Source organism: Alnus glutinosa, chromosome 14 (genome assembly GCF_958979055.1).
Source record: "Alnus glutinosa chromosome 14, dhAlnGlut1.1, whole genome shotgun sequence".
NCBI lineage: Eukaryota > Viridiplantae > Streptophyta > Magnoliopsida > Fagales > Betulaceae > Alnus > Alnus glutinosa.
In genome coordinates this window covers 24,413,031-24,555,330 of record NC_084899.1, presented here as the reverse complement: position 1 = coordinate 24,555,330, position 142,300 = coordinate 24,413,031, and the positions used below count along the sequence as shown (strand labels likewise).

At 34.6% G+C, this 142,300-nt stretch overlaps 14 protein-coding genes, 1 long non-coding RNA gene, 3 other non-coding genes and 1 pseudogene across 23 annotated transcripts in view; 10 read left to right on the top strand and 9 right to left on the bottom strand.

Annotated features, from left to right (window-relative positions):
* LOC133857321 (myosin-11) overlaps positions 1-4,799 on the bottom strand; it is an 18,941-nt gene extending 14,142 nt beyond the window's left edge. Inside the window, exons 1-5 of the mRNA XM_062292541.1 lie at positions 4,416-4,799; positions 3,154-3,282; positions 1,316-1,459; positions 1,055-1,200; positions 813-969 (exon numbers count right to left, since the gene is read on the bottom strand). Of these exons, the coding sequence (XP_062148525.1) occupies positions 813-969; positions 1,055-1,200; positions 1,316-1,459; positions 3,154-3,282; positions 4,416-4,418 (579 nt within the window). The 5' untranslated portion in view covers positions 4,419-4,799. The remainder of the gene's footprint in view (positions 1-812; positions 970-1,054; positions 1,201-1,315; positions 1,460-3,153; positions 3,283-4,415) is intronic.
* Positions 4,800-10,075: 5,276 nt separating this feature from the next.
* On the top strand, positions 10,076-11,243 carry LOC133857797 (transcriptional regulator SUPERMAN-like). The gene has a single exon (XM_062293142.1). The coding sequence runs from the start codon at positions 10,329-10,331 to the stop codon at positions 10,875-10,877; it is 549 nt and encodes a 182-aa protein (XP_062149126.1). The 5' UTR covers positions 10,076-10,328; the 3' UTR covers positions 10,878-11,243.
* Positions 11,244-15,038: 3,795 nt separating this feature from the next.
* Positions 15,039-15,109, top strand: TRNAG-GCC (transfer RNA glycine (anticodon GCC)). Its single transcript has one exon. It is a non-coding gene; the product is annotated as a tRNA-Gly (tRNA).
* A 1,424-nt stretch (positions 15,110-16,533) lies between these two features.
* On the bottom strand, positions 16,534-21,930 carry LOC133856504 (bet1-like SNARE 1-1). Of its 2 annotated transcripts, none has more exons than XM_062291549.1 (6): positions 21,805-21,930; positions 21,515-21,606; positions 17,685-17,835; positions 17,113-17,169; positions 16,969-17,028; positions 16,534-16,793 (listed from the first exon to the last, which is right to left on the bottom strand). In XM_062291549.1, the coding sequence occupies exons 2-6, from the start codon at positions 21,526-21,528 to the stop codon at positions 16,704-16,706; spliced, it is 372 nt and encodes a 123-aa protein (XP_062147533.1). In that variant the 5' UTR covers positions 21,529-21,606; positions 21,805-21,930; the 3' UTR covers positions 16,534-16,703. The 2 variants fall into 2 exon arrangements, with proteins under 2 accessions (XP_062147533.1, XP_062147534.1); XM_062291550.1 differs by having other exon boundaries at positions 16,711-16,850.
* A 2,322-nt stretch (positions 21,931-24,252) lies between these two features.
* On the top strand, positions 24,253-27,636 carry LOC133856534 (deoxyhypusine hydroxylase). 2 transcript variants are annotated; one of them, XR_009898216.1, is made up of 8 exons: positions 24,253-24,479; positions 24,980-25,113; positions 25,201-25,424; positions 25,513-25,651; positions 26,292-26,418; positions 27,020-27,138; positions 27,215-27,333; positions 27,438-27,636. XR_009898216.1 is itself a non-coding variant. In XM_062291586.1 (7 exons), the coding sequence occupies exons 1-7, from the start codon at positions 24,299-24,301 to the stop codon at positions 27,245-27,247; spliced, it is 957 nt and encodes a 318-aa protein (XP_062147570.1). In that variant the 5' UTR covers positions 24,253-24,298; the 3' UTR covers positions 27,248-27,636. The 2 variants fall into 2 exon arrangements, 1 of the variants encoding a protein (XP_062147570.1); XM_062291586.1 differs by having other exon boundaries at positions 27,215-27,636.
* A 778-nt stretch (positions 27,637-28,414) lies between these two features.
* LOC133857441 (poly [ADP-ribose] polymerase 1) lies at positions 28,415-38,347 on the top strand. Its single transcript, XM_062292709.1, has 20 exons — positions 28,415-28,792; positions 30,094-30,143; positions 30,232-30,415; positions 31,276-31,465; positions 31,579-31,903; positions 32,320-32,515; positions 32,582-32,746; positions 32,871-32,931; positions 33,052-33,115; positions 33,201-33,452; positions 33,760-33,997; positions 34,092-34,204; positions 34,296-34,372; positions 34,514-34,674; positions 36,411-36,602; positions 36,763-36,871; positions 37,019-37,101; positions 37,227-37,364; positions 37,526-37,708; positions 38,074-38,347. The coding sequence occupies exons 1-20, from the start codon at positions 28,649-28,651 to the stop codon at positions 38,119-38,121; spliced, it is 2,973 nt and encodes a 990-aa protein (XP_062148693.1). The 5' UTR covers positions 28,415-28,648; the 3' UTR covers positions 38,122-38,347.
* Positions 38,348-41,408: 3,061 nt separating this feature from the next.
* LOC133857611 (LOB domain-containing protein 16) lies at positions 41,409-42,465 on the top strand. Its single transcript, XM_062292881.1, has 2 exons — positions 41,409-41,820; positions 41,951-42,465. Exons 1-2 carry the CDS (start codon positions 41,533-41,535, stop codon positions 42,269-42,271), a joined length of 609 nt encoding a protein of 202 aa, XP_062148865.1. The 5' UTR covers positions 41,409-41,532; the 3' UTR covers positions 42,272-42,465.
* A 9,517-nt stretch (positions 42,466-51,982) lies between these two features.
* Positions 51,983-53,028, bottom strand: LOC133857986 (LOB domain-containing protein 29-like). The gene is made up of 2 exons (XM_062293388.1): positions 52,708-53,028; positions 51,983-52,596 (listed from the first exon to the last, which is right to left on the bottom strand). Exons 1-2 carry the CDS (start codon positions 52,984-52,986, stop codon positions 52,186-52,188), a joined length of 690 nt encoding a protein of 229 aa, XP_062149372.1. The 5' UTR covers positions 52,987-53,028; the 3' UTR covers positions 51,983-52,185.
* A 13,246-nt stretch (positions 53,029-66,274) lies between these two features.
* On the bottom strand, positions 66,275-72,232 carry LOC133858180 (uncharacterized). 2 transcript variants are annotated; one of them, XM_062293660.1, is made up of 9 exons: positions 72,005-72,232; positions 71,287-71,355; positions 70,225-70,530; positions 69,766-69,965; positions 69,264-69,614; positions 68,947-69,147; positions 68,724-68,794; positions 67,640-67,776; positions 66,275-66,771 (listed from the first exon to the last, which is right to left on the bottom strand). In XM_062293660.1, the coding sequence occupies exons 1-9, from the start codon at positions 72,042-72,044 to the stop codon at positions 66,425-66,427; spliced, it is 1,722 nt and encodes a 573-aa protein (XP_062149644.1). In that variant the 5' UTR covers positions 72,045-72,232; the 3' UTR covers positions 66,275-66,424. The 2 variants fall into 2 exon arrangements, with proteins under 2 accessions (XP_062149644.1, XP_062149645.1); XM_062293661.1 differs by lacking the exon at positions 71,287-71,355 and having other exon boundaries at positions 72,005-72,231.
* Positions 72,233-74,471: 2,239 nt separating this feature from the next.
* LOC133858202 (small nucleolar RNA Z102/R77) lies at positions 74,472-74,562 on the top strand. Its single transcript, XR_009898480.1, has one exon. It is a non-coding gene; the product is annotated as a small nucleolar RNA Z102/R77 (small nucleolar RNA).
* A 364-nt stretch (positions 74,563-74,926) lies between these two features.
* Positions 74,927-75,009, top strand: LOC133858201 (small nucleolar RNA Z102/R77). Its single transcript, XR_009898479.1, has one exon. It is a non-coding gene; the product is annotated as a small nucleolar RNA Z102/R77 (small nucleolar RNA).
* Positions 75,010-78,319: 3,310 nt separating this feature from the next.
* On the bottom strand, positions 78,320-79,104 carry LOC133856856 (uncharacterized; annotated as a pseudogene).
* Positions 79,105-79,288: 184 nt separating this feature from the next.
* On the bottom strand, positions 79,289-81,380 carry LOC133857671 (pentatricopeptide repeat-containing protein At1g06143). The gene has a single exon (XM_062292966.1). The coding sequence runs from the start codon at positions 81,266-81,268 to the stop codon at positions 79,484-79,486; it is 1,785 nt and encodes a 594-aa protein (XP_062148950.1). The 5' UTR covers positions 81,269-81,380; the 3' UTR covers positions 79,289-79,483.
* Positions 81,381-84,021: 2,641 nt separating this feature from the next.
* LOC133857400 (uncharacterized) lies at positions 84,022-87,405 on the top strand. The gene is made up of 5 exons (XM_062292661.1): positions 84,022-84,212; positions 85,827-85,941; positions 86,646-86,735; positions 86,891-86,989; positions 87,111-87,405. Exons 1-5 carry the CDS (start codon positions 84,145-84,147, stop codon positions 87,210-87,212), a joined length of 474 nt encoding a protein of 157 aa, XP_062148645.1. The 5' UTR covers positions 84,022-84,144; the 3' UTR covers positions 87,213-87,405.
* A 4,922-nt stretch (positions 87,406-92,327) lies between these two features.
* On the top strand, positions 92,328-94,189 carry LOC133856523 (1-aminocyclopropane-1-carboxylate oxidase homolog 1-like). Its single transcript, XM_062291574.1, has 3 exons — positions 92,328-93,216; positions 93,317-93,638; positions 93,744-94,189. Exons 1-3 carry the CDS (start codon positions 92,681-92,683, stop codon positions 93,993-93,995), a joined length of 1,110 nt encoding a protein of 369 aa, XP_062147558.1. The 5' UTR covers positions 92,328-92,680; the 3' UTR covers positions 93,996-94,189.
* Positions 94,190-94,337: 148 nt separating this feature from the next.
* LOC133856522 (transcription factor bHLH155) lies at positions 94,338-101,439 on the bottom strand. 2 transcript variants are annotated; one of them, XR_009898215.1, is made up of 11 exons: positions 100,500-101,439; positions 99,833-99,949; positions 99,228-99,312; positions 99,040-99,081; positions 98,228-98,287; positions 97,164-97,283; positions 95,874-97,076; positions 95,669-95,770; positions 95,178-95,318; positions 94,852-94,957; positions 94,338-94,760 (listed from the first exon to the last, which is right to left on the bottom strand). XR_009898215.1 is itself a non-coding variant. In XM_062291573.1 (11 exons), the coding sequence occupies exons 1-11, from the start codon at positions 100,598-100,600 to the stop codon at positions 94,671-94,673; spliced, it is 2,187 nt and encodes a 728-aa protein (XP_062147557.1). In that variant the 5' UTR covers positions 100,601-101,437; the 3' UTR covers positions 94,338-94,670. The 2 variants fall into 2 exon arrangements, 1 of the variants encoding a protein (XP_062147557.1); XM_062291573.1 differs by having other exon boundaries at positions 94,852-94,977; positions 100,500-101,437.
* A 14,574-nt stretch (positions 101,440-116,013) lies between these two features.
* On the bottom strand, positions 116,014-120,248 carry LOC133857223 (hyoscyamine 6-dioxygenase-like). Its single transcript, XM_062292407.1, is given in 6 exon segments — positions 116,014-116,335; positions 116,338-116,428; positions 118,035-118,353; positions 118,507-118,576; positions 118,579-118,762; positions 118,856-120,248. Coding segments are annotated over 6 exon segments (1,014 nt in total). The 5' UTR covers positions 119,060-120,248; the 3' UTR covers positions 116,014-116,189.
* Positions 120,249-120,350: 102 nt separating this feature from the next.
* On the bottom strand, positions 120,351-126,301 carry LOC133857222 (flavanone 3-dioxygenase 2-like). Its single transcript, XM_062292406.1, has 4 exons — positions 125,931-126,301; positions 125,476-125,723; positions 123,994-124,312; positions 120,351-120,754 (listed from the first exon to the last, which is right to left on the bottom strand). The coding sequence occupies exons 1-4, from the start codon at positions 126,135-126,137 to the stop codon at positions 120,506-120,508; spliced, it is 1,023 nt and encodes a 340-aa protein (XP_062148390.1). The 5' UTR covers positions 126,138-126,301; the 3' UTR covers positions 120,351-120,505.
* LOC133857224 (uncharacterized) lies at positions 121,028-123,657 on the top strand. 2 transcript variants are annotated; one of them, XR_009898320.1, is made up of 3 exons: positions 121,028-121,585; positions 121,847-121,949; positions 123,375-123,657. It is a non-coding gene; the product is annotated as an uncharacterized LOC133857224 (long non-coding RNA). The 2 variants fall into 2 exon arrangements; XR_009898319.1 differs by having other exon boundaries at positions 121,028-121,949.
* Positions 126,302-142,300: the final 15,999 nt, after the last annotated feature.

Here is a 142,300-nt window from a genome sequence, read left to right as displayed (position 1 = left end):
GATCAGGTTTTCAAGTAAATGCAGATGCCTTGCACCATGCAAAATCTGTCATGCAAGCGTGTTAGTAGCTGTTTCTGCAAAGGCATGCTGTGCTTGCAACCTGCAAACTATGTTTTGAAGATGTCACTAAATACACAATATGGTCATAAAAGGAATTCTGAGGATATATTATCTGGTTATTGAAAGAGAAGATGTTATTTATAGCCATATAAGGCACGTTTCCATTTTTTTTTATCAGCTTATTTTAGGGGTATTCAAAGAGACTACAAATTCATTTCCTAAGGATCTAATCTAAACGTTTGAATGCATTTAACCTGTACTTTCTGGAGTCACACCAGAAAATAAGATATGATCACAAAAAGAGAAGCTTCTTATTATGTTATTGCTTTATAAGGAAAACAAGCCATCAAATATCATAGAGACTTGAAGCCCTTTGACTTCTGCCATAGAATGCAAACCTTGAACCTAAACTAGAATGACTAATTAATACCAAGTAACTTAACAGCCCTCAGATACCTCTAAACTAAACATTTAATGACTCTTTAAACTCACATAACTAACTTTATCGATTTATGGTCAGATTTCTAATTGGATCGTAATTCCAACTATACCTCTTGCAGATTTTCTCTCACTAATTCCCATCAGAAAATATGTTCAGCTTTCAAATCGATCAAAATGTTCAATCCAACTTATACACCGACACCATTTATTTTCCCCTTACACAGGCACGCTTGTCCTTTTTGTACAGCCCATGAAATTTCGAAGCTCTGATTTGTCTTACTTATAAGTTAGTGTGAGATCATCCTGCTTACTTCTAAAACTTGTTGTTCAATAGTCCGTCCTTCAGCTGCAGTATGACCACCTAAATAGGCAAGGTAACGCATAAGCATTTTGGTTGTTTCCGTCTTACCAGCGCCACTTTCACCACTAACCAGAATAGAGTTGCATTTTCCCTCATTAATCATTGCCCTGATCCAAGTTTAAGCAATTCAGAAGACGAACTGCATCATCTTTTAAGAAAACAATGTAGAATGTAAACGGAACATAAGCTTACCTATATGCAACATCAGCAACTGCAAAAACATGAGGGCTGAGTTCTCCAAGTGGCACTCCCTTGTAACGTTTCATCATGTAATCATCATACAAATGTGAGAGTCTTTGGAATGGATTGATAGCAATAAGAACGTTTCCAGTATAAGTCTGCCATCATGTCAATGTATTATAACAAAGCCACCCAAATCTGCATTTGTTAATAATTTTCTCTCTCCAGAGTGAATATTAACTGATAAAAAACTGAAGCAGAGGGTAGTCTTACATAAATTTCATTGATCTCAAATCTAGTTGCCAAATTATGCAGAACTCCAGGTTCATGCAAATATGTCAGCTTAGTCATGTCATCAACCCGAGCTTCAGGACTTTCCATATCCATGGGATATAATTTTGAAAAATTTGCAACAACCTGGCCAATATCAATGTAGGATATGTAGAAAAGCAGGATATATAAGAACAAAGTCAGTTTACCAAATGAATAAACGTATGAATTCAAGTAAGGGATCAATGAATTCATTATATGGAACATAAAATAAGGGGTGCCCTTTGTAATGAAAACGAAATTATTGATAAAAATATTAAAATGATGAAAAGAAAGGCATTTCCTTTCAAAAAGTTTTAAAAAGTTAAGAAAACCTTTTAAGTTACGGCAAGAGACTAAAATCAAAAAGGGTTGGATTATAATCTCTTACAAGAAGAATTGTGAAGAAGATTGAAGACGTTAAAATCTAAGAAATGTATCTGAAGCAGAACTTGTACGAAATTGAACAAAATAGAGAGCTTATGCTTTACAGGATGCATTAAAAGTCTCCATGTATCTTCGGATAATAAAAAGGGTATACATACCTTACAGTAATTAACTTCTGATTTTTTCCCTACACATTATAGTCTTCTAAGGAAACCACATAATTTTATAGTGAATTGAGAAGTTTATGAATATAAAAAATATCTTAACTATCTAGCAGGTTCACAAACCCTGAAGCTGTGGACATGTTTTTTAAACCCCAAACAACATAATTATATGAACTAGGTACCTGAATTGCATCTAAAACAGTGAAAAATCTTCAACTAGAGAAAATGAAATCTCAAATATTATTTACCTCCATAAGAAGAGGAGTGACATTTAGCGTGTGAATAGTTGTAATTCTAGATTAAACCTTACAAACAAGATAATTGAGATGTTTTACCACCAAAAGATTCTTGGTCTCTGAAAATCTTCATTTAGATTATGTCAAAAATAAAGGGGGAAAAGCACCTTTTAACCGTTGGATCTTCAAAATGTTTTACAAAGCACAATTTCACTTTCTAACCTAGTTTAACTTATTGGATTTTAGAAAATTAATATCAGGACATGACATGTTTTTATATAGTTTGAAGTATTACATAATATTTCCACATTGTCACGACCTTGTATATTCTTCTTATTCAATCTTGTAAGAGTAATATGCTAAAGGAAAACAATTTCAAGGAAAGATCCCAAGTATAAGGTTGTGATATTTGAAAACAGTTTAAAGCACAAAATGCCAGGTAACAAAGGCTAGTAACACTTTGACACCAACACAGAAAATGAGAAAATTGAAGTTCATTTTTTCCATTCGGTAGGATATGCAAAGCTCGTCAAGCCAGTACTTGATCTCAAATTGATGAACCAATTAAGGTTGGAAGGGGCGCGTGTACATGCACATATCCAATAGTAAGAAAAATACGGACAAGGAATGTACAAGGAAAATAAAGATCATGTACTCTGTGTACAAGGAAAATAAAGATGTCACAGGAGGCAGTTTGCAAGAAATGTTTCTGTAACAGCCCATTTTCTGGAAATGTGATAAGAAGCTTTTCCATGTTTCACCTCCACCTTTTATCTTTTTTTATTATTATTTAAGAAATACATAAAAACAGAAATGACCAGTCTAAAGAATTAAAAAACAAAACAATTCAAAATGCAAAGGAAGTTCAAATATGTAAAATTCTTGAAACCAAGCTGCAAAGAATTCCAGATTGGAAGAACATTGTATTAAAAGACAACTGGACTAGAAGACCACGAGATTCAATGCCTATTAGACCGGAAGGAAGATTATTTGACATCTTATGAGCTCAACTCACCGTCTTCCCGTTACTAGTTTGAATCTCAGCCTCCCCTCCATTAATATCAATCACTTGTCCATCAATCCAAACTAATTCTTGATCTTCAACCCAAATGTGAGAACCAACAACAACATTCTCTGGCATGCCCTGCAGCAGTTGAAATGTACAATATTATAATTGCTTAAGATCAAAGCTGATGCACAATATTTTATTTTATTTTTCTTTTCATTTTTTTTGGGGTAAGAACAGAAAATCTATATAAAAAAAGCATCAGAATTGAAAAGCCTGATATTATATAGGCGTGCGGGGAGCGAAGTCCCTACAGTACGATAAGGTTATATTGGAGATTTTTCACGTATCAGTCTAGGGTTGTAACTATTAACTGGAGATATAAGTTTTAGCCCTAGTTTGTTTTAAGGATATAGTGAAAACAAGTTCTCTCTTGTGTGAACGTAGGTACAATGTCGAACCAGATAAATCTATATGCAGTTTTTCTTTCTCTGTTTTTTATTTCACCATATTTGCATAGAATCAACAACAGTGTATATCCATATTTTCACTCAGTAGAGCAGATGCTCAACAGGAATTTCATGATTTAGCTCATACGTTTCCAAACTAAAAAACCATGTAGGTAGAGATCTCAATGGCTATTCAACAAGCATAGATATAGCCTATTCTAGATTCATAGCAAGTGTCTGAACCTTTTGTCAGAAAATATCAAAATTTCCACCAATCCATTATAAGTAATCCATCTTTTTATCACTTTAATTTTTCATATTAAAATAAATGGGAACTATATGGATATCTCTACTTAAATGGAATTGGTTTGGCACCTGGGCCCAATAATTTCCTTCCAACTCAATTGATGATATTTAATTATATTCCAATATAATGAAAATGTACTCGAATAGCGAGCATACAAAATATCTGTGAATTTCATCACCATTTTCTTTGTAATTCCAACAATCCGACGCTTTTTATTACTGAATTTTCAAATTTTCACACTACTTTCTTCATTCTGAAGCACACACATTTTCACTATTCAAATTTATGAACAAGAGTAAACAGTGTTAGAGATTTCAGAGTCACCATGGTTGTAATACATAGAAAACCATTTCTATCAATGCAGAGAACCCATAAAAAAAAAAATTAACAAACCGAAAAACAAAGAATACGCGAAATAGACATCACAACCACATTTCAGCAAACCCACACTGTCCACAGATAAAGTCCAAAGCTTGATGCAAACTCCGAAAAACAGAGTTAAAGCTCACACATACCATTTCTAACCAATGTGATTCCCAGCTACAGAGGTTTTCCTCATCAAATACTACTCCAACTTATTCAAAAGCGAAAACCCAATTCAACTCTACTTCCAACCAAACCATTTCAAAGGTCAATTCGAAATTTTCATCAAAGATATTCCAATCCAGGTGAAAAAAATAAGCCAATTGACGCAGGGGAAACTTTCTCTCTCTTTTTTTTCTTTTTCTTTTTTTCTTGTTGTTTATTTGTCTTCTTCTTTCTTGGCCTGGCGTTTGTCTTGGCTCCCTTTGGTTTGCGGATGTGCCATTCTTCAAAGGCCTCCAGTTTCGTCGCCATTTTTCTTGGAAGCTCTTGTGGCTCTCTGCTTCTCTTCAGTTTTAGTCTCCCTGTGTGTGAAATGGGAGCATAGAGTCCGGATTCTGTATGAGACTGGTTTAATTGATCTTATTGGGCAGAGATTGGGCTATCTCAAACCCAAGCCCTGGCCCATTTCTATCCCTACATGGGCTCTTATTTCGGGTCAAATACTATAAGGATTCTTTCCCATACTTTTTGCTATGAGATCCGGTGAACTAATTTTAATCTAAAAATTGCACAATTCAAGACTGGTGGTTCCATTAAATAGAGAGTTTTCATAAATTTAGCCCAGTAGATTTTATTTTTTATTTTTATTTTTTTTGTGTTTTTATATGGTTTGCTCTAATGAAAAATCGCCAAATATTTTTTATAGTTTCATATTATTTGAGAAGCAGGAAGGAAGAGAGAGAGCAAAGAGAAACTGCATAAAAAGAGTGTGTGAAAATAAAAAGTCTTCGAATGTGAATTGAGATCGAGTGCAATTACCTGTCATATTGCTTGTAACTTAGGCAAGCAATTATGAAAGGGTCATTTTGGGACTACCTGCCCAAACAAGTGTTCAGGCAGCCTGAAATTTACTCGAGCATATATAGGCCCAAGAAAGAAGGTCCCTCTCACTTGACTGAAAATATTTTTAGATTAACTAATATTTTAAGTCACACCAAACATTCAAAAATAGAAAAAACTTTTTCCCGAAGATATTTTATACCGAAACAAATGAGGCATTAATTATATTAAATTTTAGGAAAATTACACTTTATCCCCTCAATTTATATTCTAATTTACAAGGTCATCCAATTTTTCAATTTAGTTAATATACCCTACTAATCTACTATCTGGACCCAAAAACAAAAATTAAGGTTCACTCAAGACAAAAACCATTTGTGGGTCTTTTAGCCCCCCTAGAACCCATATATGAACTTAACTATTTATTGATTTATTTATATGGAAATATAGAATATGATTTATCAATTCACCCCTCTAGCCTTTCCCTAGAGGCAGCCTCCTCCATTGAGTTAGGATCATTATTGAATATCGCATTTCTAATTCTCTAGCAGAATCTGAGAATTGAAGTTCTTCAAAAGTACAGCTCCTGTCAATTTATAGATATATAGACATTTCAAAATGAAAATGGGGGCTCTTTTTGAAATGTTGAAGACATATAGTACATGTCCTTCTTGACAAGATTGGTAATTTTTCAAAGTATTATTGATCACTAGAGACAATTAAGGGCCATTCAATTCAACTCAAGTACCAAATTCAGCAAGAAGAAAACCAATATATAATCCTTTTCTTTTCTTTTTTTTCAATTTCAATTTAATTTTGCAGTTGACCAACGGGTCAGAGAAGAAGGTCCGGTCAAAGTTTTTGGCCAGAGTTGCCGTCTTTCCAGAACTTAATTTGTGAATGTTTAACAAGTTGAACCATTACAATTGACCACCTTAATTTTCATTTCCTTATAATAAAGATGGCATGATCCTCCAAACATCCTCGGGTCATGCATGTATTCCCAAGATAAATATAGGAAAATAAGAGCAGGGAAAAAAAAAAAGAAAATACAATTTCCTTACGAACTCATTTGACGGTACGTCCACGTGAGTGCATGCCATATAACAAAATTTAATTGTTTAGTGACTGGCATGCATGGTTAATACTGCTACGTGAACTGTCACATCACTTTGTAAGTGTCATACCCCCAACGTACAGCACCAACAAAAAAAAAAAAAACCAATTAGCCATAAAATTTTTGATTGGGTAAATATCTAATTGATGATTCAACTAAAGCGCCTTATGTGTATGTTATTGGTTGGTACTATAATTGATGTTAAATAATCGCTTATTTCAAAAAATTAAGTTGATAAGAAATGATTTATTTAATCATTTAGTTAATATTTTAAAATTTATCACTCATGTGTGGGTTAAAACTCTCATTTAATAAATGAGATCCAACACGTAAAATATTTAATTAAAATTGGAGATGAATATTGGAGACAATGTTAAAACTCAAGACCTTACTTTGCTCCGAATCTCCGATACTGTGAAAGTTATGATAAATCATCACTTATCTTGAAAGTTTAAGCAAATACAAAAAGGTTGATTTAATCATTTAATTGATATTCTAACGTGTATAAAAATGCTCCATTTCGAATTCATTGCTAAGAATATAATGAAAAAAGAGAGAGGCAGAATTTACAATGATTTTTACATTTTAAATGGTTGTAAGGTTCCAACTTTTGTTTTACATAATCAATAGATTTCCAACAATTAAGGCATAAAGAATTGGAGACATCTCATGCACCTACACCTATAAGATCGACAACCATATATATATATATATATATATATATATATATATATATAGGTCAACAAAGGATAGAAACCTAAGAAATTGGTTCATACATCAATTTTGGCAAAATGTAAAGTAGAAGACAGAATGATTTGGTAGAGATGGAATTGAAGTAGTTAAAAGCACTCGCGTTGTTCTCCTCCATGTTCTAGCCATTGTCCTTTTCTTTCTATCTTTTCCTCTTACAATTTTCTTGCAGACAAAGTCAAGAGTCGACCAGTACCATCTAATTATGCCTTGAACCAATTAAGCTAAGATCCTTATATAATCGAGCATTCACTACCTAGTAAAATACTTGAAGACAAAACCTCCACTGGCAATTAAATTAATTAATAAAAATAAAATAAACTTATAATTAATTATGTATATCGAATGAATTATGTCAACTCATCAGCACCATGGACCTCTTTGTCGTCCGCGTGAGAAATGGGAAATCGATTAATTATGATTCGAAATATGTTACAGCATAATTTTGTTCTTTATTTTTGGTCATTTTCGATACAAATAGAAGCTTTATAATTGTATAAGCAGGGCATGGGTAGGATTTTTTTTGTCTAAGTAATGACTGTATATTCACATTGTTTAAGATCGAGGTGCTATATATATATGATCTTCGCCAGTGGCCAGATGGCATATCATGCACATATATATATATATATATATATATATGGTATTTTATTATTTTTTTAATTTTTAATTTTTAAAAATGATGAGAAGTTGCAGATCGTGAATCCCTTTAGCTGTAACCGAGCTGCCATGCATGAGTAAAAAATTATGTCTTAATTTGGAAGTAAATTGCTTTGTTACTGATCGATCGAGCATGAAATTAATTGCTATAATTAATTGCCTCAGATTTTCCAGGAAAACTTTTCACTCTATGCAAAAGACAACCTGCCCATTAATTATTATGATCTGAATGTGCTTATTTGTGTTTCGTTGGCCTGATATTGAGAGAGATCAAAGAGATTTGGTTTTGGGCTTCAAAGATACAAGGAAATCTATTTAAAGAATTTTAATCCTTCTGCTTTCTTTTTCTTTCTCTTTCAGTTAATAGATAAGAATTGAATTCAAATTACCTGCAAGTCAACACATTAATTCTAACCTTCTTTTCCCCTAACAACTTGAAATAATTTAAAGAATTTATAATTCTTTTTAAAATGTAAGGACCGAAAAGTCCATGCCAAGAACTAAGACTAAAGAAATTAAAATACTGGATTGTTATTGCTCGATGGTTTGTTGCTGATAATTAGTGCAATTTATAGTGAAAAATAGCAAGTTATACATGGTAAACTCTTTGTTTACGAGTAATGCTACATATATTATCCATTTGTCATCCTTTTATCTTCCCAAAATTGGTGTTGCTCTTGAAATCACCATTGAATTTATGATAGATCATTATTGAATTTTGATCAAATGGTAATTTTAAGAGCCACATCAATTTTGGGAGAACAAAATGATGATATGTAGCATTACTCATAAATTCAGCATAAGTAAAGAATATTGTAAATGTAATGTCGACATTTCATGGTGACCTCCAAGACTCCTAAAGTAAACCCTCCAATCCTGGTATGTGTGCATACATCGTTTACTGCAATGGAAAAAAATAGCTAGTTGCCCTCAATACTACTGTATCTTTTATTTCCATGCATGATTGTTGAATTAAGTTAATGATTTGATATGTCTAATAAAACTACTCATAATTTCTTAGTTGTTCAAATTAATTCTTACAGCTAATTAAATAATTAATAGACAAGGCAACGACAGAACACAGACGTAGGAAACTATTTCATTGTTATTGTTGATGATGAGATCATCTAGCTAGGGCAAGTTCAAGCACATGCAAGAATTTAATTAAGATTGTTGGGGTTTTTTTTTATTATTATTGTTTTTAGGTAGAGTTGTTAGCTTTCAGATTTTCTCCTCTCTTTTTCTGTATTTTGAGGCAAACAAAACAAAGCATATAAGTTTGAAAACAACATGAATTATTAGCAAAGTGCTCATGATTATGATTTTTATGTACATATGATGTTGACTGTGATGACATAATTAAAGATGGTGTGTTTCTATTAATCATGGTTCAAAAGCTTATACTAGGGACAAGTATAAGCTACAAGATGCACTGTTTAATTCCTGCTCTTTGTAGATCATGTAGCTAGGAAGGTTCCTACATCTTTCCTCAGCATCATGCGAAAAGCAAGCTCCTACTATAACATCATTTGTGGTGGTTATCTGTAACTATTTTGTTCCATACTTGCCTCAGAAGTGCATAGCAAGACTTAGGCCATAATCAGCTTATACCACCATGTCAGTCCCTAGTCATGATCACGTCGAGATCTTCAATGGAATTTTTGACCAAGTTTTTTGTCCCACGACTAGTAAAGTAATTAATGTTATTCTTCTCTTTCATATCGATCGGTTAATTTGAATTGTTTTAAATGATTGATTAACAATTTTAATTTTGCAAGTGACTAATATGAGAAATTGTTTAAAACACATTATGTCAAATAGTATAATAAATGAATATGAAAAATAAAATTACTCCGAATAAAAACTTAGGACAAAAGATAACTAGCTAGCTACTTCAATCAAAGGTTCATTTCCTAGTTGCTGTAGGCAGTATTGGGTGTAATTATGATGCTTATTGTGGAGTACTTCTTTATTTCTTATTGAAAATTTACTTTGACTACTATGTAAATTGTAATTATGAATACTAAATTAATTCTTGAAGTACTCCGTACGCCAAGGTGACACACTAATTGGCGGTGGACATAAGCATAGAAGAGTAAAAATCCCCGGTGTGAATAGGTTTACCTTTTGTAATATGAAGGTTGGAATATATATATATTATCAGAGAGAGAGAGAGAGAATAGAGATGACAATGCAAAGACCGCGTTAAGAAAACCTAGATGAAAGCTACAAGAGCTCTAATGAGAGACAGCATTGAAAAGAAAATATGCATTAAAATAAAACTGTCTGCTAAAAAAGAATCCAAAAGCCGGCCACCCGAATGGCTCTCTCAGCAAACTTCTAAGACTTTTCTCCCTCACCACACCTTCACTCAAATCTCATAGGTAATGCCTATGTCCTTTATTTGTCTCTTGTCTCACACCTTTCACTCCCCTTCTTCTCTATAAGACTCCATCTTCTTCAGTCCTTCTTTCCCATATTCTCAAGCCAAAAAAAAAAAAGAAGAAAAATCTCAGAATATTTGAAAGGTTTTACCATGGACTCAAAGAGCTCCAGTGAAGAAGAAAGCGATCGATCAGAGCAACATGATGACACAGGCACAGGCAGATCCTACGAGTGTGTGTTTTGCAAGAGAGGATTCACTACAGCACAAGCCTTGGGAGGGCACATGAATATCCATAGGAAGGATAGAGGCAAGCCAAGGCCTAGTACTTCAGGTATTCCTTCTGCTGTCTCAAGCAGATCAGTCAATGAAAACTATGGCAGTCTTAAACCATATCTACCAATTCAAAGCTACCCACCAACACATTATTCCACAGCTTCTCATGAGGTAAATGTAAATTATCAAATATCTTTTCCTTCATCACAGGCATGGAATCTTCAGAGACCCCCACGCACACAACATAGCGATCATGAGTTGTCTGTACAAAACCCACTGCGTATGAATCTGTTTGAAGAGGATTGGCAAAGAAGTGTAAGCATGCAAATCAATCCAAGGCATGTAGATGATGATAGAGAAAAGACAGAAGATGGAAGTGAAGAAGATGAATTGGACTTGGAGCTTCGACTTGGTCATTATCCATAGTTTATGCATGAGATATATATATATATATATATATAAAGGGCGTTTATGGAGTAATAAATGTTGTGTACTTGTACATATTTGATCAGTATTTCCTTCTTGTCAATCTATTGGGAAGAAGGCATGCGAGGAGTAGCAAAACAATATTGTTTCCAATTGGGTTTTCAAGAAAATGATATATACAAGTAATTCTAGTCGAAGATTTCCAAGGAAGGTAATATTTTTCCTCCCTGTAATGTCAAGCCCAAAATTAGTTTAGGGTTCTATGAGATGTTCTTGTTATAAGTGTTCTCTACCTCCTTTTTTTCCCTTTTCCCCATTACATGTTTTTCTTATGTCAAACTAAATAAAACTGCTTGTCTAAATATAGTTTCACGACTTGTGGAATTGAAATCTCTCATGATCCCTGAAAATATTGCAATTACTAGCTAGAGTGCTGTTAATTATCATTTTGAGCAAGAAATTGTAGAGCTTGCTTCAATTACTTGTCAGCTATTCTCATTTCATATTGTCATATTGAATGATCTTCTGGAAACCCTAGTTGCCTAGCCAAAAGAAATCAACATGAAGCTTAACCAACCAAAGGAAGCCTATTTCATTGCTCATGTCTGTCGATCGTCTGATATCTAGGAATTAAGTATCATGCAAAACAAAATGATATATATATATATATATGTCAAAATTTAAACTACTTTTTGTGTTAAAAAAAAGGATTTGTTTAAACAGTAGCATTATATTTTTACCTTGAATTAATATTGTTTTATCCTTACTATCATATCAGGTGACATTACTAATTAAATACACTAACAAAAAAATTTCCTTCTTTTGACATGCCTTAAATTAAAACTATTAGCTAGTGTGGTGTCCAGAGCTGAGATCAGTTATTGGGGCGCATTTCCTTAGAGTCTTCCATGGGATTTTATTGCCAGTCTCTGGTTTTATTGTGTGTGTATATATATATTATCCATGGAATTTCTCAGGTGTCTTGCACTAACCAAGAATGATCATTTACTTGAATTCATTTTTTTTCCCTAAAATTTTGGTGATTGACTATAAATGATGTGCCTGCGTACATGTAGAGTTGCAAACTCCTCCCCTTGAAGGCGATTCAAAAGCTTTTTTCTACTAATTAGTTGGTATGTGAATCTTTAAATATAATTTCTTTTCTTTTTTTACGTGATATATTGACTTCATGAAGCGTGCTATGGTTACTGAAAGATAACTAAAAGTGATGAAACCAACAGTGGGTACTGTGGGTTGAAATGACTGCTGTCAGAACCGGGGTAAAATGACACTCTCAAGTTGTCAAGAGGCATGTCTCATGGGATACAGCATCGGCCATGTACTTTGAATTCTGTGCATGTCGATCTTGATAGATGTCCAATTGAAAGGCATGCTTTCTTTCTCTTAAGGATGTTGTACTTAATTCTCTTTTAACCAATGGACATGACTTTTGCACCAAGGGATTGAATGCAATCGAAACTATTAGAGTTGTTTCTTAACTATTTTGTACCAAACGAGTTCAAAGAATTTGAAAGACTGTTAAAAGTTCTTTTAAGATTCGTGAGAGTACTTGTGTCCAAGTGATCTATATATCCCTGCAATTTATATGAGAAAAATTAAATATTGGGTGCTCACGTAGATTTTAAAAGGGAAAGCTTTTAGTGTTAAGTCTTAGGTCAAGTGACAATGTAAGATGGGAAATGATACTTGCATTCTTGAGGTACAACAATAGTACAACAACAAGACACATTGTGAGTGTTTTGATCATTTTCCTTATATTGGTGTATGTCTTTTAATTTGTCCAATATTTAATAATAAATGTTTGTTAATGTGTTTTTTTTTTTTTTGTTTTGAAAAAATATTTTGACGTAACATAAAAATAAAAATGAATTATTTTTGTGTTTTAACTAGTATTTTATGTGTTGAGATGTTTGTTATAAAGTATTTGTTTTGAAAACAAAATATAAAAAATAAAAACATAAACAAAGGTAGCCTTAAACTCTTAGGTTATATTGACATGACTTTTCTTTTACAAGTGCCTTGGTTAAGTTTTTTTTTTTTAATGATATGGAACCCCTTTAAAACATGGTCATTTCCTAGATACACGATTCCACCCACAAGAACTGTGTATTGGTTAAGTGTTGACTCGAATAGCCAAACTCATGGTATTAACCAAACGGGTCGACCATTTAAAACAATCCTCGTGACACCTTCTCTAAGCATGCATTACAATAACTTTTCTTTTGTTATATTCCAAAAGCTACTGTAGTTTCTGTTACTAATTAGCAATGGCAAGTGGAAATTGATCGACCTGCTGATAGCTATAGGTCTTATGACTTTAGTAAATATACAAAGTAAATGTGTGGACATTGTAGTTTATCCTAATTTTGATGAGATTCTGCTACATAGAAATTAATTAGAAGCTTGATCTAAATCAGGTTTCCTATAGATATTATTAATTGAACAATATTTCTTGGAAGCTGTCAGAGGAGCATTACATAGAGCAACATGAACAGGATGGAAATACCAGTTTGCTAAATCTTTTCGAGGCCCTCTTTCATGGCTTGGTTGACCATTCAGAATATGCTTTCGACTATAGATAGGTTAATCCCATGGAGGTGTAATTCTCTAGCTTGTTGTGTCAATTATGAAGTTGGCTTTGATGGTATGTTTCTATCATAATTGAATTGAAAGAAATAATCACATTTATAAGCAACAAAATTTAAAGATGATTCAGCTATATATATATATATGTGTTTGCCAACGTACGTACCGTTTTCTTGTTTACTACATTCCTATTAAATTTCTCACCATTTTCAATTACACTAATAGGCAACTCAAAATAAGTACATGAAATCCCAAGAACAAATAAGAAAAAAAATTCAAACCTACCCCCCCTCCAACCCCTGGTTCCAACCTTGATTAAAGCTGCTAATTATGATTTATATGTATAGTATCTCAAGTGCTTACTTTTTAACGTGACAGTTGTCACGTTAGCATTCCACTACAACATTTTTTAATCCCATTTGGCATTTGCTTACTCTCTCTCTCTACAATTGTATTGTTAGAGAATACTTTGGAGTGTTAAAAAAACAGGTTCATGTAACATTTCTATTACATAAAGGCTGGCCTACTCAATTTCACTGGAAAGGATAAAAACAAAAAGTCTAGGAACCTTTTCCCACATATGACATATCACTATTCCACAATCACATGCCCCCCAACATCAATTAGACAAGAAGTCTGATATAAAGAAGGAGAATCATTCCAAATAAGATAAGAGTTTCTTCTACCCTAAAACTCAATCTCTCTCTCTCTCTCTATTTTATTTTCTCAACAATATTTACAGAGGCTCCCCTGTCGGCCGTTGGCCAGCTGGCACCACTCCGATAGTTTTCTTCTTGTTTTACAAGTGCTCCGTCACCCGATCTGACCGTCCAAATTAAGATCTGATTTTGCAAAATTAAACGTACGTATGTAGTATCTAGGATAATACAAATTAATATGACAACTTGATTTGCAATTCAATGGTTACAAACTACACTATGACATTTTGTATTTAATTAATTAGCATCATATAATGGAGGAATCTAATTATTAGCTAATTGACCGAAGGAAACGAAACGCTCTGCAGGCCGTAAGAGCTTTGACCTCGTCATGGACTGATCATTATCGTTTAGGTATTTGTTGATGATTTTTGTTTTATTCAAGAAAAATATTCATGGAAAGATATATATCAATGTACGTACGTACGTACACAATTTCTTTGGAAAATTCAATAACGTGATTTATGAATTAATTAATCAAACTTTTTTTTTTGTTTCTTTCCTTTTCTTTGTCTTATCGTTTATCTCTATGTTCTTTTTATTATTATTATTATTATTGGATTTGTTTCATTATTCATATATTTCTTTCTTTTCATTCTTGGGATTCATTTGCTGCAATTAATTCCGTGCCAAAAAAAGAAGGGGTCGGAAATTAAATTGCAATCTCGATCGTATGAGAAACGAGAAATGGCTTCCTGCCCAAGCACACTAGGCCACCTGATATTCCCCTGCCCAATTACACCGGGCAAGAGGACTTCGTTAGATCCTGAATGAGTCAATGGTAGGGGTATTTTAATTGTATTTATAATAACCTGATCCTGCTTCACAACAACAAGCACCAGTGGTCTAGTGGTAGAATAGTACCCTGCCACGGTACAGACCCGGGTTCGATTCCCGGCTGGTGCAAAATCAATTTTTGAGAATTAATTTTATGGTGAATCTGAAAAGTGGCATAATTGTTTGGACTAAATCGTACAAATTCTGCCCGTGGACCCGTGTAGAAGGAAACAACCGGAAGCACGAAGACCTAAACTTTAGCAATGAGAATGACTGGTCAAGATTTCCCATGATTCTCAAATTTGTCTTTTCTTCCAATATTTTACATCATTTTGGATCGTCTTGGACGGTAAAGTAGATATCAATTACGCTCCACAACTTTTTATATGAACTCACAAAACTTTTTATATGAACTCACAAACTTGATCCGAATCTAATATAAAAATAGTAAATTAAAATTGATTGGTCTAAATCGTTTAATTAATTAAATTGGATTAAAGTTAAGTTATAAAGTTTTATATTCATATGTCGACATCACTTGAATTCGACACAAGACATTTAAAGTTAACAATTTTTTACACGACTTACAAACTCGACACAAACTCAAATACCCAATACAAAATTAGTGGATTAAGGTTGAAGGGCCTAACTTATTTAATTAAATTAATCAAATTAAAATTGACTTTATTGTCTTATGACCATGCCACGATACAACCTAAACAGTAAACCCAACCTACAAATGTCCACCCTAATATCAACTATGTCGTGCTGTCACAAATATCCATCAGGAAGAAGTCAATGCCACAGCTGAACAGGGTAGTGAGCCTGATTCGTTTGGCAATAAAAAATAATATTAATTCTTTTCTATTTTTTTTAAAAACAAATCATATTTTACTTAATTTTTTCAAACTTTATCTCACAAAATCAAATCTTGAAATTTGTGCAGTAAATTAGAATTAAATTCCGATTTCAAAAAAATCGAAATCAGAATTCGAAGGGTTCCCAATTTCTTGCAAGGAAGATTTTGTATAAGTCATTGGCTTGCACCGTAGATGTATGGCAACCTTCAATTGCTCCAAGCGCCGAGAGACCTTCGGAGTAGCAAAATTTTGGCAAAGCAGCTAAAATGTCGAACGCACTATGTTCATGGCATAAGGCTGGCGGCAAAACAAAGGGAGCTCTAAAAGTTTTTTTCCTCACATTCTTTGTTCTTTGCTTATGGACCCGAGTTTTTAATACTTCTCCCTGAAAGTTATAGACGTTCCAGGTTTTGGACTCAGCTACTCATTTTCTACCATGCTGAGCATGTTTCGGTAATGGCAAAAGATTAAAACCATTCGATCAGAATGAGTATGGCTTGCCTCCGGTGAAAAAATAACTGGAAATTTCCAATGCAAAAATAAACGGGGTAAATTACAAGATTTGAAGAGAACTCTAATTATTTTTTCACTGGAGACAATATTTTTGCAAATGTGATTTTTCACTAGAGGCAAGCCAAACTCAACAGAACACGCAACAGAAGCAGCAACGAAGAGAGAAGAGAGAGAGAGAGATGCAAAAGGCACATTAACTGCCAACCATGCCATGGGTTCAACAACTATTCAATACATGCAAATGCCCTACAGGCAGTGAGTAACATTGATTACAGTAATGTAGTGAAAACGAGTCTTCCCAGTCTAGCATAAAGGTAAGCGAAGCTGCATCAAATCCCATCACAGATTGATTACCTAGTGAGATAGTATATGACAAGGAAAATCACAACAAATGATGCCACAAGTGTAAACATTCTTCGGCTTGACTTGGTCTCAAATATCTACAAGGTAAAACAAGATCATCATAGCAGCAGCCAAGAAGCAGCACATGTTTGATCCTAAAATAAATTAAACAAACATATAGGAAAAAATACAAAAGAGAAGAAAAGGTGATGATCGAACTGCAGAAAGATCTATATTTATTGGAATAGGAAAAATGTTATTTCTTGTACATACCGTCTTGAAACGATCCATTGTTCCTGACAAGACTCCCCTTGATGAATCCATATCGTTGCCCTGAAACATAAAATGACACATCTTACATTGAGAGAGAGAGAGAGAACAATAAGAAAGACGGGCCTACAACTGCTGCATGCATACCATTCTGTCTAGCATGCGATTATGACCCTCCACCTCCTCATTTATATCACCTGACAACTGAAAGTAACATGCATTAAAATTTGTTGGATGATATTCAAGCTTTAAAAGCAAGAAATTTGTAACACTTCCAAATGCAAATTAAACTAAACATTGTTCTGTTAATTCTCGCTTAAGCTTCAATTCCAAACAGTTGCTGGAGCTTTATACACTACAAGAGTTTTAATTAGATATTGAAGTAACAAGATGGAGAAGGCATGCTCCAATAAAAGCTTTCACGGCATCCCTCTTCTATTTAGAAGGTTTTTTTTTTCGTAGATGCTCCATTTGGTTTGCAGTGAGGATGGAGGAGCACCACCAAAATTTTGGATTTACAATAACAATTCCAATCCCAAGTCCAGATAGATGTCCCAAATTCCATTTTTTTCACCTTTGCATATCCTCATAAACAGACTGAATAGAAACAACGCAAAGCTCTGGTCCATTCTTTGACCATATAATGAAGCACATTCAAGCCAGTGAACTTCCACAACTACACACAGACAATTCAGCTTACTGGAGAAGATAAAACTTACTCTCTTCAGTAAAATGACTCTATCTTGCAATCCATCTACTGCTCTTTCATTATCATGCTCATCAATTTCATGGGAGGAGTAAGATGCTGAGGCCCTGATGCCACCCTCCTCGATTCCATCAAAAAGAGCAGCTCTGTTATTACGGTAGTCTCTGCATACAAAGAGATTGTGATAAATAATTCAAACAAGTGAAGTTTCTTTAATTCAACAGATGAGTCAAAAGATTCAAATTTCTAATGACGTGCAGTGTTCAACATGTTAAACAAACCAATTATATGCAAACCACAGTTGCAATGTAATCATGCTCAATCAACAATATAACACAATTTTTTTTAAAAAAAAAAAAATGTTTTAGAACAAAAAGACAAACAAACAAACAATTTTTTTTTTTTATTGAAAATTTTTTTAGATCAAAAAGTCAAATAAACAAACAAACAAATAGACAGAGTGTTTTCCACAGAGCCAAAAATGAATAGATTATATACCATATGTTATATGTTTCCCTATATGGTAAAATTCGCCATAAATTAGAATGGGTTAAAGATCTTTTTGGTGCATGTGGTTTGGAAACTTTATTTTTTGGTACTTGAGTTTCAATTCGCATCGCAGATAGTACTTGAGTTTTGGGAAAATACGGATTTGGTACCTCCGCCTATTTTTCCGTCCAAAATTTAACGAATTGCCACATCAGCGCCACTTAACACCCTTAATATTGTGACACCTGTCTCGTTCGCCATGTCACTGCCACATACTTTTTTTAATTAAAAAAAAAAGCTTAAAAAAATGAAAAAAAGCAAGATGAGGCTGGCATCTTCCAAGATGTAGCCGACGTCGTTCTCAGAGGACGCTGGCCTCACCTTGGCCGGCGTCCTCTGACAGCGGCCCTTGTCTAGAACATATCCCAAATGGCATCACGGTCGTGCCTGCAACGTCAGGGATGGGCTTGGCCAACACGATGAAGTCCGTGAAGAAAACCCAAAAAGCGTTGGTGATACTATACCACTACCCGTGCCCCAATGGAGCTTTCGCTGCTCACCTCTACTTCTCCGCCGCCTCCCTCCCTGCCCTCTTCTTTCCCAACACCGTCTAAAGGCCCATCACAGCACAACAACTTCCTCTTAGCGAAATTGGCAATCTTTACCTCCTTGATTTGTGGGGTCCCCAAGGTTCGTCCAGGAGATCTCTTCCAGAGTCGACAAGTTTGGGTTTTTGTTTTTTGGCTTTGTACTTGTTTTTGTTTCTTTGTTGTTCGGTTTCCTATGTGTGAGCATGTGTGCGTGCGGGTTCTCCAGAGTGGTCGTTTTGGACCATCACAAGACTGTGCTTAAGAAGCTATCTGAGACTGCGACAGGTGAGAGTGTGACCAAGGTGATAGACATGGAGAGGAGTGGGGCCACCATTGCTTTTGATTATTTCAAGGAAAAACTTAAGCTTGATCATAATCAGACAGTGGTGGAGGTGGGTGAATTTGACCGACTTGGACCACTGTTTAAGTATGTTGAAGATGGAGATATGTGGAGGTGGAGGCTTCCCAATAGCAAAGCTTTTAATAGCGGGTTGAAAGATTCGGGTATTGAGTTTGACATGCGGTTGAACCCCTCCTTGTTTCAACAGGTGATTAATTTGTTGAACCCCTTGTCGGCGTCCTCTGACAGCTCTGACAGCATCCTCTGACGCCGGCGTCCATGGTCGGCGTTCTCAGAGGACACCGGCCAAGGAGAGGCTGGCGTCCTCTTGCTCTTTTTTTTTTTTTCTTTTTTTTAAGCTTTTTTTTTAAAAAAAGAAAAAAAGAAAAAAGTGTGTGGTAGTGACATGGCGAACTGGACATGTGTCACGGTATTAGGGGTGTTAACTGGCGTTGATGTGGCAATCCATTAAATTTTGGACAGAAAAATAGACAGAGGTACCAAATCCGTCTTTCCCCAAAACTCAGGTACCATTTGAGATGCAAATTGAAACTCCGATACCAAAAAATAAAGTTTCCAAACCACAGGTACCAAAAAGGTCTTTTACCCAATTAGAAATTTAGTAGAAGGCATAATTGATAAATACTTATATTCACCCCACATTTTTTGATAAGTAAAAAACATGCTGGGTGAATATAATTATTTATCGCGCCACATTTTGAGACACTATGAATCTACTAGTCGACGGGTACTCCTGGAGATGTGCCAAAAATACCTTGAACATCCTGATATAACTCTTTTTCATATACAAGAATACAAATAACTTAAGTAAAACCAAACCAAGAATTTGCAACACGCATTTTGACCCTTTTCGTGTCAGTAATTCCCTTATTTCTTGATGCATACCAACTGTGAGTGTGTGTGTGTGTGTGAGTGAGTGGGAGAGAGAGAGAAGACAACTAGTATCAAGTATGAACCATTGGCATCATATATTGATATCATGATCCAGTCCAGATATTCATTATTAATCCATGGTTACAAAGTATCATCCAATATGCTACGTATAAGCCAGAATGTAAAATAACCTTTGAGTAAAATTAGAGCTTATATCTTGTTATAATAATTAACAAAAAAATGACTTCCAGGACTAAATTCCCAGAGCATTACGTAATTGGAGTATTTATCGAAAATATAAAGCTGGCCCAGTAATTGGAGTTATAAGCAAATACTATAGTTGATGGATAATCAACGTAAGAGTTTAATTATACAAAATCCTTGTGTATCAGCCACCAAAGCGTGATAACCTCACAATTAACAAACAGTTGATTGATATGCAAAATTTCTATACATTGTTTAAGGTCTCAAACAGAATAATTCATATGAATTTCCGTTTGTTTTCTAATATTAGCATCAGCCTCGAAATGATCTAAGAAAGACATCTGCAACTTGACTAAGCTTAGCAAGTTCATTTAAAATTTGGTTCAGTTTTTGGTAGATATATCAAAATTGAATTCAGTATCTCAAGATATATTTTTTTTATTATGACTGTAGCCTAAAACATGCTCTATAGCAGTTCAGAAAGCATATAAATAGAGAATGTATTACAAAAAGGAGCACCGTCTGTTATATGCTTAGATAAACTAAGTGTCTGAGATGTATCATAGAGCAACCAATCTAAAACCCATCACATCCACAACATCCACATGGACTAACCAAACTACAATTTTACCCGATCATCATGAGCTAAACTAATGCCAATTCACCATTGAATTTCATCAAACTTTCTTAATACTATTTTGATACAACCAATATAATTTCATCAAAATTGGTTAGCTACTACCGAAATTGTAATGGTCTACAGCAATCCAGAAAGAGGAACAGCCAACCCAAACCCATGCATCCAATGCAAACAGACCAAATGGGTTCAAATTCAACCTAAAACCAATCCAATTGAGAACCACACTGATCCCAGAGATGCACAAAATACTTAATGTTAAAGGTCTCTAAAAGGCAGCTCATTCACTCAGCCAATAGGCTATAGCCACACACCAAACAACACTAAGAAGATACTAGGATCCCCCTAAGAACATATCAAATTATCAATAGCAAAATTCACACGTTCACTTGCACATAACAATCTAAGCAGATCAGATCTAGCACTTGCCTACTACAATTAAATCAGGCAATATATATATATATATATATATATATATATATATATATATATATATATATATATAGAGAGAGAGAGAGAGAGAGAGAGAGAGAGAGAGAGAGAGAGAGAGAGAGAGAGAGAGAGAGAGAGAGAGAGAGTTTTCGAATAAAAGAATCATATAAAGCGTGTAAATAACAAATATTAAAGAGACGCAATTCGAGAAAAATAGAACCAAGCATTCACATTCAGGCTTTGGAAAATCAGTTAACCTTCTGGCGTTCATGGCTCACGGGATCACGTATTCTATATGCCCGCCTCTGCTTCTTGTAATCCTAATCCGAACTTTTCGATCTTCCAAACTCTGTGAATCAAATGTTTTCCATACAATCAATCAACCAAAACGAAAACAATCAGACGAAGAGAAACTTTTCGGACAGCGAAAATGTTAGAAAAATCACAAATATAATACAAGATATTTGAGAAAATTGTTTCGAGAAGTGAAAGGAATTCAGATCTGAGAAAAAGATTGGGGATCGGAGACGATAATCGGGCGCGTTACCTTTGGAGGGAAGCCCGCGGGGTTTTACTGTGTTAGAGGAAGGTGAATGGAGAAAGCCAAAAAGAAGGGGCAGAGCGATTCATATAATATACATAGATATAGTGGTTTTAGGGAGGGAGTCATCCTGATCTATTTGGGTTTGGCGGGGTAGGAAATATTATATTTATGACACTTATTTTTTAATTATATTTTAAAAATAATAAATATTATGATTGATATTTTTTTTTTTCCTTTTTTTGTGCCCGTAAGATTTTTACTTGATTGATTAATCTTGTACTTTAAATTGCTTCGAGAAATAAAGAATTATTATTATTATTATTATTATTTTTATCACACATCTATTAAATTTATGGACAGAACCATGATTTTTAATATGGAGACTTAATTTATGAATTAAGGGCCAACATAATTTTGATAGGAGTAAAATTAGTTTTTAAGCCTAGAATATATATATATATATATATATATAATTTAGTAAAAATAAGCCTATGACCTCCGGGCCAACACTTTTGATACATTAATTTTTATTTTTTTTTAAGAATAAGAACAGATATTTCTAGAAATATAATAAACAGTAATAAAATGATTATTCTTGTTATTTCGTTTGGTAACAACACATGAATGACCAAGTTTTTTTAACTGAAATTGAATCATATTTTGTCTCAATTTCCTAAAATACTATTGCTCTAAAATTTATTTATCCAAAAATCCATTATTTTTTACTAGGTAATTAAAAAAAAAAAAAAAACAAAAAACAAAGATCCCCGTGGGATTGGCCACCCCAACCAGAAGCTCCAAGGGTGGTTGCACCCTTGAGGGGATCCACCCCTAAGGGTAGTTGGCCGCCCATTATACATTTTCTTTGTTTTAAAAAAATAAAAATAATATAAAAATATCAATTACTTTTTAGGAATTGTTTTTAAGACTTCCATATTTTCAACAAATAACTATTTATCTCATTTTTCTAGTGGAATAATGATTCCCATGAATGATAAACAAACCAAATTATGAAATAGTTAATTCAATCCATTATATTCTATTATGTAGGGTTGTACATGCGGTTGCAGTTATTGTCAATAACCGCTAACTATAACCGTCTAAGGCGGTTATTGAATTTTAACAACCACAACCGCTCCGCTTATGTGGTTATTAAAACATATAACCGGCTGTTGATAACCGTTTTTTATATTGGACTTTTGGGCCGGTTTTGGGCTTATTTTAATAATTTTTTTTTTAAAAAAAAAAAAGCGATTATCAAATAAGTAATCCAAATATGTCGTATCCATTGGCAAAGGTACTATAATCCTCAATTCCCTGTAAAATTAGACAATATATACTAATAAAAAGTGTAAATAATTATATATCCATATATATAAACGAACTTGAAAGAAAAAAGAAAAGGAAAAAAAAAAAAAAAAACTGTATAAGTTGCATAACAAGCTTATGAATTCAAATATCCATTTGGCCAATGACATTTCCATAAAACCCCTTTAATTTGTTACCTTAAAGATGAACGGTAAGACCTTTAAGAAAATTGAATAAGGAACCGGAATCTTAGATTTAAAGGCTTAAAGATCCCAAGTATAATCTTTGCTTGTTATCAAAGAGAATAAAAATTTTAGAGCTGATGATTTTTTATTTTTTTTTAATAAAATTAAATACATCACTTTGTGTATCGAAGTTATTTTTTATATTAAATATATAATATAAATATTTATATTATTTATATAGAAGTGTATGTGGTTAGCAGTTATTAACCATTATCCTTATCTCTAAAACCGCTAACGGTTCCACTCTTATGCGGTTAGCGGTTGCGGAGTGATTATAACCGTATCATTTGTACATGCCTACTATTATGGATAACAATATTGTATAGATTAATGTTAATTTATGGGTTTTGGGTAAAAACATTAATGATTGGCCATTGGTCTCGTTAGAAAATATTTGTTTGTGCTTATGTAAAGTTCTTGAATTAATTGAATTATAGGACAAATAATTAGACATGGATAATAGGCATGAATTCTTTTGCCTATTGGATTAAGAGTCATGCTACATATTGAACGAATTTTAAATTTTAGCAGCAACAAATAAAAAAGAAGGGTGATATTTACCTACTTCATAATCATTAAATGTACAATTTACAATACGACCAAATTGTTGAATTATAGTTGTATTCTTAAATTTTAAAAATGAAAAATACAATAAGATTATTTTTATTTTTTAAAAAATTGGTACATAGTATAATTGATGACTTAGCTTATTATGAATTATAGTTTTATTCTTAAATTATAGTCTTCGATTCATGTCGCGTATTAAATGATGATTGGTTGTAACGTAAATTCTCATTTAATAGTTGTATTAGTAGTTGACGGATAAATAAGTAAATTTGGTACAAGTGCAAAGCTCAAGGCTAAATAAGTAATTTTACCATTCCCACTTATTTTCCATAGAAAAACAAGCTGCGCCAGCGAGTACGCTCTGCGTAGCAAATTCCATGGATTCTTCGAACGACGACGACGGCGACGTTCTTACAGCATTCGGATGCTCGCCCGAGATGGAGAAATTCTTATGCGAGCGGTTGGGCGACCCTGCCCAGCCGATCTCGGAGCGCTTCAGAGCCCTCTTCTCCCTCCGAAACCTCAAAGGCCCCGCCCCTCGCAATGCTCTTATCGTCGGTTCGTCCGAATCTTTCCCAAAGTCCTTCTTTTTATTCGCTTTGCAAAGTTGCTTGCTTGTTTTTTGTTCTTGTGCGTCCTCCTCTTGATTGCTAGGGTTTTGGAAGTGATTTTATTGATTTCCAAAGTATAATCAATTTGATTTTTGCTCAGAAGGAACACAAAAATTGGTTCTTTTGTTCCCCTTTAAACACTCACGAACTGGGATTAGAATCCGCAGGTAACTCTGCTGCAAATTAATCAAGTAATAAATATTTTAGTTATATGCTGAACGGAAAAATCCGAACTTGAATTTTTAGTTCTTGGATTACGCTTTTAGTTATGGGTTTACTTCGCTTTTTGTTTCTTTGTAACATCTTTCTGTGAAGCATGAAATTTCTTAACCAATTACTTAGTTGGTATTTATAGAGACATAGAAACTCTTTGATACTATGAAGTAGTTTTGTACATTAATTACAACAAAAGAATAAAATAAAGTATGTGTGTTCGCCCTTTTACAGCGACAAGGGATTCGTCTAATTTGTTAGCACATGAGGCTGCATTTGCGTTGGGTCAAATGCAAGATGTGGAAGCTATCCCAGCTTTGGTTTCAGTGCTGAATGATCTTTCTTTGCATCCCATTGTTCGCCACGAAGTAAATCCAAATCTTATACTATTCCTTGTTATGCTTCCCCGTTTGGTCCTTGTTTGTAAAATGTGTAATCCTATTATAATTGGGCAGGCGGCGGAAGCACTGGGTGCAATTGGGTTGGAAAGTAATGTTCCTATTTTGAAGAAGAGTTTGGTATCAGATCCAGCTATGGAGGTTCGAGAGACGTGTGAATTGGCTCTCAATCGGATTGACCAAATGAAGGGTACTAGTGGAAATGGTGAGGGAGGGTCGCCCTTTATGTCTGTTGATCCTGCTGCACCGGCTTCTTCTTGTTATTCGGTAGATCAACTAAGGTTTGTGTAGTTATTGGCTGATGACTAGAACCATTTGCACTTGTGCGTGTCGGGTTAGATTTATGAATTAATCCTAATTTAACTTCAGGGAAGTACTTTTGGATGAAGAAAAATGCATGTATGAGAGGTACGCAGCTCTCTTTGCACTTCGAAATCATGGCGGAGATGAAGCTGTTTCGGCAGTAATTGATTCTTTGCATTCAAAAAGTGCTCTACTGAAACATGAGGTAGATAACTATCCTCTATCTTTGTGGTATTTTTGGTGACGTGAAACAATTGATTTGTTAAGTTTGTTTATACATTATAGTTTTGGGCATTATATTTGGTTTCTGGTAATGTCACTGTTTGTTCAATTTGGTTTTGCTTTTAGAGACTATAGCTTTAAGAAATGGGTTAATCTTAACTAGCCAAAGTGTGCTATAAGAAGCTTCTTATTGAAGGTGATGCAAACATCGTTATTGAGAGCATTTTAGGCACACAAAGGTTCCCTTTGAAAATTCTAAACATTATCCAAGATTGTAAAACATTATTTTATGATAATAATTTGGAGATCAATACATTCCATATATACAGGGAAGCTAATAAAACAGCAGATTATTCGACTGCAATAGGACATCTTATTAAGGAGAAAAAGAGTTTGGTTTTGCGATTTTCTATGAGATTTGATGAGGATTTAGTGGTTTATGCTCTACCGAGGTTGTGTCTATCTTAATTTTTTTCTCTATAATGTAAAAGGTAAAAAAGATCTCCAATGCCTTGTTTGACATAGATTTGTTTTTCAGCTTTTCTGACATGAATTTGTTCCCACGTATGTGTCTTTCTTCATATTCTAGTGCTAGTGATGTCGGCATGTACTGTATTTTTCAGGTTGCCTATGTTTTAGGCCAACTGCAAAACAAAGCTGCTTCAGCTGCTCTTTCCAAACTAATTAGCGATGCCAATGAGCATCCCATGGTTAGACATGAAGCTGCTGAAGCTCTTGGTTCCATTGCAGGTATGACCACTTGATTTTAGTCTGTGGGCTTGTTATCTGACTTATGTTTAGTACTACATGTGTTCTGCGTGACAAATTCTCCTCAATTCGTAGCTTGTTATAACAATAGAAATATCAAGAAACATTGTGTGCCTGTATTGTAGATGCAGTGTCTTGTGAGAGTTAATTGCATGCTAGTACTATTAAAGTAATGTTTAATAATGATTAAAAATGGATGAAATTGGTAAGCGCATATGAGATTTGATAAAGAAAACTTGTTTTGAATAGGCAGAGGAAATCATAATCCTTCATTTAAGAGTGTGTGTATATATATATATATTTTATTTTATTTTTTGCAACAAAATCTACACTTGAGCCTTGCCAAATTGCTAAGCGCCCACCTCATCCATTTCATTCAGGCCCTGATGGTACTCTAGATTCAATCTATAGATCGTCATTGCCGAGGCAGCAGGTATTGCTGGGCCAGGAAACCTTTAGTGGTTGCCTATTGAACCAGTTATTTAATAATATGCCTTACCAGTGTGATATAGCATTTAATGTCAACCATTTCCGCTTCTGGATCATTTTGATAAGTTTTGTTTTTTGTGCACTTGACTTGTAGATGAGCAAAGTATAACACTTCTTGAGGAATTTGTGTTGGACCCTGAGCCTATTGTCTCACAAAGTTGTGAGGTTGCTCTAAGCATGCTGGAATTTGAAAGATCAGGAAAATCATTTGAGGTATATTCTCCCAATTTGAACTATATTAAAATATTTTACTATTTTGAGAAGTCACTGACAAATATTTTCTGTGCAGTACCTTTTCACGCAAGCTCCTTCGGTGCATTAGATGGTTCAAGTTTTTCATATTGAAGGATGAGCAGATGAAAAAGAGTTCATTTTAAGATGTCCAAGAGTTCATAGTTCACTTTCCAGGCCTGTGTTTCTTGGTTCTGCTAATTTATGACTTAGTGACCTTAACTGAGTACACAAGTATATCCCCACTGAATTTTTTTTCTTCTTATTCTAATCTAATGAAGGTCTACACTAATCGTCAGGAATATTGCAAGGTGGCTTCAGCAATTCTCATCAAATGGATGCTGTACTTGCCTATCTTTACTTTGATTTTTGATAATACATACTATACTCTACCTATCAAAGGATGAAGTTAATATGTTTTTTGGATTTTTCCAGACTCTTGTTGCATATAAATGAATACACTATGCTTAAGGACCCCAAGTTTGAGAGATGTTCAGTTCATTTGGGCTGTCCATGTACCAAAATTGATTGCTTAGCAAGCCAAGCTCGGTCAATATTTTATTCTGCTTGACTATGCTTGAGCAGGTTGACTTTAGACCTGTTAACTGTCAGAAATGTAAATCTATGAAATTAAATCTCGACCATAAAATAAATTTTTTTCATTTAACTTGAAATCGAAGAAGATCTTGATTCTTCAACCTTAGTATGTATTCTTGTTCGGAGAAATAAATACAAATAAATGAGATTATAACTCCAATTTTTATTATGGTAAACTAGTTGACGCTTCCAGGAAACAAAACACATTCGAGACTAATATTGAGTAAATTGGTAGATGATTACGGTTTTATTTGTAAAAGTAATGCTATATACAATATGTTTATTTTATAATTATTTTACAATGTTGATATGACAGTTCAACCGATAATTAAATTTTTATGACTAATCAAGGGTTGATTATGATTTTGTCATATCAGCATCGGAAGATGCATTTTTGTCCTGCGACAATTTCACAATGTTAATGTAGAGTCTCAATAATTATAATTATTAGGGAAAAAAAAATCCCATTAACATTTTAAGATAATTATATAATAAAAACCGATATAGGTTCCTCTTCACCAGAAAGTTCTGACAGTTTCATTCAAAAAAAAAAAAAACAAAAAAGAAAAAGAAAAAGAAAAGAAAGATCTGACAGCAACCGACAGGCAGAAGGCATATATTTAGCTTTCCCATTTCCTTTACTAGGGAAAGTGAAGTAGTGGCACTACTTTGTAACAGCAAATGCCCCAATCGATGAAATTCATCATTATTGTATGAAAAATCGATTAGATTTTTAACCTCCTCACATAAAGAAAACAAAATCGTGAGGCGTCCCAAAGAAGCTCTATATATAGTATTCTCTCATCATCGATTCAACCCCAGGTCCCCAGCCTACACATACGTATATATAGTGTGCGAGCGCGAAGAGCTCTTCGCCAAAGAGAGAGGAAGGCAAATGGCGAGCCCCCAGAAGCCGTGGAAGGCGGAGTACGCGAAGTCGTCGCGATCCTCCTGCAAGACATGCAAGAGCCCCATTGCCAAAGAGGTGCTCCGCCTCGGCAAGATGGTCCAGGCCACCCAATTCGACGGCTTCATGCCCGTATGCTTTACTCCCCTTCTCTTCCCTCTTGTTTTCCTTTCTGGGTTCGAGCTTTAGCGTTGCTGTTCTTTCTTTTTATTCTCTTTTAACTATTTTGATGTTTTGGGACTTCCATTATTGTGCTTTGGCTCGTATTTCTAGTTTGAATTTATTGACCATTTAATGGTTCGTTTGGCAACCATGATTTCAAAAACAAATATCATTCTGTATTTTTCTAAAATACAAATCATATTTTATTCAATCTTTTCAAAACAAATTATATTTTATTCAACTTTTTCTAATTTTATCTTACAAATTCAAACTTCAAAATTGGTGCACCAAATAAGAATTGAATTCTAATTTAAAAAATCGAACCCCAAACGGACCTTTTAAGTTTTGGTTTTTTGGTTCTCGTATATTGTCGTTTACAGTTTTGCATTTGGGGTATGTGAACTCATTTCCATTTTCGCGTTCTTTAAAATTGTGGTATTAGTTTATTTTGGGTGACTTTTTAATCAATATCAAGTTGACAATCGCTGGCTTATGTGGAAAAAAGATATAGTTTTGAGCAATGGGTTGCGATTTTTTTGGGGTTTAGGACTTTGTTTAGTTGCTAAGTTTATTTTCACTTCAAAATTGTTTAGGACTTTGTTTAGTTGCTCAGTTTATTTTCACTTCAAAATTGTATCGGTTCCTTATCCAGAAAGCTCATATGGCATGATATATCTTTAGGCTTTAGATGGTTGCTACTTAAGCTTGCAATGTATCTATGAACCCAGCTACTTAAGGTCCATTTTGGTAAATGTAGCATAGCTCATAGTTTTCTTATATAATGTATTAGCTTGATTTAGTACGTAAGTTTTAGAGACTTGAGAATGCCTACAGTTGGGTTGAGTTGGACTTGGAAGTGAGCCACTTTGTCATTTGTGGACACATTTTGGTTCGGCTCAGAAAATTGGTCCTTCATTCTTATAATCGGCATCTTTATGCCCTATTGTTAAAATGTTTCTTCCAGTATTGAGGAAATCTTATGGATGCATCCTAGCTATTTTTGGCGGCCTGCTAGAACTTTGTTGTGACTTCCATTTATGATTGACTTAAGGAAGATATTGAACAATACATTAGAGTTAGAGTTGTTCATGGTGTGGTATGATTTGCTTTTCTCTATTACTTAGAAGTTCTAAAATAAATCGCTAAAGGGCTTCTATGATCATTGATATTAGTATATTTTCGGTTGTAATTGGAATCTTTTACTTTCCAAATCATCCTTCTTGATTAAGAAACTATGTACAACTTTGACATGTGTTTGTTTTCTGAATCAGATGTGGCACCATGCTGATTGCATATTGAAGAAAGCAAAGCAGATAAAATCGTATGTATGCTTGTATATTTATCATCATTTCCATTAAGTAAATCAGATAGATGCAGTAATTAACTGCTAAGTGTTATTGTGCTTCTAGCATTGATGATGTTGAAGGCGTTGAGTTGCTTCGTTGGGAAGACCAGCAGAAGATCAGGGAGTATGTGGAGGGCAGTGGACCTGCAGCAACAATTGATGTCACTAATGCAGTATGTGGTATTGAAGTTTCAGAAACTTCTCGTGCTACCTGCAAGCCCTGCAAACAAAAGATTATGAAAGGAGAGGTTGGTTTCTATGTTTCTCTGCTTTGTTTCTCACATGGCCAACCAAGTGCCATGATTACTTATCTTCAACTGTATGGTGCTCAGTGGTCCTTAAATAAGGTGGGTACATCATTGCCAATCTCAACCGTGAGTGACCATGCAAACAACTCTTGCAAGTGGCCACTTCTCATGACCTTGATATGAAGTAGGCCATATTCGGGTTTCATAATTGAAAAGAGTTAATTGAAAAAAGAAGAGAAAAAAGTTACGAGAGTGTTTAGAAAGCCACCTTGAGTGACAATGCAAACATCTTGTTTTATGCACAAAATGAAATGTAATTTTGTTTAATATTTATGATCAATGTTACCCTCTCTAAGCAGGTAACGTTTTGGTTCCAAGTGTAGTCAATGTCCAAAACAAACTTGACTTAAGGTGCTGTTTAAGATTTTATAGAAATCTTATATATTTGATCCCCTTGAGTGCAAACAATTATTTGGGGCTACGCCCATGAGAAAAATCCAAGGCTTTACCTTACCCCATGTGGAGGGGGTGCTTTGCATGGTGTGTCCTGGGATCTAGTTGGGGCGAAGCCCTGGACATCTTGGTTATCAAAAAAAAAAAAAGATTTTATAGAACTCCTCAAAGCAATTTTAAAATCTAAACTAGTGTGGTAAGAGTTGAATTCCTGAAGTAAGATCAACATATGAAGATAATGTAGTTTTTGTCAAAGGTGGAGGCAATGGTCATTTGTCAAGCAGATTGTTATCCACCCGTCATGTTCACAATATATTGATGGGTTGAGTTATTGCAACTAGTAATGCATAAATGATACTAGTACTTGAATATTCCTTTATGTCGATGCTTTTACTATTCACCCCTAGGTTCGTATATCCATCAAGCCTGATGGCCAAGGAGCTAGGGGCTTGGCGTGGAACCATGCCAATTGTTTCTTGGAATTATCTCCATATACCCAAGTGGAGAAGTTGTCTGGATGGGAGAGCCTCTCAGCTTCTGACCAGGCAGCTGTCATTGGCCTGGCCAAGAAGAAGTTTCCTTCTACTGCAAAGAGTGGTATGAACTTCGTTTTGATTTTATAGTAGGTGGTTTTCTGATGCTGTAGCAATGACAGAACTTTTGTTTTTTTACTGCTATTATCACTCTCACTATAGTTGTCCTCCTTTCAGGCACTGAACTTGAGATACAAGACAATAAAGAACTCCTGCAACAATCAACTTCCAAAGCTGGTATAAAACGGAAAAAGGATGTTAATGTTGATCAGAAGCCAAAAGTTGCAAAGGCTGGAGGAGACACATCGGCTAGCAGGGCTTCATGTAAGGAGAATGTTGCTGATTCCAGGGATTGGGAGAATAAACTAGAGACCCAAACTAAAGAACTATGGGCTCTGAAAGATGATCTTAAAAAACATGTGACAACAGCAGAGTTGCGGGAAATGCTTGAAGCCAATAGTCTAGATTCAACTGGATCAGAACTTGATTTGCGTGAACGCTGGTAATTTATATTATGCAATCTCTGAGCCTCTATTCCACAGAGACTTTTAACTTTTTTAAAAATCGTCTGCAAGCTTCCTCATGGATTTTATGCTTCTCGTTTTCTTTCTGGTTAGTTGTCATGGATACATTCTCAAAAGGAGGTAATTTTACTTGTTTGTCTTGACACTAACCTCATAGGCTTAGTGTACCAGTATTGGTTACTAGATCACCTTTACCCCAATGTATAAGTTTTGGCATAAGTCTGAAACTGCTGCTTTGTTTGTTATACCTTGCGATTTTTAAACCAGATTTTTATTTGAATATGATTCATGGATTAACTGTTAATAAGTTGATAACTACCACTATTTTAGACCACTACATGTCATCCTTTTTATCGGCCGTTGACAAATATTGTCTGTTTTAATTCTTGTTTAGTGCTGATGGGATGATGTTTGGAGCACTTTCTAGCTGTCCAATATGTTCTGGTTCTCTTCGTTATTCTGGAGGCATGTATCGGTGCCATGGGTTCTTATCGGCATGGAGCAAGTGTTCTTACTCTACTCGTGAACCAGAACGTCTGAATGGGAAGTGGAAAGTTCCAGAAGACACCAATAATCAATATCTTATTAAGGTATTGAACTTATACTCTTGTCATATGATAAAGAGATAGCGACTTAAGTTACTCAATTGTATGCAGTGGTTTAAATCACAAAAGAAGACCAAACCTGTTCGGATTCTCCCTCTGCCATCATACAATAATGCTTCTGGAAGTCAAGCTGCAAACCGTGAGTCTGAATCATCAAAGAGTGAAAGTTTGGGAGACTTGAGAGTTGCTGTATCTGGATTACCAAAGGAATCCATGGTATGATTTTTCCTTCCTTTTATATGTTAAATATTTGTATTCTATGATACACTGAAATAATGTCTAATGCAGTTTCAGATCTGTCATAGTTAATGAGTTAATCTCATGAGGGATGATTTTGCAGGAGGAATTTAAGAGAAAAATTGAGGGGGTGGGTGGAGTTGTTCATACGAAGATCAAGAAAGGTATATGATCCATCAACTGAATATTGAACTTAAAAGTCTCGTGTCTTCAGAGATATGGATGTGTTCCTGTTGACATTGATGCATTGTTTTAGTTGCTTTGCTTAACAAATTAAATTGCAGATACTAACTGCTTAGTTGTGAGTGGAGTGCTGGATGATCAAAATGCCGAGACAAGGAAAGCAAGGTAAATGTGCTCTCAAATTACTGGTCTGTAGCACTTTTCTTGTTTGATTCATTTTCATTTTGACTTGCAATGGTTTCATCAACAGGAGGATGAAGTTACCAATTGTTAGGGAGGATTATCTGGTTGATTGCATTAAAAGACAGAAGAAGCTTCCATTTGATTTGTACAAAGTTGAAGCCATTGGCGAGGCCTCTAGCATGGTCACTGTCAAAGTAAAAGGGAGAAGTGCTGTGCATGAATCTTCTGGTCTCCAAGATACAGGTCACATACTTGAGGATGGGAAAAGCATCTATAACACGACTTTGAGCATGTCTGACTTATCAACTGGTGTTAACAGGTAGTTTTGTTGTTTTCCATCGTTCTTTTGCAGCCTTGAATGGTTTTATAATATCTGTGGTTTTCCCTAAGCTTAAATTAAATACATGCAACATTTATGGCAAGCTTTTAGGCTTTTTTTTTTTTGTTCACATTGATTTTTTTTTTCCTTTTAAAACTCAATAGCTTATTATACTGTTGTTTGATATACATACTGTTTTATCATTCCAAATGCCTACATTATTCCATTTGCTCTTCTTTTAAATCCTGAATGTTAAATTATAACTTCTATATTTTATTCTGATTTCTATATGTTTGCCCGTGTTTAGTTACTATATCCTCCAAATAATCCAAGATGATAAAGGATCAGATTGCTATGTGTTTCGTAAATGGGGTCGAGTGGGAAATGACAAAATTGGAGGAATCAAATTGGAAGAAATGTCAAAACCAGATGCAATTCATGATTTCAAGCGTTTGTTCATGGAGAAGACTGGGAATCCGTGGGAGGCATGGGAACAAAAACGAAACTTTCAGAAGCAACCTGGCAGATTTTTTCCATTGGATATTGTAAAGATTTTATGTTTTTATTCAGTTATTTATGTATGGCAAATACTTGCTTTGGTAGTAGTTATTAGTGATTTAATTATATGGAATTTTGTAGGACTATGGGGTTAACAAACAGGTGTCTAAGAATAGACAGAACAATGCAGACAGCAAACTTGCTCCTGCATTAGTAGAATTGATGACGATGCTCTTTAATGTGGAAACATACAGGTTATAAACAGATCATTATTTATTTAGTGATAGATTTCCTTTTCTGTTGAAGATTTTATATGCCTGAAAAGCTACATTGTAATCCTTGCAGAGCTGCCATGATGGAATTTGAGATTAATATGGCAGAGATGCCACTGGGAAAACTGAGCAAAAGCAATATCCAAAAGGGTATTACCTTCAAAAATCTCTTATCACGCTTGAGATATATAGCTGTTTTGTTCTGAAACTAACTTATGAAGAAGGATACAAAAAAAGGATATCCAACAGTTTGTTAACTTCATTTTCTCCACCCCCCCCCCCCCCCCCCAGGTTTTGAGGCATTAACTGAAATACAGAATCTGCTAAATGGTAATTCTCATGATCCTTCTGTCAAGGAAAGCTTGATCATTGATGCCAGCAATCGTTTTTTCACTGTGATCCCTTCCATTCACCCACATATTATTAGAGATGAGGATGATTTCAAGTCAAAGGTAAGAATCCAGTGTGTATCATCTATCATGTTTTTTACTTTTTGCATATCCTCAATCTATTTCTCTTTAATTACTGATGATATTACCTCATCATTATTACTGTTTGTTCTGTTTCTTCTTCTTCTTATTATTTTGCTAAGCCTGTTGTAGATTTATCTAAGAATTCATATAATTTACTTTTTTTAGGTGGCATGTGCTCTAGTCTAGGAAGCTCTTACCCATTCTTTTCCTAACTGAGTAAACGGCATCATTCTGAACTTCTTGTAATTAATGTTGCTGCAATCTCCTTGGATCATACATAAACAAGTAGACAGCCAATTATGATGAGAGGCGTATGAATGGACTAAACGTTTACTAATCTTTTACATTATGCATGTCTTTAACTACTACTTTTGAACATCCCTTTTAAGATGTTGTTCCCCTGAAATGTTAATTACCTATAATATATCAATTCCTCAAATCTCCCAAACTTTTTTTTTTCCCCAATAAGTAATCAAAATCTTCTTAAAAAGCAAAAGGGTGCAACCTAAGTACATAAAAATATACAAGAGAGACACATAAACTGAAAAAGATAAAAGATTAAGAACCTAACACACTCTAAGAAAATCTTGAAAGCTAGAAGAATGAAGACAATCAAAGGCGCTGTCCACTGATAAAGGGTTTGAAGGTCTTAAGCTCCACCACTGATCTCTCGCAATCCTCAAATCTCCTAAACTGTTCAGAATCTATTTTGGGGGGATTGGATTTCATGCCAATCCCATAAGCAGAAAACCTCAAATGAACTGAATTGTCATTTTGCAGCCAATGGCATTGTCTCTATCTGACAGCCCTTTAAAATAGCTGTAAATTGCATTTGAGCAACATTTGCATAATTTCTAGCAATGCACCATGAGTTTCGTTCTTTTGCTCACTGGTGTTGGTGCTGAAAGAAATACTAATGAGGTTTTTTTTTTTTTTTCCTTGTATATTTTTTATGTGTTTAGGGGAGGAGAAGGGAAGGGTCAAAGCTCGGTTTCTTTTCCTTCGTTTTTTATATTTTGTTTTGCTATGAGTAATTAGTATATGTCAGAGGAAGACATTTCACTTTTCCCATTTACATGCTTGCTGTGATGTTTAGTATTCAATTGGAGGTAAAAATAGAGTAAGATCATTTCATTCCTTGGTACACCTCTAAAATCTTTTATACAATGACCAAGTTGCAATGTGAAATTTAAGATGGTTGAATTTTTTTTATCTGAAACTTGTAAAAGGAATGGAAACAGAACTATTTAGTAGGTCAGGGCATGGGACTGTGGTGCATGATAAAACCAATTTAAAGCTGTAACTTAGTCTACAGAGCTGGTTATGAATTTTTGTTTTGGTATCATTTTAGTCCTGGTTTAAACTTTGAAGCACAATTTGGGAAATTTGTAATGAAAAGTTAAAATTTGTTGAATTGAGATGGTCAGAAACAGGATAGCATTCTGAATCATTTAAAAAATAGTTTAGATTCATAATGGCCGAGAACTTTTGATAAAACGTTTGCTTGGGAAGTTCTATAGGGAAAGGTTTGTCCTTTGCACAGGCTCTAAAGTGGTTGAAAAAGCATAGATATGGAATTTCACTATTGTATTTTATGCAACAGAATATGATGCACATTTAGTCTGGAACTGATCTATGCAAGCCATTTTTTCATCTGCCTCATGCAGTCTGTACAAGAACTAATCATTACTACCTGATTTATGCTTCCATGGTAGGTTAAAATGTTAGAAGCTCTCCAGGACATTGAAATCGCTTCCAGATTAGTAGGTTTTGATGCTGATAGTGATGACTCCCTAGATGAAAAGTATATGAAGCTCCATTGTGATATTGCTCCCCTTCCTCATGATAGTGAAGATTTTCGGTTGATTGAGAAGTATCTCCTCACTACTCATGCCCCTACACATAAGGTGGGTTTACTTTGAGAACTGGCACTCACTATGCTGTTGATAATTTCTTGTTTCTCGCTTCCTTCTTGGTTTGTTTGTTTTGTTTTGTTTTTTTGTTTTTTTGTTTTGTTTTGTCTTTTGGTTTTGACAAATTAATTCTGGCAACTGGTAATATCATCAGGATTGGACTCTTGAACTGGAAGAAGTTTTCACACTTGAAAGAGAAGGGGAATTGGATAAGTTCGCACCCTACAGAGAGAAGCTCAAGAACAGAATGCTCCTCTGGCATGGTAAGCTGCAGTTTTTTCTCTGATGTGACTTGTGAATGACTGTATTCTCTTGCAGTTTGTTCTAGATCAAGGTTTGTGGGGATCTACTAGAGTGTCAGGAAAGTTGAATAGAGGGAGAAGTAGAGCTAAACATTTTGTCCTCTGCAGGTTCTCGGTTGACAAATTTTGTGGGAATACTTAGCCAGGGACTGAGAATAGCTCCTCCTGAAGCTCCAGCAACTGGCTATATGGTTCTCTCTCTCTCTCTCTCTCTCTGGTGCACGTGTGTACACGGATGTGTATCTATATTTAAATGCTTACTTAATGTCTGATGTACTTTTCTACCAGTCTAAATCTTCTTTGTTTTGCATTATAGTTTGGCAAAGGGGTATACTTCGCTGACCTGGTCAGCAAGAGTGCTCAGTATTGCTACACTGATAAGAAAAACCCTGTTGGCTTAATGCTTCTTAGTGAAGTTGCTTTGGGGGAGGTCTATGAGCTCAAGAAGGCCAAAGTGAGTCCAAATTACATGATTTTATGTGAATTTTTAAGCAATATTTATCCAACAACTTTTCCAGTATGTCTCGGGAAAAAGATTCAGCCATACAGATACATTAAACTCGTTATTTCTCCAGCGACTTTCTCCCTTTTAACTTCTTTTCCACTGTCATTCAGTATATGGATAAACCTCCTGAAGGAAAGCACTCTACAAAAGGACTTGGCAAGAATATACCTCTGGAGACGGAAAATGTGAAGTGGAGGGATGATATTGTAGTTCCTTGTGGGAAACCAGTGCCATCAAAAGTCAAGGCCTCCGAGCTAATGTATAATGAGTACATCGTTTACGATACGGCTCAAGTAAGTTATCTTGATTTTTCATCACTTAGTCTCAAACTAGTTTTTTTTATTTTTTATTTTATTTTTATTCCAGTTGTCCATAGTGATTAATTGCTATTATAAACTTAAGCCAAATACCGAATAGATGTTTATGAGTCATACGTACGGATCAGTTATTACAAATGCACACAAATACTTTTTGACAACTTCCAAAAAGTGACCAACTCCCCCCATTCATTGGACAGTTATAATATGTAAAATTGATAATGCTTGGTATTTGGGTTGGACTGTATTGATGTTCTGCATATATTGGTACTTTTTCTCCTTCCAATTAGTACACTTCTATCCTGCCTGTGACTGAGTCCGGGGGTTCTTATCTTGGACAGGTTAAGATGCAGTTCTTGTTGAAGGTGAAGTTTCATCACAAGAGGTGAGGGGAGGTAAGTGGAAATGTACTATTTTGGGGGAATGGTAATCAGCAATTCACACGATGTTCCTTCTGTTTTGAACGTTTTGGTATCCTTTAACCTCCTAGTCTTGTCGATTAAGATCTCATTTTTGGGTTTGCTGGAGATCTTGTTTGCCATATGTACATATTGCTCGTAGGAGTGGAAGCAAGTTCAGTATCTTCAGAAAAATCATGGTTTCTGTTTTTTTGTTCATGGTTTCTCCCCTTCCATACTGTGATATATATATATATATATATATATATATATTTTCAACACGCCACAAGCTAGCACAAATATGGGTCTCTTTTCATACGAACTTTTAATGCAATGTTATACAAATACACACGCTCAGATAAATCCTACTCCCTCCGACCACTGTTCTGGCCTTATCCACTTTGATGGGTCTTTGATCATCTACAGAAATCCAAGCTTTAACAACATTTTTGGGTCCATATAAAGTTATAAACATAACTAGATCCAAGATTATAACAATGGCGAAGCTAGCTTCCAAAGGGCCTGCTCGTTTGAGATTGTTTGTTCTTTTAGCCTGTCTTGAGGCTTCTTCTTCTCTCAAATGCAGCCTTGTTACGATTGTACTGGTTTCTCTCTCGTTTTTTCCTCAATAAACTTCGTATTCAACAAAGAGAATCTAATTTGAACTGTTTTATAAAATTAAAAGCTTATACCTGTGTGAAAATGGAATTCCATTCCCATATAATTTAACATTGGATTGGTATAATGAAACAACTAATAAGGCTATTTAACAAATTATACCTTTTTAATGCAATATTTTTTTTCCATCTCTATTAATGCTAGTAAAAAAGTATGTACTTTTTACGTGTTAAAGGTCACAACAATTTTATAGACCAAACTAGAGAAAATTCTTATAACCCAGTTTGGAAGAGCAGAATAAACAAAAAGGTACTTATTTCGAATAGAATGCTTAAAGATGAAGACATTACAAGCTTCACTACGATTAAGGATGACAACTTTTACTTGACCCACAAATTCAACATGAAACTAACGGGTTAGAGTTGAGGGGTTATGATTGATCTATATAGTTTTATATAAATGCCTCGATACAACTCGAACTAGACACACGAACACGAATTGCGACTTCTAGATTACAAAACCTTGGAATAATTTTGGTACTATAGAGATTTTTTTTTTGGGAGGTATTTTGGGCAGCCGCATGTGTGCCATGTGCATGGATGATGCTATATATTGACTGTTGGATACATGTTGATTATGTCAAGGCTGGATAGGGCCTAAAAGGTTCACAGCTGTCAGCTGTGTGTGTCATGGCTTTAGATGGTTTGCAAGGAAGATGATAGCTGAGGTAAGGAGCAGTGGATGCATGACATGGGGTGTACTTTCTTTACGGAAACAGCCATTTTCCTGAGTTTGGGTGACGAACCACCCCCCCATTCATACTCTTTTTGCTACCCTTCTAAACTTCTTTATCTCTCTCCATGTTCTGAAAAGATGCTGTTTACTGTTTACTGTTTACTCCCCCCCGCAACCACAAAGTTTTAGCCTAAGCTACAAGCTACCATGCACAGGCACTCGCATGGGTAAGAAAATAATTACATCTAGTCATGGTAGTCTTAATTCGACTCTTCTGAAAAGTGGGATTAATGTTTTTTCAAAATTTGAAGGAAACGTAAGAGGATTGGATGTGGACGAATTTAAAACATGGAAATTTTGTCGTAAAGAAATTTGTACAGGGAAGGGAAGTAATTATGTCTCCAAAAAGAGGGAAAAAAATGAAAAAAAAAATGAAAAAAAATGTGAGGAGGCCGGTGATAAGGGTACAGAAACGAACGTGTGGGAGAGATAGGGTCGTATCGGTGTTGTTTGTGAAAATGACGGCCTATGTGCAAAGTGCAAAGCTGCTTAGTTTTGTTGCTGCTTTAAGTTGTTGCTTTTGTCTCCTGTCATAAATGGAGCATCATCCTCTGCACGAGGGGAGGAGTATCTGTATCACTATCACACCATTCATTCAGTTCAAAGAAGACTTTCCCCCAAATGAAATGAATAGTATTCTTGGAATTCCATTTATTTTTTCTTTTGGGGTAAATTAAATTTCATTACCTAAATAGAAGAAGGTTTAGGGGGCGGAGGACACTAGGGGTGACAATTCATATTTGCAGGCTAAATTTAAGACATGAGTATAAGACTATATAGATCAATCATAACCCGACATATTAATTATAACTCATTAATTTCGTATTGGGTTTGTAGGTCGTATAAAAAATTGTCAGTCCTGAATGTTGCAGATTATTGGGTACGAATTATTGTCGAAGTATGAGTATAAGATTATAGACTACATAAGACTATATAAGTATGAGGACCTAGAGGTGGCAATTTGTATTTGCAGGTTAGATTTGAGTCGTGTTAATGCATGAGTATAAGACTATATAAGTCAACCATAACCCAACATATTAATCATAACTCATTAATTTTATGTTGGGTTCGTAGGTCGTGTTTTGACAGCACTAAATATTGCATGTCGGGTACAGGTCATTGACGAAGTATGAGTATAAGATTATATAAGTTGACTCTACCCTACCTATTTAATTAAATTGATCAAACTCCTCATTCTTAACCGTTAATTTTGTGCTAATAAGCCCAACAAGCTTCCCATCTAATACAATACCAAATAATAAAAAAAAAAAAAAAATTGAAAACAAAAGTCAAATAAATCAACCTGATCAATATATTTATTTTTTGGCCCACCGACCAAAAAAGGTCCACAGAAAAAGAAGAAAGCAAATTTTGTTGCAAACTAAAAGATTGTACTGAATCTAAAAAAAAAAAAAAGAAAAAAAAAAAAAGAGATTGTACTGAAGAGTAGAATCGTTGCAGAAGAACTCATATTTTTTTTTTTTTTATTTAAAATGCAAAATAATTAAACAACAGAAGTATGTTAATGGTGCCTCTAAATTATGAATGTGGGTGTCGGTAGAGGTGGTAAACCGCCAGGTGGCAGTGTCAACAGTAGAAGAAAAGAAAGCGACAAATAGCAGCAGTTCCCAGGTGCGGCGTTCGGCGGAAAAATAATGTTATTAAACCCCGAAAATCAAACTTAGGAAATAAAAAATAAACAAAAATCAAAGATTAATTAATAATAATAAAAAAAAACCAGCTCCATATTGCAAAAGCCATTAATAAATGTTCCCCAAGAACCCTACACACGGACCCCCCATGTCCCCCATTCATACCCCTTATAAGTCCCCCCTCCCTCCCCACTATGTACCTTAAAATCAATACCCCACAACACAAACTCCTTCACTTGCACCATTTTCTAGTGTGCTCGTGTGCCTTTCCAATTTTTATAACACATTCTCTCTCTCTCTCTCTCTCTCTCTCTCTCTCTCTCTCTCTCTCTCTGCCATGGCATCTGCGGCTGGGACTGGCTCGCCCTGCGGCGCATGCAAGTTTCTGAGGAGAAAGTGCGCTTCAGATTGCATCTTTGCGCCTTATTTTTGCTCGGAGCAAGGCCCGGCAAGATTTGCAGCCATTCACAAGGTGTTTGGTGCGAGTAATGTCTCCAAGCTTTTGTTACACGTCCCAGTTCATGACCGGTGTGAGGCTGTTGTCACAATTGCCTATGAAGCTCAGGCACGGATTAGAGACCCCGTTTATGGATGTGTAGCTCACATTTTCGCCTTGCAACAACAGGTAATTAATTACTACATGTTTTCGTTTTCCCCCATAATATACAACTATCTGCAACGATGGATGGAGTCGTATATATAGCAATCTACTAATTTGCATTAATAGTCGATTTTTTCTGATTACTGATATGTAGGTGGCGTGCTTGCAAGCGCAATTGATGCAAGTGAAGGCACAACTAGCTCAAAGCCTGGTTGATTCCCGGAACATAGAGAGTCAGTGGGCAGGGAATGTTGGTGGGGTGCCAACGGGGCCAACTTTTCCGACGACTTACATGAATCCCATTTCCCCTCAGAGCTCGCTCGAGTCAATTGACCATAGCAATGATGGAATGAACATGCAAGAAATACAAAGCTTCAGAGAGGATTGCTTGTTCCAGCCTTGTTGTAAGAAAAGACCATTTAACAGTGACTTGGGTGAGCTTCAAGCACTGGCCCTTCGAATGATGAGGAACTAAATTCATCATGTCTCTTAATTTGAAGCATATGATGTTGATTTTCATGATGATGAGGATGATCTTATATATATATATATGCCCAATGCTGTATATACTTTGATACTAGCTATCTAAGAAACTTGGTATGTCTGCAGAGCCTACAATTACTAGGCAATCTTTTTTCTTTCTCAATCGTCAAAAATCATTTTCAACAACTTGGAAATGAGCTCTCTCTCTCTCTCTCTCTCTCTCTCTCTCTCTCTCTCTCTCTCTATTAATATTACTATGAACACTTAAATTAGTAGGTCGGTTAACTTTCTTTATGAAGATAATGTAGTTTCTACTGAGAAGCAATAATAGAGAGACTCTTAATTAAAACTATACGTACATAAGCAAAGCCTTGGAATTCGGGTAATCTTGAAGTGCATGTTTTAGTGTTTTTTACTTAACAACAATAATGATCCATATGTGAAACTTCTGTATTGGGCTTCCCACATGAATACTAATTAATTGGATGGTTAAAGGACTTGTAGATAACGCATTCCTTACTGCAGAATCAATGGGAATCACAAATATTTATGTTTATCAGCTATCCTTTTTCTATCTTAGCCAAGATGCATGATTGGTCACCAATGTCGCATCATCATCACAAATATTATAATATATATGATGCTATACTAGCAACACTAACATAACATATATAGAAAAATGTACAAGTAAGAGACTCTCTAGCTGGCTCTAGAGTCTAGAATGAGTGTTGACTTTCAGCAACACTGGGGGGCCAAAACAGAAAAATTTAATCCTTTCTTTTTCCCCCCCGGCCCGCATATATATCGTCTTGATCACGTCCTCGTAGGGTGAATCGATGAGCTTACTTTGAAGGTTTTTTTCATTTGGCTGAATAGGGATTAGGGAAGAGGGAGAATGCTATCATTGTTGTTAAAGCCAAGCACACCCTTGAGGTGAGTACCAAATGGACCCACTTTGCATAGGGTTTGTGTCCTAAGAAGTAGGTTCACCTAACATTAGTACTCTAATGTAATTTTTAGTTATAATACCTTATGATTTTGTATTCCTTTGTGTAGACAAAATGTCCCCTTGATTGAATGCATAGGGCTACATCATGATTTAGTATTTTGGCAAACTATTATTGTTTGCTTCTTCAAATCATATAAAGGCAAACCAAATTTGGGCATAGTCTTATCGTAAGGTTGGCAAATTTTTGTACGACTTGTAAATTTAATATGAATTTAATGTGAAATTAGTGAATTAGGATTGAGAAGTCTGATTCATTTAATTGAATGAGTCGGATTATAGTTGACCTATATAGTCTTATACTTAATCATATTTTGACACGACTCGAACTCGACATAAACACGAATTGTCGCCCTTAATCTTATGTGAGGCCAACCTTATGTAATTTATTTGTTAGAAAGTATCATTCCTAGAGACTAAATTTCTCCTAGCTAGTAAGGAGGTATATAGATCAAACTGTTCATAAACATGCAACTTGTGTTTATTTATTCAACAATAAAGCTGAACTCAAGCTCGGGTTTGAGACTTCACCTATAAACAAGCTAGTCTGAGAAACAAAATAATGAAAAAGGGACTTACCATATACAACTTAGTATAGGTTTGACAGTACTGGTTTATTTATGCTAATGGATAAGGCATAAAAGTACCTAAAAATTTGTGTGTAACCTAATTTTAGGATTAAAGATTAAAATTTTATATCATAAAATGTGTATGTATGTTCATGTGCATGTTTTAATATTTTATTTAATATTATAGGTTTATATTTTATTAACTCGATCAACTAATTAAGATTTGACTCAGGTGGCAAATGAGAAACTAATTTGTATAAACTATAAAGTTCCGAAGTCTTAATTATCATACTAATTACTCATACAATATTAGGAAAAAAAAAACGCTTATTTAGCAAGCTCATGAATCAACTTTGTTAAAATATTAATTTAAATTCATAATTTCCTATCAGTTTAAACTTTTAAAATAAGTAGTGATTTCATAAACTCAATCAAGCTTGCTCGAAAAGCAAATAAAATCCCCCTCTGAGTATATATATATAATATCTAGCTAGCTTGGGTGCGCATATAAAAAAATGCATACAAAAATTATATATGGCCGACATGATCAAGATGTAATAGAGATCTAAAAATACTAAGATTTGAGTTATTTTTCTAGCTTGACAACGTTATGAATTGTGTACGTACCCCTACAAATGATCGGAAAAATAAATAAATAATGGGTTGTGAACTGTGACATCATTTCACTTGGTTTTGAAGTAGCAATCATTCTCGTAATCTCATGATAATCAAGCAGGAACAGAACCGGGAGGTCGGGGGAGCCATGACCCCTCTCTCATTTTGAAAATTTTCTTTATTGCTCTTAAGATTTTATATGTTTACTGTGCGTAATTGGATTATCATACCAAAAGCCATGATCCCAAAGTCCCTCTGGTTCTGTCTCTCAAGTCCAAGCTAAGACACATACTTCTAATAGCTTCACAAATGATGATCGAGAGTATATGGGTACCAAAGACTTCAAAGCTAGAACTACTCAAATGCAATTACTAGTGTTACTAATTACCACAAAATCTCACCACATCCATATATATATTTGCATATATGGTTGAAGCAGATTGGGCGTGCAATATGATAGTGACTTCATGCATACAAGTTCTTATCATATAGCTAGGAGATCGAATTCCACAATTAGCATGATCACTAGCCAAGTTGATATACAAAAATCTTCCCTAATTAGGTCATCATGACCAAATTAAATCTTAACAATTATTTGTAGGGGCAAGAGGAGTTATATGGTTGAGTACATGATAAAGAATAGGACTAAATGTCCAATTATCCAAGCCAAGCAGAGAGTACTGAACCGGGATCGAGGGCTAGGGGTAGCCATGACACCCTCGGTTTTGAAATTTTCTCTTATTTGCTCTTTGAATTTTAATTATGTGCTTAATTATTGTAAGTAGATTATCATACCAAAAACCATGGCCTTAGAGCCTCCCCGATTCCGTCTCTGATGCCATGGTACGTTCCGTCTCAGAAGCCAAGGCACTTACTTCTAATAGTCCTGACAAATGATGATCGAGAGTATATGGGTACCAAAGACTTCAAAGCTATACAACTCTCTGAAGTCATGCATACAAATTCGTATAATCTTATAGGAGAAATCCAGAAGCATCACAAGCCAAGTTGGTATACAAAAATCTTCCTTAATTAGGTCATCATGACCAAATTAAATCTTAACAATTGTTGTAGGGACGTTATTCTTGTTATGCAACGGCCATTGAAGCTAACATTTGGCTCTCCTCTGGTCATGGACCACTTTAATTCTAAGACAAATAGGGGGGAAAATACATGCACTGTGAATAAATTATCCTAGTCAAGCCACATTGGACTATTCAAATCATGTTCTTTCGAGCCTATGAACATGACATAAAATGCATGTGTATATATATTATAATTAATCAAATCCAGTCAAGCGGCATGTAATCACTTTCATATCTTGTCGTTCGGCATTAAACAATCGCAAAGAGAAAAGAGAAGTAGAAAATGAAGAACTTTAGCTCTAGAATTAATATTTGTTCATCCCCCCCATTAGAACCCATTAGTTGCACTTAGAAAGTAATTATTCCAAAGACAACTAATTTAATGAGTAATGAGTGATCATTAGTTGAATGTGAGTTTTAAGGGCACAAGCTGTCACAAAAAAGTAGAATGAGGAACAAAAAGAGAAGACAAGAAAGAATTGAACTTTTATTATTAAATACATATGAAACTTGAGTTCAAAAGAGAAAAAGAGAGTTGGTCTCTTCCTTCACACAGTCCTCTTTCCTCTCTCTGTCTCTTCCTCTACCTCTAGTTTTTGTTGAGGAATATAAGTTGAAATTATTCATAAATATACAAAAGCAGAAGGAAAAAAAGAAAAAGGAAAGATGGGGAATAGTGGGACAACACATATATATATATACTAAGCACTGACCTGTGCAAACCCATGTTGTCACCACTATTCATTTTTATTCTCTAAAAACATCACAAATGCCCCTTCTAATAATTTTTATCTGGCTCTTTTAGGGGTGAAATCAAAATTTTTCATGGAATAAAGAATGAATAAGAAAATATTTAACTATATATAAATAGTTGAAGGAAAATTACAAAACTGGGGAGCATGCCCCCCGACCTCCTGATTCCGTCTTTGGCTCTTTGTTCGCAATTGGGAAAAATAATTCTAAGTTTGCAGTAAGAATTATTTGTCTATAGAACAGTTTTTATCCACATGACAGGGATGTCAATTATGTATTACTTTAATTCCTAAGATACAAAACTTGCTAGATCGAAAAGAAAGGAAAACAATAGGATATATAAATATAAAGATTGGACCAAGCACAGAGAAAAAAACATGAAAGCTAGCTCATAAGTCTCTTTCTGGGGTTTATTAAACAACAAAGTTTGACCATTGAATATGAGCACACGTGCAATGTAGGCCGTCCGATAATGGGACCAAGTGACCTATCAAACAGGAGAATTTGTCTTCACAAGTAACTGCTGTCCTTTTTATATGCGAAATAGGAATCAGAAAGTTTGGCAACTGCAAATATAAATAAACACTAGTTTAAAAGCTTATATGCTCATTGAGCTGTGTGCAGTGTCTTTTTGTGACCAAATGTTGCCGATGATAAAGCGATCCTGGCCTCTCAAGTATAGTTTTGTACAAAGCCACTGCAGTTTGGGTATGATCGTGTGAATCTCAAGATAGAGAAGAGAATGTGAATCCATCAATGTGTTTACATGTAGCACCTGATTCTTAGGATTTTTCTCACAATATTGGTGTTAATCAGCACATCCCTAGAATACAGGGAAGTCTGTGGATCCCAAAGTCTCAAAATGCTTGAGGTATTACAATTTTTATGTTACGATCGATTTTAAGTGTTTCACTTGGTTATATATAAGCTCTTGGACACCATCTCATTGCAAGTCGATTTTTAAAGGTGAGTTAATTTATATTATTAGTATGAGATTAGACGTAGCTCGCCGAGAATGAATGAGATCTCAATTACATTGCAGTAGCTTTGTGGTCGAGTCGCGGAGGATGCAAGTTATAGGCTAAATTAAATGTCTTCATACTATGTATGGGCATAAGTCATTGAATACTAATAGGAGAGTGGAGCTGCCAAAAGAGAAATGATTACCATCGAATTAGTGTCGATAGAGTAAGCCTCTATGAACGTCGACTACGGAGCGTGGTGACATATCGTAATCCTAAATGTCTCACATGCATAACTTAAGTGCAATCTTATATCATGAGATTTTTTCATTTTATTAGTCAGTAATTAATGCAATGTGTAAGAGTGGTTGACAAGTCAGTTCCTCGCTAATTAAATGGACAAATCATTTTTTTTTTATCCTTAATCATTCATCAATTATTGACTCTCATGGCAGGTTACAAAAGGAATTATGGTAAAAGCAGTGGTATTATCCCATCAATACTCAATTTCAAGAGATGACTTAGAATAATTAGGTTGTTTCTTTTTATAATATTCACATAATATGGTTTTAATAAATGGATTTCCTATAATAAAATTCTTAAAATCATAAACATGTTTAATAAAATAATTTAACTTTTAACAATTCAACATTTTTTACACCTAAATGATTATTATTAATTTTTTTTTTAAAAAAAAGTATTGTATTTCATTAAGTTATATACGCACTACCAGAAAAAGAAAAAGAAAAAAAGATTTAGTGTCGTTTGAAACTAAATAGTGTTATTTACTATTCAAATCGCGTTTGAACAGTAAACGATACTAAATTTAACGATTTTCATTGTTCAAACAACGATAAATTAAAATTAAAGGTTAAACACATTTTTAGTCCTTGAGTTTTGAAAACTTTATTTTTTAGTCCCTGAGTTTCAATTTGCATCACAGATGATACCTCAGTTTTGGGAAATAACCGAATAAGTACTTCGGTTAACTTGTTCGTCCAAAAACTAACGGACCGCCCACGTGTCAACCTCAGAGGTTGACACGTGGCACTATATAAAAAAATTTAAAATTTAAAATCTTTAAAACTGAATTAAAAAATAATAATATTAAAAAAAATTAAAAAAAAAATTGAAAAAACAAAAAAAAAAACAAGGGGTGGCTGCCACCCCCCTTGGCAACCATGGGGGTGGCTGGCCACCTGCTTAGCCAGTTTGGGGTGGCCGAACCACCCCATGACAAATAAAAAAAAAAATTCAAGATCGGTTTTGGCCCTTGGGGGTGGCCGAATCACCACCCATGACTACCCATGACTGGCCAAGGGGGTGGCCTTGTTTTTTTTTTTTTTTTTTCAAATTTTTTTAATATTATTATTTTTTAATTCATTTTTACAGATTTTTAATTTTTAATTTTTTTATATAGTGCCACGTGTCAACCTCTGAGGTTGACACGTGACGGTCCGTTAGTTTTTGGACGGAGAAGTTAACCAAAGTACTTATTCAGTCATTTTTCAAAACTGAAGTATCATCTCTGATGCAAATTAAAATTTAGGGACTAAAAAATAAAGTTTCCAAAACTTAGGGACTAGAAGAGTACTTAACCCTAAAATTAATGTCGCTTGTTAACACACCAAGAGCCAAATGCTCACAATTATGCACGCAAGCCATGTGCTTCTTTAATTAGTCTACTCTATCATAGCAGATAAAAAATCCATGGAAACTAATTACCATAAATATAGTACCGCTCAACACAAAAGCTTAATCTAATAAGTTCGAGTCCAATTACATTATGTTAATCACTCATTTTTTATAATATGTTTCTAATATAAGACTTAATTATTTTCCACTCACATGCATTTGTATAGTTATAATATGAGAAGTGACAAGATCGATCGCCATATTTTGAAGCCTTATATATAATTTCAATAGTGTGGTAGCTATATAGCATTAATATTTCTCTCATTTTAAACTATCATGCAACTCAAAAAGTAGAATTGCAAAATTTCCTTGTTTTCTTTTTAAATAATAAATATTAGTTGACAAATGAAACTGGCCAACACTAACCATATGCACGGATCTACATGTAATATAATGCTGGGTACCTGTAAAATAAAAATAAATTAATAAATAAATAACACTCAACCTTCTTTTGCCCATCACGATGATCGATCGATGCTAACTCCAAAATTCCAGGCATCTTTTGCTACGTACTCCACGCGGCTAAAGTCCGAAGTTTGTGACCCGGGTTTGGACCGACCAGGTCACTTCAATCGGGCCGTGCTCCTGATAACAGCTCAGGACTCATTCTATTTCATCTTCAATAAAAATCATACTATATATATATATATATATATATATATATATATATATTATGCAGCAGTCTTAATGGGTCGGTGATTAATTGCAAAACAGAAGTTGGGTTATGCAGTTTTAGTGTTGGTCCAGAGAAAGGAGTTGGGCCTGACATAACATGAGCATCTGGATTGGGGACCGAAAGTACTCATCTGCAGAAGAGATATATAGATGGAAGGGTACTGTCTTTTCTTCTTTGTAATGTTGAATATCCTTCTTCTTTTTGCTGGCATCATTGATCAATAGCATATCCCAGAGGTGTTTTTCTTGCATCGATCTCAAAGTAAATTACGTACAAAAGAATACAAACAACATGACAGCCTAAGAGAACCTTTTATGTTTTCGATCTTTTTTCTGATTGGAGTCAGAAATTCAAGACAAGACAAAGTATGTTACAAATTTGTGAGTATTCTGCAGGGAAACAAAAGAAGGATTCGCTTTGGCTGTAAAGTTGGTCCAAACATGTACACCACTTGGTACAATAATGGTACTAAAGCCTTATTAATTAAGTATTAGTGGGACATACACAAACTTTGGCTTTTGTACGAATTGAATACCAAAGTTGTTCTTCTATACATATGATCAAAGCCAAACCATTTTCACTGCAAAATTATGCCTGATAAAGCCAGTAACAATAGATATAAGAAATTGCCCTTTACCTACATGATAGTCTAGCTGGGAAGATCCCACATACCTCAAGCACATAAGCATGCATGTTAATTAATCAACAGTTCAGCTGAAGAAAGTATACTCAATTGATCAATCAGTTGACTAGATTGAGTGGATTTCTTATGTTATGTTTCTTCAAATGTCTCTGATGAAGGGCACGATGATTGAATGCATAAACCAATCTTGATTGAAGCAATCATCAAAACGGAGGAGGGGATATTCCATCACTGCTTCAAAAATCCTTCTTCAGAAGCTTTTTCAAAATGATTTCTTAAAAGTGGAGACTGCATGCCTTATAACTTCTTCTTTTTTCTATTTATGAAAAATGTATATAAAAATAAATAGGAAAAGAAAAACAAGTTCAATACTTCTTACATGTTTGCAATGTGCTGAAGGCCAGCCGACACATTAAGAAAAAACAATAAAAATTTACTAGAGCTTTTCGAGGTTATTCTACAGTCTACTATGCCGCATGCATATAATTAATTAACTACAAGAAGCTTCACTTATGTGGATCAGGAAAGAAGAACCCTGAAAAGGCTACAAGGAGGGACTACACATATATGAAGCGCCTCCAATCACTCAAACTGATCAACCAGGAAGCTTTTGCAATGGAATAATATTTTCTTGATTGCAAGTTCTTACATAATCATATAGTAAATGTTAAAAGAAGCTTTTTTTTTTTTTTTTTAACATTCTAGGGTTCTAGGGTAAACAAATGATCGATGAAGAGATATTAATTGTTAATATATAACAGACTTAAACAAAATTCATTTTGGGAAATGTGTGTTTAGATTTACTTCTTAAGCATTCACAACATAGGGAAATGAGGAAAAATAAACTAAAAAAGAAATAAAACCGAGGTGGATGAAGACCAAAGTTAGGTTTTTCTCCCAGTGACCAAACAGATAAAGGTATCTTTCCTAGGGATTGCATATGTTAATAAAAACGAGGTACTTCATAATATTCATGCTCAAAATGAGACACAATTGCAAATGTGTACTTTCATAAAATTAAATTGTGATCATCAAGCTGCTTCCAGAAGCTCACTAAATGCAAGAATTAGATAAGAAGCTAGTTGCTTTGGTAATTTTGAACTACATATATATAGATCGATATTAATATCTATATCTGTTCTCATATATATGCATAGCAAATTTCCTGTGAACCAATGTCTTTAAGTCATCCACAAGCTTATAAATCATCTAGAGAGGAAAAAAAAATACAAGATGGATATGGCTTTATCAACAGCGGTCAAGCTGTAGACACTGGAAATTAAGTCATTCTCCAAAAGTTTCTTCGATCAATGTGGGAATTAGGTAAAGAAGCTATTGCTTGCTCAAGTAATTCATTAACTACATGAACAACAATAGCTATTTCTCAGTATCTAAGCAACTTTATTACAGAGAAAATATATCAGTCTTTAGGTTACTCAGCTCTGATCATTAAAGTATAGCAACTAGGGTTTATAAATTAGTAGACAATATATATCTGAAAGCAACTGCTTAGAGGTTAATTTATGAAGGGAAAGCATATATCAAATTAGCAAAGTAGGTAACTGTATGTATTAGGTCAAAATTTTAGGGTCTCCAGTAGATATATATATATATATATATATGTCCATAGAGAAAGCAAATTGGCCCAAACAAAAGCAGATCTTCTCCAGTTTTGTTAAAGAAGTAGTCTATTATTCTACTCATATCCAAGATTACACTAGATTGAACAAAACAATCATAGGGTTGATTTTAAGGTTTCCAATTGTATATAAACATTTCTAGGGTTTCTAGCTTATTTATGGCAACAAAAGTGCATCCTTCAAAGTATGCAGCAGCAATTCAAAAATATTGACAAGTCCTCTTCACCGATTATACGTCTCTCCTGCTATAAGGCCCATCTCTTCATGAATGCTGGATGTAGCTGAAGGCCATTGACTCAAGGTCACCGGCATCTTGGAGAGCCCATTGCCAGTTGTTTATATGCATGGAATGAGAAGCCTCTTCATAGCTAGCATATGAGGCATTTTCTTCAGGGATGATTGAATTTCCATAGTTCCCGAAAGAGTTTTCCATGATCAACACATTCTCATAATCTGGAGGAGTCAGTGAGGCATTATCACTGGTGTTTGGATTGAATTGTGGCACCATGTTTGTAGTTTCTGACTGAAACCAACTTTGAACATCTTGATGGTGAGAAGGTTTTCCATAGTACTTTTCATTAGGGTTTGCACTGTCAGAGACATTGACAAAGCTTTGATGATCAACTGCTTGTAATTGCTTAAGATATGCTAGTTGAGCTTGTAGACTGACAACCTACAGAGCACAAAGTAAAATGCCATGGATTAAAATAGGAGCAAATACAAATTAGGGTTACTTTCAATCGTCAAATAAAAGAGAAAAGTCAAAAGGGTACAAAAAAAAAACCTGCTGTTGGAGAGCAAAAATATGTGAAACACAGCCATAAATAGGATCTTGAAGCCTAGCCTGAGCTTCATATGAGATTGTGACTGCCGCTTCACAACGATCACTCACTGGGAGGTGAGTAAGCAGCTTCGATACATTGCTTGCACCAAAAACCTTGTGAATGGCTGCAAAATGGGTTGCTCCCTGTTCATGGCAGAAATAAGGAGCAAAAACACAACCCCTCACACATTTCCTTCTCAGGAACTTGCAAGCTCCACAAGGAGAACCAGAACCTGTCATCTTGATATATGATCTTTTGGGGGGTTTTGAAGCTTTTGCTGGTTTTCTTGGCTTTGTGCCAGAGCATTATGATCACCATGTTTATAAACACCAGGGGAAGAGGGGGGTGGATTATATTATAATGAATATTTAATTAGATTAGGTCCCCTTAATGGGCTACAGTTTTCATTATTTCCCCATTATAATACACTTTATTACTCCTCCATGCTACATTTTCATACTTTGCAATGAGATTCCATTTAACATCGTTATACGACAAAAGAGCTAGCATAAACCAAACCCATTTCTGCTTTTCTTTATGATTGGATATTGTATAGCTCATTAATTTTCTGAATTTAATTTCTTGGTTCCCTGTGTGATAACTACAACTACATTTAGAGATTGAATATCCACATTCTTACATCCACAAGAAACTTGGGTTGAAAATGTTTGGTTACTATATACATCCACAATATTGTTACTGTCAATTGTGTTTTATTCTTCGTAATTAGTTTCTTATTTAAGATTAGTACCCTCTATATAACCAACACTGGTTTCTGCATAAAATGAATTTAGGTTCTCAACCTCTGTTTCCATGCAGTTTGAACTTCTTCCTGTTGCTCAGTCAACAAATTTGAGAGACATACGTTAGCATGTATGACACGCTAATTAAACTGAATCTAGCTATATCATTTCTTATATATATATATATATATATATAAGCACACCGTTGGCAGTGAGCAGGATGCAATTAATTGAGCATTGATGATAATTCTTCTGCGTGTGGAAGATGACCCCAAACCCAAACCCGACCCATTTTAATTACTTGACATACAATCAAGTAGAACAACATTAATTTGTAAAATAATTTAGGTCTCTGATCTTGAAACTCTTGTTTGATTTTTGTAGAGTTACATATGAAGACATCCTAACTCTACTATAAATTCGTAACAGTTAATATATAGCAGTCTTTTATGGAGAATGGGTTTTCAAAAACCCAAGAATGAGCGCGATAAGCTGCAATTTGCTGTCCAAATTGCAGTTTGCCCCATTTGTAAATAAGAGAAGGCTCCAATAGGATTCATCTTTCCATACAGGTAGATTCTATTAGGACTCTCTTTTAACTGGTTATTCGAATTGGTTGCAATTCATGCAGTCAATTGCAAGGATTCCGGTCACAAAATCACTTTAAAGTAAAATCACTTTAAAGTGAAATTTCTTGTGATTTTGGCATGTGTCAAACAAGAAGTTTTTGAAAAAAAAAAAAAAAGGGAGGTGGGGGGTGGGGAGGCAGAAATCATAAAATCAAAAGGTTGTGAGAACCTAGACAACTTGACGTCTAGCTGAACCAGTCCACAGTTGTCAGAAATCCCAAACATGCATGTGTCTCATTCAATAGTTTAAAGCAGCAATCAAGGGCAGGTTTTTAAGCTATAACTTATACTGGGACCTGAAAGCTAATAACTAATAGTCAAATTAGTTCACAACCCATACCAGAAACAAATGAAATTCATCCTCAGATTTTATAGTTTTCTAGAAGCCATTTGATTTCAGGGCCCTATCCTCTAGGGCTAGCAGCTACAGTCCTCCTACTCATAGGAGCAGATTTTATTCTTCTACCATCTCTAGAGCACCCATTACTTGATTCCATTCTTCTATTATAATTGGAGACCAAGGTTATTATAAGCCTCATATAGATCTTCCCTGCAGGTAAGACACTATTGTGGTCCAAACACCAAACCAGTACTTTAATTTGGGTTCTCATATTTGAGACCAGATAAAAATCTCATGTTATTAAGCTGTCTCAATATATAACACATAAATTCAGACAACTTAAGAGACAAAGTTGCGGAGCCTATTTATTTTGACCAGGTTAGCCCCATAACCCTTTTTTTAGGTTGTTCGAATTTCTATATTATTATGAGAATCTCAATATGGTGTGTAGCCTATTTTGACAACTATTGGCCAAAATATCAATGGGAAAATTTTACAAAACTTTGTCCTTCTTTTTGGAGTCAACATATGCAATCTGGACCAGCCAGCTCAATTATCAAAAGTTTGAATTATTATTGGAAAAGAAAAAAAAAATGAAAAGTACTATATAATTGGACCAGAGCTAGCTTACCCGGATCAACCACATTTAAAGTGAGACAGTTTTAACCCATTGAGCCTTTATCTGGTGAGTGTATAGTATTTATAGGCAAAACCCAAACCCAGTTGAGTTCAAGGCCCAGGCAAAACTATGCCCCCTCTAAACAAAAATTACAGAACAGGTGTTTTCAAAATCAAGTTTTTAAGTTTTTATATTGGATAATTTTTTTTATGTTAACTGTGAAGTTAGGATTGGAATTTATAAGATAATTAATCAACCCGTAAAGGAACAAAAAAGACAGAAAAAAGAAGCATATTCTAAAACTGAATGAAACAAAAGATAGTGACACTGTAATAGAACACTCGATCGATGGAAGCACAAATAGGAGAGGATTTCTCTGTTCTTGTATATGATCAGTTTGTCTAAGCTTGGAGGTACATCTTGTCTAGCAATACTGTATTATTATAATTAATTAATCTTTATGTATAATCATTATCACTTTCAATCACTTTCTTGTGTCACATATAGGCTCCAACATGTAGACCTCGACCAAACGTGCACTTGGACCCCACACCCAATTTCAATAATGACACCCATCCTTATCACCCCCCGGACCCCACCCCCCAAACAAAAAATAGAATAAAAATAAAAAACAAAAAACTTTACCATAAAAATATTTTGAAAAGAGTAAGTACTTTTGTTAATGTATTTTGGGGGAGTTTTTTTATTTATTTATTTTTTAAAAAAAAAAGTTTTGAAAAAGTGTTTTGATGTGATATAACCGTGAAAACAATTATTGTGTGTTTGAGTAATTTTTGGTGTTTTGGATTGTATGTTAATATCCTTAATTAATTTGAGAACAAAAAAGAAAAATTAACAAACATGGTTTTTTAATTGAGAAATGATCCCAACACTCATTTCTCACAACAGCCCCACAACAAGCTGATGTGGTTGGTAATATTTTATTATTTTTTTTATAAAAAGAAAACAAAAGAAAACAAAAAAAATAATAAAAATATTACCAGCCACGTCAGCTTGTTGTGGGGCTGTTGCGAGAAATGAGTGTAGGGATCATTTCTCTTTTTAATTTCCTCTCTGAGACAGATAATTTTGTGTTGATCAGGAATATATTTTTCCTAACAAACTTACGTATCGTGCCAAATAGTGCAATATTGAAAATTATTTTTTAGAATGTTATTTTCTACAAAATAAAAGGAAAAAAAGAAAAAGAATGGACCTTATTTTACCAAATTATGGGGCATAATTTATTCCAATGTGACCTATAAGAGTGTTGCTATGGGTACTATAGCTTTTACTATAAAGCCTTCACAAACAATCTGTAATTGGAAAAATGCATTTTCACTCTTCACATGAGTATTAAAGTATCAATTATGAATTGTCACATCAAGTTTATAAGAAAAATGTAGTAAATTTAATTTGCAATATCCTAAGCACTATAGGGTTGTCAATCTTTTACAAGACCCGCGAAATCGACATGAAATTAGTAAGTTATTGATGGATTTGACCCGTTTAATTAAATGAGTTAGATTAGATTATATTAGACTTATATAATTTTATAATCATGCCTTGACACAATCGACCTAAACCCGACACGCATACAATAATTGCCAACCCAAGCATTTGCCGACCTATAATAAAACAAAACTACATGCTAATCGCATTGTGTAAGATGCAACATTAGCATAGGATGATGAGAAGGCTAATTAACCTATGACCACTATTGGACAACACAGTTGGACGTATCAACAGGGGTTTTGCTTGATGAACCCCTCCATTGGCAGCCATTATTCCCCACAGTGGAGAATGCCTTTCAGTCATGTGTACTTTGTTGGCCACTTGAGCATGAAAGAAAAGAATGATCTTGGAGACAAGAAAGCATGTTAATAATTAATGGGGGATGATTAAATAATAATCACCTTTAGACAATAATGTAGGAGGGGCTCAACCAATCCTTAAAGAGCACAATTTAAACTCGTGTGTCTCAACTTTATTTCTAGCTCATTAATATAAAACACTCCTCAAAAGGCCTTTTTGCAATCCAAAGGTACCTTTTTTTGTGTATTTATTTTGGAAAGAAATAAAAGAAAACCTGCACGAATACTCCCAGAAATAAAGAGAATAAATCAACAGACACAAATACCTAATTATAATCACTTTACCTAAACCCTGTTTAAAACTTTGAATCTTACAAAGAATGCACCTTGTCAGTTTTGTTCTGTCGGATGATTTGATGTCCTCCCATTTAGAGACACATGAATTCAATTAATATTTGGAGCAACACAAATTTTATGTCCTGTTTTCCTTGAGCTTGTTCTTCTTTTCCCATCAAGCATGAACTCTCATGCTCAATTAGAAGTTGGTAAATTAAACCAAGGATTCGAATTTCTTCTCCGACTCTGAACCATTCTGGCAGGAAAATAGAAAGGACATGTTAGGGTCTACCTACGTGTTATGGAGTTTAAGGTCCACTTCCTCTCTCTACACAGACTACGTGTACTTACTTTTATCTTTTTCTGTTCAAATTACATGCAATTCGAACAAAAAAAAAAAAAATCTAAGAAATCATTTTCCGTCCATAAATTCCTACGTGATATTTTTTTTTTAAAAAAAAAAAAAAAATAGAGGTAGAAAACCTTTATTGTCATTATCTAAAAATGAGATAGTGCTATGATAATATGAATTAAGATGATGGCAACACTCACATCAGGCATAGGTCTTAGGTTTTAGCATATTCTTGTTACAGCCAATATACCACTATAACTATAAGTCTATATATATGAGGTTATCATTCCTAGAAGCAAGAAATGTGGGCCGTTTTCATGCAACTTTTGTGTGCTTATCTTGGAATATGACTATAGGCTATAGCAACGGTGATGATATGCCACTTCGTGGAGATAATAAAAATTAGAAAATTAGTTCATCTGTTTGACCTTAATGACAAGTAAATTTATAGGGTTTAAAATGAATAAATAACACCATGTGGTATGCTTGGGTAACAAATAAATCATTCAGTATAAATTTTAGCCATTTTCTCGACAATCCTTATAAAATTACAAATTTATCATAAAAAAAAAATTAAAAAGAAAAAAAAGTTGTGGATGGGGTTGGTCAGCCACCCCTACAATCGACCAGAGGTGCTCTTGAACTATCCCCAAATTCGAACCTTGTCGGCTGCCCCCCCGACCGATTACGGGGGTGGCCGACCACTCTAGCCTAAATCTTTATTTTTCTTTACAAATTTTTATTTAAGAATAAATTTTTTATTTCATAAGGACCTCGTAGAAAAAATGGACGGAATTTGTATAGAATATACTAGTGCACAATCACAAGGTCACAAGACTCGCAACCAATTCAATTATATATATATATATACTTTCTCTCAAAGAAATATGTGTATATATATATATGCTAGATCCAGCCAAGCTAAGCCCCTTCTTCCACTATATCCTCTTTTTCAGTAGGTCCAGCAAAACTAGTCCAAATTGTTGTATTACTTAAGCTAAACATGCAGGGGCTGCATGTCTTTAGCTCAAACTTGCTTGCCCCACCCTCCATTTGGTCTCCATGATAATAATTGTTCAAACAAAGTGCTTGGCATGCTCCAGATATCTATGGTCCACCAACTTATATATATTTTTTAATATTGGAACAGATTTTTAGACGGTAGACAAGCGATGAGGCTTCTGCAAAAACAGAGAAAATGGCTACTAGAAAACTTGTTCTCGAAAAATCAAGAACACTCCGATGCTTAAATCAGTAAATTTGTTATTTGCGAGAAAAAACTATATAGAAGAACTTTGGGAAAGAGTAATGGTAATACCTCGTTTTTTGGGAGAGTGGCCCCTTTTAAGGAAAAGCTTCTGCATATAATTACTGAATATGGTGATGGACTTAGAGCTGTCTCATTATTTAACTATATAACAACTATAAACATATATATAAGATGTACGAAGAGAAGAGAGCATATATGTGGTTCAAAATATTTTAGAGATTTGTAACATGTTATTGTGACTTTCTATAGAAATCAAAGTTACTTACCAATACAGAGGAACTTCAAAGTGCAAAGTCCTTTTTTATTTTTATATAAACTGACATGATAGTTAATGCGATATTTACAACATCAATCGCTAAAATATAGATTGTCAAGTGATAATTCACATGTTACTTGCCATATTTACAAACTGATGGCGCATTACACACTTAATACTTATCTTGTTAGCCACTAAAATATAGATTGTCACATTACGCAAATTTTCATAAAATATGGACTACCATATGAGTTTGTAATGACGAGTTTGTTTAGGAAAGATATGTACATAACAGAATAGAACAGAGTAGTGGGTTGTTAGTTTTGGAATTAGTAAAAAGTAATGATGTGATATAAAATAAAAAGAATTTGTATAAAAAGGTGAAAAAGTTTTGTATTGTAGTAAATTTTTTTATTTAAATAGTAATAAAAAATTATTGATGTGATATAAAAAGTGAGAATGTTTTGATGTTGATTAGTAATGAAAAATATAAAAAAATGAAAAAAAAAAATGTACATGAACAGTTGCTATTCTGTATTGTTGCTTGACAAACAAGCCCGACATTCACATCTGGCTCAGCAAATTTGCTCTTCATTTTACCTAAAAAAAACTCACATTTTTTTCTATTTTAGTTACCAACTTTCCAAAACACTTACATCTAATTCTCTATTTTGCGAGTGAACAGTTGGTGAGCACGGTAGCAACTCACCAAATGTTTCTTCAAATTGCTGAATAAAATGCAACTCTTTTTGCTTCCATTTTAGCATCAAGGCTACCAAATAGGAATGCTCCAAAAAAATTTGTAATAAAAATTATAATACCCAAACATTTTCCTTTTCCTACTTGAGTGAATGTACCTTTTGCTACGGATATATGTATAAATATAGCTATAGATGTACATTTTTTTCACTTCTTCTTTTGTCAAAACTCAATATTATATAACTTTCTAGTAACTCAATATTATATTCCTAGAAAACTAATTTCCATCAAAGATTCAGCAAATTAAAGAATATAATACACAAAATAATTTGCATCATTGTCAAAAAAAACGGCAAGGCTAGCTAGCTCTTCATGGGCAGGGACACTCATTTAAAAAACAAATTTCTAATCTACCCTAAACCTACACAAGCTGGAATGTAAATCACATATGGACACACTTTCGACGATCAATCATCCAATTTTTAAACAACACTTGTGAAAGAGCTCGTATGAAATTTATCTGTCTAAATAAGTTTTTAGTTGCTTAGTCACTTAGGGCCTATTCAGATAGATTTTATATAGACTATCTCACAATTAGTCTCTAGAAATCTTCTCGTGAGGTTTTCAACTTTTTGTCTTAAAGACAATGAACAATTAAGTAATCAAATAAATCCAATACTATGTTTCTTAGATCATGTTGCTTCAACTAATCACTTGCAGACAGCCATGGTTTTGATGGAACCCAAAACCAAACATGCACGCCTGTCATGCAGCACAACAAATGAAAGCATGACGCAACATATAGTAGCTAGTAGTAGTAGATCAACTAATTAACCCCCCCAAAGAAAATATTATTATAAATATAGTAGTACATCAAATTCAAATATAAATATTGTAATTAAAATTGCCAAATAAACCAAACCTTGGGTTGGTGAAGGGTTTCTTTCTAGTTTTAACCCTTAATTAATCTATTTGAATTCAAACCTAAATCTTAAATTTGTTTTCACAATAATACTTAGCCTAGATTAGTGTAGAAATTTTAATATTATTTCTTCCGAACCGACACAATATGATATTGTTGTATCGTCCGTTATAATTAAATTTAATTGTTTAGTAAATGACCTACTCATTATCTCGTTTTATCCTTTGAGAATTAATAACATGAAAAGTACTGGATTCAAAAAGAACAAATAAATAAAATAAATTGTCCCCAAGGGATATAGTAGCTTAATCGGTTGGGATCACGTCTCATGAAGCAGAAATCATCACTAGTTCGAAACTCTCCTCCATTTTGTATGAACATGTAAAAAAAATAAAAAAATAAAACGAGTAGGCCAGGCCAAAAAAAATTAAAAGAATAAAGAAAAAAAGCAAAACAAAACAAACCACGACAAAAACAAAGACACAGACATAAGTTATCCCTCGGGATGTAGGCGCACGTTTCGAATAGAAAAATACTATCGGTCAGATTTAACATTGACGCACCGCACGTGTGGCCCCAGTTTTTAAGACTGTGGGTCCCAGGAAGCCGCGTCCACGTCGCCACCAGCTCGGAGTTAGGAATGTGTTTGCAAAACGATAAAATAAGAGTCATACTTTTTTCAAAGGTTAAATGTATCTAATGAGTAACATTATTTATTAATTTAATAATGTGGTAGCAAAATTAGTCTTTTAATTAGTATATATAAAAAATAATTAAAAAATAATTAAGAATTACTTTTTGCGTTATCTTATTTGTATGGCAGTTTAATAGCTAACAGTCTACTAAATAGTATTATTTGTATTTTAAATATGAGCAATGATGTTCTGATGGAACTGGGTCAAACCATGACTCACCTCAATTTGAAGAAGTGACCGTTGATGTCGCAGCAGATAGATGCTACGTATTAGCTATGGACTCTCCCACGTAGAGAAACCACTCTCGTTGCCCTATCTATCATTTTGCTTAAAAAAATAAAAGAAAAGAAAAATGAGTAATGATATATACTACACTTAATATTATCTAGTGTTTTGGATACTACAATTTTTATTATAATTCTCTAACAAACTTACTTGATAGCCTACATGAGTGCCACGTAGCATAACGTGCGTAAAATAAAAAAATAAAACAACAAATTTTAATAGGTAAATTTAATTGTTTAGTAGCTGACACGATAAATTTGTAGTAAAAGTTGTAGCATCCCTTAAAAAAAAAACCATAATAATGTAAAATATATGTTTTTTTTTTCCCACGTAAATAGATGTTATATCTATGTTTCTATGATAGTTCTAATTGTATATAATAATTGGTTAAAAAGTAATAATGATCTAAGACCACTTTCAATATATATAATGAGAGTAATGTTGTATGCAAGACTCATATCTCTCTCTTATCTCTCATATGCAGTGATATGACTTTTAAAATTACAATGAGATTTGAGATTAATCATTATTAAATTTTAATCTAATGATGAATTTGAAAGCCATGTCACCTTTAGGAGGTAAAAGGATAATAAAAGGCTTGCATATAGCATTACTCAATTGCATATGGTTCTAATGGATAAAGTTTTTCTCGAAATTGATATTAAATTGATATTTGTTTTTAAAGCACGTGATTATGACATTCATTTTTAAACTGCATTTGCGAATCACATGCTCTAAAAATAAATGTTACATGCTCTGTTAATCATGTTAAAAATGTATACAAGTAAAAATTATATGATCAAATGGTAAATGTCAGTTTAATAAATTAAATTATAAGAATTAAGTAGGAATCACACATGCTTTGCTAATTGCTAGCCCACTTCAAATTCAATTTGGAAGGACATGTTTGGTTGTATGGACAAAGATGGTGCAGGAAAACAATGGTGACAAGTACTATTCCACTAAGACCAGTCAAGCCGACACCCAGGTTGCATATGGGGCCATTGCACGTGTATGGATGATTGCCACATATAATCTAGGGTTTCTTTTATTCCAGCCTTTGTTCTCAATCTAGAAGAAAGCCAAATAAAACCTCCATTGTTGTTTCCTTGTAGTATTCAAACACATACAAATTTGAAATAAATAAATAAATAAATATATATATATATATATATATATATATAGTAAAAAGACAAACTAGAACACAGTTTAATATTAAACATTGATCGAGGCCATGGCCAGGTGAGGTCTTCCTGAAAGCTGCATTTCTAATACAATAACACCATTTTGATGCAACTTCTACAAGTTACTCTATAGACGAACGTTCAACCACCGACTTTGATCCCTACATTGCTTGATGATTGAGAAACATAAACAGAAATAAGAAATTAAACTTCATTTTCAGGAGTATTATATATATATATATATATGCTTCACATATATTTAGTTTACACGTACGACATAATTTCCTTAAACATTTATATTAAGACTAGGTGTAGTTCGAATGGGGTGCAATCGTTCAAAGTCTTTACCTTAATATAGGGACTGATATAATCTTTTAGCATGATCAATGAGGACAATGGGGTTGTCATATCAAGAGGGTACGTAATAGAAGATTTTGTGAGAGAGATGGATAGTGCCATAATGGATTTGTTTGTTTGTGAGGGCATATATGTTAACTATGGTTTTTATTATTATTATTATTTATTTATTTATACGATTATTAGAATATTAATTAAAGAGTAATGATACTCTTCATCATCATTTATCATGCTCATTTCATATTGGTTGACATGTCGTGTTTTAGGTGGCTTTTATTTGGGAAAAAAAATGTTATGTTACTTTAGCCAGTGTGAAATGGGTTTGAAAAGTAATATTACTCTTAATTAAATGATTAAATTCACCATTTCCTAACTATCATTTTAAACTTTTGAGATAAATGGTGATTTAACATGATATCAGAGTCAGAGATCATGAGTTTGAACCCTCACTCCACAATTCACCTCTATTTCAGTTAAATATTATTTTACGTATTAAGCCTCACTTGTTGAAGGGAAGTGTTAGAATATTAGTTAAATGATCAAAATCACTCATTCATATCCGTTTGTGATGATTTAACATTTATAAACTGACTTGGTAGTCTATATGGTGCTTACCAGGTCAGTCAGCAAAATGTGGCAGCATGCAGCATGCCAGTTTATGTGACACTCATTTCTATAAAATATGGACTATCAAGGGAATTTGTATAAAAAAGAAATGTGGTATCCAAATCATTTTTCTTTTTTTAATAGGGTTTTACAATATTATTTGTAGATCATTGGGTTTAAACTTTATGCTTAAGAAAACTATCACAGGTGGAGACAACCTTGGAAAAGCTGACAGGGTCCAACCGTCCATGGCAGATCAGGTTAACCTCATCTGAAGAATTATTTGACCAGAGATTTAACAGGTAGTAGGAATGTGGAAGTCTGGTCAAGGAGTCCAAAACAAAAAACCAAAGTTTTTATTTCTTTCTTCTTTTTTTTCTTTTTTTTTTTCCTAATTTAAATTGAAAGAAGCTTCATTAATTTGTCTCAATGTGGTACAATACTTTGAATTCAAACAAGTTTCCTTCAGATTTCATGTTGGTCTTGATCCTCTTGAACATGGAAGCCCCACCTCCCACACCCCCCCCTCCCTCTCTCATTTTATTAATTTTCAATCATATCTTAAGAACTCCACTTTTTAAGTACAATACTTTTTATTGACCAAAAGAAAAATAAAATATGACTATATTTTAATCACAAAAAACACAACTTATTTCTCACTTCAATAATGAGTTGGCAATGCGTTAGAATCAATCACAAATTAGTTGCGTAGCAAAATATCTTTTCTGTATATTTAATTTAAAATGTCATATAATTTGACATAGTTCAATTTAGGTTTCAATCATGTTTCCGGTTGCAAATTTACCAAACATTGTTTGTTTATAATAGAAGTGTTGCTAAAGGTATTACAACTTTCATTATAAGTCTCTTACAAACTGACGTGACAATTCATGTGACACTTATTATGTTAGTCATTAAATAGTTAAATTTATTTGTCAAATTTAATTTTCACGTTATACCATGTGGTACTCATATAAAGTGCTACGTGAGTTTAAAAGAAATTATAGTAAAAGCTATAGTACTCCAAACATCACCATCATTCACGTCAATTGTTGCCTCTCTAAACTACTATGAATACAGCACATGATGCATTCATCTTAATCTTGTAATTGCAATTCTGGTCAAGCTCTTTTTTCTTTTGTTCTTTTTTTAAACAATCACCATCAAGTAAAATATTCCAATCATACTCACCCTTTTACCAACTAAAGAATGAAATTGAAAAAGGAATTAAAGAATGAAAGAGCTTGACCAGATCCCCCTATCATGCTTCTACAGTTCTTCTAAGTTTGGGCTAGGCCACCATTTCTAAGCTCATCGTTTTGATCAGCCCTGCTTGAGCCTGTATCAGTGCTTTAACCCCTAAGATCAGGACCAGCCCAACTAAGCTATATATGACTCAAAGAAAACAGTCCCTAGTGTTGATTGCCTTTTTGAATTTTGCTTCTACTTTACCTTGGATGCTATAAAACCCTAGCCCTAGGGCTGCCATAGGTGTGGCAAAGAATACAGCCAAATCTTGATTAGACATATCTTTTTAAGGTAGGTAATGGTGGAAAGCTCCATTATTAAGTTATAACAAAAAGCTTAACTTTCAGCACTAAGGCTTATCTTTCTTTCTAAAAGCTTATCTTTTACTGTATTTATCTTCCTGTGAAATAATACATATTGCTATTTTGAGCTTTATCTCATTAATGTGTTTCACGACAACGATTATCTCTATTTTACTTGAATAGATTGGTACACCTAGCATTTCTCAAATACAATAAAAATGGTGCTTCTTTTCTATTTTTTTTTTCTTTTTTTTTGTGTGTATGTGCGTTTTTAAGAGCAATGCTTTTAGACAAGAGTGACCATTTTTTATAAGATTTAGTACAAAGAACACTAAATTTGACTTGCATTCATCAAACAGTGAAGAGTGCTGTTAATAAGGATACTACAATTTTTTACTATAAGCTTTTTACAAACTAGCGTATATAACACTTACCGCATCAACCACTGACTAATTAAATTTACTTGTCAAAATTTATTGTTTAATTTTTACACCCTTGTGACACCACATGTCACTATGTAGACTGCTACTTGAATTTGTATGAATATTGTAATAAAAGTTGTACTTCAATCATTTTTCACCGGTGAAAAACCCAAGCAAAATAGCAGCAACCTATTCTCCACCAAGATATAGAGGCACCCGTGAGTGGGATTTAAATGATTGAATAGACAGTAGATTGAAGAAGTTTTTGGAGGTGCAAATTGCAAAATTACATCACTATTACTGGCTAAGAATCTCTCTTCAAAGTGATTTGGAGTTATTGACTATAGGGTATGCCATTATGAATAACATGTTGTTCATAAAAAGAAAAAAACCTTAACTGATATAGCATATTATTGAGTAAAACTTGATCAATAAACAATTGCTGATATTGCCCCCATAAAATTTGCCAAGACTGATTATAATGATTACATAAAAGCTAAAGTGACCTATATAAACACATTTAATAGGACCAGAGGAATAATAAAGGAAAAAATTATCCTACAAACAAACTCATCATCAAGCATTATTATGTTTCTATTCATCTGGAAATACCCTCGTCATCAGACTCTGGCAGACCTTTGAGTACATCTCTTAAAGCATAGTAATGGCTATCACACTTGTGGTCTGAAATTAAGTTGCTTGAGAGCACTATCCTTTGAAAATGTTCGCCTGGATGTCTCTTCCAGAGTGTGAAAAACTCCCCGCTAATGCCATCCTGTGTGTCTGCATTCCTCTTTAGACAAAAAACAGTCCCTGGCACAAATAACTCTTCAGACAACATACGGTTAGCTCCTTCCTTTTCGATGACAACAGCATTCTCTTTTGCTGTTTTGGAGGTTGAAGGGAATACAGGGGCAGCAGGTGACTCCCTTGTGAAGGAACCGTCTGTGCAAACATTACAACAAAATTTGGTGAAAAGATCGCAAAATGAGGCAGTTTAGCAAGGAGACCATGTGTGAGCTTATATACATATGGTGTGTGTGTGTGTGTGTGTCTCAGAGAGAGAGAGAGAGAGAGAGAGAGGGAGGGAGGGAGGGAGGGAGGGAGGGAGGGAGGGAGAGAGGGAGGGAGGGAGGGAGGGAGGGAGGGAGAGAGAGAGAGAGAGAGAGAGAGAGAGAGAGAGAGAGAGAGAGAGAGAGAATCAGATAGTTGAAGTTGATTATTGTAAAATGAGCAGCTACCCAAATAAATTCTGTAACTAGGCTTCTAAAATCAAAATGTACTCTGAAAAAACAGTTCAGTTAGTTGAAGTTGATTATTGTAAAATGAGCAGCTACCCAAATAAATTCTGTAACTAGGCTTCTAAAATCAAAATGTACTCTGAAAAAACAGTTCAGTTCATTCTTTCACACGGCTTCTCTGACTTGACAAATTACCTAACCTACGGAAAACACTCTGGCAGGTAGAAGGGACATAAAAGGGAGAGGGGCAGAGAGAGTAGAAGTGATGTCAATAGACACACATACAAGCTTTGAGTCACTGATGGTAAGCATTCCCAGAAAATAAAAAAATTCCCACATCAACTTATATGGAACTAGGGATTCCAGACACATCTTAACATTTTTTTTTTTTTGATAAGTAAGACACATCTTAACATTTAGTGCAGAAGAACTGATCACAGAACCATAGAGATAAATACTTGTCAATTAAGAATGTCACTAGGCCATCAGACGGCATAATCTAAAGTTATGGTTAACTGAGATTTAACACAATAATATATGGAAACCTTGGGGGCAGTTCAGGGCAAGCTTACCAGAAGTTCTTTTGTTCCTGAAATTTGCATAATCAGCAAGTTTCCAAGCTACATCTTGCACCGAAGACACAACCTGCTTTGCATTTGCAACCAAATCTATTACATTTTTCCAGTCTTCCTTCTCAACCAAACTCATCCTGTAAAAATAAAAAGAATAAAAATTCCATAAATCCCTTTCCATTACCATGCATATAAAAGTGATCCCTGAAACAGAAGAAGCTACCTTCTATATACCGAGAACCTAGCTTAATATGCTACCAAAAGATAACTGGCCCCTACACAAGTAGGGTGATTGGAATTTAAGAAATTCTTTTTAAAAAAATCCTTAATAAAAGAGACTGCTTGCCAACTACCTCCACAGAATATTAGTAGATACCTTTAAAAGGAAACTGAGAGAGACTGGTAAGGAAACTTTCAAATGAATAGCTGTTGCCTACTAAACTGATTGGTTTATGTTTAGGTGTTTTGATCATTTCTACGAACTTTAAAATTATGATCAAACTTGTAGTGATGGCACTTATTAATGAAAAGATGCGTGACAATTAGATCATTAGAATACTTAATTCAGTTTGATGAGAAGCTATAAGGCAATAGACAAGATTCAGATCATTTAAGAAAAATAAAATAAAGTCTATCTGAAAATCTAGGGTTCACCCAAGGAGGAAATCGGAAATAGATTTTTAAAATAAGTAAAGCCCCTTTAGTACCAACTTAGTTAATTTGCCTTCACAATGGCAATGGAAACCAAAAGCTAGGCCACGCCAAAATGCGGTGTATGAACTTTTTCATTTCCATTTAAAGACATTATTTAAGATGTTCTATTTTATGATATTGATTCCAAAATTCCAAAAGGCATTGATCTAAAATTGCAAGGTCAAACTCATAAATAATTTAAATTGAAGAGTTTGCATTTCCTTGAGAATTTAGAGCCTAAGAAAAATAGACATGCACTTTAAAAATTGAGTTCCAAACACGAAATAATTCCTTGATAGAATGCCCTTATTCCCAAAAGCGCTAGCTTAATTCATGAGCGTACTAGATTTTAGCAAGTCAGTAGCTTCTGTATAGGCTAGTTTTAGCTTACCAATCAGTTTGAAGGATTTCATTCCTCAGCCTTGTTAGAGAAGCTACACTTAACCGAGGAATGATATCATCCTGAACAGAAGGAAAAATGAGAGGCAATAAGAGAACAGAAACACGACAGATAAAACAAAAGAAACTACTAAAACAACAATTTTATAAAAACTCAAAAAGATTTGCTTCTTTGGAAAAACATAACCGACAGATTGTCAAATGCATCCACCCACCTGCATAACAACGGTTGTAACGTAATCAGAGCAGCTTTCAGCAAGTTCTCTGGAGACACAAGGTGAAGTGCCATATGTGATAGCAGAAACAATTTCAGGGCTAAATCCTAGCTCCTTAAATGACTTTCTACGGAGCATTATTGCTAGTAAAGAAGCTATAGCACCTCCAAGAGAATGACCCACAAGCCTTAACCTATATCCCTGTTGATAAATTAGACTCACTACAATGATATCAAGTTAACTGATAATTCAAATAAAAAAATGGAGGATAGAAAGAAAACCACATCTGAAAACAGATAAAGTTAACTCTTGGCCACCTTATATTTCTCCAAGCAGTTTCTAATGGTTCCTATCTCATGAATGAGAAACCAACGAGCAGCTTCAGCAGTCCCAAAGTGAGTGGAATAACCTTCGAATGTCACTTCTTCATCACTCGAAGAAACAATGTCAGTGATAAGGTCATAGACAGTGTGAGTGCCACGGATTCCAAGAATTACAAGTTTCCTACGGGTATCAATCCCAATATAATATCCAGGCCTCATCAGACTGGAATTTTTTACAAACTTCAAAACATTATTTTCTCGAATCATGCTGATCCTTGCAAGAACCGCAGCATTATCCTTATAAGCACCTTTTGCTAACTCCAGGTGGTAGAGGAGATCTTGCACCTAAATTAAGAAACCATTACCTAATAAGAATTTTGGATTGCAGAAACAAAATTCTTAAACAAGACATAAATGGGAAATAAGAAAAATAACATTCATCGAGTGAGGAGTTGGACATATTTCATCAAAAACATAACAAGGGTATAGAATTTACTATTGAATCTGATGAGATCTGAACGCCCTTAACATCTTCAAATGGATTTGTAGATGCTTGACGAAGGTAGATAAGATATAGGCCGATTGTAAGATCGCTCAAGCTCCAATCCTGGATCCCAATCTTACTGCGTTGAATGCTTGCAATGATTTCTGTAACAGAGCGACTGGTCGGTGGGGGTTTGTTTCCAAATCCATTTCCTGCAAATTTCGAATGTAGAATCAGTCTAGATGACCAGCATGGATATTAAAAGAGTTACCACTCAACTTCTGTTTCTTCAATTTTAAGAATGGCATTAAGTTAATTCAGTCATCTATTCTTAGATGCTTGTACCAAAGTCCCAAGAAAAATTGAGTTACTCCACCATAGTGCCATGACTAATTCATATAGCACGCCAAATCAATGACATCCCACAAGCAATACCATAATGATGAAGAACACGACCTAACATTAACGGACCTGTTGGCAGAGCCCACCTACACAATTGCAGAGCTGGTTCAAGAGCCTTTGTTAGCCAAGCGAGCTCTAGCCTCCACTTTCTATCGCTCAGATCGTTATCACAACTGTGTTTGCTGAGACTAGAATCATTGCCAATTGCCCTCTCAACTTTAGACTTGAAAGAAACTTGAGGTGAATCCTTTGCTTCTTTCAATATATCTGCTTCTACCTTATCTACTTTTGACCGTTGCAGCTGAAACCTATTAAGAAGACTATACACATAACTCTGATACGTCCCCTGTCTCTTCAAAAAGTTTTTAGTATAATCTGCCAAAAACCACAACATTAATAAACAAAAAAAATTCTCATTCAGAGAAACAAGAAAACCCTAAATTTTTAACATACTAGACCTATACTCTCGCTTAAATTCAAAATTTATTTTCCCAAAATTATATTGGAGTGAATAGTTGATATAAAATAATTGAATTTAAAACCCATTATCTCTCCAACAACTCAACAAGTGGTATTAGAGCTAATGTTTGTGTACAACAAGATAGACAATGGCTGCCCTTTCCATTTAGAGTGTGGACGATGCACATACATAAATTACAAGTCAATCCAGGATAGGGTATCTTTTTCTGTTGGACCGGAAACATGATAAATCGAAATGGATAAGCTGACAATACAAATAATCCTATAAAATGACCATTACAAGATAGTTCATAGAACAAGTATTAAGTGTACGATGGATTGGTAAATTCTCATGGATTCTTATCTATGTTTCCCATGGTAAAGTAGATAAAACCACACATACATAGCTCCCATAATAGAGTGGTTCTGAATCCAACAACTTCTAGTTAATTACTCCTATTTTTTATATCTTTTTTTTTAAAGACGAAGAAACAAATCCTATTTTCTCTCCTATCCTGTTTACTACGGTGAAGAAGAATCAAATTATCACTATATCAATTCTTTTTTTTTTTTACTCCTCCTTCCAAGTGCAGGATAACCTCAAGAGGTTGTGGGATTTTTTGGGATAGTCTACAGGCTTCAACACCACTCCTCTTACAACAAGAGGCTTACCTAGCCACATATAGATCCGGGCACCACCCAAACTTTCTTTGTTCACTCCCACATTCCCCGCTTCTCCGACTGTTGTTGAGAGTATAAACAATATGGTATTAGACTCCATGAAATCCACACTCGGTACAAACTCCAACTGCCCAAAACATTCAGATATAATTACATGGGTTTTTGAAATTTAGGATCCAGATTTGAGTTGAGTCCACTTCCAAACAAAGCCGCAGTTTCTCAACATATCTGAGATTTTTGCGAGCACGAATGGTTGATATAACAAATTAAAACCCATTAGCTTAAATTAAACCCTTTTGGGTTCAAAAGTTTCCGAACATATTAGAGATTGCATGCTTATCTTCCCGACATTTTTTTTCATAACCGGGATATCCGGGGCTTCGCTTACATTTCCGGGACACCGTGCAAACTGCAAAGCGCCCCTCTACACAGGTCAGGTAAAGCTCGGGCTTCGGTTCCATCTTAAATACAGAAATTGCTTGGTGTTTCTAGTAACATTATAAATCATCCAAAAAGTAAAGTGTTCCAGGACTTTCCTTCTTCTAAATCATCCCTCGACACCCACAAACTAACATAGAGAACAAAACACGAACTCCAACAAATTAAGAAATCTAAGCCCAACACTTTGAACTATCTACATGTACAGCATCACAACCCAAAAAAAAAGAAAAGAAAAAAACAGAGCTTTGAACAAAGAAGATGCACTTACGAATATTATTGAAGAGACGCTTCAATGATCGGTGAGCCATTTCTAGAGAGAGAGAGAGAGTTATATATACTGAGTTTGGGATATATGGCGGTTATTGTGGTTCTCAGAGTCGGTGACGTGGGGTGGCGGTGGCGGGTCATCCGTACAACTAACGGCGGTGAAAGCTCCGAGTAAGGGAGGAGGGAAGGAGAGCCGGAGGGTATATGGGGGGGGGGGGGAATCGATGATTGGATTAATATATTTATTTATTTCCTTTTTTCTCTGATATTGTTTACCATTTGAAAGGGTAATTGTGTAACTTTGTTGCTTTCTCTTTAATTATAAGGGAAATGATAGGAGGGGAGTCAGGGGACACTCATCCGTCCCCTGTCCTACATATAATAATAAAATAATATATTATATATTTTTTTTTTCATTTATTCTTTCTGATTTTTACTTTTTATTTATATAATATATTATTTTATTATTATATATAGGACAGGGGACGGATGAGTGTCCCCTGCCTATTATTTTCCTAATTCTAAATCATTTGGGGCATTCACAGGAATCACATTCGATCACCCCTAAATTATTTGTTTAAATTTGAAAAAATTTATACGAATAATTTTAAGAAACTACTTTTGAAACTCACCTGACCTGCTAAATAGTGGGATAACCCAATTTTTATTCAGTCAAGTAGGTTTCATGAGTAGTCATTTACGAACAAAAATTTCCTACAAATCGATTTGTTGAAAATTTTTTACAACCCATATGTAAGATTGACGTCCTTTAAACATGTGATTCTCACATGTATTTTTTGTTAATGTTATTAAAAAAAATGTGCGAATATTTTTTTCATTTTCAAAAAAAAAAAAAAAGCATGTATTTTTCACATGTCAAAGAACATATGTCATTCTTAAATATAGGTTATATGAAATTTTCTACAAATTAATTTGTAGAAAATTTATGTCTATTTTTTACAATTACTTGTCCGAATTTTTTTAAATTCGAACAAATAATTTTAGAGAATCTTGATATGAAAAGTGTGATGAAAATAAAAAAAGGAAATTAAAAAAATGAAGGAGATGAGAAAATGAAATGAAAAATAAAATAAGAGGAGAGAATGTCCCAAATTTATTTTTCTTATTTGGTTAGTGAATGCGCTGAACATTGTTCATGCTCAGCAAATTTTTCAGCAATTTGGTTGCATGCTACTATGCTAGGAACGCTCTTACTCTTAGGGGCTGGGCTAAACGGTAGTCGTTTTTGTAGATGGCATTGTGTCCCACTTGTGTGTGGATTCTAAGCAAATTTGATAGAGTTCATAAAACTTTGGTGTATAATCGTTTTGAATTTTTATTTTTTTTATTTTTTTTAAAAAAATAGGTAACACACTACACGGCACTGCCATGTCAACAAAAAAATAAAAAAATTGCACAAACCCTTTTTTTTTTTTTTTTGGTCAATTTTATTCCAAATAATATCAACTTATAAATCAATGGAGGATTTGGAGCTGCCACTTATTTGATTCCAAATATAGCTATTTCGCATTTGGGAATGACAGTATCATGTCTTAAAATTGAAATAACATAAATTTGTGAATAATGTGGGGTGTGCATCCTGCAATCTTGTCCATAGCAAGACGCGCAGCCTTTCAACCCGCGGCTTGACGGTAGACATAAAACAACGTATTCCGCCGATAGATCCGCTGCGTGCATCGGTGGGGGACGAGGGCCTTCTTTCTATGGTATGATTTTTTTTTTTTTTTGAACTTTTTTTTCCTTGTTTTCCGTGCTGCATCCATGAGAGCTGGGTTGGGAGCGGTGCGAAGAAGAGTCAGAAGACAATCTAAAAATAGAGAGATGATTCCCGTACATCACATGTACAACAAGTGTACAACACCCCTCTCACATGGGGTGGGCCCTATAGTGTGTGGGGTCCACCCCATGTGAGAGGGGTGTTGTACACTTGTTGTACATGTGATGTACACAGTACATTTATCATTTTCCCTAGAAATAAGAGAGAGGCCGGATGGGATTGATGATGTGGCTACTATTGAGACGTTGATCTAAATCAACGGTTTAGAATAAATAGGGACATTTAACAAACAATTCAGGATTTTATTACGAGAAACCTTTAAAGGGCGTTTCCGATATTTCACGGTTCTCACGCACCCGGCACCCATCTCTCTATAAATACCTCCCCCCGTTTAGGGTTTCACTATCAGCCACAGCTGTTGTTACGCCATAGCTAAAATAATCCGCCGTTGTTCTGTTACTCACCTCTCCTTCTTAACAGTCCGATTGACGACCAATCTCCTTCCATCCCTCTCTGTTTAGGCGTAACTCCCATTGGGCTTTCTCTTCTGTTAACAACACCGCTCTTCATACCCATAAATCACCTATCTATTTGATTTCTTGAAACTTTTGTTTTTTTTTTTTTTTTTTTTGTCTTTATATATATTTAAGTTTTCAAGATAGTTGGTGGAGATCGAGATGATGATGAGGATTGTGTTTCCCTATTGGTTTGATTGCCGAAATGATGGCGTCAATCTTTGTATTAGCTCTAGCTGATCCTTCTCCTCACATGACTTTTATTTTCAGTTATTTTTTTAAAATAATTTATATTCATTGGTATGAGAAGCATTGAATTCTTTTTTCTGTTGTGTTATGTGTTTCTGGGTGCTTAGGAGATTGCTTTTTCGACGAGGTCATTTTGTTGATAAATCTTTGTTATTAGTCACTAGAAGCGTTGGATTAAGATCGAATGTCTTAACACTAATCTTCATGTGATTACTGTCTTTAAAATGGGCTTAACTGGGGTATAAATTGATGACTTTTATGATGGGTACCTTGTGAACTCGTTGTGGGTTGTGTGATGAATATCGTTTTTGAACAATTTTAGTTTTGATCTTGCACATGATTAGATGAACAATTTGGTGGAGAATGAGATGATGATTTATATTTCCCTATTGGTTTGATTGCCGGGATGATGGCACAATTTGTATTAGCTCTATCTGATCATTCTCTCCATGGTAAAGATGATAGATTTTTTTGTTGGGCTTTATTTGAAAAAGTGTTTTTAAGTGTTTTGTGATTTGAATTGTTTGTAAATGGTTTTGAAAAAACAAAGTTGTTTTAAAATCTAAAATCATAAGTGTTTTCAAACCCGTGTTTGGTACCGGATTCAATAGTGTCTGTCATTCTCCTTTATAATGGAAGGGTAAGATAATGTTTATAAAATGCAGGAGACTTGCAATGTGTTGTTATTGTCATTTTGCTTTTTAATTCCTTGAATCCCATTTGCGAAACAAAGGTGGTCATTTTTTTTCTGATTTCTAATCCATGACAATCATGTATCCCCTTGAGTTTTGTGAATGCAATTGGTGATTTTAATTGTTCATCCTTTCAGGATTAATTTTTTTGTTGTTATGGAGGTTTCGTCAAACTTCCATCTTTATGATCAATTGAAAGGATATCTTTTCTTGTATGATTTTGGTTACTTTGAATAGATTGCATATACAGTTTATAGACATCTTACAATTTGCATTTAATGACTTGATGCCTAGTGAAAGATTATCAAAATAATTATCCCTACTATGCTGGAAATTTGGTGAATAGCTACAAACTGTTCTTGAGCCCATTTCAGAAACCATAACATGGGAGCTATTGGAATCGAACAAAGTTTTTTTTCGAACAGGGTTATAAGAATTTTTTATAATTCATTCTTTCAAATTGTTAAAATACATGTATTTTAAATAATAGACTGAGTAAAGGAATTTTTTAGAGCGCAGTTTTAAAAACTTTGTCCTTTGTAATGATGCCAGTAATCTATCCTGTCACACGCTGCTCTAATCACGCTGGTCTTTGACTCCATCTTCACTCCATTGAAGCTGACTCAAGAACATTCCAGGTAGAGATATAGCACCATAGAACCTGAATATGACCAAATGGAGGAGAGCACAGATATGGGGATTGAGTAGTAGTTTATGTTCGGACTGCTGCAGTATGATTAATATGTGAATATGTGATCTTGTAAGAAACAATGCTTTTTCGTTTGCTGATTGTTATATAATATTGGAGGAGAATTCTTTGTTTTTTCCCTGTCAGCCAATTCTTGCTGTGCTGCTCAATCTGTGATGCCCTTTAGACATGTTCAGTCTTCAGCTATGTGCTGCACTTATAACAAAGTACCGGTGCTTTTTTCACTTATTTCACATCGTTGACTTTAGTGTTTTAAGTGGTTTGAAGTTGTTATTCATATTAGTTACTTAAAAAAAAAATAAAAAATAAAAAAGTACTTGATCAATGTCATATCAACAGCATAAAATTAGTATGATAAATAGGTACAAAGGATAGCATTGCTCTTTGTAAAAAGTTTAATTCTTTTAATTTTATTTCTAACACGAGTTGAACTTGAGCTTATCACAAGCTGTTTAATTAATTAATTTATTTCTTATATAAAGTAAATATCATGGTTAACAAGTTAATTGAACCTTGTATCACATTTCGCAAATCTATACTAATCATTAATTAATTATTGTTAAAATTTTAGCATTTGAATTAATTAAATAAATTAACTTCAAACTTAAATAATTTAATCTCGAGTTTATATGCATGTATATAACTTCATTATGCACACACATAAACACGCGCGTGCACATATCCACACATGCTCACAAACACACTAATGCAGACAAATATTTAAAACTAAACTCAGAACAATAATTTAAATTATATTTATCATATTAGAAAGAAAATTTTCTTTTATTTAAGATGTTCTTATTGCGTAATTAAAATAATACTAAAAAAAATTGTAAAAATGAAATTATATGAGTTTATACAAGTTTATCCGAGTCGAGTTTATACAAGTATGTTTCGTTTAATATTCAAATATATTATAGTGTTTATGAACAACTTATTTATTTTTCGAACTAAGACTGAATCAAGCCGAATTCACGAACAGCTGAGCTCATCTTACACCCTTAAATGTGGGTGTGTTAAATAGTAGTTGCATTTCTTCAAGCATTTTCCTTTTTCATGATGAACTTGATAGACTCGCTTCCAGTTTCAGTACTTAAAATAAGAAAGTAGTCCTGATGAATTACCGTCATAACATGTCAAATTTTAATTAATCGCAAGAGCTATAACAAAGCATGATTCACAGTAGAAAAAGACCTCCAGAGGTGATCATGTCGATCCCTAACTGGTGGACTAGACCCCCCCCAATGGAAAATGGAAGATTAACGTGGACGCGGCAGTAGATAAGTAGCCATGAAAATGGAAGTTGGGATAGTCATAAGAGATGCAGGAGGTTGGGTTGTAGGCTTGTAGCAACAAGGGCTCACCAAATTCCCCATTCATAGTTGACCCACCAATGGCAGAGGCAATAGCATCTTGGCATGCAATTTCTTTTGGCAGAGAGGCGGGGATATCAAAAGGTGATTTTGGAAGGGGATTCTTTGGTGGTGATGTCGGCTTTGATGAAGGAGGAGGTATGTAATCAAGCATATGGCCAAGACCGTCTCTAGCTTTCCCTCCTTTAGCTCTGTTGATGTGCATCATGTTAAGAGAGGTGCTAATATGGCAGTCCATGTGATTTTAAAATACGCAATTTCTCAGTCATTAGATAAGACTTGGAGAGGGGAGTGTCCTTCCCTTATCCAAGCCATTGTACTCGTGGAGCGAGAATAATTTTATTGAGTAATGCAATTGATCCCATTATTATCACAAAAAATAATAATAATAATAATAATAATCACAATTCTAGCAAAACTTGCAAAATCGCTTTCCAAGTCCTTTCAAAAGATAAAGTTTTCTTTTATATTGGTTTTCGGTCTATTAAATTACTTTTATTTATTAAGTTTATAATTTTCACACACATTTTTAATGGGATTAATAGAGTATAAAAACTTTTCTTGTTTCAAAAGCTCAAATAAAATTTCAGAATATAAGAAGTGTTAATTGGGCACAAGATGAAGGTGCCTAGCGTTTAATTGTCAATGAATATCCCGCGTGTCAAACCCAAAAACCATAAAGTAATGATATTCTTCACACTTATTTATCACACACATTTTACACTGATTGACGTGACTTGTTTTGAATGGTTTTTTATGTCGAGAAATGCTATATGTACTTAAACTTCTATAAAGGGAAGCTTACAAACTGATGTAGAATCTGACGTGAACTTTCTCAATTAAAAAACTTAACATGCGTTTTCTCTTTACTGTTCACATCAATGTACATTTTTTTTTTCCCTTTCTAAAAAGCTGGTTCTTTCTCTCTCCAAGCTTTTCATTTTCTTGAAAAAAAAAAAAAAAAAAAAAGAATTTCTGCCTCAACCACAATGCCTCTCTCTCTCTCTCTCTCTCTCTCTCGCGCGCGCGCGCACAATGGCCTGTGTACCAGCGAGGTGGTGCCACAGTGCCGTGTCCTCCAACTCTAGTAGCGCCTGCTGCTCTCTTGGCGCGCCCTCGAATGTGCTATCGACGAAAAACGAAAACGGAGTCAAAAAGAGGTTCCAATGAAGGTCCTGTGCCTCCTTCTCCGGCTTCCCATCCAGCCGATTCGAGCGCCGAATCGCATCCTTCATGTGCCCCTCCACCTCGCTTGCCAACGGCTCCAGATCCTCTTCCCCGTCATTGGATGGCCAGTCCTCCAACCACGTCACCTCGGTGAATAGGTAGGGCTTGGTCCGAACCAGATTGGTCACTCGGATTCGTTCCTGGCCCTTGCAGATAATGAAGAACTAGTCGTCAACGAGACGCTCGTGCTTAACCACCTCCCCGGCGCAGTTGACCTCTACAGTGCTTGAAACGGCGTTGGAGTAGATAATGCCGAACCGAAAATCGGCCTGGAGGAGCGTGTGCATCATCATCCGACTTGGAGAGATCTCCTCAGCCGCACAATTTAAGAGAGAGGCCTGGAGAAGATTCAGGAAGATGAGTCTTGTTTTTTTTCTTTTTTTTTTTTTAGAAAATGAAAAGCTTGGAGAGAGAGAGAGAGAGAGAAAGAACCAGCTTTTTAGAAAGAAAGGAAAAAAAAAAAAAAAAAAATTGTACACTGACGTGAACATTAAAGAGATAAATGCCTGTTAAGTTTTTTATTGAGAAAACGCCACATCAGATTTCATATCAATTTGTAAGTCTCCCTTCGTAAAAGTTTAAGTACCTATAGCATTTATCTTTTATGTCAGCCACTTAAAACACGTCATATCAACCGATGTGTAATAAATAGGGGTACGAAGAATAGCAGAGAAATGCTACACTTTCCAAAATTTTTCTCTAAAAATTGGTTTACAAGTGATGTGTCACCATCCCATAAAATTGTAACATATTTTCCAAAATAATAAAACTCAAAGGATGGTAACAATCACTTGAGGACATCTTTTGGAGAAAAAATTTGAAAAATGTATCATTTCTCGTAATATTTAGCGGGGCAAGTCTCACAAGATCCCCAAAGAAAATAATTTGTTACATCAATCCCAAAAGGTGTAAGCAGCTCAGCCTGAATCCCCCCACTTTAGTTCAGGCATAAAACCAGCTAACTTCAGCTGCCCATCTAATTCAGCCAGAAGCAAGTGAATTTCACTAGAAGATGGGTGAGATTTATCAGAAGCGGAAAACTGATGAATCTTCTTCTCCATTTCAATCCAACTCGATCCAGGACATCTCTTTTCTATCCCTAGATCTTTCATGGCTGCCCGGGTTTTTGCAACCTCACCCCATCTATTTACTTCAGCATACATGTTAACGAGCAGGTTGTAATAGCCACTGTTGTGTGGCTCTAAAACCAAGAGTTCATTAACAGCAAGTTGAGCAATCTCCAAGTTCCTATGGAGCTTGCACCCGCCCAACAAGGCACCCCAGATGATGGAGTTGGGTTCGACTTTACGGTTGCACATTAGCGTAGTAGTTTGATTGCAGCATCCGTTTTTCATGCTTCTAACCAATTCGAGTGCATCTTCAAGCAAACCCGCTTTGCTCAGTAGATCAACTATGCATCCATAGTGTCCAACTTCGAGAGGGATGAAATAATCATTGGTCATGCTCAGAAACCTCCTACGGCCTTCTTCAACTAGTCCTGCATGTGTGCAGGCGCTTAGAACACTAATAAAAGTAACCCCATTTGGCTTGACCTTCTCCCTCTCCATTCTGTCAAACATCTTTAGTGCTTCATCTGCATATCCGTGAACTGCAAGCCCTTCAATTACTGAATTCCAACAAAACAGGTTTTTTTCCCGCAACTTGAAGAAAACCAAAAGTGACCTATCCAAGCTCCCACACTTGGCATACATATCAATCAGTGCAGACCCAATATAAACATCAAGATCAAATCCATTCTGCAATGCATAAAGATGTATTTCCTTTCCAAGGTCTAGTGCTCCAATATGGGCACAAGCTGATATAACAGTTGCCATGGTAACTTCGTCAGGACTGATCCCATTTCTTGTCATTTCACTAAATACTTCTAATGCTTCTCTGAATTTCTTGTTCTGAGAATAGCAAGTGATCATGGTTGTCCAGGAGATTATATCCTTTTCAGGCATCTGAATGAACAACAACTCCGCAGATTCCACATTCCCCATTCTCGCATATCCATCAATCAAAGTGTTCCACGTTGCAGTATTCCTCTCAGGCATCTCGTCAAACAATCTCCTTGCAGAACTCAACTCCCCAGCCCGGATGTGAGCCGCAACCATCGAAGTCCATGCAAAAACATCTTTTTCAGGCATTTCATCAAACACCCGTATCGATCTACCAAGTTTACCTAAACTCGAATAGAAATCAATCAAAGCAGTCTGAACAAACACATGCGAACTAAACCCATTTCTCCAAATGTGACACTGTACAGCTTCACCAAACCCCAAAGCCGATACCGAGGAACAAGCCTTAATCAACGAGGAGAACGTATAACTTGTTGGCATAACCTTAGCTCTCAACATTTCTATGTAACATTCCAAAGCTTTTTTAGGGTGAAAACAACGAACAAAGCCTCTTATCATTGCATTATAGACAAAAACATTAGGATTTTCCATCTGGGTAAATGCTAAAACTGCGTAATCTATGCGCGAAAAGGTCGAACATGCGCTGATATACTGGTTCACCAAGAAACAGTCTTGGTCTGCATTGGTTTTGATCATAGAGGCATACGCAGATTCCAGGTTCTTTAGGCTGGAACATTTCTTCAACTGGTCGAATAAATTTTGTTTCTGATCAGTTAGTGGGTTGGGTTGATGAAGGGATTTTGGGATTGATAAAGGGTTAAAGTTAGATATAGATTTCATGTACTTCCACAAACACTGGTCTAACTGACGATTCCTGTTGTATTTTAGGAGTGCAAAGCTGCTCAGGGCTCTGCAGCCAGCAGCCCAGCACCATCTCAGTTTATACAAGAGCTGCGGATCGGTTCAACCCGGGTTTGGGTGGAAAATAAGTTGATCCATTTATTGGAATTTGTATTAAGTACAAGGAAAAAAAAAAAAATATGTTCTAGAGGGTGACATCATAAGTATGACCTTTTATCAAATCTTTAAGGTTAAATTTTATCAATTTTTCTTTAAAGATTCAATTGGTATCAAATAGATTCTTCATTTACCTTCCGTTAAATTTTTAATAGTGTTACCACGACATATCAAATCAAAAGGTGACATATGTCCTATTTAATAAAATAAAAATAAAAATAATAAAAAATATAAAAAAGAAAAAGAAATTTTTTTTCTTTTTTTATTATTATTATTTAAAATAAAAATTATCAAGGGTGGTGTGGTTGCTCGGGTCACCCCAAGTGTGGGGGACAGCTACACAAGCCCCTCTCGCTACTCCTCACCTCTGTTTTTTTTTTTCATCTTCTCATCTATATATATAATTTTATCTTTTTTTATTAAATGAGACCCATGTCGCTTTTTTATTGTGCATAATGCGGCAGAACCGTTATAAATTTAACAAAAGGTAGATAAAAATATGCATTTGTTAACAATTTGAAACTTTATGGAGTAAATCGATAAAAGTTAAACCTTAAGGAGTTATTTGATAAAAAGTCATACATCGAGGACTTCTAAGATATTTTTTTCTAAGTAGAACTTGCTATTTAGTTAAAAGGAAAATAAATCAGTTACCTTCCCCCCCTCCCCCTAAAAACAAAAATAGTTTTTCTATCAATTAAGGCTAGAGGTTCCTCTTGTGTCATCTTAAAATTAACGTGGCTCTTAAAATTACTATTAAATCAAAATTTAATAGTGATTATCTCAAATCTAATTGTGACTTTAAAAGCCATGTCAATTTTTAGTGACACAAGAGAGATACAAGTGGACCTCTAGCATTACTCTTTTCTATTACTTATTTTTTAGTTTTGCTAGGGGTATTATAACTTTTAATGAATCCCTTACATATTGATGTGACAATTCACGTGGAACTCACCATGTGAGTCAGTCACTAAATAATTAAATTTAGTTGTAGCTAATGTGTCAGTACCAAGTACTAGACTACCATGCCAATTTGTAATGGATTGTAATAATTAGTACCCCAAATATTTACTTTTTTCTTTTTAGTCAAAATTTTCTATATCGTTTCTTTGATTAAGAATTTGATACATTATCACTTAATGGAATTAATAATTCAGTTATTTTGGATGGATTGATTGCACACATCACATACCAAATGGCTTGATAAATCAAAATCTTGTGAGTTGTACCTAAAGCTACATTTATTACTAATGAGGCCGGGGATATGATACGTTTACAATCTTTGTATAACTCATATATAATTTTAATATATATATATATATATCTCTGTTTTTTTTACGTGTGAATTTTACATATTCAATGTTTATTTTTTTTTAAAAAAAAGCTCTTAAAGTTTTGCAATAGTTGTACAAAAATTATAAGCATATCGTACCTCAATGATGCATACACCTTGACTTTGTTCTTAAACTATTTTAGTATTTAGAGGTCACATTGTTTTGTAAAGGAATATAACCAATTAACCATCTCACGACTGAGGCTCATTTGGATGGCAATCATGGGTATAGGGCTTAAATATTGAGAAGATAAATAAGGACAAGGATTAGCTACTGGTTTGTAGGTAATTCTTATAAATCAATATAATAAAGTGACTTGTATCATTTAACAGGTAAGAAACACGTATTTTAATAGCACATGCTTCTCACATGTTAAGGGACACTTGTCAATTTATTAGACTGGTTTGTAGGAATTAGCTACAAACCACTTTGCAGTTAATTTCTGTCCAAAAAATGAACAAAGTTTCCTCAAAGCTGGGTTGGAGGAAGTCCTTCCAACCTAGGATATTAAATTAATATATGCAATTAGAGTATGTAATTCTCATATGCCAGTTGTCAATTTAAAAATGTATATGATAATCACATGCATTAATGATAAATGTCAATTTAAAAGATCGAATTTACTTTGTTCTTAAATATTGTGCTTCCAAACTTGAAATTGGCTCCACCTTTCTCACACGTATTAATGACAAATAGATTGGCCTAACTTTGTTCTTAAATATTGTGTGCTCCCAAACTTGAAATTGCCTCCTCATCATAGGACTAAATGTAGTATACATCAGCATCAAATGTTTGAGGTACCAAATTTTTTACTAAGTGATGAATACTAAGATGGTGTGGAGCTTATTTATTGATATCCATACAATTTATTTTTATTAATTGTTTTGATAATTTTCAATAAATAAATTTTACATCATCTTTGATACCCGTCTCTTGGTAAAAAAAAAAAAATAATATCCCAAGCATTTCTACCTCCCTAAATGCCATAAAAGAGTAAATGTGAATTTGACTCTTCATTAACATGGAAGCTTTCCTAATTTACATCCAATTGTCAAAGAAATTAGAGAAAAGGTAAATTTGATGAAAGCCAAGGGCATTTCAGAGCACAGACTCAAAATCTCAGACGCGCCCATCGGCCCATTGTTTCGCTTCTTTCGAAAAAGCAGCCCACTGCGGCACTTCAACGCAAAGACTTTTACATTTAGACAAGAATACCCCTAGCCCCTCACGTTTCTTTCAAATCCCCCTCTTTTGCCGTGTCGTAAAGAAATCGATTAAGAGAGAGACAGAGACAGAGAAAGACTCAGAGAGAGTTCAGGGCTTCACCTAGATTTCCTCTCTCTGTTTCTCTACGTAGAAAAGGCAATGGCTTTCGCTTCGTTTCTTGGGAGAGTTCTCTTCGCCTCTGTTTTCATACTCTCTGCTTACCAAGAGTAAGTAGTTTCTTTTTAAGCTTTCATATGCTTCCGATATCATTTTTTTTCTTTATATTATTGTGATTTTATTAATTATTCAGCGCATATGTCTTCTTTTAGGCAAATATAATTCTGGGTTTTGAGTAGTTTTTTGTTTTAGATTTGGCAGTTCTTGTTCTTGTTGGATCTGTTATATTGAGTCTTTGACCATTTAAGAGTGAAATGGTATAGATCTGCATTTTCTTTATCAGTGAGTACTTCTGGCAGAAAAGTAAAATGATGGGTTTGAGTAATTGAATGTTATTTTCCAACCTAGTTTAGGTAACTTCATTATCACTGAGTTTAGCTCATTATGGGCTACTAATTATGATATGGCATTGATGAGTTTGCTGTTTAAAACAAATATATTGGCTGCTTTTGTTTCCATAACAACTATTGGTTGGAGCAGAATATACAAGCTATAGAGCTACAGATTGGGCTAAATGTGTCAATTTCTGTGTAGTTTGAAATTTTCATATATTAAAATAATCATGTACTTTATAGTTTTTGAACATCATTTGGTACAACTTGTGGTTAGAAGCCTAGAAATGGAATGAGTTTTTGCAGAATGTGACAACGGTTGATGGTGTCTAAAGGTTGTTTTTTTAGTTGATTTGTGCTTGAATTTAAGTGATGAGGTCACAAAGAGGGAACTAGGGTTCCTAGTATGAAAGGTTGTGAGGCAGCACACGTAAAGAACAGAAGAAAATAAAGATAAATCTCACATTAATTCAGAATCTCACTGAAATAACAATAGGTTGAAGCAGAATCTCACTGGCTTTGGTGGAGTCTCATCTCATAGAAAAGTTTGGGAAACTTTCAAATACTTGCATATCTCATAAAGACTCAATCACATTGTTTGTATAGGCGTTGGCCTATTGTTGATGAACTAAACTACTACTACTGGAATCCACGTTACTGACAAGATAAGATAATAAAGATAAATGTTCTTCTAACTGGACACTGAAAGCTTGTGCCAAGAAGTCTACCACCAACCAACGTAACAGGAATCAACCGAAGAATTTGTATTGGACTCCGTCAATTTCTGCATAAGTTTGGTTCTCCAGTTTCCTTGTGCTAAGGTGCCTTGGATAAGAGGAATTTCTGGAAATAATAATAATGATTAAAAAAAAGCGAAGTCTGGTATTTAACAAACTTTCTGTCAATAGATGGTTCTTAGTGTTTGATATATTATTTTCTGGAATGGATCAAGAGAACTGTTTCTCTGTTCTCCACTAATTTCTTCAAACCCTGCGCTGAAACCATTTAGACTTTTTTTTTGGAGATGCCATATAATATAGATCTTAGCAAGACTTGTTAATATGATTTGCTAGCAAGTTCCTGATTAAACCTTTTATTTTATAACAATGGCTGGTTTTGGGAAAGTTTATCTTAATTTGCTTGATTTCATTTTGTTTTAGATCAAACTTGTAATTCACTCTGTGACATCATTAAGTTCCTTTCTTTGGATGAAAATCATTAGGGGCTTGCTTTTGTTGAAGCAATCCTTGGTTATAAATGCTAACATTTCTAGTTGATATGATTTCTTAGGTTTCTTGATTATAAGATATTGGGATTTATTCCTCTTTATAGGTTCAATGAATATGGAGTAGATGGGGGACCGGCAGCAAAGGCTCTCGGACCAAAGTTTGATGTCTTTACAAAACGTGTTCAGTCTCATGTTGCCATCCAAGTGCCAGATATTGAAGTGAGAATCTGTGTGCGCACTCGTGTGCGCCCATGTGTGTTTGTCATTTAGTAGTTTAAAGTAATTTCGGTTAGAATATTCTAAAATTTAAACAACTTATATGGGGAAAAAAGTGAATTTTAAAACCAAATTTTCTTTCTTTTGATTTGTGTTCTCTCTGTGGAATGGGACTGGGGCATTTGGCACCAGCTGTTTGAAGATGAAAACGCATTTGGTAAGCTGCACCAATTGTCATGCTCCCCCTTTTGGCACCATACTCTTGGTATATGTATATCACTAGGAGTAGAAAACGTTGATACGAAGGTTTTCATAGTGAAAAGTGTTAATAGAAGGTGAGGTTATGGGAAGCAAATGATAAAAATAACGAAATTAATTGTTGAAGTGGGACGTGGGCTTTCCTCTTTCATATGGTTCATTGCACCTATTCATGGGGCAAAGCTTGTAAGAACACAATGATTCAGCACAGATTTAAGTTTTCGATTGGGATGTAGAAAGGCCTTTCTTAAGAGTTTCTTGCATTATGTTAAGGGCCATCCATCCAGCAGATTCTTATGACAATATGTAAAAGGGGATATAAGCTGTGTATTGTAAATACATAATTTTTAATAACAGATTTGACGTTATATATACCTCACTTTGTGTGCTTGACCTGTCTACAACATTGTTTTCTGACTTTTTTTTTTTTCATGGATGTTCTGCCATAGGTGAAACATTTAGTTGCTGCAACTATAGCACTGAAGGGCATTGGGGGAATCATCTTTATATTTGGCAGCTCTCTTGGAGCCTATCTTCTGGTACGAATGTCAACCATGCTACTTAATTTACTTTCGATCTTTTATGACTACCAGGGTTCAGGGGCACTTGAGTCATCTGCCAGTGCCTAAGATGCATCCCGACCCTTTCTTTTTTGACCAATTAATCATTCACAAGTGTTGTTTCCTCTGCACAGCTTTTGCATCAGCTGATTGCTGCTCCGATTGTATATGATTTCTACAACTATGACAGTGAGGAGAAAGAATTTGCTCAACTTTTCATCAAATTTACTCAGGTTACTGTATTGCCAGCTCCATTTTATATTTTCTATACTCCTGAAATACAGCCACTGTTATAATATGTTCCACATGATGTTCTCAAGTCTGAAGTAATATATGCCCACCTTGTTGTTGCAGAATATGGCTCTTTTTGGGGCTTTACTGTTTTTCATAGGGATGAAGAACTCTATTCCGAGGAGACAATCCAAGAAGAAGGTTCCTAAAACTAAAACTGTCTAGAAAGAACGCGTCGGTGGAGAAGACATTACTGATCACTAAGCTGGAGCCTATTTGGTTCCTGGTTTGTTTTTGAAACTCATTATCTCAATCTGCCAGGATTCAGTTTCATTGTGTATGGTTTAGGACCCACATTTTGTTTTGAACTCGTAGTGCACTGTTACCCTTTTAATTCAATGGGCTATATTGTTTCTTATGGATTTTGAATTTTCTTCTTAAATTGAGCTTGGAAACTACTACTTATTTATACTAACCTTTTATGAAAATGGGCTATTTGCACAAAAGTTTCATAGATCTTACGTGAGGTGAAATGAATTGTTATAGCCAGGTTTAGCACAAACGAACAGGTTTTCTCATACAGGCCTTTCATGAGATGAAATGAGACTCACACTGGGCCCTACTCAATTGTTATAGGTTTATGCACAAACAAATAATAGATTTTTTCGTACAGGGCCATTGAAACTGAATTGGGTGTCTTTTAGGAGTGACAATTCATGTTTGTGTTCAGATTGTGTTGAAGGAGGAGTATAAGATTATAAGTCAATTTTAATCTGATCTATTTAATTAAACGGGTTAAATCATTCGATTTTAACCCGCTAAGAGTCCAATTTAGTCTAGAAGAAATATAGAGAAACCAAATTTTCTCAAGAACTTGGGGTTGCCTATTTTTCTTAGGGTTAGGTTGTTTGTGTGCTCTTGAGAAAGTTGTGAAAAAAAGTGAGAAAATGGGGTTAATGGGGGGTGCACGGCCAAAGAGGGCCTTTTTAAGTATAGGGTTTTGTTTTCTTTTCCGAATAGGATTATGGTTTAGAGTCCAATTTAGTCTAGGACTTAATTTTAAGAAAGAAAAAGAAAAAATTGCGAGACTGTGACACAAATACCCCTAGGGGGCGGCTAGGGCTTATTTGGCTGAAAAATAATATTTCCAATATATATATATATATATATATTTTATTGAAATTACCACACCAAATTAATTAAGTTTTGATGCATTTAAAACACTTGAATAAATTTCTCATGCAATTTCATGCACATACGCGGCTAATTTAAAATTATAATGTTTTTTTAAAAATTTATGACACTAACATTATTAATAAATTTACATTTAATCCATTGAGTTAGGTTAATCCATTCTCTAAGGTGGGGATGTTAACAAATAAAGCATAAGTGAGTTGTTATTTTTGTGAATTTTTGTGGAGATGTTACAACTATCATACAATATTGGCGTTAGGGGGTATGCAAACGGAGCAGTTATTAACCGAAAATAATTGATAACCACTAACATCTACTAACCGGAGAAACAGAAAAACTGAAAAACCAGAAATAATCGTAACCGAATAATCCGATATCCGATTACGGTTATCGGCTATAAGGTTTTAGAAAATCGGTTAATAATCAAATAACTGGTAACCGATTTTTTTTTAATATATATATATATTAGAGACCATATTAAAATTATAAGTGGCAGAACCACAAACTATTTCATACTTGTCACCACACCATTTCTTCACAATAAAGAATCAAAACTTTTCTCAAACTAAGCTTGCACATGCTTCAAAATCTGGAAACTCAAATGAGTTTAAGAGACCAGAAGGGTTAAGTACAAATATGGTGGCTTAGAAATGAAAGGGTATCCCCAGAAACCAACAAGCACGTACTGACCACTACTTCATGGTCAGAGAGCAACCCATTTCTTATTTGATAAACTCGTGGAAAAAATCAAAAATAGTAGAAGGAAAAGACTGGAAAATTGAGCCACCAAAAATACAAACCATGGAGCATGTATTTGGTAAGGAAAAATGAAGGAAAGAGCAAAAAGGGATAGTACTGTTGAATTTGATATTTTGTGGAAACATGTCCCACCATATAAAATTTTGAGAATGAGAATCATTTATGACAAAAGGGTATTAAAAAATAATTGCTAGTTTGCCTTTCAATGCATGAATAAAAACCACTTATTCGATTATTAGCCGGATAACTGGCGGTTGGTAATAATTGTAATTGGTAAACCGGTTGGGGTTATAGTTATTTAAATGGGAAATAACCGAGTACACTCCTAGTTGACGTAATACTTTCAATCAACTTTTGGATTAGTCATTGTTAAAAAATAATAATAAAAAAAAAATTAAGAATTAATTGAGATTATTATGTCAATATTATGAAATAAAAATGTAATTTCTAACATTTCTGCTAAACATTATCTTCTCGGATTACTAATAGATCTTGCAAATCAAGTAGTTTGTGCAAGTGGTATATCTATGAATTTTTTTAGTGTTTCCATCTTGTTTTCTTTCTGTTGTCATCTCTCTTGCTTTTTTGTTGCTGAGATTGCCACCGTTTGCTCGTTCTGTTTGCTTTTGTCAACTTGTGGTGCCTCCATCGAATATATTTGCACCCCCAGCTCTTCACCTCTAATGGAAATTGCTTATTTTATACAACTATAGTGTCATCATCTTCCTCTCTTTGTGTTTTTGTTTTTTTTAACAGGAAAATTGGGGTCTACTTACTTGAACCACAACATATGTTCTAGACATTGAAAAGATGTCTGAACAAAAAAGATACAGGGTATCCCTATTGTTTGAGCAAATTTTTTTAAAACAATAAAGCCAGCAATTTGGTTACTTTTTTAGGGTAGAGAATTTTTGACACGACCTACGAACTTGACGTAAACGTTATACAAAAGTAGATTCTAATTTGTATAATTAAATGAGTCAGATTATAGTTAATCTATATAGCATTATACTTATGTTTTAACGCAACGTGAACTAAGCATATGACATTTAGAGGTTGCAATTTTTTACACGACTCCAAACCCGACGTACAAACGTCAATGTTTGGTTTAATATCTTGCAGCAAAGGACAAACCATGTGGAATGTACCTGAGGGAGAGATGAGAGAGAGGAGCAAGTACTATACAAGATGTGTAGAGAAGGAGTTGTGTTAAAAGAGGACAAGACGTGTTGCTTTTGATCTTATTAAGTCCACAAGTTTAACTTGACAAAGAAAGAACAGAGGAAAATGAAAGCTATTTTAGTACTATCTGTTGATATTTTTGCACCCACCTCTCTCTCTCTCTCTCTCTCTCTCATGTGGCCACTCGCACGCCGATCTAATTGATGTCCACAACGGCTATGGCCTATGGGCAGTGGCCAATGGTTAAGGGCCTAATCATTGATAAAAGAACTTAAAAACTGTCAAATAATACTAATTAACTATTAAGATGGCAACAAAGCAGCTAGTTCTGAAAATGGGAAAAGTTATGATAGAGCAAAGGAAGTGAAAGAAGTTTAACGAGAGGAAAGCAAGGCCAAAGTACTTATAATGCTGTTGAAGGCTTTGAGAGTTGTCGACGAGTGGAGATAGTCAATGCAAATCTGTAATTTAATCATGGAGTTCCATCTGCTGTCATGGAAGATTATAGGAGTCACAAGCAGATTCCATAAGCTCCGAGTAAGGTTTTTCTGCAATGGAGATCACTTTCATATTCAAATTAATTAGATTAGAATTTCCGGAAAGCTTTTTTGTCTGAGTTTTTAGAAATTTGGACAGGAAATGAGAGAGGAATGAAGGGCTCAAGTGCATCGGGCAAGTAAATGTTGGAATAAAGGCACCAAAATATATTGAGAAGTAAAGATCAAGAAATAAAACTACCAAAATAGGATACAAGGATTTAAGTGGTTCGGCCTGCTTGACTTACGTCTGTCGGAGAAGACAGATCAAGATCTTTTACTATGAAAACAAGGGAGATGCAAAGAGTGGCTTACACCCAAAGACTCAAGTACACCCAAAACAACACTTGATAGTGATTCTATAAAGAGAATTCTCTCACTCTCTCAAATGGCTCACTTGAGCTTTGTATATTCTTTTTCTCACTATTCTCTAGCTCTTTTAGAATGGAATGATGTACAAATGAGCTCTCATTCTTTTACATTAGCAAGGTCCACCAACCCTTCTTAAATGCCCATGAGTCTCTCAACTACCCATGTATAATTAAGAAGCTCAACTCTCAATCATGAGCCTTTCAACTACCCATGTGTAATTAAGATGTCCAATTCTTCAATTATGAGATAGCAATACTAATTGATAGGTGACAAGTCATACTCAACAGTAAACATCACGCCTTGAGTTGCGTAGAACACCCGGACCCCATATTCTCTGCTCATTCTCTGCCTGAATTTTTTAAAATTCTTTGACGGGATTCGGATTCAGTTAAATATTTTACTTAAATTTGGAAGTCATCTTTGTTATATAATATTGCACATTACTTGTCTGAGATGATTTGCATCAGGTTGACAAGTAAAACGTTCCTCTCATGTCACCAAACTTTGCATAAATTTCATTGCTAAAAAATAAGTCTTTGACACCATTGAGAGGTTTTTCTTATATATATATATAAAATTCGACAATAAGTAAAATGTGACCCTTTGATGTCACCAAATAACATGCCCAAATTGTGTTCACATATGTAGCTGTCAAATTGTCAATGCTTATTGCATGAGCTCAATTTTTTTTATTTATTTTTTTGTTTGTTTAAAATCATACCATTACTCCATGTGTGCAATGCGTTAATTGTTAAATTACTAAGTATTTTAAAATTTTAAGTTGATAGATTCAAATTCTCTCTTAGTAAGTAAAACTCATACACGAAATATTTAATTGAAATGGTTGGATGAATTACAAGATAGATTTTGAATTCCGAACCCATGCTTTGGTTCCATGTTAAATCACTGATAGCTTTTGAAAAACTGTGAATTTACCCATTTAATCAATATTTTAATATCTGGGTCACGATCAGCATGCATGTTTCAATTATTCCATAAAAGACTCACTCTGAATTCACTTTGATACGATATGAAACGATTTGTAATCTAAACCAACTACATAAGACTGATTTTGCAATTATATATCCCATAAAAGAAGTGTATTTCTAGCAATTTGAAAAAAAACATTTATAATATGGTGTCAGAATTTTGCATATTTTATGCCATAAATCCTCCACTTGGTTTTTAATTAAAACTAGGTGCGGTTTTTAAGGTTGGGCGGGCCGAAGCGCGAGACCCATCCGGGTTTTAAGCAATGAAGTTGCGCTAAGTGTACAAAGACTTATCCCATTTTGGCAAAGCGGTGACCGAATAGGCGTGTCTTTTCTGAGGCAAAAACTTTCTTGTTTTGGCTATTGGGGACATAAGGGGCCAAAACATCTTAACTGTGTAACGTACATGATTGTGTTGTAACGCTTTGAAGAATATGATTTTTGGGCAAAAGCCAAAAGTGTTAAAAGTGGGTATCTCATTATCTTGGACTTTTCTCCAACTTATGTTGCTCACTCATTTTTATAATCATAGGCATCTGGACTGGTCTCATCCGGTTCTTCCATTCAACAAGGTGCATCTTGTACCTCTTCTTTTTGCTTGAATGCCCACTTCCAACCCCTCAAACTTGAGGAAGCAGTTCCCTTTCGATAATCCCAGATGGAGTTCGGGTCTAACCCTGGAGAACCGGTTCATGATGTTGGTTTGGGATATGACAGAGGCAGGGAAGTGAAGGAATTCGATGAAACAAAGGCTGGAGTTAAAGGACTAGTAGACTCTGGCGTGGCCAAGGTCCCTAGGTTCCTCATCCATCCACCCGAGAGGCTTCCAATGTCATCTCCAGCCACTGGCCACTTCCAGGTTCCATTGATAGACCTCCAAGGCTTTGAAACTTGCCGGCGGGCGGAGATAGTCGATGAAATACGTAAAGCGTCGGGGACATGGGGTTTCTTTCAAATGGTTAATCATGGAATTCCGGTTAGTGTCATAGACAACATGTTAGAAGCCATAAGACAATTCCATGAACAACCAAAGGAAGTGAAGATGGAGTGGTACTCGCGCGATTATAAGCAACGAGTCAGGTATTACTGCAACGGCGATCTATTTGTGTCGAAAGCAGCAAACTGGAGGGACTCCATTGCATTTGATTTTCAAGATGGTCCCCTAAATCCTGAAGCATTTCCCCTAGTATGCAGGTACCAGAACAACAACTGAGAATGAATTCAAAACACTTGAGACTATATACATGTATATACTGTCTGCAAAATTAACTAATACTTGTGTGCTGTTCTTCAGGGAGGTTGTAAGTGAATATATGAAACATGTCATTGAACTAAGCGAGGCAATCTCAGAACTGCTATCAGAGGCTTTGGGGCTTAGCAGTGACTACCTTGCAGGCATAGATTGCATGAAAACTGAATCACTGGTGTGCCACTATTACCCAGTTTGTCCTGAACCAGACTTGACTCTTGGCACAACAAAGCATTCAGACCCATCCTCTCTAACTCTGCTCCTGCAAGACAATATTGGTGGCCTCCAAGTCCTGCATCAAAATCACTGGGTTGATGTTCCCCCAGTGCAAGGAGCACTAGTAGCCAACATCGGTGACTTCATGCAGGTAAGTGTAGTTTCTCTGTTCACTAAGAAACAAAAGAGCAAATACTCTGCCTAATTATCTTATCCATCTTCATCACAATCTGGCTGTCTTTCAAAATTTTTGTAGCTTATAACCAATGACAAGTTCAGAAGCGTGGAGCATAGGGTACTAGCAGGAAAGGTTGGGCCTAGGGTGTCAGTTGCATGCTTTTTCTATCCAAGTGCTACACATAAGTTTAAACCATACGGGCCAATAAAGGAATTTCTATCTGACCAGAACCCACCCATATACAGGGAAACTCATATTAGTGAGTATCTTGCCTTCTACAGATCAAAGGGACTGGATGGAAACTCAGCCCTTCCTCATTTTAAAGTCTAAACCATGCTTGCAATACAATGAAAGTTTAAGGTACTGCAAAATTTTGAGTTGTTGAATGCTTTGAACTAGATCAATCTGTATGGAGGTCAATAAATCTTTGACTTTACTGTTAATTTCTAATTTTATTTAATTTTTTTACAGCTTATTTCATGACAATGTAGGACTCTAACTGGAAACGTGGGTATGTTTGTTAATGTGTTTTGGGGAGTATTTTTAGTTTTCGTTATTTGTTAATGTTTTTGTTTTGAGAACAAAAAACAAAAGACACAAGCTGAGAATTTTAACAAACAAAGCTGCTAATTTCAACAAATGAAAGTGCCGAAAGAATTGGAAACAGAAACGGACATTAAGATACTCCTTCAGGACTTTTTATTTCAAGAATCAAACTTCCAAATAAATGACAACAAATTTTTCAAGCGGCAAATAGAGGGAAGACAACAAATGCCCATCTTCACGCACTATAAAGTTGAGAGAGAGAAAATGCTCTTCACAGAATTGCTGGTTTTCTTTCCATCTTCCTCAGATTTTCTTTTTTTCTCATCTTTTTTTTTAGAGGGTTGGAAGGGGGGAGTTCAAACAAAAGCCAAAGACCAGAAAAGCCTACTAAAAATCACATACAACTCACACTATCTTACATAGAAGCCTACATGAAAATCTCCAAGCGTCGATCAGCCATCATTGCTGCATTATTGGTTTCTTGGGTTGCAATATTTTAACAAGGGACCATAATATATCCATTCTGTATATGCTTCTGTTGTTCTGGCCCTGCATAATTAGGACTTCCAAAGAGTCAAACATGTGAAATGCATATGGGTAATTAAGAACCAAAAATATCGTATCTAGATTTGAAACCTACCTCAACCACAAAACATATCCATGTTTTCTCGCCATGGGCTTCTGTTACACCTTTTAAGATTGTCAGACCCAAGCTTCTAATGGCTTCTGCTATCTCAAGAAAATGGCTGCAATCCTCACACAACATCTGCACATATCAGCCATAGTGGTATGACTGGAAACAATAGAAAGCAACAAGGACAAAGAAACAATATACAAATAGGATAAACAGAAGAGCATCTTCTTTGGAGAAGCAAAAATTGGACTGTCATGCGTAATGTATTTCGGGGTTCCTTCTTTTAAAAATTAAACCTATCACAAAGTTTTACATGTATGACCTGTACATACCTCTACAAGCATCTGTCCGTTCTTGTTAAGATTCTCTACTATAATTGAACAAACTTTAAGATGACCTCCCACCTCCACTGCCCAGCTCGAACCGTGTTCAAAACTAGAGGATCCTACCATGCCTGTTTCCTTGTCATGCAACTGCGAATTCGGCAGTAACATATAAGATCAGGTAAAAATATATTAAGTCACCAAACGGATATGTTCTTTCTGATAGCAGCTGACAGTTGAAAATCAGAGTCAGATAACACCAATCTGAACAATTTGTTGCTTAGCAGACATTTGGCAAAAGGTATTTATAACATGTTTCTGCCACATACAACAGTGATTATTTAAGCAGCCCACAAGAGTGACATGGAGCAGTCCACCCTAAAGAATTTATAAAGGAAGTTTGTGTAAGCACTGCCACTAGTATATGACGGAGATTGGGTTAAGTTCTTTATAAGTCCACACTTGAAGATACTTGACGCATTGAATGCCAACACCTTTACCTTTGAATTGGCACATTTATGTAGCTTGTCTGCATGCTTTGTTATGCTTTGCAGAAAGAGCATGTGCTTGATCGTACGTTCCAGCAGTGAATCAATACTGCACTGTGCAATGACCATGAAAATTTGAGTACGTATTACTTTATTAAGAACTGCAACTATCACTAAACCAAAACCTAGCAGGAAGAACGCATTGCAAGAAAGTTACCTTTGATCCATTAGGCACCAGTTCCCGCAGCTCCTTAATACGATCTTGGATCAATTGTCTGTCCCTGGGCCTAGGCCTACTACTTTCACCAGGCCTGACTCTCTTTTTGTTGTTCTTAGCTGGTTCAGAAGACCTCTCCAGCTGCTCACTACACGTACTTGTACAATTTGATGAAAAACCTGTTGGGGATATCACACCACATACCCCTGATGAGCTCAAGCCATGCTCTTTGTCCTCCTCTACAAGAGAGGACTGCTGCAATGAATAACCTGCTGAAGTAATAGTATGGGTAGTGTGACTAGAAGGCTCTGGATTAACTTCAATTGTTGACAGAGACTGCACTGGTTTAGATAATAGTTTCTCACTTTTAACATCACTAACACTTTGGCAAACATTGGAAACTACTGCTTCTAGAAGATGATCAGTGTGAGAGTCCGATGTCAACTGGCTACTGTCCATCCCCTCTGGCATATCAATAGCTGTTCTATCTTCAGCCCTCTCTGCTTCCCAATCAAAATAATTACTCTTTCTGAGAAAAGCTAGTCCAAGTGCTTCGTGGAGCTCACAGCCAGCGGGGAAATTCGAAGATGTGTTCAATATATCCATGTGACTTGATTCAGTTTGAAAGTCCAACTTTTCCAAATCTTTCTGGAATTTCATGTCTGAAGATTCAGGTATCTGTGACAAAGCATTTTCATAAAAATCTGTACCATCCAACTTAAATCTTTCACAAATAGCAGAGTCAAGGAGGCCTGAAGATAAGCATGTCAAATCAACTCCAACTTTTCCAGCTGGAAGCATAACATCATATAAGTTAACACTATCTGTAGCAGAACTGCATGACAATGAACTGACATAGCGATCCAAACCCACCCTCGTATCTTTGCAGCCACTAATCTCCACTCCACATTTCCTGGCATTGGACACTCCCATCCCTACTAGTTTCTGGTGCTCCGAATTGATAATATTAGATTTGGACAAATTCAATCGGGCACTTTCGTCGCCTCCTGATGTGGATAAGTCAAGTCCTCCATGCCCATTGACCACTTCAACTGCCTTTTTCTGATAAAAAACAGAACTATCCCTGTCTTTCCCAAAATATGGAGGCATGGACAACCAGACATCTTGCCTTTCTTTGTCTATGGCTTTATCCAAGCAATCAGGAATCACCTCTGAAGCGAAACTCTTTGTCGGTATATCTTGCTGAGAAAAACAGGACACTTCATATTACTATGTGTCACACAGTGACAAATTATGGTGTTGCTTCATTTATGTGTATGAGAGAGTTACCAGATGTAATAAATTCTTCATACTACATTGTATTGGATAAGGAATATGCTCTATAGCGGAATCTTGAAGATCCAAAAAGATATCTCTAACATGATTCACCAGCTTCACATCTTCAATGACCTGGTTTTCTCAAAAAGGAAATAAATAGAATAGTCAAAATCCAGCTTCCAATGACATGTAGGGTTTGATTTTGAAAACTTCAGCATGTATACATTTTGCAGATTCATTATACCCAAGCTAATACATTACTCCAAAAATATTAAAAGAAATCACTACTGAGGATCTGCATCAAATTCATGCAGAATGTATGCTAAAACAACAAGAAACTAGCATAAAAAAGCAGGAAAAAAAGCACTTAAGACACAAGAAATATTGGGGGCACACTGCAAAGCATCCAAGCATGTGTATCATTAAAGAGTAGGGACAAAGAAACAAGGATAAACAGTGACATGTAAATATCAGTTCATATGACACTTTAACTAATCAACTAGGGGCAGAATAGGTTATCAATTCTTTCACCAAAAGTAGAGGGAAGAATGTCATTGGCCCAGTGGTCTAGTTGGTACAAACACTGCCCCTCCTTGGTGATCACTGATCCATTCCGCATAGCTTAATATTGTAGCATTTGGACTAGGAAAAGTACTTTTTCCAAAGCTTGACATTTTTAAGATGTCCTGAGATACTCCATAAAACATAAGTTATGGTGACAACAGGAACTCCTGGTTGTTTTTACCCAATTATTATAACCATCTTCCAGTACTTTTGCCATTACATGACTCAATTTTTTGAGAAAAACACCACCTAATCATAAATAAAACTCATAGATAATGCGGTATATCAAAAGTTCTCCAGTTCATCAATCACTATTCGTGCACAAGCAAGTACCGAGACAGAGAAGTACATTACTGTTTGAATAGCTATAATACCAAACTTAACATCTTTGGTAAAAAAAAAATGTCCATCCTGTAACACCATAGGAAACTGCACAAACATCAACTTGGACTAAGTTTCAGTAATCTTGCAAGATTTTGACAATGCACGAAGAAACTATGAACTTATCGTACTTTATTCAAAGAGCCAAGCTGCACAACTCCATGTGGGACAACAGCAACAACGACAATGGTCTACAGGACAAACAAGAACAGTTCGGGTCAAAGAATATGCAAGTGAAATTAGAAGAAAGCATGAGTAGAGCAAAACAAGATATAGCATTGAAAGTGTTGGAAAAGCAAAAGACTATTTCTCCCACTGTGTATCCATCAATCCACCATCATTGCACATCATGACAAGTTATAAATTAATTTCTTTATATATGTTAACAATATGTTTATACATCAAATTCAGATGATGATGAGTCAGCAACACATATATGATGTAATGAGTTGAATACCTTACTCTTAAATTGATAATCTCCAAGCTAAGGTTAGCAACATCTAAGTAGCCTCATCAGAGTGGCATGTGCCACGGCTGTTAGTCCATGTGCAGAACAAAATGCATGTATTGATCCAATGGGGAAGACATTCAAACACTTAGGTGTAGTTCATGGACAACCAAATAGCAAGCTGCGATTTGCAGTTCTATATACCACCAAGGTTTAAGCATAAAAACTTCAATAAATCAACTGGTAGTTTAACTTATAAACCTCACTACTACTCACTAGCCAATTAAATATTAGTACAGAAAGTGATTGAAGTAATATTCAGAGTCTGGTCCATAGTGTCTAATCTTAGGCCATATTGTAATGTCTTTCAAAATTTGAAGATAATAGACAAAGAATCACTGACGACAAAGTGCATTGCAGAAACAAAAACCTCCACCATCCATAACACTCATCAGTCATCACAAAGTTAAAACATCAAAATGAAAATAGGCATACCCTGATCCCTGCTGAAAATTGAGTTTGCCAACCATTGCAGTACTGAACACAAAAAGAGGGGGCAAAAGATTAATAATATTAATAATGATCATAATCAGAACGAGTGGAAAATCTGAAACAATACAAATTGTCATGCATGCAAACTAAAAGTACAGTTATTTATTTTCATTGAATACCAAGCTGGTCACCTCAAATGATAAGCAGGAATCCCTCACATGCTTATCCGCAAAGATCCACTGATGCTTTCCGGTTACTGCGACTTGTCCAATGATCCTGTAAAACAGTAGGATTAAAATGTACAGAGAAGCAGTGATACACTTAATTTACGCACCCTTTGAGGGGTGGTTGAGGTGTGTGACATCCTCTCTAGTCTTTTTTTTTTTTTTTTGGGGGGGGGGGGGGGGGGGGGAGGACAACCACCCCAAGCCAATTATCAGGGTGGCCAACCACCCTTTAAAGGTTGAGGGGTGGTTGGACCACCCCTTGGACATGAGGCAGTGAGGCAGCCTGCTTGGGGTGCCCAGCCACCCCTCTTAACTTATTTTGGTTTTTCCGTTCTTCCTTTGAATGCCGATGTGGTTTGATCCAGTCCGTTCATTCAAAATGAATGGCTTGGATTGAAGGAATTGTAGGCCCTTAGAATTGCAGGAACCTCAATCCACAAGGGAATCTGAAAAGGAGTAATATGTGGGGAATGTTCAAGAAACATCCATCTATTATCGTCGCATGACATTGATGACAAGATCAATCTTGGATAGCATGTCAAATTGTCAATCAGTAAGAAGAGTCCTACCCTTCTCCCAGAGAATATACATGATACGACATCTTTGCCACGGCTAATCCTAGGGGATCATGCGAAGAGTCATGTTGCTCATGGTTGTCATAGTAAGCATCCTCCAACATCAACACCCTGCAAAAGGCACCATACCCCAGAATGAAAATCACCCTAAAATGTCATGCTTTACATATAAATTCCTACAAAGTGACCATTTCACGAGTCCCAGATGATGCTCAGACCACATATCACTTAACACTATTATTATTCAGATATCGTCACTTTTCTTCCCTTGTTTTTTCACAAAACCAAATTTTAGATCAAATCCAAGCACAATATAATCCAAAAAAAAAATAAAAATTAGATGCATCACACCTTCCACACTAAGATTAAAACAAAACCATGACATGTACCCCTCGACTTAAAGAGAAAAACCATTACAAATCGAACAAAGTACGCACGCACAAGTCCTTTCAACAAAAAACAAAACACAGAAGGCATGGACCTACTAAAAGATCACTAAAACCATCCCAGTTAGATTAAAGTTCCATTCACTTCTTTTCGTACAAAACTCCCACTCTTTCTTTTCCTCCCCACTTTCCTCAGCTTTCTCAGCATCCAAACAAACACCAAACACACACACACCCAAAACATGTCTACGAGTGAAGAGTAGGCACAGACTCACATCCGAGTGCGATGTTTGAGCTTCCAAAACGCAGCGTACTTCCACTCCGTATTGTCACAGAGGGTCCTCAGCACTCCCTGCAATTCAGCACCACCACCCATCTCTTTCTCTCTGTCTCTCTCTGTCTCTCACTCTATCTATCTCTCACCGTTCTCTTCTAACACACACCCAAAGAAACACTATCCCCTCCCAAAACCACAACAAAAACCAAAGCTTAAGCCCCTTTAACTCCCTCTATACGACCCTCTTCCAGCCTGCTTCCTACGCAACCCCGCTCGCCGCTTTATCGGCGGTCCCACCGTCGGCAGAAGCAGCCGATCCCTACCCATCCCCCAAACCGATCACCACAACCCTAATCCCCAAGAGCTCTTCAAAATCGTTTCAAAAACTCACAGACACTAAAAATGAATGATCGGCCGCTCTGTTTTCGTCATTCGAACGGTTGTCCATTGGCAATTGGAATCGAGAATTCGACATAGCAGAACGATTCGTTTCGATTGTTGAGCGCCAGATAGAACTATAAGTTTTTTTAGCTGATATCGGACGACATGGATTGGTTGGTCGGCAACGAAACGACAGCCTTTTGAATTGGATTTTGAAGCTTTGAGCTTTGAGCTTTTAAGCTTTTGAAGCAGTAATGGGAATTGGAGTGAGATTTCAAAGGCTTGAGCTACCTTTGGCTGCCATTTCCGGTGACAAAAAAGAAAAAAGCTTTGAGATTTTCACACTGGTTTTCTAGAGAGAGAGAAGAGAAGGGAAGGTAAAAGAGAAAGCTTTAATGGCTTTTCTTTTGAGAATGTTTTTTGTCGTTTTTTTTTTTTTTTTTTTGGTATGAGAGCTATGTGCGCCTCCGGTTCATTTTAGCCATGTACACAGTGATTTTATAGGGTGCGCCACTCAAATCCCTAATTGGGTTTTAGGGTGGAAATGTGAAGGGAAAGGCATAGAGAGGAAAATGGTAGGAGGAAAGACTTATATTTGAGGGCATGAAAAATCCAAATTGGGGTATTGAGTACACTTTCTAGGTAGTGTCATTTGATGGCCAACAACATGATGCCCAAGTGAGGAAAATGCTCCTTATCTTCCCCTACATTTTTCAATCCCTTTTTTGAGACCTTAATGAAAAATTACCTCTGTCTGTCTCTCTCTCTCAAAGTCCTTTTCAACAATCATTTTATTGCCCAAAAGTTGTGACACCCTATTACACTCTCATTTCTCTTTGTCACCATTCATACTCTCACCTCCTCCTCTCTTATTCATCATGTTTTTTCATGTGTTAAAAATGAATTAGAATTAGAATTAGAATTAGAATTAAAATTAAATTGAAATTAATTTGAGGGCAAAGTTTATCTCCAAATTGGGTGGACCGACACAGTTTATTAGACTGACATGTGTCTTTAGGGCATGCGATTCTCATATGCATTTTTAAAAATATGTGTGAAATTTAACACGTATTTTTAGTAATGCATATGAGAATTGTTGTACTCAAGAGTGAACCCCTTGAAAACAAGACTCTCCAGCCCATTTAGCTAGCCTAAGCCGACCCATTTTCGATAAGCCCTATAGATCAGCCAAACCCAACCAAGCCAAGAGGGATGGGCGCACGAATGATAAAGAGAGGTTGTATTTACATTATCCTAGCCACTCTCACATGGATTGCTAACACCCATTTATTCTTGGGAGCTAGGGAATGTATGCATAATGGAGTGGGGGCTATATAATCAAATTAGTTATCTCATGGATCCCTTCCCTAACCTACAAAGCATAGAAAAATAAAAACACTCCATAAAGAGAGATTAGGAAATCAAACAGTAGGTACGCATCAATTTTACCAAATGCTATTCTTTTTTAATTTTCATTTAGCTCATTTCATTCTCCAACAAGTACTGACTTAAGTATTAAAGTGACCTCGTTGTACCCTAGCGAAAAACTTTGTGCTTGACCTTCCTTCTTGATCTCTACATATTCTCCCGATTCAAGATTTGACGTGCAATCAATTAATTCTTCAAAAATCACATAATATAAAGACAAATATCAATTTATTTTGAAGATGACTAACCCAATTTAAAGAAAAAGCTTTGCCTTTAATATTATTGGCCTAGTTGGCCAATCGTGCACCTGTTTATGTAAATTGGATAAATTTTTGTCTAGGTTCTTTCATTTTTCTTTTTCTTTTAATTATTTATTTTTTATTTTTGGCAAAAGGTCTACATTATCTTGTATTTGTTTGTAAAGCTGTCATGACATATTCATGAAGTAATGTTTCATGCACCGCACCCACTCAGCATAGTTTTTCGAATCCCATGATTTCTGTTTTAACAGTGGGATCTTGAGTGATTATTGTCATTGATTTCTAATCATTTTTTCAATTTTTTTTTTTACTGTTCTTTATTCAATTTGATAGAATTAACTGGGGAGTTGGGGTGAATTTACTAGTCATGAAGGACAAAAATACAAAATAAGATTGAAACCGAAATGATCACATTATCAATCATAAAAAATAAAATAAAATAAAAAATATAAGAAAAAAAAAATCACCTGCCCAATGTTGCTTTTGTTTTAAAGATTCAATTTGTCGGAAGTAATTTAAGAGAGAGTACCTTGTTCACTGGTAATATATAGGCATAATCATGATTTATTCTTTCTTGTTATCTTTATTTTATTGTTAGTTTTCTTAATTATCTTGTTTGAGCATGGAATAAAAAACTACACTAGGTCTCCTTTATTATTGATCATGATAATTGTCTATGAACAACTTGGGTTCAAAAATTGACTGCAAGAGAGAGGCCTGCTCTCCATTGGGTCTACTGGCTATCATCTTACAGATTTTCTAGGTCAAAACTTTTATTCTCATGTTGATCCTACAATTATTCAATGCAATTTTTGACTTTTGTCTTTTGTTGTCTTTTATTATTGCTCGAATTTCAAGAAATACAGGAAGAAAATTAAAAAAGGGACCCGAGATATGGAAGTGTTCACACAGATGGGTAGGGTATGCGTCCCGGGCTGTTCGGAAACTGTTTGGACACCTCGAGACCAAGGGATCCTTGTCCACTTTAGACGATCATTAATTTTTTTTAAAATTTTGCCTATAGAGCCTTGTTGATTGTCCTTGAATAAAGTCAACTAGCTTAGGCATAAGGCAAGATAGTGAAGCAAATGATAAGTCATTTTCCCATGTATAAAGAATGGTGAGAGAAATGAGTAGACTCATGAATGCAAAGAGACAAAAGGGCAATGATATCTCTCTTTCTTTTTCACCAATCTCTAATAAAAATGACATATTCATTTTCTTATTGAGCAAATCCATTTCTTATTCCCAGCTGAGGTAAGTATTATGCAATGCTGCAAAAAGTTCAAAAAAATAAATAAATAAAAAGGGAAGAAAGAGGGAGGGTGTGACAAATTTTATAGGCCTTTTCGATTTGCAATTAGATTCCAAGGCAACCTCTTATCATACCTGTCATCTTCTACTTTTTTGTTGCTTTCTCTTTCTCTTTCTCTAAATAGAGTTGGGAACCGAAATCATCCTAAGTAGATTTTGTAGCTTGGCTTTTTACTAACATGGGATCTAGAGGGGTGACTCCTTAGTCTCCATGGTCATGAGTAATCCTTTGATCTCTCTCTCCAAGTCAATATCGATGGGCGTGAAAATGGAAGACCCATTTGAAATCCAATGTTACACATGATATACAAGTGACACTAGTGGCCATTACTTGAATAAATAATCCAACTTTGCAAATTGGAATGACACTTGTCCGGTCCGTTTAACCCCGCGATTTCGCAGGTCAAATGCATGCATTTAAACAAAGTCTCAAAAAGTGTTTTCCTATGGAAGCACATTGGTTTTTGAATATTTGAATTTTCTTTTATTATACTTTCAAATTGCAAGTAATGTAGTGCGTTTTTATTAACTACATTTTGAAATTATTATTTTTTTTTAAAGAGAAATGTTAAAAACCACACTCTCGTTTCACTGGACTAATGTAGCAGAGCCCATAAGCTCTTGAATTCTTTTTGTCAACAACGGCTGATTGGCACTGTCACGTTAGTCGAGTAGAATATGAATGTGATTTTTAGCATTACCTTTTTTTTTCAAACTGCTCGTTTTGAAACTGCTAAAATCAAACGGACTTTTGCAGAAAAGTAATATTATTTTAATGATGTAACAATAAAAAAAAACAGCATTTAAATCGACACTTATCTAATTATATAATAATCTAATAAATACCACTAGGGTTAGCAAAATGTGGGCAAAAATAAAAGCGGCGTGACTCGTGAGCAATTCTCCTGTTTTTGGGTCCCGAGAGGGTTGTCAACTCAGTGACAAATCTAGTGACAGGGAATCCAATGGTGATTATCCAGAATTTAAAAATATTTAGTGATAGGATAAGCTTGCTTATTACAATAATATTTGTAATATGCAGGATTCATTATTACATTGATTGAATTGAAACTTCACAAGCAAAGTCACGTAGTAATCAACAGACTAAGAAAACTATAAATTTCTGTCTCTCACAAAATGCATTTCTAAATGTAAGTGGAACCCTAGTTTGACTGAATTTCATGAGCTTATTGAAAACATCCATGTAGCCACAGAGCCATTCACAAAATGATTTTCTAAACTTAAGTGGAACTCTATTATTGTTTCTTTTACATTAGAATTTTTTTTTTTTAAAAAAAATAATTTAAAGTGCTCAGTGATTTTGTTGGCCAAAAGCGTATTTTTAAACAAAATCATAATAATTGTTCTATTTGGGTGCTCGTGTGAAAAAAATGGCCGTATGAATAGGTAAAACAAAATCACATTTTCAAATTGCAAGCAAATAGATGCGTTTTTAAAAATACACGATTTTAAAGGTTGAACCAAAATTTTAAATGTCGAACCACGATTTTTTTTTTGAAAATCGTGTTTTCATTAACAACGATTTGAATTTGCTATTTTTTTTTTTTTTTTTTTCAAACTACACGTTTTGAACTATTAAACCAAACAAACACTGAATGACACTTGGTTTTGCAGTTTCAAAACGCGTAGTTTAAAAAAAACAGCAATTTCAAAACTTAATTAAATGTTTAGTAAAATTGTGCGTTTATTTATTTATTTTTTTTTTAAAAAAATACCCATTGTCGGTATTTTTTCAAGTTTTCGAACTGCAATTTATTTTAAACGCATTCTCAAACAAGACATTTTTTTTTCGCGATTTTGTTTAAAAACACATGTTTAATTAACTTGTAAAATTGCAAAGCCAAACGTGCTCTAAATTCCCTCTCCCCTTTTTTGCCTATTGAAATTTACAAATTAGATTATTTAGGTTTGAATTATACTGTAAACAATATGAAGTGTTGTTAGTCAATTCATTGAGCATTAATAAATTTTAAAATATTATTAATTAGCAGGGTTAATAGCTGTCCAAAGGCCGAGATGTGATCCCTAAAAAAGTGTTAATCAATCGAGTAATCCTAAATGATACAGTTCATAGGAAAAGTGAAGCATGATGGGTTTAAGAAAGCGATCGATCCCTGCCCAGTGCCCACCATGGAAGGCACAAAATGCTTCCCAGCCACATGCAATTTTTGTCACATTGGGTGCTTAATCTAATCTCACCACTTGGAACTTGGAAGCTAAGGTGGGCTTTAGTGCCATTTCTCCCATTCAATACCCTACTCAATCTTGATTAACCACCATTATTTCAATAATAATAATAATAATAATAATAATAATAATAATATATTAAAAAAAAATTGATGAATAATCACATCAGCAATTTTTGTTGTTAAAAATTGATAACTCTGTCAAGTGGGGCCATAACAGTAATTTTCCATCTAAAAATTGAGAAAATATCCCAATTTTGAGGTTAAATGCATTTATGCTCCTTAGATTTTAACGACTTTATTTTTTTCTTCATCAGTTTTTATTTCGATCATAGGTAATACTTCACTAATAGGCGTATACCTAAATAGTACATCTGTCAATCTGTCGCTAAGAAAATTAATAGAATTTAATGTCAAACCAATCAAAACTTGACACATGTTATATATCTTATTAAAAAAAAATAATAATAAAAAACTAAAAAAACTTATTTTTCTTTTCTTTTTTTTTTTTATTAAAAAAGAAAAAGAAAAAGAAAAAGGGGGTGGCTCGGCCCTTGGTGGTGGCCGACCACTCCCATTTTGGCCTATAGGGGTGGCTAAGCCACCCCCAAATGGCAATATGGGGGTGGTTTTTGGCCACCCCATAAGCCAAAATGGAGTGGCCAGCCAACTCAATTGATTCTTTTTTTTTTTAAAAAAAAAGTTTCTAGTTATTTTTTTCTTCTTGATTTTTACTTTTTTTTTAATAAGGTTAATGACACATGTTAAGTTTTGATTGGTTTAACGTAGAATTTCGTTAGTTTTCTTGACGGGAAATTGACGGAGATACTATTTTGGTATATACCTATAAACGAGGTACCGCTTATAATCGAAAGTGAAACGGAAATGGAAAAAAATATAGTTGTTAACAAAGGGCGAAAATGTACTTAACCCTTTCGGTTGGGGTTCTAAAATATTTTCATTTTATTTATTTATTCTAAAATAGATGATTGTATCCCTACCAACTTCTTATTCAATAATGGCGCTCACCAGTCACCATGGATAAGAAATAAAAGTCATGGGAAGGAGGGTTTCAACAAGCACTTGAAGCTGTTACAAAACGTACAAAGGGAGGATTCATGTGTCCTTCTCAAATTGTCATCAAAGTAATCACAAAGCGATGGGGACTGCCGACTGCATATGAGCTTTGCCAAGCACTAGGGGCAATGCCCTATCCATTGATTTATATCTTGCACCGAAACAATTAAGTCATCAAAATACAAGAATGATCTATATATATATATATATACATGATCTTAAGTGTCTCGTACTAGTTAGGTACAATTTTAGTCATGGGTATATAAACTCTTGAGCACCACCTCTTAACAAGTTTTAAAGGTAAGTTTTACTTGAAATTTGTATCATTTGGTATCAGAGCCGTCGCCATGTCTAGTATGAGGTCGGACGCAGCTCGACAAGTAGGGAATCGAATGGTTGCTACTTTGTGGCTGAGTCCCGAAGGAGACAACCTATATGTTGGATTAAAATGTACGTCTTAAGTATTATGTATAGAAATAATGTTAAGTTATTAAATACCGATAAGTAAGTGGAGCCACCAAATGAAAAATGGTTATTATTGGGTCAATGTCTATAAGGTGGGCTGTCGTGGACGTCGACTGTATGTTACAATATATTAATCCTAAGTATCCCACTTCGGTGAGGTGTAATCTTAATCATGTATATATAAACTCTTGGACACCTTTTTATTACAAGTTGATTTTCATCACAAGTTTTTTTTTTTTTTTTTTTGGGGGGGGGGGGGGGGGGGGGGTGTTTTAATAATTAAGAAGACATATTAATTGTATTCTATATACATGTATATATGAAATTTCAATAGCCTAATCACATAAAACTCTAAATTGTTGTAATATGTGTGTTACAAACATTATTTCATTTTTAGCCATCTTTAAATGTTTTACCATTTGGTATTAAAATATGTTCATGAGTTTTTATGGCAAAGAAAAAAAATTTGATTTATTAAAATATATATTTATGAGTTTTTATTTTGTAACCGTTGGTTATTAAAAAATTGTTTTTATGGCTTTTTGATCTTCAAACATTTTGTCATTATTAAAGTTTATTACTTTTGATTTGTAACAGTTAATAGTTATGAGTCTTATGACCATTTGTCATTCATGAGCCTTAAAAGAAAATCTATAGTGCTAACATTTTTTGACCGTTTATATAAATTGAGTTCCCAATGCATTTGAGAACAATCTTCTTCTTTGGCTAAAACCTCTAACATATTTTTCCAGTGTGCATTCATATATTCCAACGTGAATTTGGTTTTAAGCCACAAAGCTATTGTTATATTATTAGCTTTTCTACAAGAAAAATTATTCTTAAGTCCCCCATCTACTTTGATCAAAGGGTTGTTCTATTTGATCTTCGTTTTTTGAAGTGTGTCCTTAATGAAAATAGATGCTATAGTCTAATCCTGAGAGGTTGCGTGTCAAAAGATCCGATCACACCGAGTTATACACTCCGGGAGGCACGAATCAACCTTTAAGGACAACGCTCTTGCCTGATTCTATAGCATTGTGAGATATTTACTTAATTTAATTTTAATCTCTTGTACAATATTTATTTTATTATTATTTTTATTATTTCGGATCAATATGGTCTAATATCAACAATAATTTTTCAATAAATTATTTGTTTAACAATTATTTATTTAATTGTTAATTTTCATATTTATATTATTTTATTTCAATAAGAACTTTGTGCACCATCCAAAATTATTTCCAATAATCTTAAAGGTTGAATCACGTTAATGGTTGCACAAATATTTTGATTAGGATGATAACAATAGTATTTGAACTTATGAGAAGTCAAATACAATTGGAGTTTGCGGTATCAATTCGCATACAAGAAAGATGAAATCAATTAGTGGTTGAAAAGATGAAGCCTCTGTTGTGAAAAAAATTTATCTGATTTGTTTGTCAGAAGAAAAGCTTGATTTCATTTGTTGATATTGGAAGTGAAAATATTTTTGACAAAAAGAAATTTTCAATTATTTGAACTCAAATTTGTATTTTTTAATTTGCTTGTCAAATAATCTTTTCGTGTTAGGTCACGAATCTTGCAATAAAAGTTGAGAATTTTATAGAATTTTAGAACTTAGTAATTTCTATTTTGTTGTGCTGAGTTTGTTGGAGAACATTCACATCGATTGATAATAACATATGTGAGTGATTACTTATGTTGTAAAAGAAAAAATAAACATTGCTAATTGTGTGCAAATAATACCATTTTGCTGAATATTCTTGTTGGTAAGCACATGTAAGAGGAAGAGATGTGGTGTGCATGTTCAATTGATCGGTTTTCATGACATCCAATTTGTGTGTGGTGACTTAGCCTATTTTGGAGGATTTTGGAGTAAAACCGTTGGTTTCGCTATGAGTTCTTAAATTATGTTTCATATGTCTTGATTTTTTTTTAAAAAAAACATGATATACAATTTCATTTATTAAAATGAAGAAAAAAAAAATCAAGTGATGAAGGTGCTCTTTGAATAAATTAAAGCTGATGAAAAATTATAATTATATGAATATTGTATCTGATAAGCGACATTTTTTTTATTGATCTATTTGAGAAAAAAAAAAAATAGCATCTAGCACTTATATTAGCTATGGTATACTAAATTAGAATGAATACTTTAAAAGTATTTGCTAATTAATTTTTTATCTATATCATTTAGCTTTCAATTTTCCTAACATGCTGATTAGGAATAAAATTTTTGTGATGATTGATGTTCCTATTAGTGCTCATTTAGCATCGGAAAAAATTTATCATATCGTAAGATTGATACCAATAGCGTTTTTATAACAAAGAGAGCCAATACTAGTTGATTATTAAATGGTTGAGCCTAATAATTTGAATATTTACTGGGGCTTTAGTTGAAAATATTTTATTTTACTATCTTGACATAAAACTATCAATTGAGAAAAAAAAAAAAGAAAGAAGAGAAAATGATAGATCATACTTAGAGAAAGATGGGCTCATGGAAGTCACATTTCTTATAGCACTTGTGTGCTATTAATGGAAATTTATTTTCCTGTTCATAGTTGGTTTATTCATTAATATTTGGTATAATAGATTTATACATGTAAATCTTGACTACATCAAGCGAATGAAAATAAATTATGAATGCTACAATTGTTAGTTTTGGGCTATCAACCAATGTGTGGGGGAAGCAAATTGTCGGCTTGTTTCATTTATAATAAAATGCTTCATAAGAAAATTAGTAAAACTTCTTATGAACTTTTTAGAAATATATTAAGTCTATCTTGGAATACATCAAAGTGTGGGGATGTTTGGCAAAGATTATGTTGCCCGAGCCTAAAATAAGGAAACTTGGTTCTAGAATTTGTGATTGCAATTTTATTGGTTATGCTTGCAGTAGTTCATGCTATAGATTACTTATTATCAAAAGTGATGTTTTAGATTACAATACTCTTATTTAATCTAAAAATGCTATTTTTCTTGAGCATGTTTTTCCTATAAAAAATAAGGAAAAGTTATTGCATGAATCTTCTATTGTTTCTAATGAATTCGTTGATGATTTGCAAGAATTGAGAAGAAGCAAGCGAGCTAGAAAAGAAATGAATTTCGGTAATAATTTTATTGCTTATATTGTTGATGATGATCCAACATGTTATTATGAAGCAATTAAATCTATTTGAAACATTTGTTTTGGTTAGAGGCTATAAATAATGAATTGGAATAAATTATGTCTAACCATATTTGAAACTCATTGAGTTACCTCATTCAACCAAATCACTTGGTTGTAACTAGATGTTTAAGAAGTAGCTTAAACTGGATGATATGATAGATAATTACAAGGCAAGCTTGATATCTAAAAGCTATAAGCAAAGGCCAAATGATGATTATTTAGTACTTATTTTCTGTTTACTATAATTGCATATATAAAATGTTATTTGACATTGCTTCTATTTATAAATTTGTTGTACATCAAATGGATGTCAAAGTTGTTTTTCTAAATGGTGAAGAAATTTATATGGAGCAGCCCAATAGACTTATAATCCTTGTTCAAGAACACACAAGTGTTCAAATTGGTGAAATCCTTGTAGGATTAAAGCAAGCTCCTAAACAATGGCATAAAAGTTTGACAAGGTGATGTTGTCTAATGCATATTTGATTAATAGTGCAAGTAAATGCATAGCATGTTTTTACAATAATGAATGTGTCATTATTTGTTTATATATATTGGTGACTAGCTTGTTTATTTTATAAACTAGCATTGATATTGTGCATGAAACTAAAAGATCTCTTGCGTATAATTTTGATATAAAATAAATGGGCAAAACTAATCTCATATTGGACATTAAAGTTCTTAGAGATAATGATTGCATTATTTTATCTCAGACATATCATGTTGAAAAGATGCTTAAAAGATTTGAGCACTTTGATTATTTGTCCATGTTTACACCATATGATTCTGGTAGCGGACTAACCGGCTACGTGAATTTTAAATTTATAAGTTTACCACTCACAATAGTACGTATCGATTGTACTATAGTAATGTTGATCGAACCACAGAGATTATTGGTTGTTTTGCGTAACGGAATATTAAAGAACGTATTTAACTTAACTTAAGAGTAAAAATAAAAGCAAGGGTTGTAGATTGAAGCTACAACAATAAAGTGAAGGAATGAAAGCGGAAAATGAAAACAAACTAAGAGAAAACTTAGGGTATTGATCTTGTCCAATTCTCAACCAATTAAATGCTTAAAATCTATATGGATCTTTCTAACATATATGATATGAGCGTGTAATGGGCGTCAACCATTACGACGACCTCGACATGAAAACACTTTTGTTAAGACGTAGTTATAAAGCACCTAGTTTTACATTAAGGGAAAAATATATATTAGCCCCCCAAACTACCACCCTTTCTCCGGATGGCCCTCCAAACTACTAATGCTTAGATTCTGGCCCCCCAAACTACCACTTTCTGATTTTTTGGCCTCATTCGTCCATTTATGCCGTCAATTCTAAACATAATTCCGAAAATACTCCTCCTACACTTTGAAATTCTCACGGTTAAAGGAGGGGCATTTTTGGGTTTTTGACCAATTTCTGTTAGAATTAACGGTATAAATAGACGGATGGGGCTAAAAAAATCAGAAAATGGTAGTTTGGGGGGTCAGAGTGCAAGTGTTGGTAGTTCGGGGTGCCATCCGGAGAAAGGGTGGTAGTTTGGGAGGCTAATACATATTTTTCCTTTTACATTAATCAACTCCACGTAAAGATTAGTTTATAATTAAAAAACGTTTACACTACGAAAGGTGTGAAGTAATTAATGCTCCCTAGCTTACTACTCTACAACACATCCTAATAAGCATACACAATATATGAAAACCCTAGTTAGGCCACAATGATAAGGTATCTAGTTTTACACAGAACGCATTATGTAAAAGCTACACTATAATTGAAAAACGGTTTAAACTACCAAAGGTGTGAAACGACCGATATTCCCTATTATACCCTATAAGGTGACTCTAATGAGAAAACACACATTATGTCAAAAAGCATCATTGCACAAGACATCATTCTCTTTCAAAAATGTTGATTTTACTCGTAAATCCAAGAAAACTCATAGACAAGCATAACTCTTTTTCATGAATAAATGGATTGAAATATTGAAAACAAAACATTTTAGCATGGGTTTTGCAATCCTCTAGCCTTACACAATCATCAAACATATTAAGAAAATCTCAAGAACATCAAGAACACTTCATGGTTTTTTAAGAGGATTTTGATCAAACCCTAAGAACTAAATTAGCTAGACATAATTGAATCTAATCTATGCATGAAGATTAATCAAAAACAGTAAAGAAAACAAAATTTGAATAAACTAATAACACTATATTAACATAAGAAGATTCAGATTACAAACGGAAATGAAATGCATTAAAATTAACTAAGAAGATACACCTGAAAAAATGGAAGTCCCAAGAAGATGCATGCCTATTACTCTCACCCATGCCTCATATACATAGAAGAGGAGATTTACAAAATAAAATCTAAAGAAGAGATAAGATAAGAAATAAGATAAAATAAGATAGGATATGATAGGATAAGATAAGATAAGATAAGATAGGATATGATAAGATAAGATAAGATAAGATAGGATATGATAGAATAAGAGATATTTGGAAATATCTAAGATATTTTAGAAATATCTGAAAATATCTAAAAAAATATCTAAAAAATATCTAGGAAATATCTAGAAAATATATAACAAATATATAAGATATTTAAAATATCAAGGAAGAGTGACATGTCAACATTGTTCCAGATTGTTCCAAAAATATCCAAATTCGATTGATCGATTATAAAGTCGATCGATCGCATTTCGCTCGATCGCATTTGTGGTTGCCCTGTCTCGATCGATCGCATCTCGCACGATCGATTTTTCTTCGACTGATGATTCGATCGATCGATTATAAAGTCGATCGATCTATTTGCCTTAGCCGATTCTTCACTTGGCATGAGCAACTTTAAACTCTGGAAATGACCAAATCGCCCTTGATATATTTTCAGGTCTAATTCAAGTGTTTTGAATTAGATTTCAACTAAGACCTGAAAATAAGATAAAACACAAAACTACAACAAAACGTTATATTTACAACACAAACTAGGCATAACAAATATAAATTAAGGGGTCTTGAATAAAATAATTCAAGACTTATCAGATTCAAAATACATTTGATAAAGAATCACGGTGATGATGTTATGCAAGAAAAAATATGCACAATTCATTGATAGCTTGATATTTTGACAAAATGTACACGCCTTGATAATGCATATGTTGTTGGCATGTTGAGTAGATATACTCTTAATCCTGACATTGAGCATTGGGATGTTATCTCAAAATTGTTGAGATACTTAAATGGCACAATTAATTTGATTTGTCATATTGTGATGCTAACTGAATTTCTGATCATTCAAATGATCTAAAGTCTATATGTGACTTTATGTGTTTACTCTGGCTGTATCGACTATCTCTTGGAGGTCCTCAAAACAGACTTACATAGCAAGGTTTACTATGGAGTCAGAATTAGTTGCCTTTGAGAAGGCAGAAACTGAAGATGAATGGCTAAGGAACTTATTAATCAATTGATTTGCCTTTATATACTAATTCAGTTCCATTTGTGTTTTGATTGTGATTGACAGGCTGCCATAGCTCGAGCAAGGAGCAAGATCTATAATGAGAAAAGTGCACAATATTGTGAGGCAGCTTATTGAGACCGGTATAATGTCCATGGACTTTGTGAGGTAAAAAAGGAATTTGCAAATCCTTTGACCAAGCTACTAGCAAGAAGGCTGGTGAGTAAAACATCGAGGGGGATATGACTGATACCCAAATTATGACATTGTGATTGATACCCAACCTCTGTGATTGGAGATCCCATGAATGAGGTTTAATGGGAAACGAAGTCACAAGTGATAATGTTGAGGTACTGTCATTCTATGTTTATCCATTATCTTGTTGAGAAGATAGTGATGAGTCCATCCCTATGGCGTAAGACAGTACAAGATGCAGAGTAATTAAGTATGAGTTTAAAAACTCTTAATGGAGCCATAGTCCCTACGTGTTGGGATGGAGTGTTCCCTGCACACACTCTTGATGGATGTCACCTATGTGAGTGTGGAGGTGGTGTCGCTTCCTATGAGACTAGGGTTGGTCTCTAGAGCGCTCATAAAACCCAGGGGTGCATGGCCTGTATAAGGCGCTATAGAACAACCCAATTTTTTTGGAGAAAGTTATGAGGGGGATAAGTCTGGTCAACTTGTGAATTTGGTTAAAAGAGTTTAACCCTACCACGATTCATTAAGTTCCTACTTATTTATCCTAGGTGTGGTTAAAACCTTCGGGTACCACAATGATGCATGCTTTCAATCTCTTTATATTCTAGTGTTTGTAACATGTGGGGGATTGTTGTAATATGTGTGTTACAAACATTATTTCATTTTTAGTCATCTTTAAATGTTTTACCATCTGGTATTAAAATATATTCATGAGTTTTTATGGCAAAGAAACAAAAATTGATTTATTAAAATATATATTTATGAGTTTTTATTTTGTAACAGTTGGTTATTAAAAAATTGTTTTTATGGCTTTTTGATCTTCAAACATTTTGTCATTATTAAAGTTTATTACTTTTGATTTGTAACGGTTAATAGTTATGAGTCTTATGACCATTTGTCATTCATGAGCCTTAAAAGAAAATCTATAGTGCTAAAATTTTTTAACCGTTTATATAAATTGAGTTCCCAATACATTTGAGAACAATCTTCTTCTTTGGCTAAAACCTCTAACATATTTTTTCAATGTACATTCATATATTCCAACGTGAATTTGGTTTTAAGCCATAAAGCTATTGTTATATTATTAGCTTTTCTACAAGAAAAATTATTCTTAAATCCCCCATCTACTTTGATCAAAATGTTGTTCTATTTGATCTTCGTTTTTGGAAGTGTGTCATTAATGAAGATAGACGCTATAGTCTAATCCTGAGAGGTTACGTGTCAAGAGATCCGATCACACCGAGTTATACACTCCGGGAGGCACGAATCAACCTTTAAGGACAATGCTCTTGCGTGATTCTATAGCATTGTGAAATCTTTCCTTAATTTAATTTTAATCTCTTGTACAATATTTATTTTATTATTATTATTATTATTATTTCGGATCAATATGGTCTAGTATCAACAATAATTTTTCAATCAATTATTTGTTTAACAATTATTTATTTAATTGTTAATTTTCATATTAATATTATTTTATTTCAATAAGAACTTTGTGCACCATCCAAAATCATTTCCAACAAGCTTCAACTCATACTAAGTGTGTATACATATATAATTAAGAAACATGGAAGACTCATTGCAATTATTCTCCAATCAACCAGCTGTTTTATCAATATGAACATAATTAATATTAAATCTTAGACTAACGCTACTCTTCACACATACTTCACACCAACTTACGTGGATAAGTTTGACAAATGAGTTAAGAGTAGCATTACTCTAAATCTTATACCGTTTGAGAGGCGGAACTCTCCCATGAGTGTCTGCTACATAGGCGCTAAGAAAATCCTTGTACACAAAATCTCTATAGAGTGGAGAAATATCTGTAAGGAGAGCTTTTGCAGGTCCAATATAGCAATTGCTTGAGGATGGATGAAGCTGGTAACTGTTGTCCGAGCAACCTTTTTGTTCGTCACAACTCTATGGTCAGCACTGCTTAGATTCCCATTGCTGATAATCTACAATCAGAACCACATAATCACGATTTAAGAACTAATCATGAAAGACTGAAAGTAGAAACATTCAGAAAAAAATTTCTTCCATATATATAAGCTTAAAAGGTGATAGAAAACCTCGTCTAGTATGGTATATCACATGCCACTAGAAAATTCTCTCTTCTATAAAAGAGACCTCACATAGGCCACTCCAAGCACACTTTAAAGCAAGAACAAGCCCCCTTATCACAAAAACGCTCTGTTCTCTCTCTTACTGCCCTACTCTCTTCCTCACTATTCAGCCGTCTCAGAGAGGAGGGAAGGGTCTCATCTCTTCCCTCCTCTCCCCTTTATCTTTTATTTTTGTCCTTCATCTTTTTGTAGCTGTTTGTTTAGTGGTTTTTTTAGCTCTCTTCACCTTTAGAGAGGTTTTATCTGTCGTCTTGTACGACTTATCCCATCCGAAATTGCAACTTCAGTGTTTTGACTTCTCCACCGCGCCGCCGTTCTCCTCGCGTTGGTGGCCGTTTTTATTGTGGTTCTTAAATTTTGTTTTTTAAAAGATAGATCTATGTTTGTACGATGGATTCTGCCTCCCATGCCTCACCATTGTGATCACTGGCGCCCCACCTATCTGACGTAGTCAATTTTTCCTCCGTCCGTTGTCCACACGCCAGCGTGTGGATCTCTTCCTCTAGTGCATGGATCTCACGCGCCGGAGAGATCCGTCCAGCCAGCCTATGATTTTGTAGTTTTTTGGGGTTTTTTTTTACTGTTTATTTATTTTAATCTTACTTGGGTTATTGTCTCCTTTTAGGGGAGACTCTTGTATTTGAATTTGTGTTGGTACTTTTCTTTTTTTGTAGTTTTAGTTTTAAACTCTTACGGTGCTTTTACCACTACAGTCTTTTTTGGGTGGTTGTTGTTGATCTCAAGTGGAAGTATAGATAGACTTGTTTTATTCTGTACCTCTTTCGCTTATGAAACCGTTTTGTGCGACCCCTTGAAAGGACTGAGTTATTAATTTGTCTCATTTCTTACTTTTTGTATATATTTCAGCACTGTTTTGGTTTGTTCTGGGTCTATTGTTAGGAGCACACCCCTTTTTCTTTTATATAATCAGCCACTTCTTATTCCTTGGGATCAGGAGTGGTAATGATCTCCCATGTAACTTTATATTCCAAAGGGGTCATATAAGAAGTCAGGTTTTCGATCAAAGTAGTACTAAAAGGCAGACATATCTTTCCCTTGAGTCCTCTTAAAATTAATGTGGCTTTAAAAATTACTATTAAATGTATGATAGGTCACTATTAGCCTTTAAAATTGTGTGTTTTCAAAAAAGTATCTTCTTATATGCGAGTTGAAAATGCAAATTTTATGCGTTTTCAAATTATAATTTTTTAAAAAACACAATCCCAAACAATTAATGTTTTACGATTTGGTTTAAAATTGTACTTTTTGTCTACGAAATCGCAATGCCAAAACCAAGAAGGAGGCATCAAAACCATGGTTTTAATTCCGTTTTTATCACCTCCTAAACTAAACTAACGAAATTTTAAAGAGAGACTGTGAAGCTTGGCTAAAAATGGAGGCAAAATTGCAAATAAAATATGAGAAAATAGGGATGTACCCGCAACATGTGGCCTATATTAACCACAAATGCATTAGGGAGAGGCTCAACTGCAAGCCATTGTCCATCCTTAAAAACTTGTAGCCCATGAACTTCCCCCTGGAGAAGAAGTGTTATGAGGTTAACATCGCTATGTTTGGGCAATCCCAAGGTTAGACTTGGATCCGGGCATGGAGGGTAATGATTTGTAGCCATTAACTGAACTTGGCTGAGTTCTTCCCCAAAACATCCAGATTCAAGTCCTAATCCTTCGCAAATTATATCCAAAAGCCACAAACTCAGCTTCCTCACCTCTCCTGAATAACTCCCAACCACATCCCTGTAATTAAGAGGAGAAAAACTAGAAGTTTGTCATAATCAAATTGGGTTTTTGTTTTATTCTGAAATTATTAGAAAATCTACGAAATTTAAGGAAATATATTGGACTGTGAGCAATACAATTAACAATAAAAGAAAAGGAGTGCACAACTACCGATAAGGAGCAGGCTTTTCAGGCCAAAATTGAACATGTTCCTCTAGAGGATGACAAATTGACAATGGAGTCGCAGATTGTCTCTCCAGTAATGTACCTTCTCTGCTTCATAGTCTATGCTTGTGTAGAGTCTACAATTTTGCTTGGGATCCTCAGAATATAAGCTTGCCTTGTCCTCGGCAGGCAGCTCAAAGAACTCTTTGGCCACGTCCAACACATCATGCATTAGTTTCTCTGGAACCCCATGATTAATCAACTGTTTTTTTTTTTTTCATTTTCAAATAAAAATAAATTTTGATAAGAATTCTAACAAAAGATAAAACTTAGCTTGAAGTATGATATATCAAACCTGGAAGAAACCAAATTCTTGGCTAGCCTGTATAATCTGTTTAACTAGCTGTCCTCGATCAGAACCAAGCTCTCCTCCCATATCAATAACTGGAATGGTCTCACAAAGAGGAACTTCAGTCTGCCCGGGTCTACTTTCCAGTGGTAAAATGTAAGATTCGGGCACAAATTGCAGGTGTGACCTGCTTGATATGAGCTTCTCCATTTCTAAAATAAGTGCACTGTAATTTAGTGAAAGGTCAGAGGATTATATTGCCTCCTTGCTTACTCCTTTAGCTATATAGATCTTCATTTTTCCAGAGGAAAGAAGAAAGAAAAAAGAAAAGGGGATTCAAAGCATTTTAAAAGCATATTCTTTCAATGATTTGGCCAATAATTTGTATATTAGAATACAGAAACAGACCCTGTTGCCAAAATGAATGAAACCGATGTCAACTCTATGAGGTTGAATTCTTAATATTTAATCCTTTCCTCAATTTATAATTGTTTTGGATGCCTTACACAACAAAAAAAGCATGCCCCATGTTAGTATAGTTGACTGCACACCGGTAGTCTGTTAAAGAAATCTACAAAGACCAGAAACAAGCAAAAGTGACTCGCCGAAGGTACCGACAAGGAACATTCTAATGCTTAAGTTAGTAAGAGATTCTGAGCGGAATATAGAACAATAAAGATAGTAAAGGCTTAGGTTTTTACCTGTTATAGTGAACTCCTAGGTCACATGACACCATCCAATATAGGTAGTAACTTGGGCCATGTGGCCATCTGGTTAGGAAACATATTGCCGGCATGGATTCCTTACCCCTAGGTGTTCGACATCATGTCTGTACAGACTGCCCTACCTAGATGCCCGACATCCTCGGTATGGACTTCTTACTTCTAGGCGTCCGACATCCTATCAATACAGGTCAGTCCACCTGGGTGTGTGGTAGGCATGGTCATTGTGACATGAGTAGCAGCCGACAAACACTCCCCTTGGCACAATTGTCAGAGTGATCCTATAGTTTATCGTTATGGGCAGTTGTCATCATGACATGAGTAATGGCCGACAAACATTCCGCTTGGGATGCAGGAGTGCCCGAAGAGTACTTGCAGTTCACCCTAGGGGCAAGAACATTGTTTTGAGAATTTTACCAGGTTTGGGTCTAGTTGGCATTAGTGCCATTTTGTTTATATACATAGTTTTGGAACTTTTGCTTTTGCTTTAAAGTGTGTTTCTAAATAAAATCATAGAAAGTATCTCGTTTGAAAGTTCGTTTGAAAAATAAATGGCAATTTGAAAATATGAAAAAATATAGGCAAGGGAGTGCGTTTTGCTTTAAAGTGCATTTTTTGTTAAATTAAACGGACACATATAGTAAAAAAAAAATAAAAATCCCAATAACCTTATGAATTAGAACTAGTTCACTTTTAAAAAGATAAAGGTCCAGGCTTCAACTCACGATAGTGTTTGATTTGTGAGATTAAGAATTCTTCCATTTATTTGAATGTACATATTAAGATAAGATCATAGCAATTATTCTTCTATCAACCAACCAGGTGTTTTATTCATGGGTGCATACATTATAAGAGTCATAATTGCTAGAAATTATATTTTTATCCCATTATTCACAATAACTAATGCATTAGTCTCAACTAATCATTGAATTACTTAATACTGAATCTTATATCGCTCGAGAGGCGGAACTCCGACGGGAGTGTCGTCTGCGTAAGTGCTAAGAAAATCCTTGAACACAAAATCTCTGTAGAGGGGACGAATGCAATCACAGAGAAGTGTTTTTAGAGGTCCAACACGGCAGGTGTTGGAAGGATAGAGGAAGCTGGAGACTGTTGTCCTTGCAACCTCTTTGTTCGTCATAACTCTATGTTCAGCACTGCTTAGCTTCCCGTTGCTCATAATCTGCAATCAAATCATAATCACAAATTCTTGATTTAAAAAGAACTAATTATGAAATTAAATATATCCAGAAAAATTTGATTGCATATATAATAATAAAAAAACGCCGCCAAATTTAAAAAAATCAGCAGTATTTTATAAAAAAGAAAAAACATCGCTAGTTATATTTTTTTTATTTTTTATTGTGATGTCATGCGATATAAAAATGAAATAGTTTTAAATATTTTGTGAATATTTTTATTTTGAGTTGTTTGTTATTTTATTTTTTTAAGCCCGCATTTCTCTTCTTCCCCACATCAGCTACTACCCGACCCGCTTCTTCCCTTTTGCTTCCGCTTCATCCCCATCCCACCGCCTCCCTTCCCCCCTGCTGCAGCCCTCCGCCGCCATCCTTTCCTCGCCTATTTGGCCTCTTCTCTCCGCCTTCTCTCACCCGGTTCTACCTAAACGACATGCCCCCCTTAATTTTTGTCCCTCTCTGCTCCTAGGGTTTCAAATTTCAATTCCAATTCCAATTCATCATTTGCCCTCGCAGTCGTTTCCCTGAAATATTCTAGGGTTTTTTTTCGCTCTCGAAAAAAGGTTCAGTTACTATGGTACGGAAACAGCAATTGGTTGCATCCACAATTTTTCCTTATGGAACTGAACTCATGTGTTTAGCTAAATGCTTGCTTTAGTTATGGAGCATTAATCAATGTGCAAGAATGCTGGCGTTGTTGCTGTTGTACTGTGGTCTTCCATGCATCTTGATGGAATTATAGAGCATTAATTTATGTCTACCTGAATTGCATTTGAAAAAGTTCATAACTAAGAAGGCTTAGCCTTCCCAAGCAGGTCCCTTAAGTTCTTCCGTCTATTTCTGTTAAGCTTTCATTTAGATGTAATGATCTTTATGATTTAGGTTATATCTGATTTCAGGACAGATTTTCTTTATGATTTTCATTTTGAATTGTTCATGATGCATATTGATGGCTCTGATAGTTAGCTCTTAGCGCTGTTTTTGGAAAAAGGAGAAATATTTTCCCTTCTCCCATAGCCTCAGAATGCAATTCCATTTTTCTGTCTCTTTGTTTGACTGTTAATTTTGCAGTTCAGATCTTAGGGCAGCAGCCCTGAATGATCGATTGCAGAAACTTCTCAGAAGCATATGATATCCAGGCGGCTCAATAGATTTTGAGGCCTAAGGCTACAAATTTAGGTGGCGCCTTTTTTATATTTAAATATTTAATTTTTTCTGAATGACTTGCAAAATTCATGTTTGTCAGGAGACATTTAATTTCAACAAATGTCATATCTTGTGTTGAGCTATATATAATTCTTTTTATGTCGAATTTAATTTACTTCATTCTAAAAAATATTTTAATGGACAACTTAGTCTTAGTTTTAAGTTCATGTAAAATTATGAGTTTAGTAACTGTTTTAGGGATACAATTAATGTAACATTCCATTTTTCTTTCTTTTCCTCTTTAATATCTTGAAATTCAATTTTTTGTATTTATTTTTTACAGTAATTGAGGCCTTAATTAAAGAGCTCTGGCTAACTTTTTTGCCATAATATATATTTTTTTTTATCATAACTGGGGCTTTAATTAAAGAGCATTGACTAACTTTTTTGTCATAATTGAGGCTTTAATTTTTTTTTTTAAAGGAAATTTAATTATACTATCACTATTTGGGACCTTATTTAATTGGGGGTTTTAGGCGATTGCCTAATTTGCCTAGCCATTCAGCCGGCCTACTGATATCTTGTTGCTTTTGGGATTGAAAGACTCCTTATTGCAGCTTGAACTAAATATTATGGTGAGATTATCTCTGTTTTAACTCTGATTACTCTGATTAAAGAAAATCATGTTGTTGTATCGACTCTGCTCAAGCTTATGGAAAATCTTGTTTTACGGCATATACTCTCTTTTACTAACATTTGTAGTTTTGGGCATGTAATCACTTGATTACTCTGATTAAAGAAAATCATGTTGTTGTATCGACTCTGCTCAAGCTTATGGAAAATCTTGTTTTAAGGCATATACTCTCTTTTACTAACATTTGTAGTTTTGGGCATGTAATCACTTGTTAATTTGATTTAGATAACATTTTTTGTTTGATTTGGAGAAAACAGGATGTGGGTTTTTTAACTGATGTCATGGTTTTTTGAGGGATGTCTTAAAATTGGTAGTTCTGCAAATATCAGCTGCATGTCTGTGTTACCAGTGCTTAGACTCTCAACTATTTTCGTGTATTCTTGAGGACAGTTGGTTTGGGGGCTATAAGTCTTAATATAATCAGTTGGTTTCGAGGTCTTTGTCCTAAACTTCTAATAATTGATTATAGAAATTGGTACTCTGTTTACTATGTGTTGCATTTCCCATTCCATTTTAATTAAGAGAAATACTACATAAACTTCCATGTACTTATTCCCAAGTGGCACACTCCTCGACTTGACAATAAAAATTATCATTGAATTTTGAATGGATCATCATTGAATTTTGGATCCAATGTGATTTTCACTGCTACGTCTGAGAGTGGACACTTGAAAGTGCATATAACATTTTTCATTAATAAATTCTAACTTATTTGCTATTTATACTTTTTGGTCTTCCTTATTTATGCAAGTGTGATTAACTAGGCATATCAAGTTCTCCAAAATTTCTTTTGGAAAGGGAGTTATCTCAACCATGGAGGAGGAGCTAAGGATGCTAGGCTGGTTGGTTCTTACGGTCAGTCTGAAAATGTGATGAGAAGCAGTTGATGTAATTGCTGTAGTTGGTGTGACTTTTGTTGTTGGTTAGATTGCCTATGCAACCGTGGTGTTGTTGTTTGGGGGCCTGTGGGGCTGCCCTTCCTGTGTATATATACATATAAACTTTCAAGCCTCCAAATTGAAGAAGCCCCTCTCTTTTCTTTCCTTTTTCTCTTTTGCCATGTTTATTCTTTCTTTCTAATGGGCAGGTTTCTAGGAAATGGAGGTGACATTATGAAATCTTGCAGAAAATTAATTGTAAGACTATGTGGGTCGGCTAGGGTGGAGAGTTTTAAACACAATCGATAAGTCCAACACAAAATTAGTGAGTTAGAGTTGAGGAGTTAATGCGTTTAATTAAATGAGTCAGGTTATGATTGATGACCTATATAGTCTTATACATATGTATTGACACAATTCAAACCTAACAAGCAAATATGAATTACCAGGGCTTGCGAGAAATGAAAGCAAGACTACAAAAGGAATATGAGAAAATAGGATGTACCTGTAACATGTAGCCTATATTGACCACAAATGCATTAGGGAGAGGCTCAACTGCAAGCCATTGCCCGTCCTTTAAGACTTGTAGACCTTGCACTTTCCCTTGGAGAACGAGGGTTATGAGATTAGGATCGCAATGTTTGGGCAATCCCAAGGTTAGGCTTGGATCTGGGCATGGAGGGTAATGATTTACAGAAATAAACTGAACTTGGCTGAGTTCATCCCTAAAATATCCAGATTCGAGCCCTAATCCTTCACCAATTAAATCCAAAATCCACAAACTCAGCTTCCTTACCCCTGCTGAATAACTTCCAATCACCTCCCTGTCATAATTAAGAGGAGAAAGCAAGGAAGTTTGTCATATTATGGATCGAATTGCATTTTTGTTTCTTTATGAGAGGAATTCAATGTATGGAGTTAAATACAATGTATAATCGTAAAAGGAAGAAGATGAGGCAGATGATATTATTTTGAAATTATATGATTTTTTTTTTTTTTTTTTTTTTTTTAAATTTGACTTTGGTTTGTATCATGTGCATGTGCACATAGGATGCAAGATGGGGTGTGATGCGTTCCAATTACTAATGCGGCACCCTCAGCTTGCATTATTTGCACACATGATGGACTATGTACAATCACTAGTGGACTATGTACAATACATAATAATTAAGGAAATGAGTGCACAATCACTAGTGGAGCTAGATTTATGTTTTGTAAAATTATGTCACGAAGGATAAGGATTTTTTTACAATTAGCTACTCGAATTGTACGCAATTCAGTTAGTCTGATAGAGAAGGGGCTACGAGGAATTAGGATCCTCTCAAATTATTTATCTGAATTTGAGAGAATTTGGACAGGTAATTGTGAGAGAGAATTTATGGGATCCACCTGACCAAATAAAAATTGGATTGTCCAACCACTTATCCGGTTAGGTGGTTCTCATAAGTTTGTCTCTCACAATCTGCTGCCCGAATTCTCTCAAATTCAAGCAGATAATTTAAGAAGATCCAAACCTGGGCCGTAGGGGCTCACTACCATGAGCAAGTGGGCCTTGCACTCCGGGTTGCTAGAGACAAGTGGGTCCCATAGCTCCCACTCTGGTGGGCAACCCAATTGTAGAGTATATCCGAACTTCTTATAAAATATGTGAGTTCTTCAAGAATTGAGATGCCGTGCAAATTGGAAATCCCATTTCATTTCTCCTACCTACAGTAATTGGGCAGGGGATGTGAGGGGGACTCCCTGTTTTAGTAGCTAGGGAGCCCTCACTCACATGATTGTTGCAATTTTCTTGCCCCTCTTCTTTTTGGGCAGCAAATCTTGATCCAATCCTTATCTGTTCTTCAAAATCTTTATTATATTTTGAAATGATTGCTCCAATCACAAAGTCGAACGAATCAACCAGTTCATGTCACGCACAGAACTACTTTAAGGTAGAGATGGATGTCATACATACATACATACATAAAAGTCCAAATTAACATACCGATAGTGAGGAGGCTTTTCAGGCCAAAATGGCATGTGTTCCTCTAGAGGATGACAAGGGTGCCGCAGGTTGTCTCTCCAGTAATGAACCTTCTCTCTATCATAGTTTATGCTTGTGTGTACTCTACAAGTTTGCTTGGGGTCCTCAGAATATAAGCTTTCCTTGTCCTTGGCAGGCAGCCCAAAGAACTCATTGGCCACGTCCAACACATCATGCATTAGTTTCTCCGAAACCCCATGATTAGTCAACTGTGTAACAAGAGCAAAAACATGATTCTAATTAAGGACAAAGATCTCATTGACCCGAACAGGCCGGAGGCCTCTGCCAAAAGAGGAGGGGGCATGGATAATAACAGGCCGGAATCCCCGATTGTAGGGGGATTCCGAATCATTGGAATATATATGAATTTGACAGGAAAAACTGAAAAAAAGAAGATTCAAGTACATATAAAAAACCTGAAAGAATCCGAATTCTTGGCTAGCCTGGATAATCTGTTTAACTAGCTGTGCTCGATCAAAACCAAGTTGTTGTCCTCCAAGATCAATGACTGGAATGGAGTCACATGGAGGGAATTTAGTCTGCCCTGGTCTGCTTTCTGGTGGTAATATGAAGGATTCAGGCACAAATGGCAAGTGAGACCTGCCTGATATGAGCTTCTCCATTAATTTTCTGAAATAAAGTGCCTCCTCCAAGCTTAATCCTCTAGGCTTTAGCTATGGAGATCTTTGTTTCTTCAGAGGAAAGCAACGACAGAAAGGTGTTCAAGGTCCTCTGAAAAGCATATTCTTTGAATGATTAGCTATTAGCTTGTATAATATATGTATATCTATAATGCAAAAACAGACAACTCTATGAGGTTGAGTTCTTGATTTTTCCTCCTCCCCTCAATTTATAATTCCTTTTGGATGTCTAAAACAAACAAAAACTCTTTCTTTTCTAAACAAAAGAAAGTAATGCAAATAATAAAATATATATTTAAAAGAGAATCTATAGCATAGTGTAAAGTAGGGAATATATACATATATATCAGATGGAGGTCCAAGTAAGAACAAAGCTTATCCACAAGGGAATCTGTGCAATTTGATTCGTTCTCATGGGACTTTGGATTTTACTTAATTTGTAAAATGAATAGGTATTATATAGCTTTCTATTTCGGGCTGACAATTGATATAGGTATTATATAGCTTTCCAGAATTTGGATTGGATTTGTTCAATTTTTTTTCAAAGAAATAATTGTTTGTAAAGAAGCTGTCATTTCGTATGGACCAAGGTAAGTGGACCCGTGTCTTATGCAGCTACAAATAAGTAAATCTTAATATCTTATAGCATTCATAGTAGCTTCATTAAAATAATTTTTTATCTATTTTGGTGAGATAATTTGATAAAAATACTAAAAAACCAGTTCAGCAGCCTCACCACTTTAACCAAAAAGTTATTGTGAGTGAAAATACTCACCAATTTTGATGAGTAATATTCATTCGCCAACTCACTCACCAATTTTGTTTCATCTTTCTCTCTCACATGATCAGCAAACTTTTTTCCTTTTTTTTTTTTTTTTTTTTTTTTCTCTCTCATTTTGTTCTCCCATCTCCCATCTCTTTCACGATAATGTCCTTATTTCATGGATATGAAGGATTCTTTGTCACTAACATAAACTTTGTGGTTCTTTCATTTATCTTCTCTTTCTTGAATTTGGTTGAGAAGCAAATGTAAACTTCTGTGAATTTCTTAGCAATGATATAATTTCAAGATAAAAATATGGTAGGTTGCTGTATAAAAAGATTAAATAGAGAAAGAATAAAGAAATCTAAAAAAATATTATTTAAATGGAATAATATTATTTAATGAATTCTTTTTTTCTTTCTTTATTGAATTTGATTGAAAAAGTTCAATTCTCTGTTTGAGCTATTTTTTTTTTTTTTTCTCTGTATTCTCTTCAACGGATTCTATATTTTATTTTCTACTTGCATTTAAATATTATTTTGTGTGAAAAAAATGTGTGAAAGAAATAGAAAGGGAGAGAGAACATAATAAAAAAAAAAAAAAAAAAAAAAAAAAAAAAAAACTCTTTATAGTGTGAATAGTGAATAGACACTAATCTATTTTGCCTATTCTGCTAGAGACGAAAAATGGCTCATAATAATCAAATTTGACTATTATAAACTATTTGCCTATTGTGTTGGAGATGCTCTCACTATTCACACTACAAACAATTTTTTATTATTTTCTCTCTCTTCCTTTCCTTTTTTGCCACTCTCTCTCTCCCTCTTTCTTTTACACTCTCTTCCGCATAAAATAACATTTAAAGAAAAGAAAGAGTAAAATAGAGAATTTTTTAAAGAAGGTATAGAAAAAACAGTAGATAAAGTAGATAGATGAACTTTTTCAATAGCTGCTTTAACTATTATTGCTGAAAATGCTTTTATACAGTTTGATATACCTAAATATCATAGCCTCTCTCATGATGTTCCAAATTTATGTGAAATTTGAACAGCCTAATGGTTGGAGATTCTGGTCAAATTGCATAAATCTGTGTTCACTAAAAATAAGGAGAAAAAAAATCCCTTAATTGTACCAATTTCCAAGGCTATTTAGTAGATAGAACGGATCAATTTGGATAGGTATAGAAGACGGCAACACTTTCACATCATAAAATCACATGATAAGGTGTGTGATTTGTAAGAAGAATTCTTTCATGATAGTACACACATAAAAATATATATTTTTTTTTTTAAAAAAAAAGGATATACTTAATATTGGATTTTATAACGCTCAAGAGGTGAATTTTACCGTTGGACAATATCTACATAGAGAGGAAGAACACAATCATTAAGAAGTGCTTTTACATATCCAACAAGGCAATGTTAGAATATGCTAAGAGATTTGATTTCAGAGATTTATTGTAATTATTGTTGTCTCTTATAAATCAAATTTAATGGTAATCAAATTTGATTGGTTTAATTATAATCAGATTTGATGGTAATCAAATCAATAAGAACATAATAAGAGTCTAATATATTATGAAAATATTAAGAGAAATAAAAGCATAATGTAATCCTTTAGGCTTTACCTTGTGAACATAGATCATAAACTGAACCACATAAAATATATTGTCTCTATTTTATTATTCCATTTTGATTTTCTTTACATTATCTTTTCTTTCAAGCAATTGTCCAGTTGTGGGAAGGAGTAATGAAGCTGGTAACATTATTGGCACTAATAAAGCATTTTAACCGATAGGCAAAATTTTAGACGGAAGTTAAGTGTATGAATCTATTTGTTAATTTTGCTTATTACAAAAAGTTTACAGACACTTTTTTATACTACAGAAAGCAATTTGTAAATCAGTAAAATCTTATTGACTAATTTTGCATTTTCTCTATAAAAATAAAAAAAATAATGTAGTCTAAGAAACATTGATAATGATTTCATAAAAAAATTGTTACCCTAAAAGATTTATCAAGGCGATATCATTGGGTAATAATAAGAATGAGTTTCACTATCTCATGATGTTGAAAAGTAATTATAATGTTGTGCTTGATTATCAAAATCGAGATTTTTCTTTTTCTTTCTATTTTATATGTTACTGTCAGAGACTACATGATGACAAAATGCTATTGGTATCAAAATGAAAATCACATTAATCAATAGTGTTACAACATCTTAACATGTTAAATGTTTATTATAATGAAAACCAAAAAATATTTATGATACTACAACTTTTACTATAACTCCCTTTCAATTAACGTGGCAATTAACCTACATTTTATGAAAATGAGTGCACGTGACAACTCACATTTTAGTGGATGAAGTGGTAAATGTTTACGAACTGCCGCATTAATTTATAAAGCACTTGTAATAAAAATTGTAGTACCATATATATATATGTTATTTGGATTTCTCCGTGTCTTTTGTTTTCATTTTCTTTTAATTGCAGGTCAATTAAATTTACAAAATTTTATCTTATGTTCACTCTCATGAGTCATTTCCCTTCTTCCCTAATTTGGGTCGTGAGACGATCGAGCCCTTCGGGCCCCAACAATGTAGGAGCTATTACAACTAAATCAGCGAGCCAGTTTTGGGCCAATCTGCAATTTAGGGTTGGCCCAATATCTTGGATGCTTGTTAGGTAAATGGTTCGTAATAGTTAAATTTGACTATTATGAGCTGTTTTTCGTTTTCAGCAGAATAGGCAAAATAAATTTTTTCCTTTTAATGTAAATAGTAAATAAGCTTTTTTGCCTATGAATAAAGTGTCTATTCACTATTCACACTACAATGAATTTTTATTTTTTTTTCTCCCTCCCTTTCCTTCTCTCTCTCTCTCCCTATTTCTTTCACACTTTTTCCCACATAAAATAATATTTAAATTCAAGTAAAAAGTAGAATAAATAATCTGTTGGAGAGAATATAAAAATAGTAGTAGTTAAAATATAGAGTTGTACTTTTTCAATAACTATTTTGGTTATTATTGCTAGAGATGCTATTAGCCTTTGACGGTTAATACTATTTCTTTCAAGTAAAATAATAATAAAATATCCATTTTGTTTGAAAAGAAATGTTACACACACTTTCAAGTGAACGATTTCTAACGTAGCACTAAAAATCACCATTGAATTTTGAAGCTAATAGCAGTTTTCAGTATTACATCAAAGAGTGTGGAGTATGGGAGTGACGGTGGTAGTGAGTAGCAGTGGAAGTGTGTGTGCATTTCTTTTGTTTTATTGAGTTGAGCCAATTAAGATTGATTGAACATAGTGAGATGTGATTACAGAAAAATGATACTTTTCCAACTTCAATGTATAGTTTAGGCCTCGTTTGGTTTGCGGAATGGCTATTCCATTAGGAAAATAAATAGTTATTCTTAGGAATAGAAGGTGGCGGAATGGAATGACTATTCCTAATCTTTAGTTTGATAAGAATACATAGATTTTAATTGAAATTCAATCAAAATTACTAAAAAAAACCCTACACTTTTTTTTTTAAAAAAAAAAAATTTGAAAAGAAAATCAAATTATTAAAAAAACAAAACAAAAAAAAAAGAAGAAGAAGAAAACCCATGGGTGGCCGGCTGCCCACCGATTCGCTTCGGGGATGGCCTGGCCACCCCCAAAATACTCGTCGAGGGTGGCCGGCCACCCCCGATGAGAATTGGGGGTGGCACAGGCCACCCCCAAAAGAGCGACCACCCTCGGAACGCCTTGGGGGTCCACTGTTCCGGGGGTAGTGCGACCACCCCTGGCTCAATGGGTGGCCGACCAGCCAACTAAGGGTTTGGTTTTTTTTTTTTTTTTAAATAAAATACAAAATAAATGGTTTTTTTTTTTTTTTTGAAAATATTACATTTACCCCAAGAAATAGCTATTCATCTTCGTAAATGAATAGGTATTCAAAGGAATAGACCCATACTAAACAAAAGAATGACTATCAGGAGTCTATTTCGCGAACCAAATGAGACCTTAATTCATTAAAACAGCGACCTCACTCCAAACGTTCGATAGTGGAGACCTACAAAGAAGATGTAAAAGGTTAGGGTGGCTTGTTATGAGTATCGGCAAAATCACCTTCGACTCAATGCTTAAATTAGTAGATAGATGAGGAAGGAAGCAAATTAGCAAAATATGGGCATACCTAAAGAGTTATAGCCTTCATTTATAGAATTATTGTTCCTATCTCTAATTGGCAAGTGGAGTATATAGGAACTGATTTGGCAATCACCAAAGATAAGGGATCAACGTAGAAAGTTGATTACAAGGATATAAAATTAGTATGGAAGGCGGCTCGCAGCTCCATAATAAATTATTTTTTCTCGGTAGAATGTCTCAATAGTACTTTTTTTGAAATTATGATTATCTACAATTATTTGTCTGAATTTGAGAAAATTTAGACTGGTGATTGTGAGTGGCTACTTATTGGAACTCACATGACCAAATAAAAATTGAACTGTCCAATCACTTATTTGGTTAAATGAGTCTTATAAATAATTTCTCACAATCACTTACTTGAATTTTTTTAAATTGGAACAAATAATTATAAAGAATTCTTCTCCACCTTTTCGTGCTAGATTGATCTCAGATCAATGAGATAATAGAGTCTCTGAACACTTTGGTTTGTGGTTACAATCGTTTGGCTATATGCGTGTGGAAGAATGGATTTGGCGTGTCGCACTTATATGGTGCTTGGTGGACTCATTCCGCGGTTCTGGCCTATTGTGGGCCAAAACCATGGACTTTCCTTTGGGTCTTTGTGGCTGAACAGGCTTGAGTTGGATTCAAGGTTCAAGTCTTGGGTGATCCTAGCTTGGTGCCTGACGGTGGAGGGAGCTAGTCACATGGGCCCTTAGCATCTAGTTGGCGTTGGTGGGTTGAGTCGTCAGAATTAATCCGTTTACTCCAATAGCATATAAAATTGATATTTCTTCTTATAGCACATAATTCTTATTTTATCATGCTCTATTAATCACTTGCTCTAATAACAAATGTGTTAAACATACTAGATTAGAGAAATTTTCTCCAACCCAATTTGAAATAAAACTTTGCCGATAACTATATGTTGCTTTTAAGATTTGATCATGGAACGGTATCCATAATTTTAAATCAAACATCCCTAGTATATTATGAAATTATGGATCAGCTTAAAAACATAACACATGGGAATGTCAAGTGACATTCCATCATCTTATATTTATACAACCTAACCTTCCATAGAACAGGATTCTCTCCATTTCATTTTTAAATAAAAGGTAGGGATTTAAAGTTAATCGATATATCTAATGGTGTATATGAAATCAATATTAATTAGTACATCTTTTAAAAATTTAAATAATGGGAAATCATGGTACATCATTAAATGCATCAATTTTAAATCCTTACTACAAAATTGATAGTATCCATTTCATATGAAATTGAGAGGTTCTCCTAGTTGATTGGCTCTCTGTGTTGTAAGCATTTTGCTTTGCTCTCTTTATTTTATTATATTTGGTCCAAGAGTCGAACAAAGAATTAAAAAGTGAAAAAAAACAATCTACATTTAAGAGAAGGAGAATTTAGACCATACCCTAATCCAATTGTTGTATGTGGCAAGTTGGTTGGGTAGAAAAAAAATATATAATTAGATGGGTATTGTCAATTCATCCTCTCTTTTTTTTTTCTTTTTTTTTTTTCTTCTTCTTTTTTCTTTTTTTCACAATGATTGAACCATACTAATTGCTACCACCACGTCAACATAGTAAAATAGTAATAAAATAAAAATATAATTTGTAGCATTATTCCAGTTTTAATAAAAGGTGTTCTTGTAAAGACACGTGGCGATTGACGGTTGTCCTTGCGAGTACTTTTTTGTTAGTCGTAACCCTATGTAAATGTTCAACGTAAGCTGCTTAGCTTCCCTTTGCTCATGATCTATAATCATAATCACATATTCATGATTTAAGAAGTAATCATAAAATCAAAAATATTCAGGAAAAAAAAAATTTGTTGCATATAAGCGCTAAAAAGTGAAAGCAAATTATATGCAATCCTCCTCACATGTTTAATGGGGAATAAAGCAGACTAGCTAGATTGCAAATTCAATCAAATTGCAGTAGCTTTACAAATTACACTATTTTTCAAAGATTTACAAATTGGGTGTTCGAAATGTAGTTTAATTTGGTCGGTTTACATTGAGGGAGCAACAAGGAAGGCTCACCTTCTTAAAAGAAGATGAGTCTCGCATTTTAAGTTATTCGGGATAAATAAGCTCTTCAAATTATACTGCAATTCGAGCTCCCAAAGTTTTTAAAAGGAAGATTAAGACTTGCACGTAGAGGTACCATTCATTTCTCCTTGGAGAAGGAGGTTAGGGTTATGAGATTAAGATCACTATATGTTTAGGCAATCCCAAGGTTAGACTTGGATTTGGACGTGGAGGGTAATGATTTTTTTAAAGTAAAGTAATCGTTATAGGAAGTTATTTAAAATACGTTAAGTTAATCGATATAAAATAAGTATGATAAATAGGATAGGTGCCAAGAGTAACATTAGTACGTCGTAGAAATAAACTGAACTTGGCTTAGTGGATCCTAAAATATCGAGATTCAAGTTCAAATCTTTCACAAATTAAATCCACAAGCCACAAATTCCCTGCACTTAAAGGAGAAACCACGGAAGTTTGTGAGTAAAACATTAGTACGTAAATGAAGTTAATTAAATATTGCAACATAGAAATTGTAAAAGGAAAAAGATGAGGACATGAGATTAATCTGAGATTATTAGAATGAAGTGTTTTGAGTCTAGGCCCCGCCCCCAAAACGTACACTTTTACGATAACGCATTTAAAGTTTCGGGAATTAAACTAAGCAGCAAGTAAAGTGGTTCCAAAATGGTGTCTTTCAAGCAGTCATATCATAGGACATAGGCTACGGGCCCACGGTGGAATATCACACCATTTATTTATTTATTTTTTGTTTACGTAACCATCCACAAGTTGTTGTCCATGGGACTCGATCGGTTGGTGAATGAAACTAGACCGTGCTATAACTACTACTATAACTTTTATTATAAAATTATTTACAAATTAACTTGAGAGAGTCTATAATTAAGTAAAATATTTAATCAATAGCAATACAAGTTTCTTATAAGTTGCCTCTGAAGCATAGATTAACTTAAAGAAAATTATTAGTACCTTTGAGGAAAGAAACAACAAGACAAAAATAGAATCAAAGTAAGGACTCATTTGGGTGTGCGATTTTTTTGTATTATATTATAGTATTTTTTATTATATTTAAAATTATGAATATTTAGAACAATTGTTTTTTTGAATATATGTTTGGATGATTTTATATCTGAAACAAAATTAAAAAAAAAATAAATAAATAAAACATGAGTTAGGCCATCGAATTAACCATGGCCTTCACAATTGATACGTAAAACATTAATTCTTAGCAAAAAGAAATAGAAAAACACACCAGTAGTAAAGTCAATCAAGAAAGCCCAATTGGGGACAAAACGGCATCTCCCGCCTGACATGTCAATGATGTCATGCTTTTTTATTTATTTATAGATAGCACGTCATGCTTTCAAATGGCAGCAACAGCCGCTAATTTGGGAAATGATCCAGTGGAAAGGTACGTCCACCGGCGGACAAGGATCTTCTCCACCAGACCACCACAGAGTTAAGTACATTTTAGGGGTAAAAATACATTTTTACCCTTCAAAATATACTAAATGGAGAGAACCCAAATGCGGTGCTGCATTTTCTTTCCTATAAGAAGTCCGCTTCTTCTACAGAAAATTGTATAACAGCATCGGCAGTCGGAGATGGCGAGGCCTGAAACTATGTTCCTCGTGATCAGTGCTGTGCTTTCCCTTGTGACTGTGAGAACGTATGCTAATGGCCAATCACCTGTGGCCAACCCAGGTGATCACAGTGTTGCTGCTCTGCGGGGATCACTGGAGAAGGGTCCTCTCCGTCCATCGGCCCCAAACCCTGGCACACACATACCTGCTACAGTGGCTTCCGCCGTGGCTCATCCTCTCCTAGGCTCACTGAATAAGGGTCCTGTTCCTCCATCGGAGCCAAACCCTGGGACCGACAATATCCCTGCTGCAACAACCGGTCAAAGCGACGTTGCTCCTCCGCCAGGCCGCACACTGAAGAAGGCTTCTGTCCAGCCTCCGCCAGCTCCCAATGGCGACCCTTAAATGTTGTTACGGTTTGATGTGAACAGAGACATGCGCTACCATCGTCTTCTTTAATTTTACGTACCGTACGTGTGGGACTCTTTGATCTTGTTGGAGGGCGACGTCGACGAATGTGTTATTGACGGTCTTTAGTTTGTCTGTATTTGTCGTTGATGATGACAGCGTTCTTATCCGTACGGATCGCACATGAATTTACTTGGTAAATTTTGTTTGTGCATGGAGTAATTGGTGTAAGACTATATACCTTAATTTTAAATGAATCTATATGATTAAATTGATCAGATTTCTTTATTAAGTTTATTTTGATTCGTATCGAATTTGTGCGTCGTATAAAAAATTGACAATTTAAATATTGTGTGTTTGATTCGAATCGTGTTGATTGAGGCATGCTCATAATATCATATAAATCAATAATCTTATTTATTTAATTAAAAGAATTAAACTCTTACTTATAATTCATTAACTTTGTGTTAAATTTATATAAAATTAACGGATTTAAGTAAAAAATCAAGGACATGTTTCAAACTATCGATCTCCTAACTATTTCCTACACATCTCCATAAACCAAGTTAATATAACGATAGATTTGAAAATGACATGAGTAAGAGATGGATAGGAAATAAACTTGTATCAATAATTTGTCCAAATTTAAAATAGGTTATTCTGTCACTTAATTTCTTCAAAATTAACGTGTCACATGTATCTCATTTGACACACTAAAATTCATGTTAACTCTCGAATGCAATGTCACGTTAACGAGCTAGTTCAAGATCATTTATTAAAAAAAAAAAATGTTATTATGGGTTTGCTTTTTAAGTTTTCACATTTTGTGTTTTTCTTAAGTTTCACACGATATATTAATTAGTTTTTGTTGATTGGTTTTTTCTTTTTTATTAATGACTTGGTACTTATATATATATTGATGTGGCATTGCACTGCATTAGGGTGTTGACGTATACGTGTACTTTTATCTCTCTTTACGTGCAATGAGAAGTACTGCTCCTCTTAACTCTCTAAATCGTGTCGTATCAATTTAGAGAAATGATCCCTACACTCATTTCTCACAACAGTCCCACAACAAGCTGACGTGGCTGATAGTATTTTATTATTTTTTTTTGTTTTGTTTTGTTTTCTTTTATTTTTGTAAAAAAATAATAAAATATTACCAGCCACGTCAGCTTATTGTGTGGTTGTTATAAGAAATGAGTGTAGGGATCATTTCTCATCAATTTAATCTAGACCACGAGGAAAACTTGAAGGAGGTTTGAGAGCTAGCTAAATGCATGGGGTACGTAACTTGTAATTATTAATCCTTTACCATTTGAATCATCAATCGATCATCCCCCAACAGTGTAGCATTATTTTAGTTGGTAAAAGGATTAAGGAAGAAATATGGATGAACATATAATAAAATAGCAATAAAAATAATAATGACCTCATTATATTCCCTAAAAATTCACTTAACTCGACCACCTTCGAGAAGTGTTCAGCATGCCCATTGCCCCAGGAAGAGATACATCCCAGAACTTGCATGACGAATATGACGAAGTTGTTTGAGAAGCAATCCTAAAATTTTTAACGCACTTTTACTTCTCTTAAAAAAATTAAATAAAAAATATTTTAATTTTTTTTTTATACTTTTTTTTATAAATACTGCACAAACAAATTAGAGAAACAAAATACAAAATAAAAACAAACTAACGATTCAACCAAAACAGACATGTTTTTTTATTAATTGTGGAAGACTGTTGCATCAAATCACGTGATTTTATTGATTAATTGCTAAAATTTAAAATTTATATATGAATTACTGTAAATTACGATTAAAGAGAAGAAAATATATGAAGCATTTTGTGTAGAAACCCAAGATCGATCAATCGATCAAGGGGAGAGAGCATCCAATTTAGTCACGTGATTTTATTGATTAATGCATTGCAGTCTGCCGTCAGACACAGCCCGATTAAGGCCAAAGACGTAACGAGATAACGCGTGGAAAACACTGCCCAGCCACAACTCACAAGTGAAGCTCGTGGGAGTGACGCTGGCGCCAAAGCTCGTAGAAGAGACATAAAGCCGACATGAAATTAGTGGACTTCAAGGATGGATATCTCCTTAACCTTCTCCTTCCCCGATGGGCACTGAGAGGACAGAATTTTGGTAGGAGAGGGCTGTATTCAACCTTTAGAATTGTATACGTCATTACATTCCAATATTCCATTTTTTTTTTTTGAAATAGTGAGCTTAAGAAACACACAAACGTACGTGAATTAGAGTGTCGAGTTCTTACTTGTGGCCGGCCTAGCTTCTAGTTGCAAAATATGTGAAAATAACAACCTAACAATTAATATGTGTTTGCGTTAATTATGTGCTTATATTGGTGGATATGAATCATGTTCTGTACATTTTCCCTCTTTTAAAAATTTCATATGATACTTAAGGCTGACTTTGCTTATAAAGAAAATATATGGATTGGCTAGTTTGTACGTTCAAGGCTAAAGAATTAGAAGGTAGCTGGTTTAGTGTAACTTGGATTTCCACTTTACGTTTCCGGCCTGCTTAACATTAAATAATGTAGTGATTGTTTGAAGTTTAATTTGAACTGGTCATTTGAAGTTTTTATGGGTGTTTTTCTTTATTTACTTAACTAATTTTTCCAATATGTTTTCACATGGTGAGGGTAAATTTTTTTATTTTTTATTTTTTTACACTATATTAGTAATAATTATATGCTTTTTTTTTTTAACAAAATAACCGGAGCTATCACCATGCATTAATTTAAAGAGGCCCAAAAGTGAATACAGTGAATAGAGGCATATCGACATGCACCCTACACACTAAGTCAGAAAAATCTAACTTGAGCGCCGCCTACAAATAAACAAGTATTAAAAAGATAAATGTTTGAGCCACTCTTTAACAATAAAACACCCCTAACAAAGAAAAGAGGGTTGATTTAACTAACAAGTTATAAAAATTCCAGTAAAATCTGCAAATTTAACTGACAGACTTTCAAAAACTACTTTAAAAAAACAGAAAAAAATAAAAAAAAAACTACAGAAAGCACCCAGCCAACATCGAAAGAGAAATTGCTCATGTCTTGCAAGAACTGGTGGAAAAACATAAATCTGACTTCAAAAGTAGATGTAGAAGAAGAAAGCTCAGCCAAATTTTCATCGGCGACACGGACAGAGAGACTACTTCCCTACGAGACGTCTCGTGTTAGCTTTCTTGCATGAAAAAACCAAAAACAAAGAAAAAAAACACAAAACTCCATAGCCCTAAAATGACTAGGAGACCTAAAGCTCCATAACCCTAGAATGACTAGGAGAACAAAAGCTCCATAGCCCTAGGAGGATTAGGAGAATAAAAGCTCCACTGGATCTAATACAGGGGGGAAAACAAAAAACTTCCATAATCCTAAAAGGACTAAGAGGGAAGTACCATTGGGGGAGGGAGGCCTCCCTCCTACTCAATCACCTCTCTTCTTTCTACTTTTTACTTTTTCTCTCTGGGGCCAGCTCTCCTCTCCCGTAATAATTATATACTAAATCTTATTAGGTTGTCAGAAAGTACTCAGCAAGTGTATTTATGTCCTCGGACTACTTTCTAATTTCCATTCAGATTACTTGCTACTTTCTACTTTCTCAAGCTAATGTAATAATGTGCTTCATATGAAAATGCAGGAATGGAGACACATATGCTGGGGAATATTTTGCAGACAAAATGCAGGGTTTTGGAGTCTATCGGTTTGGGAATGGGCATCAGTATGAGGGAGCCTGGCATGGCATGGCATGGCATGAAGGAAAAAGGCAGGGACTTGGTATATACACCTTCGGGAATGGGGAGACACAATCCGAATTAATAAAAATCTAATTAAATATTTTTGTAGCTTGTTACTGACAATGAGATTGATCATATTAATTTTTTGAATGTTTCTTAATTAATAGTTGGGATTGTTTGATATTATTTTGTTATATTGATTAAACATATAATATGCTTGACACTATATTTGTCAATTTCGATTCATTTCTTCATTTTTAAGATGAGTTATCATGAATTTCATGAATTCTAATAATGATGTATGTCTCCTAATGAATGTATTGATTATATATATTCACAGGTTGTAAAAAAATTGATTATATAGGAATTGACAATTCCAGTATAATCAAATTTTTTAAAATGGTGCTAGGAAATAAGTTTTTCTTTTTATGTGCCAGGAAGAACTATTTCCTGCACATGACTTATGTGCCTCTGCCACTTAAGTTATGTGCCAGGAAATACATTTTCTCGACTAAAGGTACTGCGACTTAAGTCTAATGTCAGGAATTAAAGATCAGGGGGTTTCTTGACTTTTAATTCCTACTTCTTGTCTCAAAATAAACGCAAAAAATGATGGAATTTCTTGTAGTGAACACTTAAAATTACTTTTACCTTTTATTTCATATCATAATTTTTTTTCAACAAAAAAGTAAAAAAGCACATCTAAAAAGTATGATCAAACGAACCCTGATTTCCCTCCATGACCAGCGATTCTTCACTGCCAATTAATTCTTCTTTTGAATGCATAAAATTTGAATCATCAGCACCAGCCTTGAGGCCACCTATTTGCAGGATCCCACCTAGGAAACCATCTGCTTTTCTTTGGATTATTCAAACCCAACACAACCTTTTCCTTCCGTGGGAAGAACATGCATTAGCATTGATAAAAACCCTTTGATTCTGCGGTTTGTCTTGGGGGTGTAATCATGTTTAGACACATGATCAGTGGCCTCATGCACGTAGTTGAAGTCATGATCCTGCGCTGGGAAGATCTCATCGCGGGCACGATGTAATGAACATCTTATTTTCTTCGTATAAAGCCTTGCACCAAGAGCTAACTACCTAACTTCTAAACTAACTTTGCAATTGAATGCAAACTACTGTCTTCAGTCCACGTGCATGCATAGTTTCTGCCTTCTAGTATCTTCTCTTTTTTCTATTGATTGCTCTTCCTTAGTGACCATGTTCTTCCGTCTATTTCTGTTAAGCTTTCATTTGGATGTTATGATCTTTATGATTTTGGTTATATCTGATTTCAGGACAGATTTTCTTTATGATTTTCATTTTGAATTGTAGTCTTCCAATTCAAAATGACCAATGACCGGCTCCCTCCCCCCCTTTTATATTAAATTTTAATCTAAAAGAAAGAATAAAATAATATAAAAAAATAAAAAGTTGTGAGAGACTGCGAAAAAAAACAAGGTTGCGTCAGTGGAGTGCCGTCGTAACTAAGCGCGATTAGTCTTGCGTGGACTTTGAATAGGGGTAAGAAAAATTAATAATGAGTTGATAATTGAGATAATACCGATTCGTGGGGGAAATTGTTCGGAAAATATGATTCTCGTTGTGGGACTTGTCTGGAAAGCAAAGTTGTTGTCCGACTTCCACATCTTTCCACAAAGGTGTGCTATTCGATCTATTACATTTTCTCTTTGAAAAAAACAAACAAGGAATGTCTCTTTCCTTGAATGTTCAATGCTATCTTTCTCATTTTTCACGTTACGGTAGGCAAGAACATTTTTAATAGCTTCATCAATAGTTAAAGCACCTAAAAATTACTTTCAGCAGTCTCACCAGTTTAACTAAAAATGTTTGGTTAATGAACTGGTGAGTACTATTCAGTCCCTAAATCATCAGAAAACTAAAAAAATTATCATTTTTTTTTTTTCTCTCCCTCACACAAATCAGTCTTAGTACAACCCTGTTAGGAAAAAACAAATTTTCAAAAATATGACCGTTAGGATAAGACAAATTTTTTTTTTTTTTTTTTTCGACCAATTAACCAAACTGGCATAAAACGAAACGATGTCGTTTTAGTAAGAACAAAACGTTTGATCTTTTTTCTTCTTCTTCTTCTTGTTTATTTTTTATTTTTTTTTTATTCCTTTAAAAATATCAAAACGACATCGTTTCATTACTCATGTTAACCGATTTAACCGAAATAATTCATCGACTGCATTCCGATAAAAGTCGGTTAACCGACTTAACCACCTACCGAATCGATACCCAACCCTGCCTTTTCAACTTCAATAGCACTATTAAACAAAGTTTATATTTATTTTTATTTTTATTTTTAAAAAAAAAATTGAAAGAAATTTCTCTAATTTAGTTCGTTAAAACAATGACCTCATACCAAGCATTCGGTATAAAAGACTAGCAAAGAAGACGTAAAAGGTTATAGTAGCTCGCCGAAAATAACGGAACCACCTCCTATGAAGCAAATTGGCAAAATGTGGGCACAGAGAATTCAGGAAGCATGCCTAAAGAGTTATATATTGGCTTCATTTATGGAATTATTGTTCTCATCCCTAATTGGCAGGTGGAAACATCAACTTGCAGTTTATGAATTTATCAAATATAAAATTTGATTATATTTTAGAACTACAATTTTATCGAATTTATCACGAATATTTGGTCACAGTTCCCAAAAGCCGGAACTTTATTCAAGTTCCAAAAAATTTGTTGAAGAACAGTAGTAAGTCTTTGCAGCAGTTTTACAATATTTTTCAGAGGCTTACAATTTGGCTGTTCGAATTGTATTTTAATTTGGTCGGGTCCGTTCACATGGAGGGTGTCCACATTCTGAAAAGAAGGTAGGCCTCGCATTTTAGGTTGTAAGGAATAAATGGGCTCCGCAATGCTCTATCCAAATTACACTACAATTCGAGTACCCAAAATATCCAGATTCAAGTCCTAATCTTCACGAAAAACCCATACGATAAAACATCATGGGCGGGAGGGAAGCTCTGTGCTTCCCTCCCCCTCCTCTCCCTTTTCTCCTTCTCTCTTATTTCCTCCATATGCTAACGCCTCTATTGAGGCGTTTATCTTACTAGAACTTCTTCTAATTCTATCCACCTCCTTTAAGGTATTTTATTTGCTTTCCTTATCCTCAACACAGATCTCACCGACCATCTCCTTCTTCCACTATGTCTACCGCAAATTTTGGCTAAGTTCTTAGGTCAAAATTTTTGGATCTAAATCTCAGTCAACTTTTGCACGACACATGCCTCTCATTAGTATTCACTAGCGTCTTCCATCTCCACCGACACTAGTTGTGGTCTCTCCCGACGTCCACGTACCGGAGCGTGACATGCACGCGCCAGCGA

Coding starts and splice junctions, on each gene's coding strand:
- LOC133857797 (XM_062293142.1), top strand. CDS start 10,329: ATGGACTCAAAGAGCTCCAGTGAAGAAGAAAGCGATCGATCAGAGCAA.
- LOC133857222 (XM_062292406.1), bottom strand. CDS start 126,137: ATGGAGAAGCTCATATCAGGCAGGTCTCACTTGCCATTTGTGCCTGAA. Junction 125,724..125,930: donor AAGAATTCGGATTCTTTCAG/GTTTTTTATATG, acceptor CTTGTTACACAG/TTGACTAATCATGGGGTTTC. Junction 124,313..125,475: donor GAAAAGCCTCCTCACTATCG/GTATGTTAATTT, acceptor TAATTATGACAG/GGAGGTGATTGGAAGTTATT.
- LOC133856522 (XM_062291573.1), bottom strand. CDS start 100,600: ATGGGTGGTGGTGCTGAATTGCAGGGAGTGCTGAGGACCCTCTGTGAC. Junction 99,950..100,499: donor CTCAAACATCGCACTCGGAT/GTGAGTCTGTGC, acceptor TGCCTTTTGCAG/GGTGTTGATGTTGGAGGATG. Junction 95,319..95,668: donor ATAAATGTGCCAATTCAAAG/GTAAAGGTGTTG, acceptor CCGAATTCGCAG/TTGCATGACAAGGAAACAGG.
- LOC133856534 (XM_062291586.1), top strand. CDS start 24,299: ATGGATTCTTCGAACGACGACGACGGCGACGTTCTTACAGCATTCGGA. Junction 24,480..24,979: donor TCGCAATGCTCTTATCGTCG/GTTCGTCCGAAT, acceptor GCCCTTTTACAG/CGACAAGGGATTCGTCTAAT. Junction 25,425..25,512: donor TATTCGGTAGATCAACTAAG/GTTTGTGTAGTT, acceptor ATTTAACTTCAG/GGAAGTACTTTTGGATGAAG.
- LOC133856523 (XM_062291574.1), top strand. CDS start 92,681: ATGGAGTTCGGGTCTAACCCTGGAGAACCGGTTCATGATGTTGGTTTG. Junction 93,217..93,316: donor GCATTTCCCCTAGTATGCAG/GTACCAGAACAA, acceptor GCTGTTCTTCAG/GGAGGTTGTAAGTGAATATA. Junction 93,639..93,743: donor ACATCGGTGACTTCATGCAG/GTAAGTGTAGTT, acceptor AAATTTTTGTAG/CTTATAACCAATGACAAGTT.
- LOC133857611 (XM_062292881.1), top strand. CDS start 41,533: ATGGCATCTGCGGCTGGGACTGGCTCGCCCTGCGGCGCATGCAAGTTT. Junction 41,821..41,950: donor TTTTCGCCTTGCAACAACAG/GTAATTAATTAC, acceptor ACTGATATGTAG/GTGGCGTGCTTGCAAGCGCA.
- LOC133857400 (XM_062292661.1), top strand. CDS start 84,145: ATGGCTTTCGCTTCGTTTCTTGGGAGAGTTCTCTTCGCCTCTGTTTTC. Junction 84,213..85,826: donor ATACTCTCTGCTTACCAAGA/GTAAGTAGTTTC, acceptor TCCTCTTTATAG/GTTCAATGAATATGGAGTAG. Junction 86,736..86,890: donor CTCTTGGAGCCTATCTTCTG/GTACGAATGTCA, acceptor TCCTCTGCACAG/CTTTTGCATCAGCTGATTGC.
- LOC133857441 (XM_062292709.1), top strand. CDS start 28,649: ATGGCGAGCCCCCAGAAGCCGTGGAAGGCGGAGTACGCGAAGTCGTCG. Junction 31,466..31,578: donor TCCTTCTACTGCAAAGAGTG/GTATGAACTTCG, acceptor TCCTCCTTTCAG/GCACTGAACTTGAGATACAA. Junction 36,603..36,762: donor CTCATGCCCCTACACATAAG/GTGGGTTTACTT, acceptor TAATATCATCAG/GATTGGACTCTTGAACTGGA.
- LOC133857671 (XM_062292966.1), bottom strand. CDS start 81,268: ATGAAATCTATATCTAACTTTAACCCTTTATCAATCCCAAAATCCCTT.
- LOC133857986 (XM_062293388.1), bottom strand. CDS start 52,986: ATGACAGGTTCTGGTTCTCCTTGTGGAGCTTGCAAGTTCCTGAGAAGG. Junction 52,597..52,707: donor TTTTTGCTCTCCAACAGCAG/GTTTTTTTTTTG, acceptor TGTGCTCTGTAG/GTTGTCAGTCTACAAGCTCA.
- LOC133856504 (XM_062291549.1), bottom strand. Junction 17,029..17,112: donor ATCGCATGCTAGACAGAATG/GTATGCATGCAG, acceptor TTTATGTTTCAG/GGCAACGATATGGATTCATC. Junction 16,794..16,968: donor CAATGGATCGTTTCAAGACG/GTATGTACAAGA, acceptor TTTACCTTGTAG/ATATTTGAGACCAAGTCAAG.
- LOC133858180 (XM_062293660.1), bottom strand. CDS start 72,044: ATGGCTCACCGATCATTGAAGCGTCTCTTCAATAATATTC. Junction 70,531..71,286: donor CCGGATCTATATGTGGCTAG/GTAAGCCTCTTG, acceptor GGTTTTTGGCAG/ATTATACTAAAAACTTTTTG. Junction 69,966..70,224: donor TAGGTGGGCTCTGCCAACAG/GTCCGTTAATGT, acceptor CGAAATTTGCAG/GAAATGGATTTGGAAACAAA.